This window comes from Plectrocnemia conspersa, unplaced genomic scaffold (assembly GCF_051122295.1).
Source record: "Plectrocnemia conspersa isolate PC_06_02 unplaced genomic scaffold, ASM5112229v1 ptg000011l, whole genome shotgun sequence".
NCBI lineage: Eukaryota > Metazoa > Arthropoda > Insecta > Trichoptera > Polycentropodidae > Plectrocnemia > Plectrocnemia conspersa.
The window spans coordinates 9,991,605-10,125,621 of NW_028277175.1; the positions used below are offsets into that span (position 1 = coordinate 9,991,605).

Here is a 134,017-nt window from a genome sequence, read left to right on the forward strand (position 1 = left end):
ATAAATTTGTTACTACCCTAAATATATCTTGTATGTTACAATTTAAATTATAAATGTGGCATCAGAGCTTTCATCTAAAGCTATGAAATAAAACTTTGATGTGGAACACTAATATTTTAAGCCATTTTTATAGATTTTTCTATATACTCATTATCGATTTTTAAAAAGAAATTATTTCAGCTACGCATTTCAGACATTCTTTAATAAATTTACTTTCAGTAAACAGCTTTGATTTTTATTAAAAAAGCTTTTTTACACGGTATTCCCTATGAAATGTGTCGATTGTGTAAAAAATAAGTATTTGTATATATATTTTTATTAATATTTAATATTAAATGGAACTCTGTATACATAGCAAGTAATACTAAATATAAAAACTATATTTGTATGAGCGTATGTGTACAATTCATTGAATTCTAGTCTCGTAGTATGTACTCAATGCAGCACTTTTAAATAATACTGGGGGGCGGTGTCTACAATCCGTGTACGCTTGGTTACACTCAACTTCGGTCCTATCACTAGTAAATTACCCATTCTTGTATCCCATCGCCTTAATTTTAGGAGCATTGGGATACGATTCGCTGAGTTCTCGCAAAAATTTTTATATATTTTTTCAAACTTTTGAATTTAACTATCGAGAAATTGGGTTTCGTACTGAGTGCCGTACTAGAGTCACTATTATGATGCTTTTTAGAGCCAGGACATCTACATTGTTAGACTCACCTTTGATTGTTGCCATCTAACTCCATAATATGCTGATATATTTAATGTCAGCTACGAGGAGCTGGTCCGACTCGTTTCATCTCATTATAATACCATAATATCGTGATGCATTGGGATGACTAATTCAAATAAATAAAGAAATATTTTTACCACTTTATTTTTATTATTATTTTATTATACTGCAAAAGTATATATTGCATAGAATTTATATATTTCGTACTCATCGGGTCCGCGCGAGACGTCTCATCGGAAACGTATTCGCGTGTTAACCCTTTCGCCGTTGTGGCAGTGTTACGGCGACGGTGCGCCACGCGTAGCTAAGCGGTCGGTTTTCGGTGGTGGCAGGGCCCGCCCGCCGCCCCGCGCCTTTTTTCTTCTCAATTTCGTCCATTATTTTTTAGCGGCGGCAAGTGAGAGCGGCTAGCGCGCACATAGATGTCCGCCAGCCACCGGCCGCGGCCGCACTGCACACGGGAGCGCCGCGCCGCGAGCACAGGTTACACGCCACCCCACACCACGCCATCCCCCTGCACTAACTTTTGCCCTTATCTGCGCGCGACCACCCCCGTACACTTACATACTCTACTTCTAATCTAACAAATATTTTCTAAACCCTATTTTTCCATTTTCAACTTTTATTCAAATTCTAACCCCTTGAATTTTTCAAGAGTCTTAAACTCTCATCTATAATAACTTAAACATAATTTTTTAATATTTTAATTTTTAAATAGTTACTTAATACAAATATTTGTTATACAAGTTATAAATAATCATTTTACCCCTTTCAATTAGTCCAAAAATATTTATTTTTAAGTGTTCGTGTATTTGTATATATTTAATCTTATTACTTTTACAGATTCATCAAATCAGAATACAATGTGCAACGGTGACGTAGCGGCTTCCATCAAGACCACCACCACAAAGTGCAATACCACAAACAAATAAACATTTTCGTGCAGTTCAAGACTATCAGTGTTATTTTTTTATAATTTAATAATTTAAACAATCGTCGATAAAGACAAAAACTGATTAAGTGTGACGTGTCATTTTCATCATCATCATCGAAAAGTTCGGTGAGTATTTTATTTATTATTTTATAAGGGGATGTGGGGTTATTCCGAACGGCGAAAAGCTGCGCGTATGTTTATTTGATACATCCGGCCGGGATCCCCGAGCGTGTCGGGGCGCTACGTGTGAAAATAGTAAAGCGCTCGGGGCGACGCTCAGACACGTAGCGCTATCGTAGACACAGCCACTACGAGTAGTAGCGTACGCGCGTACCTATCGTAGGCGTGTAGCGCTCAACAGGTGGTTTCCCGTAGCCGGCCCGCGCCGCTACTATAAACCTACATATATTTTCCAGCGTAAAACGTGGCGCTAACTCGAAAGCTCTTTTACATTATTTATTATTGACGTTTAGCTTCTTTTCAATTGCACAGTAAATTTAGTGCTGTGGCCAATTTTTGTTTGACATTTGTACTGCGCATTATGACCAACGCATTATATAACCCTCTTCTTCAATTCCGAGAATCTTCGGCAGTTCCTCGAAATAATATGGTTTATTGATTGCGTATCCTGTTTTTTACATCATAAATCACGAGAGACGCTCCATTTCATTTATTTTTTATGCGTTTATTACAAAGTTGCATCACGAATCGGTGGCGCCAAAATGGCGCAAGGACGAGAGGTGAATGAAATAAATAAATAAGGATTAAGCGGCGCTGGAATATTTACACGATGGAAAGTGGCGGAAACTTTCGTCGGATCAAAATTGTTTTACGCAGCTATAAGCTTTGAGTTATTAGGCGTCAATTTTAGAAACAAAATGGCGTCGTTAATTTAGGGGGCGTGCTTAATAATTATTAGATACGCCTCTGATTTCCTCATAATTTTGATACGGCTTAAAATATTATCCATATATATATAAAGTTAATCTAAATCAGTATGTGGCGCATTTCAATATAGTTTATTAAATACTTTGACCATAATTTTGTCAAAGCGCATTTAAAAGAAGCCCATTATAATTAATTTTAATAAGCAATATTTAGATTGTATAATTTGACTGAATCTCTTGTTCTTTCAGTAATAATGAAATATAATTTTTTGAGGCTCTCTTTTAAGTAGCTTGACACAGAGTGGACTAAATAAATAATTCCAGTCTAATATATTTTCAATGATTATACATAGTATATGATGCATTTAAATGTAGTAAATATAAATTCTAACATTTATTTAGATATAGCACTTTTTATTATTATTGTAGTTAATATGCTTAAGAAAATTTTTAAGCCAAATGACTTTTTAATATTTTCCTACGTGTCATTTTTATCAGTACTTCTATGTATACTTTTTTCCAGATAAATATTTAAACAAAATGGTGGGATTTCACATTGACGCGTTATTAAGTTACTCGGCAGTTAAAAGTAGCCCAAAATAATAATTTCCGGTCTTTTTTAGATAATAAATATATATTTATATATGCTGCATTTGAATGTAGTATATTAAATATAGTAATTATTTATTTAGGAATAGTACTTTTTTATATTATTGTAGTTAATGTACTTAAAAATATATATTTAATACATAGTCAAAAATGTATTAGTCCTTCTAGGTATACTTTTTTTCCAGATAAATCTGCCGAAAATTGTGTATTTACAAATTTTTGAGACGCGTATTTAAGTAACTCGGCACTTAAGAGTAGCCCGTATAAGTATTTTTTTAATCAATAACTAATTTGTGATATTATATAACGCAATTAAACGTTATATGTTTATTAAATAGTATTATATTTTAAATCACCAATAATTAAGGTGTGACTCAATTTTATTATAATTGTAGTTTTTTGTTCTTGAAAAATTCCATATTTTTAGATACAATACAAATATTTTTATATTTCTTGGGTTCTTTTCAAATACAAAATTTTCAGAGTAATTCTTTTAAAACGCGTTTTTAAATACCCGTATAAATTATTTTTAGTTGTTAATAAATACTTTTTAATTACGTTAAATGCCGCATTTCAAAGCAGTATATTAAACCATCAAACTGTTTTCTTAGAAAAAAGACAGATTTTTTTTATTTTTTGTTGGCAAATATTGTATTAGAATTTTACGTACACATTTTTTTTAGATTATTCTGCAAAAAATGCAGTATTTTTAATGAGACGCACTTTCAAGTAACCAGACACTTAAAAGTAGCCCATAAAAATATTTTCCAGTTTTTAAAAGATACTAAATTTATAATGTTATGTTACGCGTTTAAATCTAGTATATTAAAAAAATATCTTTAATTTATATTATTATATATTAATTCTAAGATTTATTTATATGTAACTATATATTTTATTATTTTTGTAGTTCATTTTTTTAAGAAAAATATCAATACTGTTTTTTCTGTAGTTTTAAAAAAAAATCATCTACGTACCTCTATTTTTTTAATAGAACTAAATATGCAAAATTTATATTAGTGTTTTTACGTATACTTATTTTTCGGGATATTTTCAAATTCTATAATTTTTTTTTTAATTATTTTAAAATTACACATTTTTTAGTAATGCTTTTAGTGACAATAAAGCTATAAAAAAGTTAGAACACTTTTTATAAATTATTTTAATTTTAATTTCTTCAGATTACACAATTTGCAGAGTTTTTTTTTTTGAGACGTACATTAAAGTATCATGACATTTAAAAGTAGCCCGAATAAATAATTTTTAATATTTAATCAATACATTTGATTATATGTAGTGCATTTAAATGTATATTAAATAGAGTGAATCTTTAAATTACCAATACATCAATTAAAGGATTTTTTATATAAAGCTATATTTTATTATTTTACCTTCTTACGAAAAACATCGATACTTTAGGGGTTTTTTTCCAATAGAAAATCTCATTAAACTTTCTACATATACTTTTTTTCAGATTCTGCAAACAAAGTATTGGAATTACATATTTTACAGTATTTTTAAGAGCTCTTTAAAGTAAACCGATACTTATATATTTACCCGAATAAATATTTTTTAATATTTAATAAATACGTATGAATATATCTATGTAGTACATGTAGAGTAATTCTTTAAATTAATAATATATAAATTTATTTTTATTAATAAAATATCGACATTTTAAATTAAAATTTATCTGGATTTTTCCTTCTTCTTTGTCTTTTTACAAGCACATTCTTACATTTTTGTATTTTTTCGTAGATTCGAGCACAAAGTAGCCTTATTAGTGTTGCTCTCAGTAACAAGTTATTACTTCATTTAGGATTAAATGCTTGTTTAAAGATGTGAGCTTTTTATAGCATATGTATCAAAATAGCTAAATAAAATTATGTAACCCAATTTACAATGTTAAAATGTCATTGTTTCGAAATATGTCAGATTAATATTTTTTAAATTTTAATGATCAATGCTTAAATTGTAATTGCTTTTATATTTCCCAATTTTTTTAAAATTATTTATGAATAAGGGTTTTCCAGTGGGTCAATCGCCTACAATGGAAGTCAGTAACAGGCGCGCCAAGCCACTGTCCCTAATTTGCATACTGCATATACCGAGCACATATCGCTTTCTATTTTTAGGATTGTCAAATTCACTTTTGGTCGTTGCCGGTCGTTAGCAATAGTAGTTCAGCCACTTTTCAGCGATAAAACACCGATAGCGGTGCAAAAACGCCAAAGGTCCCTTTGTCGCGACCTTTGCGTGCCAGTCTTTTTTTATCGAAAAGTTTTTTAAAACGAATTTTTGAATTTAGAAATTGTGCAACGAACAATTAAGGTCAGGCGCCGCCATTGCGTTTTTTTTACTTTAAAATTTTTGTAAATTTATACAAATGTATGCATCCGGATGCAATTATGTGACGTCGAATGCAACTCGGTGACTTTCAAAAATACTCATTTTCACCTGCATCATTCATTGTTCGGGCTCGACAATGTGACTTAGTCACTCCTGCCAAAATTTCACGGACTATGAGCTATAATTGAACTATAAAACTACGATAATATTGTATATAAAATACATACTATTCTAGACTAAATTTTGTGTACTCAAAAACTGACCCACAAATATATGTTTTTTATGTGCTCTATTTAAAAATACTTGAAAAAGTGTCTCACTTTCGAGTATATATATATATATATATAATACATTTTTAACGTGAAATCCACTTTTTTTAAATTACACACGAGGTTATTGACCATCAAAAACCACCGACGATCAATGGCTCCATTAATACATTTTCGCCTGGCGAAAAGTGGCAGAAATAAAAAGAGTTTCGCCACAACAATAGGGGCCCCATGAATTCATAATGGCGTTGTTGTACATGTATGTGTGTGCACCCCGTCAAATGCACATTGACCAAATACAATTCGTTATGCAGATATACTAATAAGGAATGCAAGTTGCATTGCGCTGACTGCAACGACGCTGTACGCCTAATTCGCACTCCCAAAATTATCGACGTGTCACATTGTGTTTCGTGTCGAAGATAATTTCCATTTTTTAAAGTGTATAAGTATGGACATTTAAAGCTTTGGTTCGAAAAAATGTTAGTGACCCTTCGGAGAAGGACCTTGATCGGACTGAGTCATTTCGCGCACAGAGTTTTACTCTTTTTGGCAAAGTTTACATGCTGCTGATTTTTTTCTCAGATTTTTAATGATCCAAGACTTGGACGATCAATCATAGTTACCTAGTTTTTAAATGGAGACATTTAGAAGGTATATAAAATCTGAGTCGGCATAAAGTTGGAGAAAACATCAATTAGACTGGTGTTTACTAATAAACTTTTTACTTTTCCGTACAATTGAAAATACATATAACTACCTTAAAAGCCCAATAATTGCTTATTTATTTTATCATAACTTTCTTTAAAAGCTATATTACACTAAATATTAAAATTTTGGTATAACAAACTATAAAAATTGCTACAAAAAAATCTCACAGTAAAAATCAACGAGTAATAATTTTTATTAATAGCTATTCAATATATTTTTGTGTTTCGTATACAAATATTTATCACAGTATACAATACACATTTTATTATATTTTAACAATAAGCATAATAAGTGATTATTATATAATTATCACATATTATGTTTTCCTAAATTTCCTAATCTCAGGAACATATATCGTGATGAAGAATTAAAATAAAATCATTGCTCGTGCATAGTGAAATCTATTGATTATAACCAGAATTATTAGTTTATAATTAATAAAATAGTCACTGATTAGTCGATTTACTTACTCACTACTTAAAATCTTGATTAGGATTTAAATGATAATATGTATTATTAAATAGATACATTACACAAGAAAAGTATTGCGTCGAATTTAAAAATAACTCGATTCTTTGTATTCTAAATTATTCATCATATAATATAGTGAATTTAAAAGGGGTTGGATTACAAGTAAAATCAATACTGCTTACATCAAAAATAAGCTTTAAATAAACATAAAATTCAAGGATTTTTTATTGTTTATTTCTATGTTCCATTTTAATTATGAAGCTATTTTAATACATTTTTAAATGGGCTTGAAATATAAAAAAAAATAGTAAACAACTATAAATATCGTCGAATTACGAAGGATTCGTAATAAACTAAAATAAATATTACATAAGCAAAAGCTCGCAAAAATCTTTGAGGTCAATCGACAAGGGCGATACATTTATAACGCAATATTACCAATTCAAAGTGTTATAACGCAAAGTCTCTGACCTACATATATATTTTTATTTATATATTTTTTGTATATGCATGGTGCAATAACCGAATTTGTATTGAATTAATCTTAATTTTATAATTGATGCAATTAAATAGCATCACGCTATTTTTTCCGTCGATCTTTTACTGTGGTGTTACAATGCAACATAATTGATCATTGTTAACATTAAAAAAATGCAACGATTCATGCGATAATTTCACCAAAAAAATATTAATTAAAAAATTGCACGTTTGGTGCAGTTAAAAATGCATATAAATTTTGTGTCTCGTTCCCAGAAATGGAAATCTTATTTTTGCTCTTCTCTGCTTCGTGTGTGTCTGTGTGTTTTTGGCGAACATAAACAATGGGAAAACGACGGAGCGAGGTGTAAAACACAGGTGGCGCGTGACTCGAATGCGAAATTGAGCCGTTTTTGTGTCGCTTGTTGCATCTTCGGAGAGTGACGATCTGCAAGGAGGTCCTTGTGTCCTGATAAAAGATTTTAACATACACATTGTTGTATTGTTGAATATAAACGAGCTCCTCTCGCCGCCCCTCTTTCGTCGCTTCAACAGGTGCGCGTATATTTTGCGATGGCAACACCGGGAAAAGGGACGAGCGTCCGTTTTTTTCATTTTCACTTTGACGCGCGCTCTGAACGTCAAAGTTTAACGCTTGAATATCGACGTTTTTTATATTAACGGAGTTACTTTTTATAGCATCTACCTATAGAACAATTCATTATTATACAAAATGATACATTAAAATGCCGATTTTTTTTAAACGTACCTATTTATTCATTCATTCATATTACATAATTACTACTAAAACTATTTGACCCAATGAACAATATACAACCTTAAAGTGATTTAGTGGTCGTTCTGGATTAGTGGTCTAAGCACCCGACTTATCGGCCTAATACCGCGCACCATTACTTAATTCGTTTCCCCTCTCATATTATTTAGAAATTCCATAAAGTCGGATATTATCATATATGTATATATAAATATAACCCTAATATATCCTATTGTACTCGCAACGAAAGGTTGTATCTAGTTCAATGGCGCTGAAAAGAGGATAAAGAATAGGGATAGAAAAGAGAGCTTTGTTTAAATCAAGTGTAAACGTTTACGCTTTGAATGTTCTAAACATAGATTTTAGTACCCTCTGTAGTTATTAAATTCACATGTATCCCTATTTTAATAGCGTGGAAATCAAAGTAAACTGTTTAAATGATACTAACCATGTCATGGCATATATATGGTTGTTTACAAATATATGACTGTCACAATAATACACTTGCTCAATCTATGCATTGTCTAACTTAGACACTTACAATATACTGAGAAGAATCAGTAAACAGTTTAACTAGTCATTGCATACATTAATTATACATACGTAGTTATAGTATTTAAAAACAATCATGCAACCCTATGAATGAATTATATAGTGCCAGACATCAGATCTTTAGCGCTGTTTGTAATCGCGCCGATCTTGTTAATTATTATCTGATATAACTTCAAAATTGTATTTTTAATAAATTATTGTTAAGGCATTAGGTTTAGTTTTTTTTCTAAAATTATTTTATTTTTTTATCATTGAAATTATGGCATGTTGCCCGACATAAAACAAAGAGCAGCTCGTACGAAAGCTAAGTTTTATTTTTATTGATGTCAACAACTATTATCTTATCTAATTGCATCACAATGACATTTATTATATCGGTGTTGCCAGTCACTAAAATTATAGACGATCGATTTATTTACGCTTTAACTAGCATGTTCCATAGTGTATACACTGACTAGTTAATTTATGCATTGCCTTAAAGTAAACGTGGAATATAATAATGTAAGTTTTAACTAAAACTTCTAATCCATTTATTTATTTATTTAAAATAAATCAATCGTTGTAACCTGACAGATGTAAATCTGTACCAACTGAGTAGGTCAATCAGATATAGCGAATACCTACAAGTATTAACGTCTGGGAATCGGTGACATATATTTAAATATCTATAAATTAGTATGTGTGATATAAATTATAACTAATAAATGTCACTGCAGCAGTGGGCATTTTTTTTTTAATTTTTACATTAAATTGCGCTTAAATTTTAATTTTTTAGTGCCCCTTGAACCCGCAACCTTAGAGTTACTAATCTCGGACGTTATAAACTACGCTATTCCGTTCTTAAATTGCTAAAAATTAACATTTAAACTATAACATATATTAATAAAATTCACCGAAAAATTCACCTCTGCATATACTTAAAAATATAACAAATTATTAAAAATCTTTGGGACTTTTACTTGTCATTTTCCTAAAAAAAATAGCAGTTCACTAATAAATTAGTACTGTATCTTGACATTATTTTTACGAAAAATACAATTGATAGTGAAATAAACAAAAAAATGTTATTGTTCCTTAAAAGTTTATGCATCCCTAGTTTATTTAATAAATACTACGGCTTTTAGCAATTCGCATATATGATCTTCTGCATGCTTTGTTGTCTTAAAGTTTTATTTCGACACACAATTGTATTTATTCTGTACTGTTACACGTTACATCAGCATTTCCATCCTGGTATAAAATACTATAAATTATAAATATATGAAATGCATAATTATCTTTAAATTGCGCTTAAATTTTACTTTGTATAATATTGTAGATAATAAAACAGTAAAAAGTATACTACTATTCTTACCTATAAAACGTGTATATGAAATACAACAAATAAAAACTGGTTGCCTAGCATCTGTATAAGATATTACGCAAACACCCAAAAGATCAGAATCCAAACTCGCATCAATAAATATAGGGCAGATTTAACACAAGAAACGCTAATCGTACATCCCCGACAATACCGGCGGGGATATTGCGGGTACTTTTGTTGTGAAAGGGTCCCTCTCTCACACACACTTTCCCAAAGCTCCGTGAAAACGGGGCTTTTCACATAAGGCTAGCCGGGTGTGCGTCTTGCGACCCCAACCTGTTGCTATTCTTACCGAGGGGGTGGCGCTTTCGTCCTCCCAGTCTACCACCCACAACCCCCTGCGAAAGCCCTCCGTCTCGACGAGAGGTCAGTGATTGATGATGATACCGATTTTATAGGGCAGATTACGGCCACATATTGGGTCAATGTTCAGCTATGCCATCATTATTTGTCAGCAGTTTTCGCAGCGGTTTTGACGAGGGTCACCGCCCGGGGTCGTAGTTTTTGCGACAAATGTCGTCGCACACTCAAAACGGGTCGTACAATATTCATGCTTTTTATTGTGTTTCGCCTCTACGAAGATATACATACAAATTGTGTCTAAACATGTTTTTTATGGCGTTTCCTGAGAAGCGTCGTTTAATGGTGCTGTAATATTAATCTCCTAACCCATATATTACTCTTTCAGATTTTTCCAACTACATATCTTGAGGTATATGATTATAGAAATATATACACATAGCAATTGACCAACAAGTATTAAAGCAATACTAATAATAAAAACATATATAGAAAACTTTTAATCTAAGATTTATGATAATTAAACAATAGTTCAAATTCGCAACCGTAATTTTGTTCTAAGATATATATTTCTATTAGTGAAAATATAATTTAACTGAGAGGCGCTAATAATTAACTATAGTTTTTAAACTTTCATTAAGTAAGATTTTGGTTTAATATAATTTATTTTAAATATTGTAGTATTTTGTCTTACGATCTAACGATCAAAATATGCGTACAAGATCATCACATCCTATGCACTGAAATTGCAAATCATTGTTTGATATATTTTAACTGGCATACTATACTTTACTTAAAATACATATTAACATTGCGTTACTTTCACCAACCAAACATTGTTTTAAATAAGAATTAGTTCACACTATAAAATATTTTATTAAAAACTATGCTTAATAAATAAATTACTACAAATGAAACTTTCAAGTTATTGTACAACTTTTACATTTGCCTTAAATTATTTAATTAGCGAATAAATAAATGTATTTATAGTTGTACTTAAAATTTAAATACCCATAAAATTTGCATATGTATTAAAGATAAAATATAAGAGGCTTTTAATAATATTTCAAATACTCCAAAACGTGTGTTGATTTTCTTATAAAATACTTCACTCTTATTGAAACCTATTGCGTCTGTATCGTTCTTGGAATGTTTAATATTCATTCGTACATATGAATTGTATATCATCTTCAAAATATACAATTTATGTATCTATGTATATTTGATATTTCATTAAAACTAAGAGAGTATAAAGTTACCATTGTAAAAAATCGCTCACTTAAATTACGCACATAGGTATATTTATGTGTATTTTCAAAAGCTAAACAATAATTTCCTTCGCTTTGTTTTAACGAAGGGCTCGGTTCGAAATTGGCATGGAATTTAGAGGGGTTCGACAGCCCCAATCCTCGTGAAATGCATCCCTCCCTAGACGAAATCAAGCTCTTCGATATGTACATAATAAAATTAAAGAAGCCTTATGCATAATTTCATTTATGCAAAAATACGCTTTGTTTATCGTATATTTCTGCACGTCTCGAAATATATTTCGATCCGAGTACATTGTTTTCGCAAAAGAGCGTCGGCGTTTCTACGCAATTTTCATCAGGAAATATTTGGAGTGTGTATTTTTTTTCATTGTTACAATCCCCTTTTTTAATCACGGATCAAAGCTTGGAATTGCAAACGATGCATTCGGATGAATGATCACTAAATACGTGAGTTAAAAATATACATTCGAAGTTGTGCATCACTCCTCAAATAATTCAGATAGTCCTCAAATGTTTCCGGCACACTTTTTTAATTGGTGTGTAATAGGGCTCCCACACAAGCAAAACTCGTTTTAAGCTACTATTTAATTAAAAACGTTAGATTTTCCGAAGGTCTCATAAAATTGATCTCAAATTACTTGACTGATAAAATCGTCAAGAATGAAAACTTATTTCAAGAACGATATAATTCCTCTACTGGAGAACCCCAAGAATTTTCTGTTTTTATTGTTCGTTACTGGGTTTTTTTATTATTATATGCAGATAGAGTCTCCAATTACTCGAACCATCAACTACTCGAGTATCGAATATTAAAATTTTAAAATACTCGAGTACTCGAGTACTTTCGAGTATTTACCAAATGTACCAAAATAGCTATTATTCAAATTCGTGCACATATAAATAAATAAATAAAATACTTGGTATGTTTATTTTTACAATTATTTTAACTTCACGAACATACTTTTTAAAAACAATAATGCAAAAAGTGTCTCGAATTTAATATTACTGCTAGCCTTTGGTTTTATTATTCCCGTTATGGAAAAAACCCTTTCCGTTGCTGTTAATGTTGGTCTTATTGTCATTAACGCGTTGGATAAGGCTTCTAATTTATATCTGTTCGCTTTTTATAGATATAAAATTTTTTGAACTCTCTTTTTATGTTCTCTTCTTTCATTCCCTTCTCTGCTTTTCTCTTATTTCTTTCGACTATTGACAAAATAGTATTTTGTAATTCTTGTTGAATAGATTTTTTTTTTAACAATATACAATATTCTACTCCTTCTGATTGATGCAAAGAATTTAAATCTATATCCTTCGAAGATGTATTTGGGTGAATCCCTTTCACTCTAGAGCTAAACGGTTCGCAAAGAACTGACTTTACTTTAAATGCCTTTAAAACACACAATTGTTTTGATTTATATTTTAAGCTGAGGGATCAGTATAAACAATTGACAACACTTTACGCTACAACTGCATAGTCATAAAACCTAAAAAAAATTTTTGTTGATATTTCATATTGTTCATTGCCATAAATTAGATAAGTCGGGACTGTCGAACAGAAAACACAAAAGAAATTTCTCCGTCGTACCCACTAACATAGCCGACGACCGGAACTATGCCACTATGGAACTATGAAAAAATTATACCTGATAGTAACCGCTCTAACTCGGGACTTCGGGCATAAACGCCAAATAAAAGCAAGACGTTAACCTTTACCGGAACGAGTTAAAGTTATTTTTGTTTCTGAAATATTTCAAATTTTTTTAATTTCGAGTATTAATCGAGTAATTTTCAAAATACTCGATTATCAAGTACTTGAAAAATAGACAAAAATACTCGAGTATCGAGTAATCGATTACTGAATTGGAGACTCTATATGCAGGCGACTAGTTTTTTTATGCGATTTTTTCGGATCCGTTTCCTAGTGATTTTATTTTGGGAGCGCTAAGATACGTTTCATCGGCAACTCACAAAGTGCTTATGTAACTAAACACCTATATAAATTTCTCAGTTAATAACAACCCTTCGGTGCTCGAGCAGCACGGTGGGTTTAGGAGGTGTTCATAGTTCACAGTTACGTCCTCTGTTCTTTCTTGTAAATGCTAGCACTCGGACACCTGCCAATATTTTTCTGGCTAAGGCCGTCCGACTGTTACTGTGCATGTTGATATTTTATTGTGCATATTATATGGAATAATGCACACCTGATGATGTGATTTGTATCTCTTCTAATTTCATGTTTCTATTTTTTCATAATTTTTAATAAATATATAAAAAATAAAATCTCATAGAGTGACTTGACTATTGTCATGACAAAAATTGCGGATTGAAGTAGCTTAAAGCGAATAACATATTCAAGATTTTTAACGTGGCAATAAAAGCTGTTGCCACATTTATGTACTACACAATGTGTTCAATGCCTTTATAACTAATGCATTCCATTGCAAGTCCTCTTTTAAAACATACATGCAACAGTTATAGGAAAGATTTTTAAAATCATCCTCATTTTGCTAATCGAAATTCAGCAACCCTAGAACATCATAACATAAATATCCGTAAAAATAACGCGGAAGCATCACCGTCACGTCTTCAAAGGTCTACTTTCTATGCATTATATATTGCTTCGTTATCTCTCACCCATCATCCCCACTTCATTCCCGTTCAGCCGCCAGCCTCTTCATTGCTTACACACTTTGAATAATTTATGCATTCGTCGTATACATACGTACCACTAAAGAGACCAAAAAATGATGAAGCAAAAAAAGAAATACATACAGCGCATCAAATTCGGTGCTAATGCGCCCGTGACTGATTGCACAGAAATGCATCGTTTCGCGTGCATTTTTTTCCGCCAGCGCGTTCTTTATTTATTATTATATTTTAGACCAGCGGCTAAAAAAAGAACACGGCGCGTAATTCCGGCGGGCGTCGAATCGATGCACTCTCGCCCATTATGTGTTCGGGGAAGTTCGCGCAAAAATTATATTCGGGTTGTTGACTCGTTTTTTTTATTTGTGTTTTACGGCTCCATCAGCCATACGTCACACGCGTGTGTCTGTTTGTATTAAAAGTGGTCCGAATTTGGCCAACACGCGACCAATTCTCGACAACAAAGTTTCATTTGGAAAAACACGCGTCCACTTACGTAGATACATATTTTTTGCAAAGAACAAAAATCGTATACACTGGCTGACATACTGTCAACATATCGGCTGACAACTGCTGTATATTCAACACAATATTAAAATAGCTCCTTAACTATTGTAAGTAAATATTTTTAAGCATTTTGAAGGGTTGCGAAGTCTTTTTTTTATCTGATTCTCAAGTGCGTAAAAGTCATCCGTATTCATAAAAAGACTGACAAATTGTGCATTAAATACTATGGATCATAATATTTTTTCTTAAATAATATCATTTAATTTTACTATTTATTTATTTTTATTTTTTAATATGCATTAATTTTTATCTTACTTGCATTATATTTGTTGTGTATGGTATTTATACAATGTATTGTTTTTTGACCATCGTGACGTGCGTATATTAGGTCACAATGATCTTAATTTAATTTAGATAAATAAATTACAAAATAACATATTACCGACATTGTTCAACAGAAATTGAAAATCATAATCTTGAGTAGATCATTAAGGCATAGTGTTTCGGTATTTCGTTAATGTATACATTGGTTCCCTAATCAGTTATTATATAGCGTCACGTTTCGTCACTGCGTTTCAATTATCTCTATATATACACACATAAATCTTGAGATATTTCTTATCAGAATCAATACAGACAATCACAATTCCATGGTTCATTAACGTTCACCACACAAACAGTGCATAGTTGTTCATAAGATTAGTTGAAATCAGATATAGACGTAATTAAAAATGATTTTATTGAGTTTGCACGGAGATAACGAATATCGAATGAGTGAGGTATTCGTATGCGAGTTACATAAATTTGTTTATCATTTCGGTATCAGACTGATTGGAGCTGATGGATAACATAAACATTCAATAGCACATCCACCTAAAACATTAAATGCTTAATAAAACAGCAATCAATGCTCGCATGAGTCCATAAAGAACGATCAAGGTCGACGCTAATGAGACTGCAGTATATTTGCGTCCTGACAAATCTGTTACTTCTGCACTCGCGCTCGTAACTCTTTGGAGCTAATAACTGTGTTTTGTTTTTATTTTTCTTATATTTCAATCCTCATTAATTAACATCGTCTTTGTTGGTGAATTATTTCACAATACCGGTCGCCAAAAAATGACTCGGTTCAATTAGTAGCGTTCCGTTCAGTGCAGTCATCTCTCGTTATGTTATTGCACCGATCGGCTGGGGTCATCACTCGCCGAAATTTGTTTTATGCTATGCATTATGGGTGGTGCCAAAAATAGGTTATACGATCATGATAGTATTTTTACCTCTTGCCATTTCCATATGTTATGATCTTAAGAAAAATGCTCTCAATATACGACCTTATGAGCTTATGCGTCATTAATATATTCTATTTTGTGTCACAAGACATTGTCTGTTTATTTATAAACATATAAATATTAAGATATTTAACAGATAATAGATAAATATAAGCAGCATTTTTTTTGTATATTTTCCTTATTTTAATCGTTTGGTTTATATAGCCATATTTAAAAATGACGTACTATAGACATTGACATGTTTACAAATATATATTAGAAAAGACTTATTTATAAAAATATATTTAAAACAATACGTTATCAGTACATATATTTCGCGTGGAATTGTCTCGATTACTGCACTTCTTAGTTACATTATGACCTTGAATAATATATTTTAGAAATATATTGGTGTTACATAACTTTTATTGAAAGTTGTTACTGTTTTACTGTGGAATACTTTTTTCTCCCTTTTCCTTAAGAAAAATAATTACAAGATTTATTTTATATTTAATATGCATATTTTTTTCTGTAAATATATAAATATTTAGTGTTGACAAAATTTTAATAAATAAAACAACGTTTAAAAAAGAGGAATGAAAAAATATTTTTAGAATCTAGTTTATTTATTCATTTTTGCGAATAAAATGTGTATATTAATGACTTTTAATGTAAATTTGCTAATTCTGTGATTGCCAATCTTATAAAAAATACAACAAACATTTCGGTTCACTTAAATAAATTAAAGTGATAGTATAATCTTCTGGATGTATACGTTTAAAATCTCTTTATCAGAGGCAATAAGTTCATCCACTTAGATTTTCTGACAGTTGAGATAGTGTAGTCTATTTTTAAATATTTTTAATATCTAGAATATTCTTGGAGATGTAAATTTTTGTATCATATGTAATACATAAAACTCAAGATAATATTCATTTTATTGTATGTTTAATTTTTATTGATTTATTTAGCTAATATACCTAATTGTTTATACATAGATAAAATATACAGAATTAATAAAAATACTTTATTAATTTAATTTATTTCTTATTACACGAAGGTGTTTCTTTATTTAGTTGAGGAAACGCGATTCATTTTTATTTTTGCAGATTATCCTTGAATTTTTAATCTAAAAATTCACATCTCCATACAATATGAATTTAATGGTAATTTTAGTGTTTGTAATATCTCACAGATTAACGACTACAGAAGATTTATTTACCGTTTAAAATATTACATCTTAAGAAATTCTCCCATCGCGTCGCCAAACCTACTGTTGCCAACTTAAATCAACCCCAACAATATTTTGAAAATTCATTCAGTATAAAATTTCTGTATAATTTATTTATAATATACATAAATCAAAATTTAATACGTCAATCGTTTTTTATAGATTACCCTAATTATTTATAATGCTCAATTATAGTATTCAAACTGTATTAATTTCTTTGAACCTATTTTATACTTTCCATCGTTTCTTCAAATCACCACGTTCGAATAGTGATGTACATCGTTCGAGTCTCATATAAACTAAAGTACTACATTTAAATTTTCATCCTGTCTACGATATCATATATTATCGTATGTATTATATAACTATAATTCTGGTTTTCCCAGATTTTCTTTATCTCACAAATGAATTGTTTAAATAAAATGAAGCCAAGATTTTAAATTATATTAGTTTTTTATTGATAAAATATATACTACTAATAAAGCGACCTTGATTTCAATCTATTGTAAAACTACTTACTTAGTTGCCACGTTGTAACGCATTGGTCTCACGCAATTATGTTTCATTGCAAGATTTACAATACATAAATAGATTTTTTAGATGCTCCGCACGTAATATTGCAAAATAAAACTGACATAATAGCGCAGTCCGTAACGTCTCAGATTAGTAATTGTGAAGTTGCTGGTTCGAGACTTGAATTTTTATTTATAAAAAATCCGCTATTAAAAAAAACGGCTCAAGCTGTGGTTTAATCTATTAATTATAAATTATATTATACATATTAATTTATAATTATTAATATAGATGTCACCGATTCTCAGACTTTCAGTCTGATGGTTAATACTTACTTGTATTGACTTACTCAATTGGTACAGATTTACCCCATCTTGTTTAATATCTTATGAATCTCTGAGAAGCAAGAGACCTTTACATGTTGGTTAATGTTTGCACTGACAAATTCAGTCACAATTCACACAAAATAATTTAGGAACACTGTAATTAATCATTGTATGTTCTCACTGTTGTGTGTTAATCAAAGTATCAAAATGAATATATTTAATAGGTATTTTATTAATTTATATTAGGTATATCTTGTTGCTAGTTTATATAATCCTCCTTTTAGATATATTATTTTCAGAGAGTTACTCATGGGGTGATCACTGCTCAGATCAACGCTATTTTTTATTGGCTCTACGATTAGTTATTTGCTATTATGTTGGTTTTCAAACATGCTCATCTGCCAAATCTTGTCCGTTGACGATGTACCTAGCTTATGTCGAAGAGTTCACACACTCACTAGTTAAAGCATGCATTATCAAGGGAAAGTATACAAGAATTGTAACATTAAAAGCATTAACTAAAACTCATTGTTAGTGCATACTTTACCTAGTCATTGTATACTTTATCTAAATTTAACACTTTAACTTATTATAATTTAAGAGAAAGAAGTAGAGTTGAAAATTTTTATTAACATCAAAAAGTAAGCAAAGGGCTATGTTACAACATATTTTAATGTAATACAGTGAAGTTCGATTTTCGCCGATGGACCGCGCGTACTAATGGCCTCGACGCGTCGATGCCGACGATGACGATTCTCCCTGACAGGAAAATCGCATGACGCCTGGCGTCACCGGCGTCGTTTCGGGTTTTTGAACTTGGTCCGCCGACGATAGTTTCGGGGGCCCCAACTCACCGCACCGCCAGCGTGCACATTGCACTTTTCGAATTCGAATGTCCTTGAGTAGAGAGGGACAACGTCCTCTTTATTGTGCTCCCTCAGCGATGGCGAGGACCCACTAAATAAACGAGACTGTGTGCGTACCTACACACATGTGCATTCGAATTATGTATAATATAAAGGCGCACCCACACTCGACTAATGCATTTTTTCGCATCGGTGCATCTATGCGTGTGTTTGCAAATCCGAGAATGTGTGCGTGAGTCGCATAGACAAGCGACTATTCGACCGAAAAAAGACGAAACCTTCAAAATTGTATTTTCGCACGGAGCGTCGGTTGGTGATGTGGCGGCCATTGTTGTTTTTTTACTAATGCACTTCTGCGTGCGGTCATCATTAAAAATGCATCATAGAATTCGAAGCTTTAAATATTGTCTACTTTATATCTCACAATTTATTTAAAATACAGCTATGAATCTAGCTTCCAGTCGATTCTGAGAAGAAAATATGTGCATATATCAATATCCTGAAGTGTAAATATGCTAACTTCTCACAGTAAAATTAAAATCTTGATACTTGAATATGTATCTTCCTATTAAAATGTGATTTTTTTATATAAAAAAAAATATATTGAAATAAAAAAAATATTCTAAATTAAAGCGTGAAAAACGGCAGATTGCAAAATATTATGGGGACTTTCCACTGAGTTACGCCATAAAACTTGCCTGTCGGCAAACTTTAATCTCGTTTTTGTAATTTACCAAAGAAGTTTTTTAGCATTATCTTGTTCGAACTATAAAAAATGTAAAAAAACATTATTAACAATATATATATTTAATTTAAAGATATTTTTACTTTTTATATACCAATTTACTATTTATATACATGCATAAGAAAGGATAGATCTGTGCCAGATGTTTGAAAATATGCATGTTTTCTTGGAAGGTTTTATTAGAGGTAAAAATTACTTAAATATTACAAAATGTTTACAATTTACCTTACTATTCTAGTTAGCCTTATCTTAGCATTTATAATCTAATGACTACATTAAAAATCAGATGAACAGAAACAACTACGCGTGGTAATGGGCAGATTGCAAAAATGTATGATGGCTTTAACAGAGCTACGCCATAAAACTTGCCTGTCAGCAAACTTCAATCTCAATTTTTCAATAATCCTTAGCTTTAGTTTTTTATCACATATTGTTCGAATTATGAAAAATGTCAAAAATCATAATTACCAATATATATATATTTTATTTCAATGTATTTTCACTATTTATAAAGCAATTATTATCATTTTGCATTCAAATGAATTAAACTAGTTTTTCTCCTAAAAAATATATAGAAATTTGGTAATATTTTAAGAATTTTCATAGAGCCTTTTTTTATTAAGAATTTAATTTGAACGAAAATTTTTTATTGCTACATTTTTTTATACCACTGCATAAAAAAGGCGAGTCCGTGTCAGATGCTTAAAATTATGCATGATTAGATAAAAATATAAATGTAAATATAAATGTCAATGGCAAAAAAATATAAATGTCAACAAATTATTTACATTTTTTACAACTTTTTTATCTGCCTTATGGTTGCCCTGATAATCTATATTAATAATCAGATAAGAAGAAGCCACTCGGCAGATTTCTAAAAATGTATGGAGTCTTTCCACAGATTAACGCCATAAAATTTGAGTGTGTGTCCGTGCCAGATGTATGATAATATGCATGCTTTCTTAAAAGCATTTATCAGAAAATGGCAAAATATTGTTTACGATATTCTCAACCACTCCAATCGGCGTAATTTTTGATTTGTAATCCAAGACCAACATCAATAATCAAATAAGAAAAAATAGTTTGGCGTGGGAATTACCAGATCTTTAAAAATTGTGGGAGCTTTTCACAGAGTTACACCTGTCGGGAACCTTAAATCTTTTTTTTCAATAATCCAAATAGGTTGTTTATCATATTGTTCGAAATATAAATCTAATGTAGCAACAAGTGTTATTGATAATTTTCTCGACGATTCTGGTATAAATGTTGAAGCCCTAAATTCATAACTCGACGATCAATTTCTATCGTATCTGGGAAATTATTACTGATCAATCATTACAGATTAGATTTTTACGTTGCATTTAATTACCATTCATAACTTATTTAAGATATACTTTATATTAAATAATTAATTTACAGCCACATGAATAGTTCTTCAATCAAAAAAATAAGGTAGATTTGAAGAATTTCTTGCTCCTTCAATATATGAAATCTAATCATTCTTAAGCGGGCTAATTTTATATGCACTTAGACATCCATACTGCTTAAATGTGTCTTCAGACAAAGAATTTAAAAGTCGTCCTAAGAAAGAGAAAGTGCATGAATGTGGAAGTTCAGGAAGTGCCATTAATCACTAGCGATTGTTGCATCACTAAAGAAAGTACGAAAGTAAGGAAAACCTTGACATGCGGTTAAAGGGCGTACGATTCGATCGAGCCGAAAAGGTCGTTGCCACTTTGTCCTTTAAAGGACACCCCGTCATCCTGGGACACCGGGAATGGCACACCTTTCACCGTCTCCGGTTGCCCGCTCGGTAGGAAACCGGATCGGAACTTCGTTGCAAAAAAAAAACAGACAACTGACAGACAGAATAGAAGACGTCTATGTATAGATACTGGAATCCTATAAACATCTTCTTTGTTACAATTTTGGTATGATTGCTAAGCAGAGCCAAACACGATTTGTAATTGCGTCTGGAGCCGTCTAGTCTGAGCCAAATCTGCACACATCCTAAATCGCTTGAGCGTAAATCCAACCATTCGAGCATAGACGAATTTGTATGCGACACGCCCTAAAACATAGATATATTTACTACATATATCCAGGTCCGTTTTAAAACCATAAGCCCTGGACAGTAGGCACCAGTTATATTTTTTTAAATAAACAATTTATGTGATTTGAACCCAGGTCTTTCAGATCAATAGTCAGAGACGTATACCACTCGTTTATCCTGCTGGTTAAATTTAACACTAAAGAATTGTTTTAAGGTACAGGTTTAACAGAAACTATTAGTAGAAGTTTATTACAACAATCCATTTAGCTATTTGAACTTTAGATTTTGAGAAGAGAGATATTTTTAGCCAATAGCCTGTTGAGGTAGCAAATTGTTCCTCTTTGTATTAGATTTAAAGCATTTATGTATATGTAAAAATATTTAAAATATATCTACTTAAGGTTCAATATGTTAGTTAGTACATTTACAAACAAAATAACACAAAGTTCTATCATTGAAGAAATATTTTGTGTCACTTTACCTGTTGCCTCAAAAATTTCGTTTGAGCTCTCTTCTTATTGTCTAATTTATTTGCCATTTTGACACCAACTGCTTTTGACACCGTAGAGTAATCAAATATGACTTGAAATTGTTCAATCGATATCTTTGTCGGTCTCATTAGATCAGAGATTCATAGCCTGAGGTCTGCGATCAACTTATTTATACCTAAAATAACCTCAAACTAAAATCATATTAGAAATACTACAATTTCACGAAATTTGTTTATATATTTATATATTTGTGATTTACCTCTTTGTTTTAATATATTATGATGTTTTCTTCCTTACTATGTATTATTTTTTTCGTGTTTAAAAAATTGATCTGACATATGCTTTGTAATGAAAATTAACATAGACTTACTTAGCAATTTTACCTACTCATTTTTTGTAACTTTTTCACTCATCTGAAAGCGTAGAATTTACGCCTCTTTAAGTTTATATAGAAATATTATATTCACCTAATTTAACTCGTTAAAAATAAAGGAGAAATATTTTTAAATTTTCTAGAGCAAAAAATATTTCTCTAGAAAATCTTAAATAGTACAAAATTTAATACTTAAAAGAGAAGCTCTACAATAGAGATGCAATTGACTACCGAAATTTAGTAATTAAATCATTAATATTTTTATTGTTATATCTATTGTAGGTCCTATAATATTCGTAGAACTTAAACACTGAATTGCACCGCCTGATGACGTAATGCGAGCGTTTGACCCCAAATTGATTAACATCCATTCTTCGTCCTTTTCAACTTCAACCGCTAATCTGACCGGCGAAATAGGTCGCGCAATTAGGCTCCGTCTGCAACTGCAAGTTTTATGGTTATCGTCGAGCCGGTTCTGCATCCGGCCAGAACCGAACCGATTTTTGCACAGAACTTGTACACTGGCTTCTTTATCGTTTACTGGAATTCGTGCATTGTCGCTCATGCTAGTTGCCAAAATAAGAACAAAACCTTGACGCTAAATTGACTTGACGAAAGGATATATAAAATATATACATACACACTCCATTGTAATCTTTATCGCTTACTGGGATGGTCGCTCATGCTAGACGCCAAAAAACAAGAAAACCTCAACTTCTAATTATTTCGAGGTAAGGGTTTTAGGAGAAACGATTCGTAATACACGCTTCATGGATATTGTAACGCTCCATTAAATTATTTGAATATGGAACTGTGACTTTCAGAAAAGTATTTTTAATACCAGTCTAAATAGTTAGTATGTATATAGAAATTCCTGAAATTCGATTAATAAATATTATTAGTATTTTCAGTGAAAGCAATGTTAGTATTAAACATTCACAAAAAAATAACACAAGGTTAACTTTTATGTTGCATTTTAATCGTGACCTCATTCTTCGCATACGAAATTTGCTTAATGCACTGCAGCTCATGTGTAGGTTTATAAGCATCCTTTTTCATTGCAAAAAAGAACATTCTTTCTCGGCTCTCTAATACTTATAGTCTACCGCAGAAATGTGTTCTGTGAAATTTTCTACAACACTAACCAGACGAAGCACCCACTCACAAAATCGTCTGGTACTTTCGCAGCCTTCGCTTGATGAGTTCTTGGAAGCCCAAATTGACACTTCAAATTTATTTAACGTGTCAATGATGCAGTTGTAAAAGCGGTAAACAGTAAAACGACAACTCACGAGTAAATTCAGGTCAGAGCCTTGGAGCAAATCGCTTTATGTGTCACTTTTTTCTTAATATAAAAATGATAATTCATAACTGATCGAAAGATATAATGAAGTAATATTAGTAACAATGAAATAAAATCGATTTTGCACACAAATAGTATTAGCAACGTGCGAATAATAAATGAACAGTACAAAAATATTAATGAATGGTGCTCAAACAATCAAACGTATACTAAATTAGAATGCGTAAAAATAAAATATTGAAATTAAAATGCGCAGAGTGATATTAGAAGCCGTAGAGTGAAATTCGCCCCAGCGGCGATTATCAAACTTTCATAATACTTATTTTTATTTGTTATTTTTTATTTGCGGAATGCTTTGCGCTAAAAAAAGACTAGCCACCCCATGGTGTTTTTTTGCAATATTATAAGTAAGCCTTACATCATTGCGCGGTAACAGCAAAGTTACATAAAATGACTCCTTTTCACAATTTTCTGGGGCTTTTAGAACGCGTATAAATAAAACTCGCCCCCGGTGTCGGTTTATATAAATGTTTTCAATCACAAATAGAAACCCGTTGTTACCTCATCGACGTACCGGGTAATATTTTTTTATATAATGTAAACAGAGCGATATATTACACAAAATGTCAAAGAGAGAAATGTATAATCTCGATTGAATTCGCTGTTAAAACTAAATATTATTTTTTTTAATTTTTGGCAGCAAATCTCAGTTTTAAGCAATTTTCATATTTACTAAAAATTTAAGTTTTTTTAATAAGCGTATTTTGTATAGCTTCAAGGTTTAAAATATTCTATATATTACACACAAATACTCAGATTTTTCTCCTTACATAAATTCCTTTTTTTGTCATAAATAAGAAGCCACTTAAAGTACTTAAGAGCGACAATTCTACAATGAATTATATTTTCACCATCACGTAATTTCACGTAATTAAACTTAAAAAGGGTCATGTTTTGTTTAAAAATTGTGACTTTCATAACATTTTTTATTACGTTTACAAAACATTTTTATATAACTTTATAAATAGACATTGCCATTGAATCGCTATTGCAATTATGACAAGGTTTAATTTTAAACAAAAAACTTTTTTAGATTTGTATACGTATTTTTCACACATTATGTTAATCTTGCATATGCTCTATAACATGGTTTCCCAAACTATGTTCCGCGGAACACTGGTGTTCTGCGAATCCAAAATATGTGTTCCATGGAGCCTAAATAGATATTTCACAAAAATTTGGAGTAAATTAAAAGAATGAACATATTCTACTTCATAATGAAGGCGAAGATTTTAGTACCTAGAAGTTGGGTACAGCAAAATAAGCTAAGTGTTCCGCCAAAATTTTCGGATTTGCGAAGTGTTCCGTCGCTCAAAAAGTTTGGGAAACCCTGCTCTATAATATGTTAATACTCTTTATTTTTCCCAGATACAAAAAATATTAAAGAAGTCAAGATTTGCATTGAAAATTATACCGTTCAATTGGTTAAAAAACTTTTACCACTGATCAATCAATCTTTCAAATTCTCCGAAAAACATCTCGGATTCGCGGAACAATCTATGCGTTGAGTGAGAATCGCGTGATGTCGGCCAATTTCGACATAACGATCCGAAATTTCAATCGGAAACTGAAAAAAAATAAAGGCCATAATTACGCACAGCAGGTTTTCATCGTCCTCGCCAGATGCAGGAAGTGTTTTGTGTATTTTTTATGCTTTCGCTTTATTTATTTTTGCAAAGCTCGCCTCGAATCTCATGATTCGCGCAAAAGACCTCCCTTTTCGTCTACCCGAAATTTTGCGGTCAAGGAAACGTCAGCGACTATGCCAAAATAATACACCGGATTCTTCTTTTTACATTAAAAATAAACACATGGTACAGACTTTATTCTTTAGAATCATGTAAAGTACGTTTTTAATAAGAATTTTTAGATTGTGACGTAAAGTGTAAACGTGCGAAACGCGCCGACCGGAATGACCCGAGTCCTGGTATTTATTTTCCTATTAGAGCTCAATGGCCCCCGTCTAAAATGATGTTTCAGGGCCGATGACAAACAATGAGTCTTTGCCCTGCCCAAAACGGCCTCTAACCGCTGAAAATAAATTTAGCTAGTGACTATGCAGGCGATCGTCGAACTTTAAAGAACTGGTATATATTCAAAAGTAATTCAGTAAAATATAAAGATATGCTTACTTACTTAATTTATTATAAAAGTCAATGTAAAAAAATCATTTATTATACATTATATATTTATCTATATAAAATTTACAAGAAAGTAGAGCTTTTTTCTCTCCCCCTCAATTTCTTCCATAAAATACAGATTTAAAGATTGATTAGGTTATTGATAATATGTTATTTTTATTAAAATACATATCTATATCGGTGTGAGATTTTAATAGAATACGTGTAAAAATCGTGAGATCAATAATGACTATGTAATCTGTATATTTTCTATTTGCTTTTCTTCTGTATTTTTTAATTACTTTATATACATACATGTACATTTTATTTTCTTGAGACGTTTTTTAAGAATATTATGTATTTTTTATATATAAAATTTGAAGCATAAGTATTAGAATTATGGGAGCATAATGACACTATTAAGCAATTTTCAGTCAATAGAAAAATTTACAAAAAAGACAAATACTGTCTGTGTACTTCTTCCATATTTTAGATAACAATAAAATATACATATGTATGTACATTTTATTTTTTCATTGATCTATAAACAAAACAATAAAATTACCCATTTTCCGATTTTTTTATAGTGACAATTTTCTTTAAATGCATTTTAGAAATACTTGTTATTTTTTTATATATAAAAATTTGAAAACATATGTATTAGAATTATAGAAGCACAGTGACACTATTAAGTTATTTTTAGCCAAAAGTAAAGCTTATAAGATAGACGAATACTATTTGGATGCTTTAAGACTAATCTAGATCTCTTTTTTCATTAGTTCACATACATATGTATGCAAACTTAATTATGTCATTGATTTGCAAATTATAGGATTTGCTTTCAATCATAAATTTTCTTGAAACGCATATACAATAATATATGGTATTTTTTATATATAAGTATTTCAACGCATAGATATTTTAATTAGGGAACAAAGCTTCAACATGAATAACAAATGCTCTTTGGTTGCCTTTGGATTTTTTCATAGTTCTTTTTGCTTACAATTTTTTTATTAGTTAATATACATATGAAAATACATTATTTTCCCATTGATCTGCAAACAAAATAGTAGAACTGTGTAATAGAAATGTTCTTGAGACGTTTTTTTTAGATATAAGAATTTTATAGTATATGTATCAGAAGTATGGAAGCAAAGTGACACTAGTAAAATATTTACAGCCAAAAATAAAATTTACAAAAAGCATATGTAGTGCTTTGGGATTTTTACACTAATTTCGATTTTTTCTCCTCTCTTTTTAATGACAATTTTTTCATTAACATAACAAAGTTTTCACTTGAAGGACGAAATAGCGCAATCTATAACTTTTCAGACTACTAGTTACTCTGAATTCTGTTTGGATACTTTTAGACTAACCTGATTTTTTCCCCTTTTTTTGACAACAAATTTAAAAAAAATCATATACAATACATATGTATGTACAGTTTATTTTCACACAGGTATGCAAGTATATAAAGTAGCCCATTTTAGAAGTTGCCTTTTGTAAAAAATATTATAAACTGCATTTTTAAGATATAGTAATTTTAAAGCAAATGTATTAAATAATAAGTCATTTTAAACAAAAAGTGAAGAATACATAAAGGACAAATATTAGTTGGAATTATTTATTATACATATGTATAAACACTTGTATTTATCTTAGAATGGATAAATTGCTCATTTAAAATATCATTTAAGTAGAATTTTTTTTTAGACACCTCTTTAGGAATACTTATTTTAAAGATGTTAGAATTATATAGGATATGTATCAGAACCACAGGAGCAATGTGGCAATGTTAACTAACTAGATATAAATATACAATACATAAATTATACATTGAATTTAAAAAGTATCAAAAAAAACTATGAGTTAAGCTTTTTTATTGCTATGTAAATTAGCCAATTACATTTTTGGATAAGAATTACTGATTTCTCCACATTGTTCATACAATTAAAATACATATCACTAAAATAACTTCTTGCTATAAAATATTTCAATGACTTATTAAGACTTAATTTTATATAAGTAACTAGTACTTACATATATATCGAAAAAGTATTTGCATACTAGTGTGAAAGCATGCCAAATATTTTGTGCAAAAAAATGTGAAAATATTTATTTATATACAAAAAGTTGAGAAGCGCTGGCCGCGCAATATAAAAGAGTGCATATATTTTTTAAAAACGGGTCAATGGCCAACAAATTTCATGCTAGTGCATTTTGGCTAGTGCAGCAGCTCGAAAATCGCGACTCGTTTGTATAGTGCGTTCGAACAGAACCCGACAAAACACCAATAAAACTTAATCATTTACCATAACATGTTTTAAATTACAAATATTGCGCATTGTATTTATGATAAATAATTGTATTCGAATAAATTGCGAAAAATGCTACAATGTAACAGATTTGATGGGAGAAATTCCCAAGGCTTAAAAAAATGTATAGTGCGTCCGCACGATACGAACGAAACCACCTGTAGATTCGCACGCGGGGCGCATCCTGAAAGCGACTCACACACACATACACCCATCGGCACATCATTGCCCAAATGCCACAATATGCGTGCATTAAAACATATTTATGACCTTAAAAAAATAATTTCATATCGCGTTACGTCGCCCGTACGCATTCGAAAGTTTTAATTTATACACAAACACTATTTTTAGGACGTGCGCTTGCGCGCGTGTGTGTGTATGTGCGATTTTTGGCTGTATGCGTCTGTGCGTTCGACCGTCGAAATTGCGCATACATCATTATATGTGTGTATGCAATTTTTGTGCATGCGGACAAAAAAAACATCTCGATAACCCGTTCGACGGCGGGCGCTCTCGTTTCTCTCTTGGCCATAACGCGCATATTTTGAGCTAAATCAAACGTCAAATTGGAATCAAACATTATGCACTATTAGATATTAAAAATAATATTTATATATAAAGGTATTAATAAATATATCAAATTAATTTAAAATTAAATTCACACATAGAGACGAAGATAGGAGAAGGAAAGAGAAGGGGTATATTTTCATTAGACTTATAAAAACATTGTAATTGAAGACGTCAATGCCATTATGCATTTTACTTTCAAAATCAAGACCCCATGCGTTATATAAGAAAAGTACACCTTACGTACTACGCTATTCAGGCTTTTATATAATTTAATGTAGGCCACTACTTGTTCTAAAAATGTATATCTGCGCACAATAATGCCTCTTATATTCCTACATTACATTTAACAAAAAATATATTCTTCGCTAGCAAAAATATATGTTCTTTCATCATTGCTATCTAATGAAAAATTTAAATCATATAATTTTACTAGCCCCTGACAGATAAATTATATTTTCACTGATAAAAATATATATTTATTAGTGAAAATGTATTCTAATATGCTTTCACTGAAACAACATATTTTAAAAACTATTTTCGGAATAGATTCAAGACTGTTTTGTTTTAGATATCTTTAATGGATATACCGTGAATTTCTGGTCTAGAATCAATGAGTTTCTTAATATTTCGATTTCATAAAGATTCATAGTATTTAAGTAAATGGCATACATTTTTTTAGACAATTCAAAAAATATGTTAAATGCCCCTACTCCCTAAATATGTTTTTTGTAGAGTTTCAATTGTACAAAATCAACACAGGTATTCAGTGCAGATGTTAGGCTACCGTCATTAAAAACTTGCATAAAATAATGCTGCAATTAGCTGATACATTTTTTGCATTCTAGTTAGTCACACGGACAAGGGGATATTCATCATCACTGTCGTCATTTTCGATTACTGTTTAATGCTTTGAATTAATGACTCCAAAAATTGCATCTACACCGTCTTAATTTTCATTGCAACATACTAAACTGTCAAAAAATCAGATAATTAACAATTGGAGCTCGTAAAATCTATTCATTATTAAAACTGAGTGTCTTAATTAAAAGGCGTGGCATCCCAGATAACTTAGTTCCCTTATTTGGCTTCTGTTCCTTGAGATTTGGCCAAAATAACTGGCTGTCCCGATAAACCAGTGGAATAATTAAGCGGAATTGACTATAATATTTATTTATTTACAAAACACTTTTACGCCAATGCCAATTGAATAAAAAAAAATCTTATTAAATATTGAAAATAATAACTTAATCACAAAGCGTCCACCAACTGCGAGTACTTAGATGAGAACAAAGTAATACTATCTGAGAGATGGTTAAAAAATCTGATAGCTGTGCTTATTAGAAAGTTGTCTAATATTCTCATTCTTGCGTGTGGTACTTTTACAAAGTTCTTCCAGTCTCTGGATTGTATAAATTACCTACCAGCAGTTTGAAGAAGTGTTTTCCTAAGTTTACTTATAGGAAGCTTGTGGGTAATAAAAATGAATAATATTTATATTTCCTCGTGTATATGTATAATAGCTAAAAACTGTTTTAGCACCTTTTCTATTAAAAAATATGTCAATTGCATTATTTGGTAGCTTGATGCTGCGTATTAGGTGATTATACAAAGCACACAGTGCCTTCTAGCTTCTTAACTGATGCGCGTATCACAAGACAAATTCTAAAATCTTAGATGATTTATTACATATGTTTTCTATAAGCTGATGAAATCTGTAGTCTGCTTGAAATATGACACTCAAATCATATACAATGAAGCTAGGGTTTCCAAACTGGTTAAGATTCAACTAATTAACTGGTTTTTTTATTCGATTAACCGTTTTTTTACGATTATTTTAAATCTAAATTTATTTCTCAAAAATTATAAATAACGCACAAAACAACGCGATAAGATTCCTTGCCTCATTACCTCAACTCCTTAATTATGGAAATGCGTAAAAGTATATCATCCATTATGACTGTTCCAGAAGTGAAAGTCGTTTCCAAGGAATCATTTCAACTAAAAATATATTTTAATTATTTAAATATATTTACTAAACAATGTACTGAAGATCACAAAAAAATAAATAATTCCTTATTAACAATTAAATCAACAACAACCGTGAGCGAACGTTGCAAATATTTTTTGTACAAAAGTTCGATGCACAATAATACACTTGATGCATTAGTTTTTATTAGTATTAAATATTATTTATTTAAAAATTAATAAATATTTATTACCTTTTTTACACGATTTTCTATACTACAGTGTTGTTGATTTTTCAAATAACACGGTTTTTTAAATTTAGGGAACCAATCTTCGATTTTTTCGTGACAATTTCAATAGCTCTTATTTTAATAAAAATAGAAAATCCTTGTATAAAATAAGATACTTGTGATGCGAATCTTTAACATATGCATGTGTATGTTTCTATGTATATGGGCGCGTGTATAATTTTTAAATCTTGAGCGGATATAACACCATGACGCATATCGTCGTGAATTTTTTTTATTACTTTTCGGCTGGCCAATATACACTATACGACATGCACACAACCCACACACATTGCCGAATGCAGTGCCATTGCACTTTTAGATCTACACATTGACCCTCGGCGGATAGAGTGAGCCACGTATGCAGTTTTTTTGTTGCAAATCCTTTATGCATGTCAGTGTGCTACACGATACTCTCGGCGAATATTTTAAAACGCCAACTTCCAAATTTATCTTCGACTTGTTCGTTTATCTTAGTACATACGTGTGTACTCTTTGATTATTTGGAATTAGCAGACATAGATCGATTTCCGTCTATAGGATTATATTTAATGTCTCTCTAAGAATGCATTGTTTATTTTTATACGAAACTTACACGCACATGTGTGTATCGCTATTTGTTTTTGTTTTATTTGAAAAAATAATACGTTGCGGGTTTTTATTCCTGTGCGTTGGTAGTGTTTACAACTACATAAATGCATTTTCGCTAATAAGATGAGGGCCTGAATCAGCGATCGGAAATTTCGGGTTTTCGTAAGCATTTTATATTAATATTGACTTATAACTATCTTATAATTCAGCCGCTTATAAATTTCATCAATATTGTTTTTAATGATTTTGTTGAATGAGTTCATCAGTAACAACAAACAATCTCCCTCTACCTTTTCCATCATAAACATCACTTGTTTCTGATATGTTTCTGACATGATCATTTAAAACATAACGCTGCAACTGAGACCTGATAAACTCTTGTGTCGTGGCAGATGTCGTTCCTAGTATTTTCAACATACTTTTTAATATACAAATCATTATAAATTTTGTGTTAAAAACATTTTGTACCATTAACCCCTAACAAATTGATAGTAACTGAATTATTTTACTCAAAGACTTGAGTTCAAATCCCATATAGGCACTAGAAGCTCTCAATTTACGGTTTATAATCGATGATTATTACCCTAAAAGTTATGGGTTCAGATCCCATATGAACCTTTGTATTTTTCAATTTTAGTCATGTTTGATAGATCGGAAGTATTATTTATTATATAATTATAATTTCAATAGATTATTACAATTATTGTTTTCTTAGATTTTCCTATTATCATGGATGAATATTGTAATAATAAATTTAAATTTATTAAATTTAAATTAAAAAATAATATATATATATATATCACTGATTTACAAACTTTGATTTCAGTCTAATGTCTCAATACTTATTAAGTAGTTGTTGATTGTGTCCCCGTTGTAACGCATTGGATTAACGTCTGCCACATTGCAATAAATAAACTAAGCAAAAAGCAAAACTAAGTCCCTTATTAGTATTTTGTAAATATTATTGACAATTGATTCAATTAAACAACTCACAAGACAAATTGTGTATTTCAAATTGAAATTCTTTACAAACTAGTGGTTTTTAATCAAAATAGTTTTAGAAAAATAATTACGTGTTAGCACATGTGTTTTTTTTCTAATTTCGTTGTGAATTTACAGGCGTTAACAAAATGCGTTACAACGAAGTAAACAAAATCAATAACTACTAAATAAGTATTGAGATACAAGACTAAATTTAAAGTCTGTAATTTAGCCACATTTATTTTATTAATTAAAACCTATTATCGCAACATACAATCAATATACCTATACTATATTTGTGTTAATACAGTCAGTTTGAGAGCTATTCATTTCATCATTATTCAAAATTTAAAAAGTTCATTTTTTTAACACTTTTATAGATTTTTTTTAGAGAAGTGTTATTTTGCGTAATGGTCTTCAAAACTAAATTTCTTCGTCCATTATATTGGCAATTAAATATAATGAACGTGTTGCAACTGATATTTTTATTTATATTGATCAACTTGTTTTTTTATGTAATACTGAAAAATATCTATAGTTACTTTTTATATAATTTGGCAATAGATATATTCGTTATTTTTAATGATGGTTCTGCTTCCCTGTCTCCAGCGTCAATATTATTTTTCGAGGCATCCTTTTTGTGTTCGTCTCTTTTATTTTTTAATTTCGTATCACTGCGTTCTTTGGCCAACACAACGTCGTAAGTTCGCATAAGAAAAAAAAACATGACCGCGTATAGATTCCAATTTCAAAAATAGTGCGCTTCGAAAACGGAACTGTGTCGGACGGGTAGCAAATTCGCTCCATTTTATTTTTATTTTTTATAAAAACAGTCCCTGTTATTTTATTTGTTAATGAATAATCTCTTAATTATGCAAGTGTGTGTATTATTGACTGAATGTTCACACGCCTTAAAAGGTAAATATTTTTTAGCTATTTTATGTATTTTTAAATTATATTGGCGATAAAAGCTTTGTTGCGATAATATAAAAGTTTATTAATCGGCATTATATGCATTTATCGTTTCTTTAATGATCAATAAATCTGATGCTATAAACCAAATTTCTTCATTTAAATTATTTTTATACTTAACATAATTATTAAGAAGTGATATTACCATGACCTGATTTTTATACAACTCTGCAGATTATTTTTATATAGGTCAGCGATTGAGAGAGTGATATTTTCCAAAATCAAATTTTTGCTGAATTCCTAATGTAAAATTTCGTATGAAAGAACTCTTTGTTCGAGTACGGCACGTTTTTAGCTTCTCTAGAAAATAATAATCAAATGTAAATGTAATCAAACGACTCATTTGTATTTTCAAATGCGTTGCATTGTCTCTGAGAATAAAAAAAATGTACAGAAGTACCATTTCAAATGCATCAAACGAATTCTTAGCACCAATGTCAAAGAGGGTGCATTTTAATCACTTCGATTCGTAGTCATCTATACGCGAGATGATTTGAGTCAAAAACCTCTCGGAATAAATTATTTTTTCTAAAAAAAAACGTAAGTTGTATTTATTGCCGAATGATCATAAATTCTAACACAGTTACTTTTTTTGAACATGTACTGCGTATTAAAAAAACCCATTAGCTACGATGACAAAACTACACTAATGAAGTATTTGGAGAACTTGATGAAAATATGTTTAGTATAAATATTTATAAATCAGTATTTAAAGGCATAAAAATGTATTAAGATCTACTTCAAAGTTTCACTACCTTTGTAATAAGTATTTAATATAATCCTGTGGTAATGGCAGCATTGCCATATTGTATCACGCATCTATGAACAATTTCAAGAGTGACTCTCCCTTCTGTTTCCCTCGACGTCTTTATTTTTTTGTGTATTTCCATAGTTCTCTTCGCTTGGAAGAACTATGCACTCGCTCGGCTGACCAATTTGGATGAAATATTAACAGGGTAAGATGTTTAGGTATAAAATTACAAAGTTTAATAATGTAATATTGACCTCAAGTGCATTTTCAATAAATATATGTTTACTCATTTATAATAGATCCACCTAAATGTCACTCTTTCAGATCCGCCTAAAAAATAAGCACACTCCTACTTTTTTTTTAAATTGTAAATAATTTACCTACATCAAATTAAATGGATGTATGCATCTATATTTTATATTTAATCAAAATTCAGTCACTGATATAAATAAAATTTTGCTTAGTTGCTCTTCAGGACCATGCTTAAAATATATGGAATGACATCCATTTTAAAAAATTTTCAGTTACAGTGTATAAAAAATTAGGTATTTGAATACGTAATTAAAGCACTATTATAAAGTATTTAGGCTTCTTAACCCTTTGAGTAGTGAGTTAATTTTAACACATTTGTTAATTTTTTAGTATATTTATTTATAGAAAAAATCAGGTTTCTCAACGTTTAATTGCTTTGATTGATTTTACTACTTTTTTGTATTAGTGTGTTTTAATAAATTATTTCGTTAATTTATTTTACATACTTTTTATATGTTTTTCGACTTTCGTGGATTTTTAATATCAATTTAAAGGCTCTCAATGTTTTTTTATGAAATTAATATTATATGTTTTTTGTTATGGTTCATTTACGTGCTCTCTTATTAATTATTTAATAATATATTTTTTTTTAAATATTAATATTTCTTGAGCTATTTATGTGAATACATAAATAACTCAAGAACTGTCTGGAGTACCTCAAAACAGTGAAATATCGACCGCCGTACAGTACGGCGATACTGATCAAAGGGTTAACAATGTGGTTAAGGGATTCCGAAATGGGAATACTTGTAAACAGCGAGAAAACATCAAAACTTAACAAGAGATCTTGATCGTATACTTTTATTTTACGAATTTTATCTATAAAATCGAAGGAGGTTTTTACATAAGAAGCCATTTTCTCTGCTTGAAATCTTTTGCTATATATTTTACTAGTTTTTGAGTGGGTGCGTTAATAGCACTGAGAATTAGCCTTAATGGTAAACCCTATTTTAGGGAATATATATATATATATATATATATATATATATATATATATATATATATATATGTATATATATATATATATTCATATAAACATAGACATAATGTGGGTTGATGTTTAGTCTGAGTTTTCAGAAATTTCTTCACAAAAATGATGAATTTTCGTTCGTATCGCAGTGCTTACGTAACGGCGTGTTTTTACATGCAAGCTGAAAATTTCTAATGAATTCGTTTTATCCGAACATTTGTACGTATTGCCGCCGGGGCGAGGAAGAAGACGGTGGTTGTTGGCCTCCCTCCCTCCGTTGCGGAAGAAGAAGTAGTGCTGTGCCTTCATCAGGGGTGGATGTAAAAAGGGGGGCCAAGGCGCTTGGGGCAACGTCTTAGGAAACTTCTAATTCCTCCCGCGCCCCCATCGCGGCCCCCAGGAGCCGCGCCCCACACCCGGGAACTCCCGCGACCAGGAACGGGGCAGGTGGGGGACTTCATACATATTTCTGCGTTTAAAACGCCGTCAGAAGTACGCTTGTTTATGTTGAATTACAAATACTAGGGTGAGTTCAACACTATGCATGTTTCTTCTCCTGGTTCTACTGCGCTTGTTTGGCACCGGAACGTGGGAAAGGGTATGATGGATGGAGGCAAAGGGAGGAGGTTTAGAGAACCGGAGAACGTAGCTTTTGCAACAATATAACTTTTTAATTTAAGACGTTTTCGAGCGGAGTGTAGAGAAATATATTTGATATCTAAGACATACGTGATAGTGTAACTCAAAAATTTCAAGACTACAATTTAAATTCCTATATATGCTATTGAACTTGTGTGGTTGTTGATATGAATGATTGCTATATGTACATAAGAGGTGGTACATAGATCTTGAAGGTATGACAAGGGTAAATGTTTACAATTAGTTTAATAGTATGGTTCAAGATTCATAAATGATGCCATTAACTATATATTATACATTTAAAATCACACCAAACGTCAAACCCACACCACTATAATGTTATATTTTCAATTATAGACAATGTTTTAAAAAAGATTTCTAGTTAATAAGTTATTTTTTTGAATTTGCGCCCATTTTTTATGTAGAGTTGCACAAAAACAGTTATATTCATTTCACAGTATATTTTTAACATTGAATTAATATTAATTAATAACGCATAAATTTACTTATTTTCTATTTTAATATAGATTTATAAAATAAAATTATATATTTTTATAAAATAAAACAATATTGAAACAATTATTGCCAAAAAAAATCGCATATTAATTTATTGTAAATCCTCCTTTATGTTAGTCCAATGCGTTACAATAGGATATACACAATCAACGACTACTTAGTAAATAGTGAGACAACAGGCAAAGCCTCTAAATCAGTAATATATTTTAATAATTAGTAATTATCAATATATGTCACTACGTACGACTTCTATTTTAAAAATTCATCCGTGAAATTAGGAAAATTTAGAAAAACTTTACCTGTGATGATCGATCGGAATTATAAGTATATATTAATCACTAAGTTCGATTACTTAGATACGATGGAAAAAAACCCTCGAGTTATGTAGGATTCAAACCCAGATCTTTCAGATATTACTCACCGACTTATGCCACAGGTATATTGTGTTGGTACAATACACATTAGTTTAAAGTTCGTATGCTCTAACTAATGAAAATGGTTAAAATACGCAAAACTAGTAAACTAAGAAGTTGTTAACTGTACGTGTATTAAACTACATAGTTAACACTTTGATGCCATACGTGTGTTTTACTATAAACACTGTTGATTATTTTATTATCTAAAATAAATTAAGAGGAAGAAAAAGGTTATTGTATTTATTGAATATGTGAAAGACACAAGAATGAAGTATGACATGATCTTATTTTACTTAAAAAATATGTGTTTCATGCGTGCCATTTGTTCAGATTTCGTTAGACATTTCTTATAAAATATGGTGTTTATATGTCTTTGCTTAAATTTCAACGAAAGACTAAAATCATTGAAACCATAGGTTGACATTAAGTTGATCGTAATCGACCAGTCGATCGCGAAACTATTTGCGGTCACCCGTGCTTTATATGATATATGCATAGTATTTCGCGCTAAAACGTTGTTTTGAATAAAATATTGGTTTATATCTGTAAAAATATTTAAATTAAATCTTTAAATTTGTATGAAGCAACATTAGATACTGTTAAACCACTGTCAATGTTACATTGAATGATTGACAATAAATAATTAATAAATAGTATAGTCCAATTCAATAAAAATGTTAGCTCAACTTTTGTATATTCTATTTATCTTTATTTTTGGGCGAGTTATTTATCCTGCTCTCTTCCATGAGTGTTTGAATAGGTCTTTAATCAGTTCAGTTACGGTGTTCCAATATACATATTTTCCTTTTGTATCCAGTTCTTAATACATATAAAAAATAATAATTTAAACCCCTTACTATATTAAGTTTATTGTTACAAAGTAAGTCATTTACCACATGTAAGAAGTCTAGTGACGGCACCCTAAGGAGAAGTAGTAAATGTTGCCATAAATGCCCCCTATTCTTATACCTTGAGCTTTCTTTCTACTATAAATGAAAATTCAATTCCTCTTTAATCATTACAGTATAGTTGATGGAGTTATTGACATCTGGGGCAACGCCATTCGAACCGTCAATTTGACACCTGGGTGTTTCACCCATGAAACACCAGTTGGTAAATCACGTTCGCGTGATTAATAACCCGCCAGCGGTTCTCAACACGCGCACGCGGGGCAAATAGTATTAGTTAAGTAGCCTCTGGAGGGTAATGTTTGTTAACATCGCTTAAGAAAACCCAAATGCCTCGTTGTATTCCACACGCGTTACTATATCTCAACTATAAATGATATATTAGAAGATTATACATATGCGCTACTTAGATTGAGATAAACATATTTGTACATACGCACTTGCTTTGTGTCGTAATTCTAATAAATGTGTGGATATTGATTAATAATTTAGGCATGCGTATGAGTAACATTTTTAAAAAAAGGACGTGGAAAATCTCAGAATTTATCACAATCCATGAATTAATTGAGGGCCATCCGTCTGTCAAAAATGACAGCCAATCTGTCAAATAATGAAATATCTGAACAAAAATTGGCCATAACGCGAAAGTACTAAGTTACATTGAGGGGTTTTTAACATTAACATGTATATGTAAAATGTGTGAATACATGTATAACGAAATTCTATTTTTATAGCAACGTTTTGCATCAAATGCATATTTTATATACATACATATGTACAAAACCAGATATTTCGATATTTACGTGTTTTTCAGACTTTTTATTATTATGTCAATCTAGTACTCCCATATCAATATTTTTTAAATCAAATATAAATATAAGAATAAACTTTACTAATTTATAAAAATAAAACATTAATATTTTCGCGTTTTTTATAACAGATATTTAGTAAAAGATGTAATTTTTTGAATTAAATAATATCTTTTCAGAAGAAATATATTTTAAATGAGTAATAAAAATATATACCTTTCCGGTAATATAGTTTTTAACAATAATATTTAATCTGTAAATCTGATTAATAAAATGAGATTTTTAATTTATTGCTTAATATGCAAATTACAAAAATCTTAAATTTGGGATGAGGAGATGCGTAAAAAACTGCTATAAAAATATTTAATATAATTTTTATGTACTTTTTTATGTCGAACAAAATTAAGATCGACATTATAATAAAAATTTAATGCCTTCAGTATGAACAATAAATATTGTTTTTTTTTATTATTTACATATTAAATATTTTCACTAAGTACATATAAGTAACCTAGAATTTCAAATATATATATAACTAAATTATTAATATATATATATATATATATATATATATATATATATATATATATATATATATATATATATATATATATATATATATATATATATATATATATATATATATATATATATATATATATATATATATAACTAAATTATTAATATATATATATATATATATATATATATATATATATATATATATATATATATATATATATATATATATATATAAACTGTTACTTGAATATTAAAAAAAAAAACACCAAAATAATGCACAACCAAAACGTTTCTAATAAAAATAAGTCAATCGTAATGACAACGCTACAGTTTAAAAAAATGCTGTGTTACAGATATACTTACTACAATGTAAAAATGGCATATAAAGTCTATAAAATATTTTTAATGTATTTTATTTTGGGACTGACTTTAATTTTTTCAGTAATAATAATGAATCTCAGTGCATTTCATAAGCTAAGAGAAAAGTTCTAGACTAGACTTCTAATATTTCTGCATAGTAAATATTTCCGCCTTTGAAAATACTCGTTCGCTTTCCGTTGATGTTGGCTTAACTGTGAGCAAATATTTATATAAAGAATTTTAAATTTATTTCTTCGACTAAATTATTATTTTTACTAATTTATTAGTTATGTGTTTAACTATTTTTCGATTACGAGTGTCATACTAATGAAATTGTTTTTAGTATTATAATAAAAAAATATTTTTGTATCTGAAAAAAGTCGTTCTATTAAATCTATTCCACTATCGTAATATTTTTTTCGGGAGCTACTTCAAAAAGTTTTCATTGGCGTACTTTTGTACAAAAATGTATTAAAAAAATAAGCTGCTTATTTTTTAAGCACTGCTCCCAGGATACATGACGGCACATTTTCTCGACACAGAATTCTTAACTGTTTCGTAGTCCATAGTAAGTTTATTGTTTAACTGCAACTGTTACACAGTAAATCATGTGAACATTATAAAAAAAAGAAAAAAAAAACATATTCTATTTACTTGCAAAAGTCAGCAAACCAATATAAATAAACAAGAAAATCATTCTTGAAGTTCTTAGTTTCTTAAACAACAATACAATACTGTCCAGCGTCCCTAACTACGTCAGTTTATCCTTTCAATAATAAAACAGTGTATTTGACACATGTCAATGTTTGAGTAGATAAATATAATGAATCACTGTCTGAATAGAACTCACAGTCGAGTTGAAAAAAATGGCGTCGCTCCTGTTTTTATTTTATATTTTAATGCACGCGTTATTTTTCGCATCGTCCACTAATGTCCGCGTCATAAACGGACAGCAGCGTGCGGGACCCACTCTAGGGGGCGCATGGGGAGCCCGCACGCGTGCACGCGCCCCCACTGGCGCTGCCCCCTTCACGCGCGCGCGGACTTTGTAAAATTCGCATAAAGTTATGAAAAACACGAGGCATACGGCTCCGCGCCTAAAAGTGTAGTAAAACCTCTCCCCGTATTGATTATCCAATCAATAAAATATATCATACAGCCGAGCTGCGTATGAAATCCTTTTTCGCTGTAACTTCCTCAAAACCCGACCACCCACCCCCGCGCAGCTTCTAAAAGTATACATATAAATACATACACACATACACATACACCCACATACATATTTTGCAGATACACCCTCAAAGTTGTATGAAAATTATAGCTCGAGTATGAAACTTTTATATCATCGCGGTACTTTGTGCGGATGTACTCGTATAAAATATTCCCGTATAAATGACGGGAATTTTCTGGCACGATTGCCGGAGTATTGGTGGGCCCCCGTGGATGGGGAGCGCCACCCCCCTAAAGCATAGAACCTCTCATCTATTGCAATGAAAAATGGCCTAAACATGTATTTTCAAAACATTCGAACCGGGTCAACGACGATAGCTCCTCATTCACCCTTTTCATAATGCGGGTATCTTTACGCCTCGTCTTGTGACGAATATTTTTTTGTGTTCGTGTAATATTGCTTCAATATGGTTTATGACCATTAATATAATATCTATATGATATTTTAAATTAAAAAGTAACTAAAATATTATATATTTATGTATCAAAAATATATCATTTCATCTTATTCGATTAATTTGGCAGTAGTCTTTTATAATACTTGGAGTACGTTATTCGATATGTGGAGTAAGCCGAAAAAATATATTTACTTAAAGATGAGCTTAAAACTGAACAGACATGTTTTTTTTATAAAAAAAGCATATTTCTATAAGTAAAAGACTGAATTCTGAGAAATTTTATGTTTTCTTCAACTTATGCATAAGCAGAAAGTTTTTAAAGGGAACATTTATAATTAAAAAAAATTGATAAAACTTTTCTATAATTACCAAAAATGAAAAATAAACAGACAATACATAAGTACTTAAAGTATTTAAAAATAATCAATAAATGTATTAACCCACATTTCTATACAATATATGTTTATTTACTGAAAGTAAATTTAAGAGCTTTTGCTTTTTATTATTTTATTACCATTAATTTATTAAATAATTAGTCAAAATATTTATAAACTGCTTTAAATCCTAAATCATAATGACAGTTTATTTTTTAATATGTTTATTTCAATAATATAAATAATTTTATAGACATGCTAATTTATATATAATATATACATGCTACTGGTTTTTTGCATATTCACAATTTATTATAAGCTACAGTTTGATAAAAAAAATGTAAACATAAAATCTTTCACAATTTAAGTGAAAAAAAAATATAGAGGGGAATCACGGCAGTGGCAATCATGAGGTATAAATCATGTCTTACTCAATTCTATATAATTCATAGGAGACAGAATAAATATAAATAAAAATAATGCGGCCAGGGCACCGAATCATTAATGAACGCGCGACCTTTGATCGAATTTATGACAATTCGCACGATTACGCAAGTTTAATTGTCAACCATCTATTTGTTGTAATATAGACTTCATTTTTTATATTTTTGCTTCACAAAAAAATAAAATATTACCCTCTCAGTTAATGAAAATGTGGCTTAAGCCATTGTGGTACACTAGCATCGTTTTGGGGGAGGCGGAGAGAGATGATGAAAAGAATATACCGGCAGCGGTGCGCGGAGCACCCCACGCGGCGCCACCCCGCCGCCCCCCGGAGGCTGCCGCCCCGGGGTTGGGGGCCCGGAAAAGAGTGCGCGTTAGAAAACTAGAAAGAGACGCCCGACGAGCGCTACAGGGTAACTTTCCGAACTGAACTGTGTGTTATATAGGGGGGCACACGTAGGGGGGCAAGCTCCGCGATCCGCGCCCCCGCATCGCCGAGGCGCGCTTGCATTCGAAACAATTAAAAATATAGCTTTAATTTTTATTGATTAATCATTTTTAATTATTGAAAAATTATGCAAAAATCTAAAATGTCCAGAAATTGACTCTGTTTCGATTAGGGACTGTTTTAATAGATTGCTACTTTTGATATTATTTTCTTTAGTATAATGAACGATTTAATAATGTTAAATACTGATGCAAAGTAATTGTCGTAAAATGATAATTTTAGTGTTAGTCTAGTACTAAAACACTGAAAATTTTCTAAAAAATTTTTTTTAAATAATCAAGAATAAAATTTTTGATACGTGATAATAATTACATAGATTTGTTAAAACACTCTGAAGTTAGTCGCAAGTGATCTTATACATTTTTTTTTAAATATTAAATAAACGTTTCAATAAAAAAATAATTTAATTATTTTATCAATAGCTACCAATGATTAATCATAGACGAAATTTAATAATGCCATATTTTTCCAGGATTTATAATTAGCATTTAAATTAAATTTATTATTTTCATTTCTCATTTCTAATTAATCACTAAATCTAAAATATAAAGCAGCCCTATGTATTAGTTTTATATTACCTTACCAAAAACACTTTTTAAATATAATGGTTAAAGTAATGGAGTATTAAGTTAGTAATTGCGTAGTTAATTACCGATTAACTCAGTTACATTACTATTACATGCATGGTTTATTGTCGTTTAGATTAGTTATGAATAAAAGTGTTTAGTAATATTGTAAATTATTTAAATGATCTACATTAGCGCATTATAACTTTAAATCATACTTTCACAAGCGAGCGTATTTTTTCCATATGAATTAGACTTTATCTTTTTTTTATTTAAAATACATTAAAAAAAAAATAATGTTTAAAGCCCTGCCGTTCGTCATTCTTATGTATCATGCTCGTGCAATCAAGGATTAAGAAACTTTACATGTTTTCAAACATTTCTTCTTTGCCGCTCTTTCGTCTCCGGAGACCAATGAATGTTTACGAGCTTAAATCAGATAAACCTAGTAGAGTACCTTTATTTTTTAAACTTCATACAAACTCCCCCTAACCCCTCCCTTATACGTGAAATTAAAAACACACACACGCCCAATTATAGACCGCACACGGTTTCATAATTAAAAACCGATTACGATTTTAGCGAAAATTTAAAATTAATTCAATTATCGATACAAATGCGGCACAGCATCCCCCCACCCCATCCCCTCATAAACCCCCCTCCATCCGACTAGTTCCGGTTCCCGTCACGCACACTCGCGCCAATGGCCGTGGTGGTTATGATGGCAGCACTGAAAAATGTGTACAAGAGATTCGATTCCGCAATTCACGCGCCGCCACTGGCTACAGATGAATTTTAAGGGTACAGTCACCGTGAATATATTTTTTTATATTCAAATTATGATTTTTTCATATAATATAATACCAAATGTAACACTATAATCCTCCCTTATTTCTCAGATATTATTGCAAACAACAGTTAAAATATAAATATAAATAAAATTAGCAATAATAAACCAAAGTTTTTTTGTATTTGATTCAAATAAAACATTTTTTTTAATATGTTGTATTTTATAAAAATAGACTTTTTAAATTGCATTTAATCAATAAATTAAAGTTTTTAATAACTTTATTTTTATTTTTGCTAATATTTATATATAAAATATTATAATAAGTAATAAATTTAACTAATGAATCATATTTAAAAAACATATTATTTCACTCGCGTTGATAATAACTATTCAGAGATTTTTAATATACTATACAAATATTTTACATAATTAAATAAAATTTATTTACACTATAATTAAAATATATTTAGGTAGTCTTGCTTCTTATAAATAAACTATGAAATCAGTTTTTTTATTATTTGAATACGACTTTAAATAAGTATAAAAATAATGTGTACATATACTATTTTTTTACGTTTGAATTCTATACACTGTATAGATATTTTCTTTTTAAAAGTCGCCGACTATTAACGGATTGTCGACACCGCCCCAAATATTCACTATAGTCTTACTTTCATGCGCTTTTTCAAATTAACACTGAACAGCTTTACGTGTTACTGTCACCTTTGAAACAATAAAAAGAATCAAATATATAATTTACACAACAATGTGATAAACTACCTGCCATGAATGTTATCCTATGCACACATTATTCTAGGTTGCAATAAAAAAAGTTGAGTTAACATGTTTTTCACTTAGTAGTTCTACATATGTTTTTATTTTTTTTAATTTTTATCGTGTCTGGGAGATATTGAATTAATTAATATTAAATAATAATAATTTTGATCCAATATTCCAGACTAGGTTTTTCTAGATTTTCCTTATATAGCGGATAAATTTTCAAAATAAAGTCGAGCTATGTAGTGCATAGTGACATATGTTGATTGTAAGCTTCAACAATAGTTAATTAAAATATATGTCACTGATTTAAATAAATTGCTTTCAGTCTGGTGTCTCACTGCTTACTTAGTAGTTGATGATTGTGTTTACTCGTTGTAATGCATTGAGCTAACGCCTGTCATGTTCTAACAGATGATTTACAATAATAAAAAATATATTTCTATGAAACTGTAATAAAACGAGAGTAATACATTAAAATTGACTTCGTAATGACTGAAAAATTATGTAAGAAAGAGTTTTCTTATAATTAGTCATATCGTCCTCTATCGTCTTGTCTGACGGTGCGTTTGTTTAATTTTTTATCATATCGCGATATTTGTAAAAGTGAGTTGGGGCATGTGCCACATTTACGAAATCTGCAGAGCAGAAGGAAGAAGAGGAGAGAAGAGATGTAAAAAACGAATTTACCCTCGGAATAAAAATATGTGTGCCGTTTTCATGGAAAGTGTGTCATTTGCTTTATTTTCGCACTTCGTGTTCTGCATCTTGGTGGCGAGTATCGATACACTACGTAAAACGATTTATTATTTCGCAAAAAAAAGGCAGGGTGGTTAGGAAACGATTTAACCTTTCTTGTATTTTTAATCAGATACATAGAGCATAACGCAATTACATTTACGTAATATGGATGTTGCTAATATATTATATTATGGTTTATGCCATTTTTTAAGATAAATCTAAAATTTGTCAAATTTAAGACGAAGACTCCTAGTGACTCTCAACTTTTTCTGATGCTTCGAGCTCGCCAGGTGGTTTCTTTTATAAACCAAATGCTGTCCCTCTAAACTTTCCCACCCATCTTAAGATTACGTTTTGGCTGCTAGGGATGCTACCTTGACAACCAGTATTAAAATATCCTTTGAATATACTCGATGATGAAATTATATTAATATTATTATTAAATGTGTAATGATTTAATGAATTATAAAATAAACAGTTTGTAATAAATCAATTAAATCATAGTAAAATTTTTGATTTATTTTTGCTTAGATATATTTTAAATTAAATATATATATTATATATAAAAAATTAATATCTTTGAGTGTTTATTTAAAATAGCACACAAAACTCAATTTCGACAATAATGTCAGTTACATGATCTTGTCTTAAAGTTTTTATATTAAAATATAATTTTACTGGAAATGCTAGAAACGTTTACTCGAGTAAACGAACAATAGAAGAGAATCAACAATACATTAAAAGTTTACTATGAAAAGCTAAAAAATTATGTCAAAGTAGCTAAAAAAGTTTTTATTCCTATAAATGTACAACAGGGTCTTTATAACATAATTTTTAGAACTCTTAGCTTTTCTTTAATTATTAATAAAGGTCTTGAGTTTAATAGAATTAACTGATCAGGGAAAACATAATATGTATAATCGCAATACTAAAATTGAGATAAATTCATATATTTAAAAACCTGAAATACAATACTTCAGCTAACTTTAACTATAAGTTTGCCATCACTAATTTTTCTATTATTTTTAAATATTATTTGTTTTATAACGTAACTGCATTTTAATTTTTTTGCCTGTAAGAATTTCACACTTACTATATAAATATATTAGAAGACATGAACCCTTATTCGAATTACTTTTTCTTATATATTTTCACAGTAAAAAACATGCTTTCAAATCAAGACCGATTTTTGATATTCCGTTAAGCTATTAATTTACGTTTTATAATTCTCCCTTTATCGAAGTCAGACGCCTGAAACTTTCCGACTGCATTCATAATTCTTACAGGGTAGTCAACTTTCAAAATCAATATGTTAAGTAAATGTTGTTATATTAATTTTTGGTTGAAATAAATTTTAGTTATAATGTATTATATAAAAAAATATTGGTTAATATAAAAATAACACTAATATACACATCGATTATATTAGTGTTTTTTTACTAACGTAAACAATTAGGTGTTATTTATATAGTAATGTACAGCCAAAATATAGAATTTGCGCGAAAAATGGATAAAATTACGAAATATTCGAAACGAAAATGTCAAAGGTCGCACGCAATTATTCAAAGGTCGCAGTTCGATTCGATGCGAAATTGTAAAAATATACGTAATGCACACCATCGCCTACATAGTTTTAAATATAATCATTTTATATAATTGTTACAATGGAGAGTATTTATAGCTTAATCGAACTTTTTAAAATAGCCAAGGATCGAATTAGAGGTTAGCGAGAAATGCGAATGAAGATTTGAATAGTTATTTTTCAGGGATTTCATTAACGAGCTCACTTTACATAAGAAATGAGTTCAAATTATAACATCTAAATATATATTTCAAAATTAAATATTTTTACGAGGTAATAATAGCTCCAGGGCTTAAAATTTATTTAAATTATAATAAATGGCTTTTAACCTTAATTTAATGAAAAACTGTAATAAATATTAAATAATTCATAATGATACTATAATCAGTAAGTAAGCCCAACAGTCAAAAACCCATCAACATAAGCTTGACTTTCCCATTAAATTTCCAGTAAATCGTAAATTATTCAATACAAATTAAACTACATATATATTACAATAAAGAGCAATTTTTAAATATAATTGTATATAAAGTTTGTTGAAAGACTTTAATTCATTAGTCTCTTCATTGTTTTAATTTTTATGTAAGCACTTTCATTCGAAAATTGTTATTGAAAGTTTATTTCTATCTTTGTTTTTAACTAACGCCTAGAAATAATTGTAGGAGGTATAATAAATCATACACAAAAAGTTCAATACATGTTTATATAAAAAAATATGAATACATATATAATAATATAATTTATTAATTGGCGTTAAAAATGTTTAGAGCACTGCCTCTTTTTACTATCTAACCTTTGAGATTATGATGTTCGACTCATATGTTCAATAAAGTTGGCCGACCGTTATACAACCCTTTACGGTACGGAATCGCATATTTACACCCTCAACGACAAACACGTAACATGATATATTCATAAAAAAAGTAGATGGAGAATATTTTACGATTGTATAGGTATCTTTTATAGTACTACTTATACGAGAGAGTTCAAGATGTTACGTGAAATTTTATCATTTAATTTTAAAATAACAATATTATATTTTCTTTGAAAATAAAATTGTGTTTAAATAAAAAAAATATTAATTCTTGAAGCTATTATCTTTTATCTATTGAATTGTGCGTCTGTATTTCATATTTGAGTTTCAGGGGTTACTGATTTTATGGGAGCATTGACTTGAGAATATTCCACCGATTCACATCCGGCGCTATTTGAGATTATCTGTATCACAGTAATGAAATTAAAGTGCTTCGATTTTTATGAATATAATTTTATAACATGAATAAAAATCTGAACTGAAAAGCGTTTGAATCTTAAATTTCATTTTAAATGTCCAGATTTCATTAAAGAAAGTTTAAGCAGATGATAATCAAAAATGCCTACCTAATATAGTTTTTCTAAACATTAGTTAATTTTAATTAATCAAATTTAAAATATTACATATGTATTTTTTCGAGTGTTTTTTTTTACCAGTAGTAAAATAAATCTTGTAGCACTAAGTATAATAAAAAATACACGGATGTTATTATTAATTCACAATTATACAAAAATATCGCTAAAATTTCAATATTTATAGGTATATATTTATTATTTTTATTAAATAAAGTATTTGAAATTAAATATTTATTAAAACTTGTTTTCAATATTTTAATATATGTTGCAACCAATACATTATTAACAACCACTAAGTATGTAGTGAGACACCAGACTGAAAGCATATCTTGTCCACCTGACATTTTATGCTAGGTAATTAACAAATGCTTTTAAATTTATATATTCCAAGCGCGATGCATATATTTATTTATTGTAAGACATGCGTTAGCCCAATACGTTTCAACGGAGTAAACACAATCAACAACTTATAAGTATGTAGTGAGACATCAGACTATTTTTAAAAATTATCAGGTATCGTCAAACAATATATGTCACTATGGACAATCTAGCTCGATTTAATTTTCATTATTCATCCGTAAGATTAGGAAAATCTAGGAATTATTTTTAAATTTTATTTACTAATTCTGATCCTGAAAACACGATAGAAGTGTTTATATAGGACTCAAACTCAAGTTTTATTAAACACAACTTATTTCAATGGTCTATCGTTTTTTTATTTATAAGCACAAATAAACTTATGCATAGTTACTCTCTAGGACCCTGACCAAAACATGCCAAAATCCAAAATTTTCGCCCCCTTCTCTTGATCTGTATATGTAAGTGTATTTAAATGATATAATTTCATAAGTTTTAATCATCTTCCTTTAAAATAAAGCTGGAATAGCGTGTTATATAAGCCGCTAGACTAATAATTCAGACCTGTAAGTTTGATTCTAGCAGCAGATTTTTTTTTGTAATAAAAACGCAATACATAATTAATTTTGAGTCTGTTATGATACAGTTTTTACTTTTATGTGATTAAAATTATAATATCCTATTTTTTTATTTGCTACTTATTTTTTATTGATTTTTCTTATAAATCGTTTTTACGTTGCGTCTACTCTTTCTGAAGAACTGCCATTCGATATGCTTAAAAATTTTTATGTATCTTTGTATAAAAACTTAATCATCTACGCTAGTTCATAATCACAAAAATCCTGAATGGTTTTGTAAATAGGTATGTTTTTATATCACAGATTAGGTTTTCTTTGGTTTTCCTCAACTTGCGAATAAATATAATACCATGATGAAAAATTCAAGTAGTGGCATATATTGATTTTAATTAATTAATTAGATGTCACTGATTTATAGACTGAAATTAGTCTGACATCTCACTACTTACTTAAGGTTATTTAATATTTTTTAATTAAAAATCTGATTTTGACTATTGTATTTTAGGTGTGCACCATGCGCACTTAAAATATATGAGCACCATCTCATATAATGTTTTTCAGCTGCTCATATCTATAACCGAAAAATGGCAGACTCATTGAGAGGCTATATGACTTGTGCAAGAAGAGCGTTCTCAAGCGCTGACATCCTAGTCGTGACGGACAAGAATAAGGGACACGATCGCGACTCTCGTTTGCAATAAAAAATTACCGAGCTTTGACAAATTTTTGACACCACCCATTAATAACTTTAAGAAGTGCTTTATTGAGTAGATGCAACGTGTATAATGCATCGTATTGTACCTCAACGCCTTTAGCAAAAAAGCACTAGAATATAAATTAGAATGCGGCTCATAGAGATTTTCATTAACAAGTAGTACTTCGATTATCTTAGATTTCAAAATTGTTGATTGTGATTAGCTCGTTGTAATACATTGGACTAATGCAAGTCTTAAAATAAATAAATATATGCACATTGAATATAATATTTTAATAGCCTAATTTGTTAATGACTTAATATAAAATCAGGTGGACAAGTCAATATTGGACTGCTAAATGGAACCGTTTCCTTGAAGATCCCATCACGTGGCAATTAATCACAACCCTCCGATTAAGAAAAATAGGGGACTGTACCGCAGCATTAATGAAGTTATTTTAATAACATGGTATATGAATTGAGTGTTTCAGGAACATATTGATTGAGACGCAGGTAACATATTGGAACGTATCATTATGAATATGTAATTTTGTTTCCAGCTGTACTTATGCGTATGTGTGCCTGTGGGTGTATATGGCAACTCTCGTCTTTTTCGTTTATTGATAATTTAGCCGGAGCGCAATGAGCTTTAAGCTCATTCTCCAAACTTACACTGGCGTAATTTTATAATATTTCTGGGGGCGCGCGAGAACAGACACACACACACACAAACAATGGATGGAGTACAGGGCCGCGCCTCCCGTCCCACCCGGGGGCGCCCCAGCAGCCTTCCCGATACACATTACACAATATTTGCACAAACCGAAACTTACTTATATTTCTAGATTATATAAAAAAAGTGGGCGGCGTGATGGGGGCCCCTGCAACCGGAGCGCCCGCCGTCCCCGTACCCTGCCCCGGGTAGGCAGCACGGGGAATCAGTACATGCGCAAAAACCCAAAAACATCGCCGATGGAATGAATATACTGTCGAGTACTACTGTACTACTCTACTATTTTCGAGTATTTAATCATAGGTAGGCGCGGGGGAGCGCGCAGTGGCGGCGAGGTTTTTTCATCAAAGGGCGCCCCGGTATTTTTTATTTTTTTTGCACGCCCACGGCTTCGACGTTAAAAATAGACGCTTCTTGTTCTTCGACGCAAATTGTTTATTAACACAGCGGTGCCTTCTTCTCTTCTTCCGCATTTCTTTTTCTGCTGTTCTTTAAACTTTTGTGACACATGAATTCAACCATAAGCTTGTTTTCACGTGCTTTTTAGTTGACTACGTGCTGTGTATGCTTAGACATACGTAAGAGTGCTTAAATTTATTTATATAAATTAAATGAAGACCATCTTGACCTCAATACATTAAATGAAACTTTATATATGGATAGCCATGCTTTAAAGAACATTCTCTAACAAATCTCTCTCAAAATTAGCCTACAAAAATGCTTTAAACATATTTTGTAAAATCAATAAAAATATTTTAAATAAAAATAAATTTATTTAAAAGTGCAGCGCAATATTCTTGAATAGCGAAACATTTTTTTTTAGAATATTTTATGATATTTTTAACCTATGCTTGCCAAAGTCCGATATATCCGCATTTTTATTAGTGAGAATTATTGTATCTAGCGAAGAAAGAAAACTCTTCTTTAAAAAGCCCAGATACATACTTTAGAGTAAAATATCGTTTTATCCAACATTTTTTTAATATATAATATATCAAGCCGAGTGGATAAATCGCATATTAAACATTAATTTCAATTTTCGATTTTTTTTATTGTTCTGTTGTAACATGACATGCATTAACCTAATGCGTTACAACAGGATACAAAAAAAGCGATAACTACTAAATAAATAGTTGAAAACAGCTGGAAATCAGTGTCATCTATTTGATGAATTATAAACTTACAGCTAACATAAAACTTATGCACGACTTAGCTCGATTTTATTCAATTATTCCTCCGTGAAATTAGGAAAATCTAGGAAAATTGAATATGTGATGATCCTTCGGAATTATACTTGTATAATAAACACTAATTTAAAACTCCCATTTAAGATATAAATTGAAAAACTCTATGGTTCATGATATGTAATTATTTTTTTATTAACTGATATTTCTCTCAACTGCATCACTTTATTATATTATTTCCGCAGTGCTTAAATTAATTATATTTTTCAGGTATAATATATATGTATATTCTATATAGTCGGTGACTAAAACACGATTAGTCTGGGTTCAAATCACATATTTATTTATTTATTTATTTTATTAATTTATTTAGCTTAATAGCTAATCTTCACATCTAACAAATTTAGTAAACATATATAAAAATATATAAAAAATACATAACAGAAAGAAAAAATAAAAATATACAATAATAAAGTCTTAATATTATAATTTATTTCTATATGTACGAAGGTGTTTTTTTATTCCATTTATGAATCCCGTTATATTTTTGCTGTTTCGGATTTCTCTTGGAAGACTATTATATAAATCAAAACCTCCGTACATAATTCCCCTAGCCGTACTCGTTTTCTTATACCTAATTATCTTAAAATTTTCTTTATTTCTAGTATTATATTTATGTACATCTTTATTTCTTATTAAATACTTATTAAAATATTTTGGTAACATATTATTTTCTAACTTATATATAAATACTAAAACATTCATACTCAATATTTCTTGAACATTCAACCATTCTAATCTATCAATCATACTTTTACAATTAGTTAATCTATTTTTATTTAAGATTACTCTCATTGCCCTATTTTGTAATTTTTGCAACATTTTTTTATCTAATTTATTTAACATATTTAATAGTGTTGCACAATAATTAAAATGGGGCAATATTATACTATTTTAAATTTTTTTTTTGTATTTATACTTAATATATTTCTTAATCTAGATAATAAACCTATTTTTCTACTAATTTTTTTTAATATGTAATTACACTGTTCTTTAAAATTTAATTTTGTATCAACAATTACTCCTAAATATTTTATATTATCCACTATTTCTATACTAGAGTTATTTATTACTATTTTGGTACTATTATCTAACACATTTTTATAATTAATAAACATACATTTAGTTTTATTCTCATTTAATTTAAGTACATTATTCTGTAACCATATTTCTAATATACTTAATTCATTATTTAAATTATTTACAATTTCTTTAATGTTATCACCTATGCAATACATTAATGTGTCATATGAACCTTTGTATTTTTTTTATTTCTATAGTGACTGAGAGATCGAAATTAGTGATTATTAAATAGTTTTAATTTTGATTGATTTCCTAAATTTTCCTATTCTAACGAATAAATCTTTTGATGAATAATTCAAATAAAATCGAGCCAAGTTGTGCATAATGACAAATATTAATTTTAAGCTTCAATAATAGTTTAAAATAAATAAAATAGATAACACTAATTTGCATTTACACCGTTGTAACGTATTGAATCAATGCCTCATGTTTCAAATAAAATCAAATATTAAGGCCTAATTTTTTACCAAATAATTATAATTAAACATTTTATTTTATAATATTATTCAAAATTTGAGTCATATTTCCGTATAACTTAACTCTTATTAACATAATAATAATATTTTAACCTCAACAATATATTGTGTTTATTATATCGATTATAACAGATTAGGTTTTCACAGATTTTCCGAATCTCACGAATGAATATCGTGATAAATAAGTGATATTTATGGATTATTAGCTTTAATATAAGTTAATAATTATTAAAACTTATGTCACTAATTTACATATTTTGCTTTCTGTCTGATATTTCACTAATTAGTAGTTTCTGACTGATTTTACTTCGTTGTAATGCTAACGAAAAAACAGAATTTTTACAATAAATAAATTTGAATTTCACAGACTTTTCTAACCTTGTGGGAGAATATCGTTATGATTAATTTGAATTGAGCTAAATCATACGTATTTGTTATAAAAAAGAATTATAATTGCTACATAAAGAATTTAATTTATATAAAAAAATGTTTAATCGATTCTAGATAGGAGAGAAAAAATCATTTCAATTTGATTTTATTTTAAATAATATCTAGCTGGTTGTTGATATTTACACGGTAGTAGTTATCATTTTACAATAACATGATTTTTTAAATAAAGTAATTATTTATAATTTGTTTTTATTAATAACATATAATAATATATAAGTACTTTTTTTTCTTTTTTTATTCGCCGCTATAATAATATTTTAAATACTATTAGCGATTTAATATAAATGTTCTAGCTATAAAATTATTTTTATTTGCTTAAAACAAATGATAATTGTAAATAAAAATTATTAAACATACTCCGTTTTAATATATAATTTATTAAAAGAACATATTATATATAAAAATTACGTATTATTTTTGTAGTAATAATTCAATGTAAATGAAATTGTAAAAAATAAATTGATAAATACAATAAATAAATTAAATATAAGTAACTTAGTAAATAAACAATACGATAAAATGACTTATTTATTTATATGTATTATTTTTAAATACAATAGTACATTAATTCCGATAAAAATGATTGTATTGTATTATTTAGATGTAATTTTTTTTTCTTGTTGCTGTTACAAAATCTTAATTAATTTTTTTTAACATAAATATCAGATTGCCTTCTAATTATAGAAAATATAAAAATATACAATTATATGATCGTTGAACAACATTCGGATAATTTATTCACGCTCTTGATTTCTATTTACCATACAATACCTATTATGATAGAACGAAAATAATAACTTATTTTTAAATACAACAAAAGCCTTAAAAATACATTTCTATGGTTTTTATATAGAAAAATATTATTTTTGATGTAACTCTTTTTGCTAATTAATTATTAAATTTTGTTACGTATTAAAAATATTGCGTCATTAATAAGAATCACTTTTCACACACACCCACATGAAAGTCGCTAGGGACCGTGTATCGGGAGAGCAAAGAGAGAAAAAAACGTCGAACGAAATCAAGATATAAATAAGTTGTTTGGAAACATTGCTAAAATTCGATGGCGGCTCATTTCCTCCACGAGTTGTGCGGTATACAAATTCTTCTGACAGCCCCAATATTTCCATCTCCACGCCGAAGGGAGGAGGTGACTAACTACCGGCCCTTCTGCCGCCCCCCGATGCTCCCCCGGAAAACTCTACAACATCCACGAAAAACTCCACGCCGACCCCCCACACCACTGCGGGGGCGGCGGCCCCGGGGGCAGGCGACGGGGGCGCCATCCTTGACTCGCACACACGCGCGCCCGCAGTACAACAGTGCAGATCTGGCAACCAGGAAGAGAGAGGAAGGCCCCACACAGATCTGTGTGCCATGTACCCCTGTAAAATCCGGGGATGGGGTAATTCCACCCTGCCAAGCGTAATGATTTTTTGGCGATGAATTTATATTCGCGGAGAGAGGGGCGCGGGGGCGGAGAGCGGGGCGCCCCGCTACACCCTTCCCCGGTTCGGATTCGCGGAGGGCGCCCTCATTAACACCACCCACCACCCTCAACAGATATGCAACTTTGATCTTTGACAGATAACTATATGGTAGTGGCGATTTACTACTGCTTGGCATTTTTTTCTTTGACGCGTAAACAAACCGTAATTGGCGGACACGTGGCGCCCGTGAACGTACATACATATATGCTGATCAAAAAGTATCTGAACTTAGGTACGAAAAATATAACTTACGTTCAAAAGTTAGCACACTACTCCCCGAATTATTTTGCAAACTTTATCATGCGTTTGTTTCATAAGTCATGTATACTCATCCCTTTTATTGGAATTTTGGAATCTTAGTCCTGATACTAAGCGACTGGTTGATACAAAAAATCGAGTACCAATGCTTTTTGATCAGACGTCGTGTATACAACTCGTAAAAATATTCTAGAAACAGTTTTTTTTATTAATGCAAAGATATTATTCAAGTGCATACACAGAGCTCATAAAATATTTCTAAATAGTGTTATTTTAGGTTTAACTTAAAATATATTTGGTGAATTTAAAAACAAAAAGGTATAATACATGCACTCTTCTTTAACACCCAACGCTCGCATAAAAAATCGATTACCTTATAATGTTATTCACAAATTGTATCGATTACGTTCAAAATTGAACACACTACTCCAAGCATTACTTTAAAAGCCATTTGTTGCATTAAGTGGCGGCCCGTAAAAATTTGTAGTGGAGGGGCTGCACTAATAAAAGTTGAAAAATCGAATAAAATACCCTTAATAAAATTTAAATAACTACTATTTAACTACTAATGCATGTTATTTAAATAAATACTGTGAACTTAATGAAATAGAAATAATAATAAAATCTGAAATAACATCCCTGTTTCTAAACCATAAATTCTTGTGATATTTAAAATATGTCATTTCAGTGAAATCATACCGGAATACATTCTCACCGTTAGATATATATTTTTACCAGTGTAAATGTAATTTATCTGACAGGTAATACATACTTATCATTACGTGTACATACAATGTATAAATGTTACAGTGAATTTATATTTTTCAGTGAAGTCCAAATACATTTTCACCAGTAGATATATATTTCTATTAGCGAAAATATAATTTAACTGATATAAATGCTGCTTTAAAATATCTATGAATCTTAATTTGACAGTTTCGAAACGTTCTTTTGCTGTTCTAACCCAAACCAAACTTAATGAAAGTTCTAAAACTAACTATAGTTTTAGAACTTTCATTAAATCAAGTCCAAAATACAGACTAGAATAGGTACAGACAGTCGTCGTATCTCGCATATTGCTCCATAGTTAGTCTGCACTATGTTTCAAAATTACGATAGCTATCCTTACCGATATTACTATGGTTTTATGAGTAATGGTCAAAGTGAATTCAAACCGTATTTTGGTCAATAGAAGGGCGCAAAAAAATATCACTTCTCAGAAGTCAAAAATTCATGTCAAACGCAATAAAATCGTGTCGGCGCTGTTTCAGTGGGAACGCTCGTTACTGAGCGTTCACACTGCGATGGCTCCGACACGATTTTATTGTTTTTGACATGAATTTTTGACTTCTGTGAAAAGATAATTGTTTTTTGCGCCCTCCTATTAGTCAAAATTTGGTTTAGATATGCTTCATTCGATTCTCACTTATTGTAAGTCGTAATATAATTATAAAACACTAGAAACAACAAAGCGTTTCCACTGCCACGGCACGATTTTATTGCTTTTGACGTGTATTTTTGACTTCTGAGAAGGGATAATTATTTTTTACGCACTCATGTTGGCTAAAATTTTGTTTAGATATGCTTTATTCGATTCTCACTTATTATAAGTCGTAATATTGTTATAAAAAGTCTTAATATTTTGCTGTTGATTTTATTGCTTTTGACGTGGATTCTAAACAGCCATTTATAGAAATACTACAAATTCCAATAAAAATAAAATATTAAGAAAGTGACCACTGACTGGCTAACTTTTGCCCCTCCTTCCACTTCCTGTAAGAATCTGAAATTATTATCTGCATTAGTTTTTATTTCATCCGTGTCCTTAAATAGCATATTAATATTTATAGTCCTAATACTAAGCGATTAGTAGATACAAAAAATAAAGTATCAACAGTTTCTGACCAGACGTCGTAAATGATCATCGATAATATATTATTTAAATAGTTTTTACACAGTACTCTTAATACGAGGATATTCTCAAGTGCATTAAAAAAGTGTACGAAACATTTTTAAATTGACTTTTAATACATTTAGTGAACTTATGAAAAAATAGTATAAGTCTTTCTCCCTTTTTTGAAACCCAACGTGCACAAAATTTTCTGATTGTCTTATATTTTAGTAGTTATTTTATAAATATAAATTATAAATAATACTAAATAAGCATCTTATTATCTCACAATCGACCCTGTGGTGCAACTTTTTAGTGCAAAAAGCTACTAATACTTTTTAATCAGACCTCGTATACAATATTTTGTGGTAGTATCTGAAATAATTTGCCGTATAATTATTCTTTCCATATCATTATTCATAACTATGTACCAAGTTTAATATATGCACAATTTGATTGTAAGTCATGGAAATTTTAAACATGTCTTAAAACATAGTCTTCTTCAAATATTTTTATTGATAAAAATAGGAGATAAATTAAATTTATTTTTAGGGTTTATAGAGACGAATAAAAAAGATTAAGGCTCTCTGGGGTCGTTATTAAACAGAAGTTATCCGCTAGATAATTTAATCTTATTCTATGATTGCGTGCCAAGTTTCCTAATACAGCGGCATTTTCTTACGTATGGTGGACATCAAGGACAATCTGACATATGAACTTTTTGGCGAACAAATATTCTCGATAAATTTAATTTGTGTTAATACATCACCTACTTAACATTAGATTACGAATATCTAATCTAGAACGAAATATCAAATTTGATCACTTAATAGAAAACACAAATATGGATGACTATAATTCAATTTTTGTCTTTCTTCTAAGCACAATTTTCTTTACTTTATTTTTGTAGACTTTTTTTATAATAGTCGTAAACAGCGCTATTTTTTAATTTTTCAGTGATTTTTCTTTACACGCTTTTTTATGCTCATTTGCAATTTTTGAATTATAATATTTTTATAGCTTTAAGTATGATGAGATAAAATGAATATTATTAAAAAAAATTAATAATGGATTAATATAATATTATGTTTAGTTTCAGATATTGATATATTGAATAATGATTTAGCTTTACAACTAAAAAGGACTTAAATTAACTTTCTTATAGTTTTTTATTTTTGTCCTAAGCAATTACTTTACTTACTAATCGTTCAGTTTTTTAAGTCACTGCATCTATTATATCTCTTTAACATAATGTAGTGTCTTCTTCAAATATTTTTTTAATTCAAAGGTTGGTATGTATGATTATAAATAAAAAGCGCTTGTGAAATAAGATTGAAGCATATTATTTTTTTCTGATTTCAAGTATTTTTAATATCTTAAAATACGAAGCATTCTTTATAAATATAGCATTACTTCTTAAAAAAAACATTTATTATAATTTTAGTTTGGTATTTTATTGCCAGACAACACAAAATAAATAAATAAAAATATATTTCGCGTAGACTTGCTCATATATTTATGCACATACATACATATATAAAATGTTATGATATGATAAGTTCAGTTAAATATACACACACAATATAGCACAGTATAACCCTTTTGGAAGAAGTATAAATTGTCGAAAAATTAGCTAGGGGAATCCGCGAGGACCTGAGAGCATCTTGAGGGTAGTCCAATTGACGGAACAATCCCCCGTATCCAGAATGGTTTACGACTTACATCCGACGTCTGAGACTCCCCTTGCCCCGTTTTTGACCCATTTAGTCTCGTGTTGCTCCGGTGGCTTTTTTGCATCCAGAAAATCAATTGCTAACATTCCGACCTACTAAGGATGCAATTTAATTAACAGTTATTAAAATATATCACATTTTTATATCGTGTCCTTAAACTTGTAAACCCGATCGTCGTGCATTAATCTTTTATCTGATAAAACTTATACGGGTTGTGTTTCGCCCGTGCAAACTCAACTCATGTGTGTGTGTGTAGTTTGAATTCGGCTTTCGCTTATACAAACTTTGTTGACAGTTCACAAGAGGGTAAGTGACATACCCTTCGCGACATTGGCATAAGAATCACTTTTGTTGAGTAAATTTCTGCGTACGATATAAATCTTCGTTTAAAGTGGACGAAACTGTAATTAATACGGGCGCAGTGTACCGTGTAAAATCCTTTAGACAATAATAATAATAATAATTTATGATACACAAGTTTAATTATGTATACTACTACAATATTTTAATTAATGAAAATGTGGCTTTATAAAAAAATCATGACCATAGACATTTTTTTGTTACAAAAAACCCAGTTGCTGCTTCAGACCGGGCAAGAAAATTTATATCTCTTTCGACCTCTCCATCTCTTCGACAGCCACCCTATTCCTCTTCCTCCGATGCTCTCCACTATCGTAATCTTCTTTAAGTTATCTTCACACCAAGTAATAATTTGAATAGATTTTATATCCAATACATACATATTTTTTTTATTATATTTACATTTTAGCAAAATATATTTCATACTATATATATATATATTTATATACAATTTATGATATCTATTAATTTAATTGAGAATAATAGTCTTATAGCTAATAATTAATAAGATATTTTGATATTTTTTAAAAGTCATATACATATTTAATATTATTTTTATGTTAATAATAAATAAAATATAGACATTATATTTTTCAGAACAGCATTATTATTTCTAATTATAAATAAAAAAAAATTTAAATACTTTTTGCCTCAATTCCACCAACACTACATATGCTATTTAAAATTTATCTTATGCTTATCCAGATTCTATAAATCTTTCAGTAAAAAGTGAATTTTTATTGTGTAAATGTTTTTAAATGAAAGAATATATGTAGTTATATCTAAAAATACAGTAAATGGAATTTAAACATGAAAAGACTTACTAATTGAATTTAATACTTATCTAAACGGAATTGCTATTTCTTTTATTTAAAATAATTTTAGTCATTACATATAATACAGTATGTTACATTTTTATTTATATGAAACATATGTATCACAGGAAGTAATACATACATTTTTTTAAATATGATTTTAAAACTTGCTTAACTTTATTTACAAAATATTTTAATATCCTTAAAAGTGTTTTTATTAAATGTATTTTTAAATAGGAACAAATTAATTTAATTTCATAAGGCAGTTTTAATTTTATTATTTTAAACAGTCTATTACAATAAAATACAACAATATGTTTGCTTGTTTGCAATATTGGTAAATTAAAGCCATTAAAATCGACATTTCAATTATAAATTGTAGAAATTTCGGAAATCATTATTAAAAAAAAAGATTTGTATAGGTAATATATACAATTATTAAAATATATACTGATTTCAGAAAAATATAAATTTGAGTTTTATGGGACTAAAAAATTATGGTTAGAAGATGTATTAAAAATGCAATTCATTTTAATACTAATAACTATAAATAAAAATATAATTACATAAATGAGTTAAATCTAAACATCATCTTATAAATTTGTTTTATGCGTTTTAAGAAATGCAGCAATTATGTGAATAAATTGTGTTTTTTATAAATCGCTCATGTTCGCTCGTTAAAGCAATAAATAATACAATAATTAAATTACAAATATTAGCTCATATTATAAGATGTTTGAATATATGTTATTAATTTTAAACTTCATCTATCGAAATCTGATATGACAACCTGAGTTGACTTGGGGATTCAATCAGAACGGTATTTTTATATTTATTGCGCTCAACAATTAATTTTATGAATGCTTTTAACGAATAGGTTTATTTTTTATTAAAAAAAGAGAATATTATTTAATGCAAAAAACTTTTTTGCATACGTTGTGATAATAACCAAACACAAATAAGAGTTTCTATTTAACAGAAAATATTAGGAGTTCATATATTATTTTATACCAAATGGAATTTCTCTACTCAATTTAATTTTAAAGTACGTCAATACCGGTCGACATACATTTTAACTTTAAAAGATTGTTATTCTCGGTAAGACTTGTAAAGTCCAAGCATCAATTGGCATTTCCGATGGTAACCCCTATTTAAAATCTTGCTCATTATTATGTTTATTAAAAAAAATATACTAACCATACTATGACAGTATTTTTTTAAATAAATTACCTTTAATATTTTAATATTATTTTTTTTACTGTCAAAAATAATGGTCTCATATTTTATAGTATTGTTTTTTTTTAATAATATATTTATATAATAAAAAATCAATAGAAGATGTGTGTAATACGCATAAACTCAAACAATTTAAAAGGCTCGGAAGATCTAGAGTGTAACAGGTATATAGTTTGTATGTTCCAATCACGTGCATTCTAGATGCCGCTGGGCGCACTGTTCCTTCCAGTCCAAGTACCTGCAGTGCGGCCTGAGCTTTAACGCAACGGTTTTCGAATCCGACCAATAGAAGCGATTCAAAAGCGATAATTATCAATCATAATTACTATTAATAACAAATGCGCACCGACCGATGTACGCGCGTACGGCGGCCGCGTGCGCGCGCTTAAAAGCGGCGCATATCCGGGTCTCATCCCCACAATTAGGAAGTGAAAAAAATATATATGAAAAAGCGCGTGCCCGAGCAGTCAAAATTCAGATGCGGACGGGTGGTAGGGGGCGAACGGGGGGTGGGGGCAGGGCGCTCTGCTCCGCCACCGGCGGTGGGGGGTGGTGGTGGCGTCCTCCCACACAGCCGCAGATGGAGCCGAACTCCGTGGCACATTTTATATTTTAATTGCAATAGCTCGGGTAGTGCCCCCCCCCTCGCTCCCACCCCACTCCACCGGCGCGTCTGTGTGTGTGTAAAAATGGTGTCGGGGTGGGGGGTTGCGCGCTCGGCTCTGCACTCGTATCCCTCTCATTTCCCCGTGCAACCTTGTTATTTATCCGCGTGGTGGGGCGGAAAGAGAGCGCTCGCCGGTTTTTCCGCGCCCCGCTCTCTCGCGCCGCCTCCCTCGAAAGCTCACGCACTATTTTTTAGTGGCCGCTGATTACGGCAGATGTCTCGCGCGACGCCGGCTCAACGGCCGCCTCTGTTCAAACGGGCGCCCGGCGCCGATCGGCACCGCCGCACTTCCGGTTCGCGTAACTTTTTTTTTCAACGTCATCTTTTCGCCCCCGCCGATTGTCTCACGAGTATTTATCCTTTTTTATAACTTTTTCCACTCCATAAAAATAATAAAATAGTGAATTCGGCATTATTCCGTTTTTGCAATTTAGTTTTAAAAGTGTCGTATTTAGCTGAAAAGTGGTGAATTAGTGTTGTGAATCGTTTTGAAATAATAAATTTAATGGTTAGATATGTATTTGATAAACTAAAAATAATTGTATTGAGTTAAAATTATTTTCCAAAATACATTGAAAAAATAACTATAAGAAAAATGAATCTATTATTTATATTATTATTCATATTTTAAAGTAAATTTTTATAAAATACTCATATCACACAAAAAAGTTAATTTTTCTAAAAAAAATAGTAGTATTGTAAATAAGTTCGTTATATTGTTCTATATTGTTGTTTCAAAATAGTGGCTATTAAAAAAGGTAAAAAATATTCATTAAAAAATCAAAGACCTATTTATTAGCAATAAAAAAAATGTAATAATATTTAATTTCAATGATGTTTATAATTGAGTAAAAAAACAATTTCGTATATAAATTGCGCATTTAAAAAATCAAGAAAATGGCAAAAAAACTAATAATAAAAACCTAAAAGCATCTTTTAATCTTTATTATAAAAAATATTTTAATTGCATATTAATAGTAAATTTATATGTTTGTTTTAATAAAATACAATACATATTTATAAAATTTAATTATGCATTAGGAATAATTGATACATATTAAGTTAAAAATTCATATTATCGGCAGAGTTCTAAAAACATGCCAGTCAAAATTTGTTTTATTTCAAACTCGGATTATGTAAATATATCGCGTCTTTGACTCAAAAGTTTCTTAATCGATCAATATCAACTTTTGAGTTAAAGAGAACGTTTATTTGGGATACGCAGAAAATGATCCTGAACGAAAATATTTTTTTTTAATGTTAATAATATTTATACATTTTAAGCCTCATTTAATTATTTATTAAGAGAATAAAATAATAGTGCGTAAAAAGTATCTCAATATAATATGCCTAATGTTTCAACAATAATATTTAAAAATCATAATTATTTTTTATGTGAGTGAAAAAAGTATTTTACATAATAAATTATTAAAAAATAATTGTGATATTTACTTTTCACACCGCGAAATATTGACGAAAAAGCTATTTTTCACACTCGCAAATACTCGTGAGACAGGATTACATTTAATTTCATTCAAAATAATAATAATAAAAAACAATAGAAAACGTAAACAAATGCACGTGTCGCTCTAAAAATATACTATATCACGTACGGAGCCGGCCGATTGCAATTTTTTGGCCACAGATGTCGCCAGTGGGCCGCCGTGCGAAAAAAATGACCGGCGCCTGTCGCGACGAGGAATGCGCCCCTCAGACGATCGACGACCGCCGCCGCGGCGATGTCGACGCGCGACGCCGGAAAAGCGCTTTCCGCGACCCCCGGCTTTGGCCATAACGGTGACGTTTCGGACCATAGTCGTGACGCTTTGCAAAAATACTTCATTGTAACCGCACAGCGTACATGTTCGTTATCGCGCCGCACTATTTTCGGAACTGTGCAATTTTTTACACGGAGATAACGCCGATTTTTACGCATTCATTCCCACAGCAATGCATGCATTCGCTTTCATTATTTAAATTCAATAGACGCAAAATCTCAGGTTACGGCCAAATTAAAAAAGTGCAATCGAACCGAAGACGCAGGTGCAAAAAGGTGGTAGCTCTAATTTTTTTAATAAAATTATATATGTAGTAAATAATTAACTAATGAAATATTTACTTATTACATATGTATTGTATAATAATAGTTTAGCGTACTACAAAATGATTCATCGAGTGCAGAAATGGTATATGTACATTTTTAATACACTAATAATATGACTTGAAATTATTCAGTATAATGACTTAAATAGCTAAATTACTAGTTTCGATGACAACAAGCAAGTATTTTTGTTTCTGATAATAACGTTGGTAGGATTAAATGTTCTATAATTATACAAAAACAATTTGCATTAACTTTAAGAATGTTTCACTTCCAATAAAGAGCTTACTTTATTGATTTCTAATTACATACATAAAAATGTATAGCAAACGAGCAAAGTACAGAGAAAAAATATTCAATATTTGCTTGATTTGTAGTATATTGTAAAATCTATGCAGGTTCAACAGGTGCGTAGGCACAGAGATGCCGAATTCAAATAGATAAAGTATCAAAAAATATTAGTGTCATATCACATATAAGAAATCAATCTGCGGCCCGAAGTCCTAACGCGGCTCGCTGGTCATTATTTATTAATTACTCGGTTCGCAATCCCCGAAAAATATAATGAATTAAGTTGTTTCTTACATAAAACGGCAGATTCACAATTTATTCGTATAAAATAAAATTTATGTTTGCGTATCTTTTTTTTGTTAATTAGTAAAATTCGATATACATTATTTTTTTATAATAAAAATACATTTTTACAATGTAAAATGTAAGTTTATTAATAAAATTTTTCAAAAATCGTAGCTTTTCCAAATTCAATATCCAAAATGTTAACACTTTGCGACATCTTTACGAGCAACAGCATTTTAAATTAAAATATACAAAAAATTACATTCCATGCTCAAATGCATTTTTTAGTTTCATTTTATTAAAAAAATATTAATATAGGGTCTCATAACACAACAAATGATTTCAATAGACACATTAAATATGTTCTATATATAATATATATTCTTACAAAATAACACATATTCAAAAAAATCGTAACTTCATTAGAAACATTTAAAGAAAAAAGCTGTTTTTTGTCATATTTATTTATATGATATGACGGTTTTTGAGGAAACGGTAACTGCCGTATTTTTGATTAAATTTCTATTATAAATATAAAAATAGGCATTTGAAATATTTTGGCTTAATTCGTTGATCAGTCTTATTATAGGCCGTTATTAAAGAAATGAAAAATGTAACTCCAGTAGTAAATATTATAGAAAAAAGAAAAACATATATTTTAAAATTGAAATACATCTACACATTTTTTGTAAAACTAAATTTATTTGATTCTTACGATATTTTTTGGAAGAAATTGTTTAATTAATGGTAGCTACATATTTTTTTAAATAATGATTATTTCAATACATTAGGTGCAACTTGTTCCAAATGTATAGAAATAATCTTAATTAAATCAACTAGAAATATAATATATTATAAACAGCAGGTTTTTATAATAATATGCATTAAAACGGTTTTATGAGAAAAATTCATAAATTTTTCGCTGCGCGGCTGAGTAATGCCGAGCCGCGCAATATAAATGGGGATCTACTATATGCAGTATTAAAAAGTGCCTAATTTTAATATGTATAAATTATTTATGTTATTTTAAAAAAAATGAATGGCATTTTAATAAGTTAAAATTAAAAAAATAGAGCTACCACATTTCCCCCCGTTTGACGTTCGACGACGGACACGGGCGCGAAAGGTCGCGCTGCGGCCAAATTTAAAAAGCGTCCAAGGGGTGGAGTCTCGCTAATCGCCGTCGCGCGGGAAAAACATGGCGGCATTTTTTGAAATAGTCGATGTTCGGACGCGAGAGCGTCAACACGGGTTCGAGATAACCGACCGAATTCGGCGTGACGTCACAACCTTTAACGAATGCGACGCTTCTAACTCTTATCTGAGCTTTCGGAGCTTAGTTCGCGCGGCGCTCGTGTGCAAATGCATATGCAGTTATGCAAAAATTACGCAAGAAGTGACACGTGCGGTGCGTTCTTTCCCAGGTTGTTTCACTAACTTTCGATCCGATTAAACGAGACATTAACGCGCTTTCGTGTGTGATTACGGGTAAAATCCAATGACAATGGTGATCGTGTCGAGCTTGAAAATATTCGCGGAAGCTGCGCGCTGCTAGGCGATGATCATCTACAAATGACTGAAGGTATTTACTATTAATATTATATTTTTACCGCAAAGATTACAAGCTCTTTTCAGCAATATGTTAAAATACATTTTTATGATATATGCATGGTATATTTTTTTTATTTAAAATAAAAACTAAATTACTATTGTATATTTTTAAAGTAGAAAAAGTAAAATTAAAAATTAAATATGATTGTCTATAATATACTGATATGATATTTAGAATATTTTAAGCTCATTTACATCTGCGTTTTTCTATATGAAATAAATTATATTTTATAATTTTTTTTCAGTAGCAATATTTTTTGGTATGATATTCCATACAATTAAGTGTTATTTTTATACAATTATATATATTCTATATGTATATGCATATTTTTCGCTGCAATTAAACCTGAATATAACTTAATACTACAATTATTTATAAGTAAAATTTTATGATGATTTTAGTGGTGGGCAATAATACTTATTTTGTACAGACAAATAACTGGTATTGAAAAAAATGCCTCACAATACATATAAATCGGATAACTACGCGTCACAAGTATCCGTAAAATAGATCTAATCGGCAATAAAAAAAAAATATAAATCACTATAATACCTTAATTCTAAAATTATATGAATGCCTTCGCCTTTTATCGAACATATTACACTACAAAATAACTTAGCTGTAGCTTTAGAATAACTTATTTTCTTGTAAAATATTCTGAATAAAATATTTCCAGGTAAGCTATAACTTTCAATACAGTAATTCTTCGATTTACGCGATAAATTGATTGTATGGTTTTAGTGTAAGTCAAACAAGAAACAAAATAAGTTATTTTTTTATTCATATGCGTACATAATATTAAAAAAATCGTATGAACATACATTTAAGTAAAATATGCTCATTAAAAGTATGTAGTTTATAGTTAATATAATATTTTATTTTAGTAGCCCTTTTTCTTTAAAAATTAATATATAGCGCGTAATTGCATCATCCACTTCTTTTGACACTTTAACAAATCTTCTTGGTAAATAACAGTTTTAATTGCTCATTTTCTCGCTATTATTCTGAAAAAGAGTCCTCTATTTTCTAATTCTAAAATTCTATCCGATTTTCGTTACTCGTTTCCGCTAAAAACGAAAAACTCTTTTTTCGTATTCAGACCCAGTTCTTTGATCATTTCGACTAGTTCGCTAAAAACATCTTCAACTTCTTCAGTCTGCATAATAAGTGCGTTTATTCCATACGTTACTCATCGTAGATATTGAAATCTCTCTCCACTTATTACTTATCTTTTTAACAGCCTTATAAATGTCATACTCTTTCCAGAATTGCGTTAACAATCTGCCGTTATATCCGTTAATAGCTCTAAATGCCAGCCTAAATGTGGTCTATATATTCAGAAGAAAAAATATTATTATATTTTTATTAGTCACATGGCAGATGAACTGGTGCATTTTAAACTACCAATAAAATAATAAATGTTAGATTGGTAAATGTATGATATTTTTCTACCTATCGCATATATCTATATTGATCTAGATTGACTAGATTTCCATATAACAGATATAAATGATCTATAAATATTCTTTAGACCCTTAGGTATTTTTTGTGGTAAAAAGTTGTTAGATTTTGCAATCCCCAGCAGCATCTTTACTTTAAAACCTAACAGAAATGTATAATATATTTAAGTCACTTTTTCTCTTTAAGGATAAAATAAATCTTAAAGATAAAATCAACTGTAACAAAATAATATGAACATAATTAAAAGGAGCATATAATTTTACATATGAATTTTTGTGGCATAAAATTGCAATATCAGTCGAATGATAAATAAAAAAAAAATATTTAGTATTCAATTATATTTTACAATACTAATATAATACTGCTTTTTAAAATGAAACTTAAAATTATATATTTTTTACTTATCAATCATAAAAGTGTAATAAAACACACGTTTTTTTTCAAAAAAATTTTTAAATAAATAAATATGCGTATATTTTATTTATTTTGTTATAAATAATTATCAAAATATAATTTTATATATTTTTTCAATTAAAAAGTGTAAACAAAAAAACTTTAAAAATTATTGGATCTTTTTGGCCAAAAAATATTATCACTTATTGTACTTCTTTTTAAATATATTTTTCTGTATTTCATATATTTAGTATAATTTTAAGTATAAATATATATTTTATTTAATTTCAATTTTTTTCAATCTTCAATTCGTCCGATTGTAAGTTGAATCTTATACGAAAAAAAATCAAATCCTAGTGCAAAATACACAAAATACTTATTGGTCTGACAGCTGTGTAAATAAATAAAAGTAGTCCATGAGCTGAGAATATCGCGATTTGTTTTCTTCTTCAAGGCTTTCGACTTCGTATACAATAATTGATTAGAAAAATATGTATCACTTATTAAAAAATGATCAGTATTACGAAGTGATATTTATTAATTAATAAAAAATACCCAGTGTAACGCATTGCGCCTGTCTAATTATAGTCGTAGATTCACAGTTCGAGATATTAAGACAAAAAACTAATTTTGTGTAATTAATATATCGCAGCTTCAAAAAAATGATCTATTAAAAAATTCTATTGCCTGATAAAATATTTGCTCTTGTACGTTTCATTATTGATATTTATTAATTAATTCTATAGATTTTTGCATACACGTGTCTATTATTGATTTAAAATAGTGTTTAAGGTCATTGAAGAATATAAGTCTTTGACACTGCGTTTTTTACGTCTTTTACGTGAAAATGTATACATGCAATTTATTAAAATACATTTATTGCTTTAATAAAATTTTAGTTAAAGAAACTTATATAAGAATACTCGACAGATTTCCAAGAAGTACCATATTATGTATATGTATCATTCTATAAACATATTACTATTTATTTAAAGAGCTGGTGAATTATTACTATTGCGTTTATTTTCGCTAGAATTATCTATTCAAATAAATATTTTCGCGATGATTTATTTTATCATCATAAAAAAATAGTACACTACTTCCTGATCCAAATGTTTGCGATTGTCTTATTATTATTTAAATTAAAAAGACATAACGACTACACTAGACCTTGTCGAAAATTAGGACGATCTATGATTTATCTATTCCGATGTATAAACGACACACGCACGCGCACAAATTTGCAAAAATGGAATTATCTAAGAGGAGATAAAAAATGTATGCGAAAGTGTGTTTTGCGCGCGCGTCAAAGTGTGTGCGTAATATTTGGCAAATCATTATCTAAATCGCACTATTTGAACAAGTGAAACTACTGCTAAACCTAGGCGAAGTGTTATATAGTTCAAGGGTATATATTATACATCAAAAACCGTATGAAAAACATTAGATTCGAGCGGAATATTTGCCGTATACAAAGACATGTCCGATTACTGCGAAAATGTTATTTATCAATTTGACATAAAAAAAATAATTGACAGGATGTAATTAATCATTTTTTACTGCAAGTATATGCATGTTAAAAACGTACTTTTAGATGTATGTTTAGTTTTAAAATTGTTGAGAAGATAGACGATTCACTTTTAGTTAAAGTAAAGCAATCTTTTATGTAATTAACTATTTCACGTGTGTTAATAGTCGCGCCATAAAAGAACGAGATAAAGTTGGATAAGCCTTTACTGTCAATTTTAATTTAGTATTTATTAAAAAATATGCGATTAGTATGCAATGAACGCTATAGCAAAATTTAAGTATTTTAAACAAAAATAATATATAGACATTACTTACACTGTAGCATTTAAACACTGACTTTATTAGTTTTTCTTATTATTTTTAATGATATCTTATTTATATATTATTTTTAATGCGAATATTTTTACTTTAATGTAGAAAAAAATATTTGCTGAGAAAATACCCAATTTATTAGGATATGCTTATTTTAATTATGATACTCGTAGTAATATTTAGAACTAGTTAAGATTTAACGCAAGTAACTTCGTGATAAATTAGAAACAGTCGTTCTTATTGTATGTACAAACATAGATCCGAAAGAGGCTCTTTTATAACTATAATTTAAGCGATATATTTTATTTCATTGTATACACAACGATACAAAATAAATTAATGGAAACTACATTTTTTCATAGTATATTTTTTCAAGCTATATTTTTTACAGTGTCCTATAGTATAACTGAGAAAAAATTAAACAAATGGCAATCAATTACATTTATATTTATATTTTTTACGGCTCTGTATGATGCATATTAATTTTTTGTTGCACCTTACTAATTCATCATATGTATTTATTGCTCATCAACGACTTAAAACTTTAAAGTATTTTAAGGTGTATTATATATATATTTTAAATATAAGTTAAATTTGTAAGGTGTGTCTAAAAATAAACGTTACTGAAAAAGTAAATACGCTTGTTTATAATTAAATATAGCTTGACTGTGTAAAGTTTAATATTTTTTGCTGTAAACATCAATCGTTTGACACCCTATTTATATACATGACACATATAAACATTCATATAATACACATAAAATAGATTCATTACTTTGAAATTAACGTTCATATCACTACTGCATGCTTTAACTAGATCAAACCATAAATCTATATTAAAACCACAAGTTTAACCATAAATTCTGCATAATTTGGTTTGTTGATGTGAATATATTTGTTAAATTTGTATTTTTAATATTATTTACCGCAAATATTATTGTGATTCGGAGAATTGTTTTGATGAATTTTAGATGAATTAGAATCGACTTTATTTTACAACATAATATTTGATATACGTTGTATCTATTGGATCTTTAACAAATTGCTATGACTGGCTCCATACATATGTAATTCAATGTATGATATTAATATAGCAAATTATATACACTACCGTTTACTTTCATTTGAACTACAGTTGATATTAAATAAAGTAGTACTTCTGCACTATTTTTCTGAAACGAATTTTATAAACAATTTTTCACAAAGCTCGCTTTCGCAAACGAGGAAAAGTCGCTTATATTTTTACTCATTCTTATATCTTGACTTTCCAAATAGATATTTACTATATAAATTAATATTTTTATTAGCCATAAATCATATACTGTTATGCAAAAATGTATATAAATATATTTTTTATCGTTCACTAAGCATTGTTTGCGCGCAAAGCTAGCGATTTTTTAAAGTTCAATAGACTTGATAAAAAAATGCGAGAGTGCTGTAATAGACTTTATTTTTATGTGTCAAGTAATTATTTTTATACATAAAAACACAAACAGGAAATTGTCTTTCGGATCATATCGATAATCAGAGCTGTTACTGCAGCAGCGATCGTACTTTTATGTTCACGCAAACATCCAGCGAAATTCAACTCGTGGAAGATTGCGCAATATAAGGTCTACGGTTGCTACTACATTGCACAATATGCCACAGCACGTGGTACATTCAACAGGTTGCATCCCGCCTAGGATCAAAATCGGGACGCATCGCCCCTCCTTGTTTACGATCGGCTCGCTTAACGATTAATCGGAATCGGGCCGCGTTAAAATTAACGATGTTTGAAATACCATTCTCATTATCTACGTGTCAATGGTGAACGTACACCGGGTGGTAACTCGAGCAGTGAGTCAATATTGAAAAAGGAGCATAAAAATTAACGACGTCTCGCGACGAATCGAATCGCCAGTTTTAATCGCGATCCCACGCTTCATCAATCGAAAACATTGATAGGAATGATGAGTTCGACACTACTCGATGTAGGAGCAGAGCTCGTATAGAGAAGGACGTCTCAAATGCCTGGCAATAGTATATAAACATCTTGGATATGCAAAAAATATGTACATAGCATTCGAGTAATGTAAGTGGAGAATATTTCGTTATGTGTTTCGTTTATGTGCATGTCATTCAATTAAAATGCATACCATGAATCTTAATAAAATTGAAATATTAAAAAATCGATCACTGGCTAACCAAATTTTGACCCTCTTCCTGAAAACAGCTAAAATGACGTCCCTGATTCTAAACTTTAAATTCTTTTGTTACCCTGCAAAGAAAATCTAAAAAAAACAGTCGAATCTATTCCGAAAATATTTTTTAAATTATGTCATTTCAGAGAAATCATATCAGAATACATTTTCAACGGTAGATATAAACTTTTACCGGTGAAAATATAATTTATCTGCCAGGTGCTAGTAAAATTATATTGATTTCAAATTTTATATAAAATGTACTATATAGTAATATATACATTTACATACATACAGATGTTACAGTGAATGTTTATTTTTTAATATAGATATATTTTCAATATCAAAAATAGTTTAACTGATCTCCTGGCTTAACCCCCTCCCCCCCTTTGCAAGAACAATACATGACATCTAATGAAATACTATGAATCTTAATGAAATTGAAATATTAAAAAAAATGGCCGATTTTTATCTGCTCCTTGCAAAGAGCTGAAATGACGTCCCTGATTTTTTTTAAATAACAGTGGTATAAGTTGTTGATTAATACCTGAAAGACTTAGGTTCTAATGTTTTTTTAATTTATATACTACATATCTGGAAGAGCAAAATTAGGGATTAATATTAAATAATAATTGTTTTGAATACAAATAATTTATTACGCTATTCCAGTATTATCTTAATTCGCAAGTAAAATGTAGGAAGCGACTAAGGATTTTGCATTATTTTAAATAGGGTCCTATAGAGTAACTATGTAAAATTATAATGAGTTTAAATGCATAAAAAATTAAACCATAGTAAATGATGGGCTATTTCAACTATTGCGGAAGCACCCTTTCATAAATAAATAAGATTGTAAAATTCAGGCAGCCATGGTCCGTTCCGTATTTAACATTCGCAGCATTTCAGAAAGATGAAAAAATCTAAAAAAGTATATATTATGTAGTATACCGATATAAAACTATTTTTTATAAAAAATACACAAATTTATGTTTTGCACTAAATTATACGAAAAAGTTAAGGAAAATAAGATAAACTGATGAGCATTTGAAACCTTTATGTATCAAATATAAGTACATATGTATCAATGTATCTATACTATATCTTAAAAAATCATCATCTGAACGATCAAAATATAATTTTGCATAGTTACTATTAAGGACCCTGCTTAAATTAAATTAGTAATGTGTATCATATAGAATCCCCATAATCATCATATTGCGAAATTCTTTGTCATTTCCGTTGCGTTTTTTAACGAGTGTGCTTTTAAAGTAAGCTTAAAAATAGTTTTGCCTACTCTTTCTAAAAATCCGCCTTTCAATATATGTAACAAAATTTAATAACTTTCATATTAGTATTTTTCTTGTATTCTATGATCTAAAAATATGTTCCTGCTATTTATTAGATAACATTTACATACCTCACTATATTTATTAATTATTTTTATTACGATTCTCCTTTTCCTCTGATTCGATACGCTTTCTAGTTTCTGTTTAACGATTGCTGTAGTCCTGCCAAAAAATATAAGGCGCATCTTCGCGTGTTTAACTTAACCAGCGTTCCTCAATATGCCCTCTTCGAACTATTTCAGTACGACGGATTGTGATTAGTCATATTTTTTTCTTATGTTCGTACTAAGTGATAGTCATCCGACGCCTCTATCACACGCACCAGACAAAACATTATTGTTTTGCGGCTATCCGATTGTTTATTGGCGTTAAGCTCGTCCAGGACAAACGATCGATAAGACACACAGAGGCGCTTCTATCGTTTGTTTTAACGCGTGTGAAAGAATCGCTTGTTTAGAAATTGTCAACACACATACACACGTCCGAAATCATATCATCATCGGATAATTATTACGAGGCGTCGGGCATGATCAGTTCGTGCAAGTTAACCGCGACACCAACACGTACCCGCGGGCGACGTGACTGTCGGTTAATTAGTTAACAGAGCGATTAACCGCGAGAGGGTTGCTCCGATTTGTCACCTGGCGGGCGAGCTTCTTGAGGATTTTGTCTGTGAGAAAATGTTAATTATTTATATTTTTATTTTGCTAATACAAATAAAAGCTTGTGCTATTAATATTAAAGTAATTAATAGTAATTCAATAAAAAATCATATTCATATACTTTGAAAACAAAAGAAAAGTTTTTTTTTTTAATTTACGAAAGGATATTCAATTTGTAAAGTTAAGCCTTGGAACAGGCACGAATTTTTAACTCGTGCTTAATCGCAGCAAATCCAATGATTCAGTTTCTTCTGTGGAGAAATGAGAAACTGCTGCTAAAATTATTCGCTAATATGTTTCTGTTTATATAAATAGTATTAAAAACCGTTCATGATCCATAAAGGATTAGAATACCATTTGCTATCACTGATTAACTCATTAGAAAAAATCGTATGGGTACGATTTTTTAACAATCGATTAATTTTATTAACAATCTCAAAAAATATTCTCAATAAAGCAGTTACTCTTGATAAATAAATATAGGGGTGTTTTAAAGATACAATAACTTAATCTTAAAATATCTACTTATGTCGATTATGATTCGCCCTAGAGAGTTGCGATCGCATTCCTTATTCTTACCCGTTGCGGCCAAGACGTCAGCGCTTGAGAACGATTCAATTTCACAAGCCTTCTAGCTACTTAGCAAGCTTACTATTGTTTTTAAATGTATGTGAGATGATGCTCATATAATATATTTTAGGTATACACCATCACTATTTTATTATTTGTATAAAAGCCATTATTACGCATTAGGAAAATCTGTCAGATTTGTAAAAAAAAATATTTAGTCTAAAATATATTATTTTTTAGATTAATAATTCATTGCGACTAAAATAAAGTCAATCTATTTTCTGAGTTCGGAACATGTAATACTATTTTTGTAATAAAGTAATTTAATGAAATGTTTTATACAGACATATTTATTTAACTTACTTAAAAATGAATACTAATAATTTTAATATGAAACATTAAAAAGTAATAAATGACATTTTCGGCCGTTTAATAATAACTTTGTTTTTATATTAAATGACAGATTATTTTAGTGAAACACTTTTGTTATGCTTTATAAATAAAAATAATTTTTTGCTAATAATATAACACTAGTAAAAAAAAAATTAAAGCATGTTAATTCGAATTTTGTATTTGTAATAAAAAATGTCTATATTTAAAAAAATAATCTATAGGGGAAAGGTCAGAGAAATATGGCGAATTAGTAAATAATAAATCTAAGAAATAAGTTTTATGGTTAATTTTCTATGCATTAGTATTAGTCCTGCCTGATTAAGTAAATGATCGATTAATAATTCCCCCTAAATACCACAGTACTGTCACCATAATATTTTAGGATACGGAGTATATTTTGGAATATACTATCTAACAATTTTCCTGATCTTTTACTTATCGTAGATAATCCATATATCTTAACAGGTAATGATTCTATACTTTTCTAAGAACTAATGGAGCTTTTGCTTTTCAGTTAGTTCGTGTAGTTTCACAGTTTTCGAAAATGTGTTAAAAAATAGATTGCAAACAATTTTTACACCAGAAAAAAAATACGAACAGTTACTAATATGTACATATTATATATGTATGAAATACTCTTTATATTTTGTTAATGTATTATGTATAATATATAAAAATATAAATCCATTTTATCTGTACTATAAAACAAAAAATGTATGTCAGAAGTACTGCTCCCAAATGGTAAGCAGCAGCAACGTGACACTTGCGCATATCATTTTTCTGCCATTTCTAAGTCAACTGTACTATTAAACTTCCGTCATTTAATTTAAAAGTTGAGCTGAACAGCGACGTGATGATATTGCAATACGAAAAGACAAGATACTAAAAATATTGTTTAAAGTAATGAATATAGAATGAGATTGAATATATATAAAGCTAGTAATTTATAAATTGCTGTAGCTCATATTATTTTATTTGTCTTATATTTTTAAAAAATCATTAATTGACATCTATAGCAAAATTGTAATAATAAAAAAATACGTATAGCGTTAAATTATATGTTATATATAGTATATACAGGTGTTTCAAATTACCCCTTTCCCACTCTTACCGAAAATTAGTATCCCATATAACAATTTGTAATAGTATTAATTTTATATCAACCTTTCTCTCAATGAGTTATTTTTAGGAAACATAATTATTAAAGGACATGGAAGCCAGAGACACCTGTGTTGCAAAATTAAAATTATATTTGAATATAATATAATATTGTACCATGTTTCTTATTTTTAAAATGTCATAATTACATACATATATCTATTATTAAAACCAAGATTTTTTTCTTAATAAAATGATTATAATAATTTCAGTTATTTATTACATCAGTGTTTTATTTTGTATTGTAAGTAAGCAATAGGAACATGACAACTGATTTAGGCATATGTGTGTATATATTATATAAATATGTGTGTATATATATCCATAGGTGCATTTAATAAATTAGCCTTGAATTAATTAAAGTAATTATTGTACATAATGTACTCGTGCGCATATAAAACATTCATACGTAACACGTAATAAAAATTATATTTGCACATCTAATTCCATTTATCAACTGTCCAATGTCACAGTGAAAGTATATTTCACGATAAAACGAAAAAAGGCATGTCAAATAGGTCCTGCACCGCTTGCTAGTTTTGATAATGTTCTACTATCGTATTTAAAAATGATAAATCGCACATTTATAACGCAAAATATAAAATTTATAAAAAATACCCACGCAAAACAATATCGATATGCACACTACAAAGAAATTTAAATTTACTCGCATTACGCAACAAAGGTGATATTTGTGCGTTGTTTTTACATGTACAATATTATACGGATAAATAAATATCACCTCTAATTAGCGATATATGTTGAAAAGTATATTTGAGAGTTAATTATTATAATTATATTAGTATACATGTAATTAATTATATTTATTTTAATATTATATTTATTTTACTCTTGCTTAAAAAATAGTTACTCTACTTATTTGTGAGTAGTATAATCCATATTTTCTTAAATCATTGACTATAATATATTTGTGATGACTTTTTTTCTGAAAAAAAATGTGTCTGAAATTTGTTTCTGACTTGAAGATTGATCTTACATTTAGGTAATACACAAAAACATGAAAAAATCCAATGTATCTTTTAAATAATATATTTTATTAAATATTTTAATTTTAATTTTACTCTCAGACATGTCAGTTAATGGTAACTATCATATATACAGCTTTAAAATTTAAAACTTACTATCTTATTTTAATAAAAACAAAAATAAAGCATGATCAGTGGCGATATAGTAAAATCAAAAATTCACAAAATAAGTACATAAGTGCCTTTATTTGATATAGTAATTACGTACAACAATATATTATATTTGTAGCAATAGGACGCATTTTAAATGAATGCGATTTAATATGCATTATTTTAAGATATATGTGCATTTAAATAAATGCTTTGTTTTATAAAAATATTTTTTTGTGCATTTATGTAAGGTACATCTTTGATGAAGAGTTATTCATAAGGTGCTTACTGCTCTGATCAATACTCACTCGCACCTAATCTGTCCAACAGTAATGCACAAACTATTCATTTTATGGAATAATTATTTTATATTATTGCTTATTTATTGTCCTCGTTTTAAACATACACCTAAAGTATTGGGCGCATTTTAAGCATACGTCTATCGAATATCAGATATGGATTTTTTAAATTATAAATATTTTTAAGCGTGCGATTAATCTATACTTTTTAATGTAATCAACGGATATTGTACCAGTAATAATACAATGTCATAGTCTAATCCCTAATATATCTAATATAAAATAATAGTGACGCTATTTCATCCACTTGATTTTTAACACGTAACAACATGTGCTAATAATTGCAATCACACATTATCACTGTCAATTTTCTCCCAATTAGAGAACTGATAAAGTTGCATGCGAGAGATTGCTCCGTTGCCATAATAGGATTAGCGATAAAATAATATTCGCTCTTGACGAGATCTGTTTCGGACAACTTGCAAAAAAACGCATATCTTATCATTTGCTATGAGTAGTGTCAAGGCTTTTGCACTTTTTGATAGAGTTTTTAATTATATTTTTAGCGAATCACGTAACTCGATAAAACACTCTGCATAATATTATTATATTATACATTCCTTAAACATCCGATTTCGCCATGCACTATTTTAATGTTAATTTGTAAGAGTGCACTAAAATTTATATAGAAAAAATCTAAAAAAAATCGCACTTTGTACTGGTCTACGTGAGATTTGGCTACATCGTTATCAAACATAGTGACCTAGCTCATGTGCATTTGAGTGCCTAAATTTTGCAGCTTATATCACTATCTATTTTATCCGCTAACACTATTGCGCTAAAGTGTACGTGTATGTACATAATAATATATACAGTACGCAAACATGTGTGCGTATATCTTTTAATATGTTTCAGGGGATTATCGATTTAGATAAATCACAGAAATAAAGTAACATATAACATTTACGTGATGTAAGTTTTATTTTGGAATGTTTCATCAAATAGTTGCATATGTAGCAATACGTAAATAATTACTTGTTATTTTGTATATGTTACATTGAATAGAAAAATATTTTTAACATGTGTTTAACCAAGCAACGGCGATATTCGCAATAGTAGTGAAATTTTGCGATAAGACTCTCTCCGTCCCTCTTTTACTCTTGATAACTTTTATTAATAGAGAGATAAACTTTTGGCTACGTTTTTTCAACTATTCGCAAATACTGTGAACATTTCTATAAATAAGAAATAAACTATTTTTTTATGAGCCGGTAAACAAAAATGAAATTGTTTACCACATTACGCAAAAGTCAACGCGGTTTATACCTATTTTAAGAACATTACATAATAAATATATTTATATAAAAGTGGACTATATTATATATTTTCCTAATGCTTAATAATTACAAAAAGACCCCTGCGAATTTTCCAATTATAGAATACCAACAAATATGATATACATGCTAGCTAAATAAAAATAAACTTATTCGATGTATAAAAAAACATACATATATTGCGGATAAATATGGAAAAATGGTCTTTATAGCTTATTTTAATCATAATCTCTCTGTCCTATGTATTTTAAGATTATATATTAATAGAATAAGGCTGTTAATATTTTTTTTACTAATTAGGTTTAATTAATTACAACATACAATCAAAATCAATATCGAATTAAAAAAGATAATAACGCTCATCTCTGCGCCATCCGATACGTTTTTGTTTGCCAATATAACATACATATATAGTAATATATCTATGTATTTTTAGATGAGCGTTCTGTTTGCTCATATAAAAGATCGTCCAGGAAATTTTCCATATTTGTACAAGTGCTGCCAATTTATGATGAACCTTCCGATATAGATACACAAAACATAGTTTAATACATCAAACACGTGCAGAATATATTTGTATACTACGACGCATTTTATTTCAATATATTTTGCGATAGTAGAAGTTCACTTAAGACAACTATTAATTTCATATCGAGAATAATTATTATAAATTTATTACAGGGCGCCCGAAAGTTTCAAACTCGGAATGATTAGATCAAAATCAAGCCACGCTTTACGGTTAACGTAAAACGAGTTTATGTTAATTATGTAGCTTTTTGCGAATTAATATAAAACATAATGCGAAAATACGGTAATCCCTCTAGCTGTTTACTCAAAGTTTCTCATATTCGAGATGGTTCTTAATTACAGGTTCCTTTTTATGGCTTCCCAAATGTTTTTCCGCAGAGTGAAAGCAAAGTTCAGCTTTAACAATAATTAACAACGTGGTTGTATGTATTATGTTTCGACGCCGTGAAAAATACAATGTTCAACAATGTTTTAATAAAATAGCCGCAGATTGAACCTATAATTTTATATGTTTATATATACAATAATATATAAACATATATTTCTAGCTCGCATAAAAAATAAAATAATATAAAACTATATTTGAGTATAAGCTTACTAAAATGGATCAAGAATTCTATAACTAAGTTATAATTTTATATCAATTTTTAAGGCAAAAAATTCAATTTTGATTTTAACGATTAAATTATAATTTTATTTTAAAGATATACCCTTATTATATCTATCCAAAAAAAAAAAGTTAGGAGCATAAAATGTTGAGAAGCTTTGATGCAAAATATTCCCATTGTCCCCTTTTCACATCGTCTGTATTTTGATTTTTTTTCCACCTAGAAAGTGTTACTGATCGAAATAAATAATAGTCGGAAGGAGCAAGGTCTGGAGAATAATGTGGATATGTTTTATGTATAATATATAAAAATATAAATGCAATTTGCTATAACAATCCTGGAAAAACAGTAATCATGACAAAAATGGCATTTTATATATTTTTTAACATCGTAAAATAATTTCTTGAATAAATAATAATAGGTACAAAATAACTCTTTCTGTGCTACAAATAAATATAAAAATTAGCCACCGTTGCGACATATTTTCTGAAATCATATTTTATGCGAAATATATTTTTAGGCATTAAAAAATATCTACTCATTATATTTATCATGATTTTTTCAGTGGGAACGCTCATTACCGAGCGTTCCCACTGCGACGGCGCCACACTACACACAAAATATTTTTTTTATAATTAGCCCAGGCCTCAGATAGGTTTTACTGCTTGACTTTTAAATAAACACTCTCTTCTACGGCGATTGTTGTCGTATAACATTTCTCATTTTGTTTTCTTCGCTCAATCTGTGTGGAACCCATTCGACTTGTCTCCAAGCCTTCCCAATTTGTTTATGCATCTATGCACTGTTTAATCGGACAGGCTTAGTAGCTCAGCTAGCTGATGAATAGTTTTGATCAGGATTTGCTTACATTTGCTGGTCTCTCATATCCAGAAATAAATTTATATCTTAATTTTTTATTAATAAGTATCTAATAATTAAAAATGATTTTATTGACTGTGGTTGGTATTTTTTTTTTTAATATTCATATAACAAGCAGTTTTGTTAAATACTTTTAATAGATATTACAAAATACGTACTCAACGACCAAAATAATAGTGACTGTTAAATTTAACTTAAACTTAATTTAAAAAAAATTACATTGGTTTCTGGATTACCTAAAAAAATATTTACATAAGGATACTCAATTAAATTAAATTGTCAAAAGCTAGAATCACTCAAATAATATAATAAGAAATCTTTTTCAATACATATTTTTTGTAAGCTTGATGAAATACTGATTGAATGGTTCAAGAATTCTATAATTTCACTTGAACCGATTATTTTGATTACACTTTGTTGTCCCACATAAAAAAGCATACATGTAAAATATGTTAGCAATCATCTTAAATTAGTTTAATAATAAATATTGAATCAAATCAGTAGATGTACTAGTTATATAAACCATGTTCAAATGAGTTTAAATTAGTATAATATATAGCTATTTTTAGTTAAAATAATTTTGAGTTTATACATTGTATTTTATACATTTACAATTTTATTACTATTTAATTGTTTTATTTGCATAGGTCAAGATTTATTATTTATTTTTAATAATTTGTATCATTTGATTGAGACAATTTAATTAGTGAAGAACATCTTTATATTACATATACATGTATATATTTTACCACACTATTGTAAATACTTGTTTTTAAGGGTAGTAAGTTCCTCTTCTATTTTAACTACATTATATTTCTTTAACACACTAGTCGATCAAGCATAGGTTTAGAATAAAAAATCACATCGCTCATCCAATTGAACAAGAGCCATCAGGAACAATATGGGTCAGCAGACAGCAATAGCCGAAAGTGAGAACTGAGCATTGACTGATAAAGAAATTATCCGACCTTGAGTTTAATCAAACCCATACTAAAAGTGAGCTGCATTTGTATTAGCAACACTTGAACGTATGCATTGGCTTCTCTATTATCTAACAACACCTCATAGATTACACAGACGTGTAGCCAAAGTATTGCCGAAAAGCGCTCTATCAAAAAAATTATACACATTGTGATAATTTTATTAATTATAGACTAAATTAAACGTGACATATTAGATATACGATTTGTATATATAAAAAATTGCGGTTTTCCTTTACAACTATTATTAGTTGAGTCACTGGAATTGTTGTATCTCTCTCTAAATTGATAACATATTCCAAAACGAGACTTAAAAAATTGAATCGCATCAACTTCTCAACTACTCTTTTTCATAATCTTAAAGCTAACAGAAAACCACATACATATTGTCCTTGCCGAATTATGATCTTATAAAAATAATCATTGCATGGTAACAATCGTTCCTGCTATCTTCAGTAAATATAATAATAGAAAATGTACTCTGTCAACACAAATCAATGCTCAAGAGCTCAAAAGTCTCAGTATCGATTGATCTACATCAAAATATCCCATCATTTACATCACACTCTATTTTTTATGGATATGCGTGATTTTTTTGTGGTCGGTATTGTTTATTTTTAATATCATATCTGTGCGTTCTAGATAATATTTAAGACGATACAGGGGCAAAGAAAGTACGATGATAACTCAGAAAGGTCACGGAGAAAGTATCCAATTTATATCAGGAGAAAAAAACGCAATTAAAAATAGAGCGACATTAGTTGATTAAACACGAATGTGCAATATGTGAGCTACACCGTAATATCACTTATAATATAATATAAATAAACGGCTAGAGGTGTATGTGCGTTGATATATATATATATATATATATATATATATATATATATATATATATATATATATATATATATATATATATATATATATATATGATTTAATGTAACATATTTCATTTAATCTTCGGTGTAATCTTGTCGGTTTACCTAGCTGTTAATTTATAAATGTTATATTAAAAACTCTCAGTTGATTTTTCGGCGGATACGGTGCTAGCTGCTTATAAAAAGGTCAGTTGGTTTATCTGTTGCATATTATCGTTATCTAATCTGACTAACGAAAATTACTGCATTTATCGCTCAATCAATGCCCCCCGCGCCCCTCCTTCAAGATTATTCTTATCTGACGGCCAAATTGAACGAAATCCTAAATTCTGTATGCGTTTACTGTGTAGTCTAATCACTCTAATCGGTTACGTTGTCCACGCCCTTATTGGAACATATTAATCTTGAAATATAACCATCTACCAATGAAATATTAGGTGATACGTACATAACTCCGCCCACACTTTTTTCTAAATAAAAATATTACATTTTAGTTAATTTTGTGTCTATTTTATCTTGATAGTTGATGCAATAATGAATATTTTACTATTGATGCTCTGCAGTTGACAGTTCTGCTCTAAATTCTAATAGTTGCAGATCTTCTAGCATGACATTCGTACTATTCCATCGCGTTTCTTGATTTATAGAATAATATAATAAGGCGATGATGTCTTGATAGTTCTATGGATATATGTCTATTATATTCAATGTATCGCTAACTAAAAAATGTGTGCCACACAAGCCATAGCAGTGAAATTAACCGTGCGTATAGCACTATTTTCATCCTAATCTCGAAATTGTATAATTCAACCAGCTTCTCTGCCAAATAAGCTCCATGTTGGTCTTCTTGGATACTGATGTGTCTATATCTACCTCAATAGAAAATATTATCTTGTCAAAAACCTTACAAAATAAAGTTTCAGTTCATCCAACCGAAATTGAATCAGCTATTAACTAATCCAAAATGAGATTGACTGTAATAAAATATAACTGGAGTTTCTAAAATATCGTTAATAATAATTAAATTACATTAGTAAATTTAATATTGAACAAAATTTAAATTTCATCAGTCTGATACGTCAACGAGTAATAGAATGAGATGTAGCTAAACGACTTTGAAAAATATTCTCTCTTATAATAATATTATCTAGTTAGTAATAAAAGTATCCTTGCTAAATACAACAGTGTTTAACTATTATTAAGATTATTTTTGAGGTATGTAAGTCATCAGTTTTTTTAATTTATAACTCGATCGCTATACAAATAATTTTCGACGTATCATATTTTAATATTCGCTAGTAACATTTTTTATTATATCAATTCCTATCATCGATTCCACTAATCCATTGTTTTGTATAATTTTCAAGGCTCTTGCGTCAACACTTTTCCATCCGTCGTTCCAATTCGTTCAGCGGTTCTCAAATTGCTTTCATTTGATTCGATAAAAGCAAACATTTTATTTTTTAAATCCGAAGATATTTGCATAAAAATAATTTATTCTACTCTTGTTACTTACAATATTTATATGAAAAACTATTTTCACATACGATCTGAACATACTAAAATACAAATATCGATTATCTAATTTTTTATTCAGAATTTGTAATAGATTTAAAGCAGTTAATTTTAACTAAAATCTATAAATAAAAATATCAGATATCAAAGCATTTATAAATTATTCTGTATTTTTTTTTAATTTGGTAATAAAAATACGTGGATGTGTTATTTTACGTATTTTCATGTTAAATTAATTTTCATTTCAATATTTGAAGAAAATATTGTTGTTCATTTTTTATTTTTCTATAAAAATGTTAGTTAATATATTTTTGTGTTAACTGACCTAAACTCTTTTGTTTTGTTTATTTTATAACAAAAAATACGTTTTTTCAAGATTATGAAAATGTTCCTTCTATCTGCGTCATTAAGAACAGACGGCCTCTAAATTGGTAACGTATAAACTGAAAAGCTATGAAATTACTAGAAAAAGCACATAACTTTTCTATGTTTATAAAGCGCAAACTAAACGTGCAAAATTTATTCAAATGTTGCGAACATCTAAAATTACTTTTAATGTGGTTTTTAGACTAAAATAGTGTGTCAGACCGTTGATAATCGACGGGAGTTTCATAAATTCAAAACAAACCTAGCCATATTGTACGACTCGGATATATTGTACGAAAATAGGCCGCGTAGTGATTAACTTGTATTTTTTTTATTATATAGTAATTTTATAAATATTTTTTACAATGTTATAACGGCATAATACGGCTATAGTTAATCATCCGTAAGATAAAAAAATCATCTGAGGTGATTATAATAATAATTCCAAGATCCAGAACACGAAACAATTTAAAACATTATGAAACTAATGCGAGATTCGAACAAATGGCATTTTAATTGGTAAGCAATGACTTACATGAAAAGAATATACAAATAATTATATTATTAATTATTTCAATAATAACTTAATTAGTTTTATTCGAAAATATTATTGTTGTACTATATAAAATGTATATTTATAATGCACCTGTCTTGTTTTCTATGTTGACTATTCCAAAAAATAATGGGAATTAAAAAAACATACATCAATCTAGAAACATTATTTTATATGGTCACCATCAATGCCTCTATAGAGCTTAAAGCGATCTCCTGTTCACTAAACTCAAAATCGAATGTTCACAAATAATTTTTTAAATATATTCTCTGAAATTGCTAATCTTGTCTTTTTTCAATTACACATTATTACAAAAACTCGTTCCTGCACATCCATATCACTAATTTAAAAGGGAACTAAAAATAACAATGCCAGTTATATTACAACTTTGACAGTATATCTTTTTTAATATGTATTTTATAAATATTCTGTATTTTTATTTAATTACTATGGAAACATGAGTAATTAGAGGGAAACTCAAGGTAGATCCCACAAATAGTAGCTAATTATTTTTAGTATATCAGTATAAATGAATCAATATTTCACTTAAGTGATTAAATAAATATAAATAAAAAGGAAACAATTTTAATTGAAACAATAAAACCAATTTCTTATCCATGTTTTTATTATTAGAATAATTCTATTTCTAATTATGACTCATCTAGTTTAATATATTGTTTTGCAATTATAGTTTACCACAAACTTTTATTGCATAAAATAATATATTTAAAATCAAATTGCAACATTGCGGCACGCCCACACAGTTTATGTATCTACATTTTTTCACAATATATTTTCTTTTATCTTTTCAGTAAAGTAATTAGCAACAATGGTAGACACGCAACATTTTTGTCTGCGCTGGAACAACTACCAGAGCAGCATCACATCAGCGTTTGAAAATCTCAGGGACGATGAAGATTTTGTAGACGTGACATTGGCCTGCGACGGCAAAAGCCTGAAGGCGCACAGGGTTGTGCTATCTGCCTGCAGCCCTTACTTCAGAGAACTTCTGAAGGTATGCATCGAGCAATCGTTTTTTATTACTTGCATTTTTTAAAATACACATAATGAAATTTCTCTACGTTTCAATTTCAGTCGACGCCTTGCAAACATCCGGTTATTGTACTACAAGATGTTGCATTCACCGACCTGCACGCTCTTGTGGAGTTCATTTATCACGGAGAAGTAAACGTACACCAACGGTCGCTGAGTAGCTTTCTCAAAACGGCCGAAGTCCTGAGAGTGTCCGGCTTGACGCAACATGAAGATGCTCAAGGAGTACGTTCACATGTACTATATTTTTTTTCTTTTTATTTTTTTATTTTACTTTATCCATATATGAATCAGTCTCTGCAAAAGAACTTTTAAAACTTAGTATTATAATAAGCATAATAAGTTAATCTTATTAAGTATACTCATTGGTTTACATATTTAACTCCTTTAATATTACATATAAAATAAAAACCTAAATTTAGAATTTATTTAAAACCCTGAACCTATAAAATTCATTAAGAAAAAGTAATAAACAAACACTGATTTTCAAGAACTAGTAACATAAATAATACAGAATAGTACTCATTGTTGCTCAATATGAGGTCTACATAAATAAAAATCATTACACAGTATGCCTAACTCGATCATAATACTGATCTTTCATTCTTCGGTAAATTTCAATGGCTCCATTACTTATCTGATACATGTTGCAAGTACAACAGCCACCTTTAACTACTGCTGTGCTTTCATGTTACAAGCTTAATTCATACTGCCATCTGTTAACTACTCTTCAAACTATATGTAACACTGCTGCCAATTTACAGAACAATAGAACCATGTTTCGAATTGTTATCACAAGTTTTCATGCACATATAATGAATCTTTCTAGTTGATTTTCAATTTAAATACTTTACAATTTCATTTTTATTTATATAAATATGTTGTAACTGATAGCGCTTTTACAAAGACTGATTAATATATCACTTTACAATGTTGAATATTGATGTTTATATTTGCTTTTTAGCTCGCTCAAGTACAAAGCATGGCTCGTGCAGCGGCAGCGGTCACTCCTGCGACGCCGCCCCCGGCCCCACCGGCACCTCTGGGTCCCCCCTACTGCGACAAGCTGGAAGAAGCGCTGCTAGCGCCCCACGCGCCACACCACCCTCATCATCTACTGCGGCGCGCGAACCACCAGCCCCGTCGTGTGTCCCGCAGCTCCGACAACTCACCCGACGGACCCAAGCGGCCGAGGCACGACAACAACAACACGGACATTCTGTCACACATGCCTCAAGTCACCCCGACGGACTTCTCCACGAAGCACCACAACTCGAACAATAACTCACGGATCAACCACTCGGCAGACTCGGCCGGGAACAACGGCAACGGAGTCTCCAACTCGAGCGGAAGCCCTTCGCCGAGACTCTTAGACGACGTTAAGCACGAGCCGATTGACTTACTCTGCGGAGCTGCCGATCTTGATCGCAACGATGATTCACCGCCACCGTCACATCACAGACCACATGTAAGTAAATTTATATCATTTAATCAAAAATTCATCATTGTTGTCAATATGCTCCAAGGTATTGCTTCAATAATGGTCCTTGAAGATGTTTTTGCTCATACTTTTTATATGGCTTAGATTTATTTACCTATAAATAAAAAACAAGAGCAGCCAGATTTGGAAATCATGAGGCTAAAGATTCTTTCAAAATTCAAGTACTTTGATAGTTAATGGAAACAAATGCACATCTTTGTATTAACAACTTTGTTTAACAACAATTGTCTTATTGACAAACTAAGATTATTATTAATAGCTGCAAACACTGCAGCAATAGTATTTACTATTTGGATATAGAAAATTTAATCAAATATTAAATTATTAAGTTAAACAGTATTATATAGGAGAGAAAATATAAGATACAAAACTTTGCTTAGACGTGAGAAAAGAATTAAAAACTACTTTTGCGAAGTATGGATTATGTAATATCTGATTTTCAACTAACTTTATCAGAATTGATATAAATATGATAAATTTTTAATCAAATTTATTATATATATATACTTGTCTACCATTGAGCATTGGGATTTATTTCCCTCTTAGATGTTCTCCAAAACATAAATACAAACTTTTAATTGCATAATTAATTATGATCATTTTAAACAAAAAAAAATATTAATAATTTGGCATTAGATTCATTTTCGTGCCATCATTCGTGTTTTAGCATTATTAATAATTATACAAATTTTATTGTAACTCTATAATTAAATTAATTATAATAAAGAAAAAGTGGTCAGTTGACTAGTTTGTTGTGTGTTGTTTAAATGTTTTACGGTAAACCATTAATTTTATATTACCTAAGGTAATCAGACCCATTTTTTAGCTCACATAGCAATTTCTCCCCCTTTATCCTTCTCGAACAAAAATTTTCAAATATTTTTTCTAGTGTGCTTTGATATTTTCAAAATTTTGTCCAGGGGCGTCATTTCAGCTTTTTCCAAAAGTTGACCAATCAGTGGTCGTTTTTTTAATATTTCATAGTATTCAAAATTCGTTTTTTTAATATTTCATAGTATTCATAAGATTCATAGTATTTCATTAAATGACATTAATTTTTCTGGGTAAGTTTAAAGAGGTAGGCAAATGCCTCCACCTGACGGCGCCGGTACGATTTTATTACTTTTGACGTGAATTTTTGACTTCTGAGAAGTGATAATTGTTTTTGCGCAAATCGAAATCCAAACAAACTATAGAGCAATATGCAAGATGCGTCGTCTGTCTATACTTCTTCCGCTTAATTTCCCCTGAGATGAGTTGCCATAATTTGTATTTTAGCCTTTAGCAAATAAAAGTTCTAAAACTATAATTAGTTTTAGAACTTTCATTAGATTAGGTTTGTGTTTGAATAGCAAATGTGTGTTTCGCAACTGTCAATTTAAGTTTCATAAACATTTCAGAGCAGCATATAATTTCATTAACGCCTATCAGTTAAATTATATTTTCGCTAGTCTAAATATATATCTACTGGTGAAAGTGAATTCGGGACTAGTGAAAATATAGCTTTACCGAAAAATATACATTAACTGTAGAATTTATACATCGCATCTAAATAAATAATGATAAGTATGTAAGTGTATATATTACTATTTATGGAAAAGTTTAAATCATATAATTTTACTAGCATCTGCCATAAAAGTTGTATTTTCACGGTAAAAATATATATCTGCCGGTGAAAAAGTATTCCAATATGATTTACCTGAAATGACAATTTTAAAAATATTTTTTTGGGATAGATTCCAGACTATTTTTTTTGAAAGATAATCTGAGAATTTCTGGTTTAGAATCAGGGACGTCCTTTCAGCTATTTCCAGAGTGGGGCAAAAGATGTCCAGTCAGTGGTGTTTTTTTAATATTTCGATTTTATTAAATGACATGCACTTTTCTGGGTAAATTCAATGGGAGGCAAATGCTCTCACTTATCTCCTCCCCCCTCCCTTCAAATGACCTCCCTGATCTGGTCATCTTATATTACCTTAAATAATAATCAAATGCCCCACCAATATTCAATTTACTACATTTTTGGCGATCTCTATGTGTTTTAATGTATTTTAAAGATATTTAATCGATTATCCGCACTCTTATTGCTACATTGCTACTTTGTTTATATATTATATATTATAGTTTAAATAAAACAAAGATTACGTTACTGAATGTATGAATAAATGATACGTGCCTTGATTTAATAAAGTATACATTTAGATAACTTATTTTTTTTATATAAATTAAATTTTATAAATAATGGTCGATATTTAGGTTGTTGTTGCCACAACAGTCAAACTCGTACAGTCAAATTTGGCGAGTATCAACATGAAGTTTGAATTCAAATCGTTAAATATGTTCAACGACCAGTGAGTAATTTTATTCGTGCATTCGGCAGATATTTTGCCCGTTTAGTAAATACAATAATGAAAGAGCTTTTTCAGTGTTTTTTTCATTGCGTTACTTACTCTGGTCAACAAATAAATCACATTTTAATAATTAAATTTGACTATAATTTTTATAATATGTTTTCTACAAATTTTTGCATTATATTAAATAAATATTTTGCTGGTAGCTAAGGTGGCCAGACGTCCTCTTTTGAAGAGGATTGTCCGCCTTTTATCCTCGAAAAAAAAATTCCGAGATGGTCTATGAACGAAAATTTCCGTAGTCACCAATTTTATCCTCCTTGAACAAAAACTGATATTTGATATTTTAAGAATCTGGTCACCTTATTATAGCACAAAATCTTTAAAACAACGATTTTTTAAAAGTTGCCAAAATAACATTACCTTTATCTTTACATGTTATTATATAATAGTATTGTTCCATATTTATAATGATAATATTATTTTATTGCAGTTGGGACCTTCGTCGAGAGGGTCTTCGGCAGAGGCCGACGAAAGAACTCCGCCACCGCTTCCGCCACCACCGCCACCTTTTTTGTCGCCGTCAGATTCTAAGTTATTCAACCCGGGAGGTTCATTTAATTTCGGCATGGCATCTCTAGCCGACCATTCACCACTTGCAGGTATTAAATTTGGTAAACAAACATTGTCACATTAATAAACTTATCAATCGTTGAATGCATTTATTGACTGTATTTATTTATTTTATCAGGTCTAGGCAGCCCGTCGCTCACTCCAGACGGCCTCGCCGGTACTTCTCAAGGTGAGTGATGATTTCCATCAAAGCTTTCACATTTTTCTTTGTTTCTAATATACTTCCTCTGATAGGACATATTCATAGCGTCTCATAAAATCATGTCATGCCATGTCCCTTCCTTCGCCATCAACTCTTATCACTGTGTCATTCACGCATTTTACAATTAATGTTATAACAATACAAAAGCAGTGATAAATTTAATTGAAACCTGTTTCAAAAATATGCTTATACTTCATATAAAATGTGAAAACATCTTGTTAATCAAAAAAATAATGTTATAAACTTGTAATTTAACGAGATTTTTTCATTCTTATCCTTCAGACGCATCTTATTGTTATAATGGTAATTGGAAAAGTGGATGCATGCTTATGCATAGTGTTTTTTTGTGATAGCTTATATATGATACTGTGATGTACCTATTTTGCACATTCCAATACTAATATCAAAACTTCTATCCCTTGGACCTCTTCTTTTATCATTTTAGAGAGAAAAAAATGTACATATTATATTATAATATATATATATTATAAAACGATAACTAATAATACTTTTAAAACACGTGGTGATTGCTCTTCTAATATAACATAATGCATGATTTCTTAAACTGCTTTTTAAAAATATATATCATATATTATATTATATCATTTTTAGCTACATTAATCACAGTATTATCATTTGAATGGAAAATGTGACTGTTCATTAATACATGTAAATATTTCTTGTAAATAAATATTTCTAGGGAATAATATATATTGTACTTTTCTCACGATTTAGGCACGTGGGTGAAGCATATTTTTTTAAAGTATTTTAAGAGTTAGTGTATGCTAGAAAAATGTGATTCTAAATTATATACTTCAAATGTGTGAAATATATAATTTAAATGAATAAATTTGATGGTTTTCATCAATTTTTGATATTTATAATCAATGAGCTGAAAATCAAAAGGTAAAATATATATTACATGGTCTTTTGTATATATTTCATATATTATATTATTATTTATTAAATCGACGTAATGGCATTTAAAGGTTAATCTATGTATTAACATAGACGTATAAATAATTTCCGTCCAATCTGTTCATTTTTATATTATATAAATATAACTTTTATTAAATAATGTTTAAATAAACATATCAGTGTGAAGTTGTTTGAACTTGATGATGTTTTACTTTTCAAAATTTAAATTTGTTTCAAAATTATAAAAATATGTCATTTGTATATTGTACGTAACATAGTAGTAAGAGGGTGTTGGTTGAGACTCATCCGAGATATGTATATTTTAATATTATATTATTAGAAAGTAATAATTAGCTTAACCCGAACATACACACTATATATATACATAAATACATATACGCCTATTTTAAATTTGTTCAAAAGCATGATTATGATTAATACAATAAAAATAAAATTTTCAACACCACAAACTAATGCTAAAAATATACTTTTATATATATATATAAAAAAAATAACCAAACTGGAAACTGGTCGAGGAATGTGCTAGTACTAGAATATCCTAAAAGTGGATTGATCAGATGTGAGAATACAGGGGGGGTGGCGGTGCTTTTTATTATAATAACCAATCAAAAAACCCATGTGACCTGTGATCGAAATGTTATCGCCGTTGTCGACGGAGACACGAATGCATAATAAATAGACAATGGGCTGAAACCATTAAAAACCCAAAAAAATACAGAAAGATGATGAGAGCGGAGTGCTAAAGTGCTGTGGTTGTGTGCCCACCAGGTGGTGCTCCCCCGGACGAATACCGATGCGAGCCGTGCAACAAGAGCCTTTCCTCTCTGACCCGCCTGAAAAGGCACATCCAGAATGTTCACATGCGGCCGTCTCGCGAACCAGTCTGCAATATATGCCGACGAGTCTACTCCAGCCTCAACAGCCTTCGCAACCACAAGAGCATCTATCACCGCAAGCAGTCCGCCCCCCCACCCACGCCAATACATCCCACGAATGCAGCGCCCTACTTCCCCATTAACTGATCGATCGGATCCGATACGAAATGACATATTTTTATAGTTATTATCTTTCTAATGAACATTATGCTTCACCCGTGTTTATTTTCAAAATATTGAGTCGAATACTGACAGACGGACTGACGGCATGCATGGTGCTATTCAAGAAAATATTGTAAACGAGCGGTGCAAAAACAAAGGCAGGAACGTAGCAATCATTTTGGCGTACATTTAAATTGTTATTCTACTCATTATCTCATGAGATGAGTCCATCGAATACTTGCGAGGGGTGCTGCATAGTTACATTCATATTATATAAAAACCAAAATATTTTAATTTCTTCAAACTATCACAAATTGTGAATTAACTTATTTAACTGTAGATATAGCTACATATAAAAGCGCTTATATTAATGCTAAAGTAAAAATAAAAACATTAAATATAGTTTAATGTATTTATATATTTTAAAATCATAGCACCATTGCAATAGGCACGGCAGCTATTTAGAAAATGTAAAGCAAAATAAATCGCACTTCTAAGATATTACATGAGTCGATAATACTACAGAAAATAATTAAAAACTAACTTATTTCAAGATCATTATGGTAAAGAATATAAGCTAAATAATAGTATATTACTAAAAAAAAATTCTACTATTGCCAGTTGATGGAGATATCTTAAAATCTATTTTTTTGTACTATTTTTTTAAAACGACTGGTGTGCTCTTACAATGATACTATAATCTTGAAGTCATATGCCGATTAAAATAACTCAAGTTGCTCTTTTATACAATGTTTTTATTTTTTCTATAGCGTCAACAGTTTCTAAAATATAAGCATGTTAAATGTCATAACAATACATTGTATTTCATTTTTAAATGTTATATCTAATGTACTGTCCATGCTATAAAAAATTAGATTAATTTGAGCACCTTCTATCAGTGTATGATTGAACTTCATGGCAGCATTGCAATAGGCAGAGCAGCCTTTGAAAAAATTTATCATAAATAATGAGCTTTCGTTTCACATTTCAATGATTCACAAGATATTAAAAATATTTTTTTAATGGCTTCTTAACTCATTTGGGTGATATTATGGTAATAAAATGTTCTTGAAATAAGATTTTTTTCACCAAATACAAGCATTCAATATTTTTTTTAAAACAATAATATATTTACTATTACAGTCGTAGAGAAATAAATATGTTAGATTTATGCAATAGAAAAAATACAAAATTAGCTTCATTTTACTTTTTTTTATCAAATGCATTAATAACTTCATGGCAGCATTGTAATGGGCAGGGCAGAATTTTTAGAAAAGTACTGCAAAAAAGTTGTATTTTTGATATATCCTACGAACAGTTGGTTCTGCAGAAAAACAAATAAGCGTTTCAATATGGTAAAGGCTTAAGCTTTTGTTTCATCTGTAGCATCAACGTGTCACACAATATCTATAAATCTAACTTTTTGTGATACTTTTTTCGAACGACTGTTTTGCTCGTTATATTGAAATTATACATTGACAAAAAAGCTTACAATAAGCTTTTATAAATGTCTATATTTTTTTCTATGGTATTAACCGTTCCTGAAATATAAACATTCAAAAGTTCCATTTTTATTAGCCTTATTCTGTACATCAACAAAATTAAAAATACAAAATATGCACACTTTATTTCAAGCCTAATATTTTAATTTTATTCGATCAACATTAGTAATAACTGCTTACAATATTCGCCTAAATTTTAATATATTGGTATTGAACTTTTTTTTAATGTTTTTGTTAGTAAATTTTCTAATGCGATATTGTCCAGTTTTTTTATCTATATAATTTAATGATCAACGGTTAGATTTATTATTAATTACTACAATTTAAATATTTTGATGACTTTTCACAATTTACACAATCTCATTTATATGTGTATTAAGATATAACGAATAAAACTGATTAACTGCACCTCTCGTGAGCAACACCTACATCATCCATAAATTGTGTACTATTTAGTTAAGTTAGATTGTATTATTTAGTTAAACATACTGCCGTTGCTTTTGTATCACTCAAACATGAACAAATAGCATGCATGTTACCATCCAAAACAATATTGTAAACGATCTTTCCTCTTCATCCTCACAGAGCGAGCGATGTATCGAGCATGCATGGCATCTTCATTTTATTATAATTATGCCTCCATGGTTATTAATATATTATATATATATATATACAAGATGATATCATATATATGTTATCGCTTTTTGTACATAAACAGTTCTAATTTCAGCTTTTATTTTATATTATTATATACATATATGTTCATTGAGTATGTACATTACTAGTGTATTGTCGGAACCAATTGGGACACGCACAATATGCCCAATGTAAAAAAATATACGGCCCAACCACAAAGCGCGCACTTGTCTCCCGAAAATCTTTTTGGCAAAACTTTAAGAGAAAATTATATGAGAGAGAGAGAGAAAAAAACGTTTATTTTATATATTCGTCTTCCCAGGTTGTGCAAATTGCTTTCGTTTGGCAACAATTGTACCAATTGGTTCCGCTTTTTTGGGACCTGTTGGATTTTATATCATCACTGCTTATATTTTTATTGTTTTTGTCTACTTAGATGTCTGTCTATTTAGAGTTCTAGTGAACTTACAGAGTTGATTTGCTCAAAGGCAAACGTCCTCTTTTATTTTGGTGTTGGATTCACATTATCCTATTTACACTTATGTTTATATATTTTTTTATATATATATATCTATATTATTTTGACGAAAATATTACCAACGCTTTGTACTTCCCTGGGACATGGATGAATAAGAAATTTTTAAATAATTTTCTCTTCTTCACTTTGTACGGTCGATTGAAATTTAATTTTACATTTTACAGCATACATTTACATTGCATAAATATATATATAAAAAAATTGCTTTTTTTAATTTTATATACATTTTCATTGATCAATGAAGATTTTTAAATGTTAATTATATTTATGATTTCAATTATTTATTATTTAACTATATCAGTAAGTCGTATCATATATACATGTGTATGTATATATATGGCCGCATTTAAAAATCTTCAATTGTAACAAAACTTAGCTAATTGAACTCATATCAAATCTCGTGACTAATGCGTGACTTTGTGGTTGGGTCCGCAGTGGGACCCCTGGGGTCAGGCCACCGCTGCGATGTTTGCGGTAAGCTGCTCTCTACTCGCCTCACGCTCAAAAGGCATACAGAGCAACAACACCTGCAACCTCTTCATTCAGCACGCTGTAGCCTCTGTCATAAAGTATTTCGTACCCTGAACTCTCTGAACAACCACAAAAGCATCTATCACCGGCGCCAGAAAGGACAACCGGCGCAAATACCACCGGCCGATATCAAGATCCCGCCCCACCACCTCGACAATGTCTTTTTCAAATTCAAAGATCAGTTCGACGCTTAAAACTCGCGCGAATACGACGGAAACTCAAATATTAGTAGCGATTTAGTTTTAATTTTGATATTATCGGTTTGTAACGTTGATTTCGACGAGTAAACTAGCATGGAAATGGTCGTCGGTGCAAAAACTGAGCACTTTTCCAAAGTCAGTTAGGTGTTTTCCTTTTTTCATTTTTGATAATGTTTCACACTATTATGTTTTGAGAGCGTGGTAGCTTTTTATAAATTTTCAATATAAACATATATATATATATTATATATATATATAATATATTTATTAACGCTCTATTGTGATAATCAAATTTATCAAATATTATATATTAGTTAAAATAATTCAGGCCTTCCATAAAGCGTTATTTGTGTTGATTTTTTTCTTTTCTTTGTTATTATTTTTTAGTTATATTTATATAATTTTTATTCGGAAAATATTATTAATTATAATGATAAAAAATATTTTATTACTTAAATTAAATGTGTTTTATTTTCATATATAAAACAATAATACTCTTAACTATGAAAAATACGTACACGTTTGTGTATATATAAATAATATTATAGATATTTTAAGTCAAAAAAAAATTTATATATGTTTATAGATAAAAAAAACTATTTGAAATTGAAAGGTTAACAAAATTTTATTTTTTATTTGATTTATTATTTTAGTTTCGATTGGCGAAATTTTGTGATAAACCAGCAATTTAGACCAAATTTTGAATTTTTAAATGTTAAACGAACTTATTTTTAATATAAAACTATATTTAATTAAATAAATTCCATGTATGTCAATAACTATTATAATATATGTGTATTATACATATAAAACTGTATGTTGGATTATTAACTCATAATTTACATGACCACTTCCATTTATAGTTTAATTTAATTTTTTTTCATAACTCTAATTAGTTAATTTTTTTGACATTTAAAACTAGAATTATTGAATAATTTTAAGGTTTACAGTTTTACAAAACACGTTTGTTAATACGTTTTATTAAATAATTTGTGAAACGCTAACTATTTAGCTAAGAAAAACTTATATGTCTATTGTACACTCGTTACACCAAATATACGGCTATGATATGTATCGAATACATTTCAATATGCATCATAGCCTATAATGGTTACATTTATGACTATTTTTTGCCTATACATGAGAATAATGTTGATATTTTTATATTTAATTAATTAATTTAAAACATTTGAATGTAAAAAGATTTTAAATATTAATTGTCAATATTCCAGTCAACATTATTCTTGTTACAATTATTATTTTATTATTATTATGAAGTACAATTGTTTAACTATTATTTGTAAATATATATATCTGTAGGTATAATGAAATTGATTATATTGAATGGCTTAAGGTGTGGGCAATATATCCTACAAGGATGACATTCCGCCTAAATTTTTACACTACATACTTAATAGATAGGCTAATAGTTTGTTATGATTATAAAAATATATATATTTTTTATCAGATTTTGCCATTTAAGAATTACTTTAAAGGGTATCGGGGCGTTTAATTTATAGATGTAATATCTCGCTTATATACTTTTAATTTTTAATTGATTGAATACTCTTTAAGACTGTTTCTGTGACCTGTTTTTATCTTTTTTTTATTTAAATTTTATATAAATTTGTTTATAAAATTGTCTAATATATTATTTTTGTCATTCTTTAAATATTATTCTTGTTCTAAAAAATGTCTCTTGTTATTGCCTTATTATTGATAATATTATTTTTTAATTAATGATTGTCAAAGTTGAAATTTTTAAATTGCTAATTTATTATTATTTTTTAGTAGAAGGAATATCTATTTTATTATAATTATTATTACATTTTCAATATATTAGTTATTTTTATTCAAAAATTTATTATATGTATGTAAATCAACTTGACAAGATGTTTCCATAATAATGAAAAAAAATGCTCTTAACCAAAATTCTTAATGTGTTCAACGTCGAAATACGCTACGTATTTTTTTTAATTAGGGTTTTTAGATTAAATTAAACTTATACTTATATTTCTAATTTATATTTATTTATATACATAATATATATTTCACGATTTTATTCACAAAACTAAAACTATGTAAAAACACACATGGAACGCCCTTTACAATTACATAAATCAAATAACAGTCTTTGCTTGCTTCTTCATACTTTAAACTCTTATTTTCAATAGCGCACAAGTATAATTATGACATGAAATAAAATAATAATTTATTATTTGAAACATCTTGAAAAGTTTCATCACGTGTGAAGAAATGTTCTCTAAAAAATTGCCAAAAATGAGTTTCTCTAGAACTGATTGTAAAGTATGGTAAAAAACAAAATTAACCTTAAAATTATGCCACACAATTTAGATATTTCTATTGTGAAATATTTATATATTAAACTGTCATAATCATACATAACTTGTATGCATTGATTAATGTTGATAATCTCGTTAACGTTTCCGTTATATAAAATGTTTATGGCTCAACGCTGTTTTAATAATAATAATAATAAAAAAATTGGCATTACTTTTAAATATATATATATATATATATATATATGAATAAGGAAAGTAGACAATAAAATCTGAAATAAAAAAATACTAATTTGCAAGATCATATTTTTTGTATTTACATCCCATACGAATTGTTATTAATATTTTATATCATGCTTGAAGCATGCATACAAAAAAAATGAAAAAGCTTTATGGGGTATCTAATAAATATGTGATAACGAATTGTTAGAAAAGTTGGAAAAAATGTTTATTGTATTATTTTTAATCTTGTCGCTAAACTTTTGCAATTTTGTTGGGCATTTATATTTATAATATATATATATAAAAAACGAACAATTTTAAGAACACATAAATTATGCAGCCATAAATTGTTTATTGTTAAATAAATTTAATTTTAAGTTCAGAATCAGTGTAATTCTTACAACGTATTTAATTACAGTCCTTGATCTCTCAATGAATATTATATACTATGCAGGTAATATTTATATTTGTATTTAATATTTTTAACAAAACTACATTCATTCAGCTATGAAACATAGTCTTCTTTTTATTCTAATGACATTTTTTTATATATATTATTATATTTATTTATATATTTTTCTCAAACCTAAACTTTAATGGACTGATATTGAGTAGGTAATTGTATAGGCCGTATATTATATGTTTCATTTAGGTCTATAATAAAAAAAAACTATACTGCTATTATTCAATTAAGAAAAGTTATAATATATTGAATACAATTAAAGATTGAAATGAAATTGGTAATAAAAAGAAATAATAAAGAAATTGATTTCAAAACATTTTTTACTTCTGTCGTTTTTTCCATTTTTTTCTTTTCTTTAACAATTTAACCTTTTACATGTGCGAAATGTTACACTTTTATTTATTTTTTATCCTGTGTTATTATTGAGCAAAAGTGGTTTTGATTAAATACATCATTTATTGTACTATTTATATTTTAATTTAATATTTTCACTACAACAACGTAAATAATAATATTTTTTCAAATGATAATATACGCTTTTTAATTTAGCACTACTATTTATATAATATATATAAACATAAAACTTAATCCTTTCCATTTCCAGTATATAAACTTAATCCCAATCTCACGTAATCGTTCAAGTGTTATCGTATGCATGGTAGGAATATAAATTTAATTCATGGTGAGTCATACAATTGTTTTATAAAAATGATTTATTTACAATTATAGATAAACTAGAGCATTGTTTCAACATGAGTTAATAGTTTATATTGTGTTTTACATTAATTCTGTAACATTATTGAATGTCGTTGAAGTTTTTTTGTATTAGGCATGTGTTTTTAATGAGCTTCAGTATTTATAAAAAATGTGTACGGACCATATATGTACGTTAGCAAATTTTGTAACACTTCCATTCTGCATGCTTCTCCGAGGTGGCTTTCTTTTACTTCTGTTATATGGTTTTCGTTATCGATTAACTATTTACAAAAAATTATATATATATATATATACATATATATATATTTATTATATATTATATATGACGCTTTTTTGATTAAGCTTTTTTTTTGTTATTTACATACTTTTTTTATGTTTTTTTTATTTATTTATTTTTTCTAAATAAATAATTTATATCTACATCCTTGCCATTATTGATTAACTTCGATATATAAATATATAAATATTTTTATAATATTATTTATTAGTCCTGGGTGTAAATTAGTTTACATAGTGCTAAACATGCATTATGATCAAATTTATCATTGCTTCTAAAAATGACACATCATCTTCCTTTATATTTAGCCAAAAATCGCCGCTTTTTCACAATCATCAATGTAGATTTTCTATATATATATTATACACATGCAAGCCAACGGGAATGAGAAGTCTTCGTCATATTTATATATTTATATATATAAAACATACATATTCTTACTTACCCCATAATCACTCTCTTTAGTTTTAATATTTAATAGGTAATTAAAAATTTTGCTTACAATTTCGATAAAATTATATAATCAGTTTTCATAAATCTCTTGAATAGCTTACCTTACTTGTGTCATGATTATACATTACATTGTTATGAAATGATTCCAATTATATTATAATATATGATGTAAATAGGAGAATTATAATATTTTGGATCAGTTCTGTTATTACTAAATATAAAAATATATATATATTATATATTATTTCGGTTGTATATTAAGTTTTAATTTTAAGCGTTCGGTTCAATGTGGAAACGTGGAGCTGATTCGAAATGTAACTCTTTTATTTACAGTAAGTAAATTAAGAAACGATGGTCACGGAGATCAATTCATGAAATAGTAGACGGTGTCACGGCTGGACGTATATAGACGTCTTACATATGTATATATACTTATATATATAAAAATTAGTATGAATTGCTCGTCCATCTATAAAAATGCATATGTGTGACGTTGGGGCATTGTCGGGGTGTTTCCGTTGTCTGCTTGCAGGCAAGAAATTGTTTTCGTGCCAGCTCTGCGGTAAAGTGCTCTGCTCAAAGGCATCCCTCAAGCGGCACATAGCGGACAAGCACGCCGAGAGACAGGAGGAGTACAAATGTGCCATCTGCGAGCGGGTCTACTGCTCACGCAATTCCTTAATGACACACATCTATACATACCACAAGTCCAGGCCTGGGGAGCTGGACAACAAGTTTTTTTAGTGATTACCTCGGGCTAAGCGACATTGGTGTGACAAATACGGAAAGCTGGTTCAATAACAACATCTATATGCAGCGAATAATTGCAGCATTGAAGGTTAGATACGTTTTTTTAGAGCTTTTTTAATAAGGGTTTAATTGAAACGGAGCAACAGCGTACTATATCGATTTTAATTCAATTATATAACGTAGCAAACAGACTAATACATTATGTTATATATATTATAAGAACATATTATTTTACTATATATATATATATATATAAGTACTTGAAATTGAACTTTTATTAATATTTTATATTGAACACTCAGGACTGTCCATTTTCTGTTTATAATAATTCCCTTTATATTTCCATTTTATTTTGCCATTGCTTTCATTATTATAATTTGATTTCATAACTTTTTTTTATTTTTATTTTCAATTCATGATTTTAATTGCACCTCCAAGGCAATTTTTTATTATACATTTATCGGTTAATAAAAAGTGTATATTTTTAAAACAGACTGTATTCATTTTAAATAGTTTTTGTATGTGCTTCTCCGTCCCGAGTCCCTCCTACATGAGATTACTGTTGAATGTTTGCTTGCCGCATGCTTCTTTCATTTGTAAACATGTCACTGTCGTTCCCTCTACGTGAAGTGCTGATTGTGTAGTTACTATGACATTACTTTTATCATATATCGGCTTAATGTCTAGGTATTGTTAAATGTCATTTTCGATATATATATTATATATAATATTAATTACATAAGCTTGAGTTCAGTTTATACGTATCGATTACTCATAACATTGAACTGTTTTAATTAATAATTTTAATTTCAGATCCTTTATGTACACTACCGGATAGGTTCGATGAATTGACGAGCCACTATTATAAATATATATAAAAAAACAAACAATTTAAGCATTGGTTCAACTAATTTGACATTTAGATTACATTATTATTTTTTTAATTGACTTAGTCTAAAAAATTGAAATTGTTTACGTTATGTTCCAAAAAGTCACCACTGCACAGACACTGACAACACTAAGGTAACCAAAAATCCATTGAAAATTAAATACCGGGAATGCTTATAGGTAGTATTATTAATATTCACAATTTTACAAAACGTATATTTTTTATATATATGTATATAAATACAAATGTAATATTCCTTACGAGCTATAATTAGCTCTTTATTACTAGATATTTTGCCATCATAAATGCACGGCGTAGCTCAATTTTTATTAATCATCACAATATTCATCCATGAAATCGAAAAAACTAGGAAAAATGAATCTGTGATGATCGATCGGAATCATAATTAAACCAATTACTAATTCCGATCTCCCAGACACGATTGAAATTTATGTGGGATTCAACGATTCAAGCCCAGGATTTTATGGTGTAAGTCATTAAATTACACCACTGATCTAGCGATCCTAATGGTACGAAACATTATTATTATCATAAACAAATATAATAAATTTATAAATATGTCTTAAAAAGTCGCATAAATAGACTTTAAAAAATGTGTGCTATAAGCAATGATGTTGCACAATTTCGAGGAAATGAGAAGAAAAAATTAGGCTTATTATTTCTTACCCAGTGCAGTAACTTCTATATAAAAAGTAATCAGAATTTTATGTTTTTAAATAAATAAGTTTTCTTCTTCTAAAATTGTTAGGATATTATTAATGATGACATGTAAAATTTAACGATTTATATTTCTTAAAGGAAAGTATCTTTTTATTATACTTATTTTCTCGGCAATAATTAGACCATTTACTGTGACATTTCACGTTATTTTTCTTAATAATAATGCAGCTATAATTTCTATGTCCCGAATCATAGCTATGGGTTGAATAAACCGATTATTTAAATGCCCTTAATCTTTCCTTTACTGTGATGTACACCAAGTGTACATGTCATCTTATTATGTGAATGGTCTCTACAAATATATCGAATAAAATATTCATAGTTGAGCTATTCTTCTGCGATACACGATATATAAGTAATTATCGAAAATGACAAAAATAAATATTCCATCATCAAAATCGAAGTGTCAATTCACCAATACAGTCAAACGTATTGCGTAAATTGCTTTGTACGGTATATTTTCAATATATTTTTTTAAACAAATATTCAATATGTTTAATTTCTGCATTTATACAGAATAATTGCAATTTCCAATACATTACCGGTTTTCAGTATTTATATTACAATAATTATTATTTTTAAAATCACTATTTTTTGTACACCTTTACATGTACACTGAGTGTACATCACTGGAGCGCAGATTTTTTTGGCACCGTGAGGAAAAAAACTAGCTTATAAATTTATTGCACTGTACCAATACTACTATTTTACTCCTCTTTCATCCTACAACTTTTAAGATGTGATATAATAATTTATTAAAAAGGATCAAATGCGCTTTGTGTGCTATATTTCAAAAAAAGGTGTTTGGTTAATGTTAAAAAGGAGAAGACTAATTTATGATCATATATATTTAAGTTGTAAGTTGCACTTTACTGCTCCTATTATTTTTTTAGAAAAAAATAATGTATATTTAATAAAAATATTTTGCTGAAAGTCTAAGCTGGTTATCTACATAGCACTCATAAGTTTGTTACAAAAGTCTAATAAAGAACATGTTCTTTTTAATGCGACTAATATGGTTGCCTGTCAGCGACTAAAGGTGTGCACAGTCTAACAAAAAATATACAGAAATCTAACTGATCATTATGGCTTAATTATAAGCTTATTTTAATTATTATTGATAGATCATATTTCTTTAAGTAGAATATCTACATATCTAAAGCTAGTTAAATCAATGCCATAGTAATAATAATTTTGTAACCAAAACTATAGATTTTTTATAGTTGTGGCTCATTATATCAATTAATCTGTTCGGTATTGTATATACAACTTATCAAATCGCATTAATATCAAAGATTAATCTTTGTTTTTCTTGTGGTGGTATGGTATTTGCAGGCGGAGGACTACGCATGCCGCCACCTACGTCGGGAGGCATCAACGAGCCGCAAGAATGTCCTTACTGTCGAAGGACCTTCTCGTGTTATTACTCACTCAAAAGGCATTTCCAAGACAAGCACGAACAGTCCGACACGTTGTACGTTTGTGAATTCTGTCACAGACGTTACAGGACCAAAAACTCCCTAACGACGCACAAAAGCCTCCAACACCGCGGCTCGAGTGGCATGCTCAAGCGCCTGCTGAAAACGTCGGCGCTGCAGAGCGCCTTGGCGCCTTCGCCGCACCACCTGTTCGATCTGGCGGCCGCCGGGGACCCGGGGACGCAACCGCCACCGGGCATTCAATGACTGCAACTCACATAACGCCAGTGGATCGCTGCCTGCACGTTAATTTCCCCTAGTTATAACTGATTGTATCTCTTAGTTTTACTTAGAGGTGAAAAGACTCTCGACGTTGAAGTGCTTCTTGCCTCACATTTATTTTATACATATACATATATAATCATAAGATGTTATCTCAAAAACTGTTGTTTATCTAAAAAGTGATTTTGGACTAATTTAACAATATCCTCATACAACATGTGGTATAATTATAAGTGATTATTATAATTTTTCTTAACGTATATATATACATATATATATTAAATTTTGCACTTTTTTATTTAATACTCGTCGCTATCATGTTAAAAGAAACAGTGCACAAATTCAGTATATATATATATATATATAAATAAATTTTTATATATATATATAAAAATTTACAGGTAAGGAGCGAATTTTGTTGGAAAAATAAATGTGAATATCTCCATTATACTAAAAAATAATTTGCTTTTGATGTCATTTATATTGATGCAAGCTCTGCATTTGACCAAAAAACCGTTCATTACCATTGTTAACGTAATCTAAATTATGGTGATTTGAATGGCGATTTGTACAGTTTACACATACTATATCTCAATTAATTCAGTTTATCAAATTTTAAACAAAACTTAAATTCGAGTGGCTTATTAATTGAATCTTATACGGATACATATTAAAATATTAATCTTGTCGATAAACCGTAATTGTTATCAATTGCTGCAACCACCGCAGCAATGGTGTTTGGTTTCAGACTGTTAGATCTGTTAGATCTTTGACCAAATGCAGTAAACATTTCCTCAATTCTGATAAATTTAAAAAAAAATATAAAGGAGATGTTCACATTAATTTAAGTAACAGTATTCGTACTGCGCCCCTTATTTTTAATCTATGTCTTGATTTTCAATTATTAAATATCATTTTTAAATTTGGACAGTGTATATGAGAGGAAAAAAAACGCAATTATGAAAATTGAATACAAAACGTAGTACAAAATTTTGCTTAGACATGAATAAAAAGTTAAAAACTATTTTTGCTAAATCCATAGACTATGTAATAACTATTAACTACCTCTATCAGAATAAATATAAATAAGATAAAAATAGATATTTACAATTATAGTCATTAGACTATTATTCATATCAAGTGTTTAAGTAAACAATATTTTAAATCAATTATACGGTCTACTCTGTGGAAAAAAAAAGTATGTATACATATCCAGTTTGTTTCGTCGGACCTTACAAAAAAATTGTGGTTAACCAAATATATAAAATTTATATCATTCGCCATACATATTATCATAATCATATCCGAACGTTTAAGGATATGTATAATATATTTTTTTAAAGTAAAGGTATTTGTTAAATTATCTTTTTGTTGTTAGTAAAAAGATCTGAATTATTATATAATGTATATTTTTCTACATATCTTGAAAATTGATTTTTTATAAGCATAACATATGTTACAATTCCGTTGAATGTTTTTTAACTGCGTATTAATGTCAGTTTCCATCACAAGTAAATACAGTATTATTTTAATTTTACATCAAATTGTACGATACGTTATTGAGATATATATTTTTTTAATATTCATTAATTCGGAATCGTCAAACTTGCTGTGTGCTCCGAATTTTTGATTTGTCGTAATTATAATTTATGAAGATATTGAACAAGTGTATAAAATCGTGCAAAAATTCTAATCTTATTTACCAATCGTGTACTACTTTTAGTCGATAAACTACATATTTAATGGAAACAACTTCTCAACTGTTAAGTGTTAAATGTTCTGTGATGTGAAGATTCGAGGGAGTATACGCTAGGTGTAGCTTAATTAACGTACATTGACATGAGGGCGGGAACATAATGCTACTTTGTCAAAATTTCATCGGCCCGTGCATAACAAAAAAAAAAAGAGTTGTGACCAATTCAAACCTCATAAAATGTATAGTGTATTGCCTAAGTCTTAACTGTAAAACATTAAAATCATAAAAACTTAAAATATTTATCTTAAATGTATTCTTAATGTAAATGTCGACCAAAACTCTTTACAAATGTGGGTGTATTCACTATCAGATTTATAAAAGTTAAGGAATCAAAAAAAAATATCGATTGAAAATATTTATATATATATTTATTAGTATATTTGTTCGAAAAAATTAAATTATCATTCGGATCGAGACTTTCGATATTTCTAAATTTCTCTCTAAATTAATTAAAATTAATGAAATTTCTTATCGTTGATTTTGAAAGCGGTTTTCGAAATTAAAAACATATCTTTCCAGGGTTTTTAGTAAACACTTAATTAGTAAATCAAAATTTTCTGTACATATTACCTGTTATACATATATATATATGAATAAAAATATACATAAATATATATATTTAAAATTATATATCAAAAGTATTGGAATCATGTGCCAATGTTAATATCATAATAAATAATTTTAGGCTAACGATTTATCTTTCACATTATTACATCGTCACAAAACGTTGGACATAATTATGGAATCTCTGAGGCGTATTTTTAACGTAAAATAATTTCACCTCAAATTATTTTCTATTAAGTACTCGTGTCCAATTTGATGCTGGAATTAATTAATGTGTATATATATTATATTCCATTATACGTTAAATATAAGATATGTTAATTTGATATAAAAAAATGAAAGACAGCTTAAACGTCTAATTTTGGTTTTAAAATTTTAAAAAGTGATACGTTTTTTTTAAAAAAATATGTGCTGTGAAAAAAATTTTTGTCAAAAAAAAACTTTAAAGTAATTTGTCGTAAACGTTAGGTTTTATATTATTGTCTATCTACGGCATGCTCATACAGCTCAAAGCACTCGTTTCATCATATATCCCGTGATTTCTGTTAGTGATAAATGTATAAAGCCAAAGAAAATTTATAATTCTAATATACATTAGATAATTTTTTAATAACTTTTCATTAATATAAATTTTCAATCAGCGTATACAAAACTTAATCCCTAATTGCCAAACAAAATTTTACTCAAAATTTAATGGCACATAAAATAATGTATATGATTTGGGAACTCGGTTTATTTATACGCTACAATTACTTTATTATATGTATATTGATAACATTGAATACATGTGTATTTGTGCCATATATATATGTATGTAGTTAGTTGATTTCTTTGATGAGTATAATTTGGCTTCTCAATATAACAATTATATTATTATATTAAATACATATTCATTTTAACCAATTTTAACAGTATTAATCCACAATAAGTTAATGATATGTAATTTTTTCATTAAATTACTTTATTTAATAACATATTTTTTTCTAACATAATTATTATATAATAGTATAAATATTCAACGGTAAACGCAATTATTTAGTTGTATTCTTGTAAATTTATTTTAAAACATATTTTATATACATATTTATACATTTTTATGTTGATTTCATTATGCAAACGGTATATGATGTTGCAAGGGTCAACGTGAAAATGACGGTACTTACTACCCTTATATAACAAATGATACATTAAAATACAACATTAGAGCTATCGACATGTTTAATGTTGATTTTTACACCTGAATCGGTGTTAACGACAATATGATTAGTGTCAATTTTATAATTTACTCTTCGACTAGTGTAAAATTATTGTGAATTTCGATATTACAATGATCTCTAAAAAAAATCTTGAATATGATTATTTAATTTAAATTATATTTTATAATGAATGTGTATATTTTTTTCTTCAAAATTCCATATTATTTGTCGCTTCTTTTTATCATTTGTAAATAAAAATATTAGCTTTATTCAATATTTATAAAAAATATACGAATAAACAAATATATATTAATTACGGAGTATATTTTAAAATTTTTATGTAAAATAACATCTAGAATTTTTGAGAATTTGGCAAGAGATAAATTTAAGACTTAAAGTATCACTTCTTGTTAAATAACCATGCAGTTGAACTTAATTAAAGTGCATGCAAATTATAAGAGTACGGTTTTAAACCGACTTAGGGAATTGTGGCCAATTTAAATTTGTAATTAATTAGTTAATACTATTGATTATTACGTACTTTTTAGTATTAAGTAGCACACAGATATGTTTACGGTGTTTATTTTTTTTTAATATTGAATACGAATAATTTATTGTTGTGCATACATATTCCATAACAAGTTGTATGTGTATGTAAGAACAACTGATATTTTAACAATTTAATTTTATTACTTTGTACTAATTTATGTATATTAAATAGAGCACGGTTTTCTCTTACACGTTCGGTATAAAATACGTTTCGTATGTTATATGCAATTTGCACTAAAATGTATGTATGTAAGGCAGCTTCGGACATTTACCTTTTGTTTTAAATCACTTCTCATTAGCTTGTATAGCATTCGAGGCGAATCCAAATTCAAAGTATTGTAATATTAAACGATCGATCGGAGTAAATATGTAAATACAGTAGTTAGTCACCCTACAAATACATTTTGTAGATTGCATTTTCATTAAAGTTTTTTGCTACAGAAGATGCAATGATTTATAAATTATATATGATATAACAAGATAACGAGATGCCTTTGAAACAGTACAACATTTCAATATGAGTATAGTGTTTGCCTTCATAACAATCTCTATACAATATTAACAATAATGACTAACCTGCCTAATTAATTAATAAATTAGTGTTACTGAATTAGACTGATTTGCATGTGTTCATCAACTGGAACGGTGGTCGGAGTGCACTTGCAAATTTCAGCTAACCTCAATTTACCACAATACCTCATTTTCTAAGAATATTGTTCACACAAAGTTTTTTACATATTATTATTAAACACAGGATATAACTACAAATACATATATTTTTTATAAAGCTCCCCATAGAAAACGCAATAGTCTAAATGTTATATTATATAGCATATTTTAAAAATACATGCAATAGGATTAGGTAATATATGTACTTAGAGAATGAAAGCAAGATTTTTTATCAAAACAAACCAATTAATAAACATTTTTCCTTTAATTAGGATATCACCAATGTCGAAAGCTTTCTTTGAAAATGGCTATATATACACACATATATACCTATATATAAGAACTTACATACACACAGTTATATATTCGTATATATGTATATAGGGCTACCGTTTGCCGTAATTTATAACTCTCGTCTGATCATTTTTTAGACTAACGATTAATGAAACAATTTTGTTATCATTAAAATCGTATACCGATACGGCAAGTTGTATGGAAGCCCTATATATTGTTGAGAAGTGAAAATTTGATGAATCGGTGTCATGGGTATAAGCAAAATATTTATAGTATTTAAGGTAATAAATGTCTGCTATTATATTTTATTATCTAGTTTTTTATTATTCATCAGCATTATTTAATACAAACCCTTTAATGCGTATATTAAAAGCATCTGTTTATGATTATTGATGTTTTATATTATTGATGTTAACAATATATTCATTGGAATAAACGCATTCATATTATTTTCAATCAACCAACAACTATGGTTAAGTTTTACTTTATCAGAGATTTGATTTTTCAGGATTGATTATGGTGTATAAATCAATTTATCTTGATTTATTGTTTCTCGATGATTGTTGTGGTTTTGAAATTGTAAATTGTTTATATTAAAATATATGTCTATTATTATTAGAATTATTTTTCATATTGCTATGTTGTTTATTTCATCGTGTCTTTTATTGTTTAATACTTTAAATACTAAGTATATTTCATGAAACACATTGTTGGTGTATTTAAACCATATTAAAAACTCAAAATGATTCCATTAAACTGTTGTATTATTCTTTATTATCTTTACACCAAAACGCAAAAATTGCATTTTAAAAATGTATAGCTAGTAAAAATATATACCTAAATAGATACAAACAAGCTGATTATTGAAAGTCAATGCGATGAGAAGCAAAATGAAGGATGAGTAAAAGTAAGTATGTGAACAAATTGTGAAAGTCATAAATCAAGATGGAAAAGTAAGTTATCTGGTATCTGTCATAATATCAGCAAATTTAATAATGGTTGTGTCGGACCACCCATAATTGCTGCGATGAAAACTTGCTAAGAGTCTCGCATAAAACTACGTGATTGTGTCCCTTGAATCTTCTAAAAGAATACACAAATATATATAAAAAAATATTCTTTGTTTATAGGTATAACATATATTAATTTGATTTTAATTTTAAAAGATGTTTTAAAAATATTTTATAATTATATAAGTAATTTACATTGGTATTAAGCAGTTAGAATTAAAAGTAAAATATATTTAACAATTAAACAATTACCTATGTTCAGAATTTTGAAGAATGAAACACCGTATCCAATAACAGTTGCGGAGCACTTGCATAGTAACGGCTTACAAAGGGAAAGATTGTTGCATATCTACCTTTGATTTGAAATCTACCGTTACACAGATCTAATGATATATGTATTAACAGCAAATAATCTGATTCCACTCTGAATCATCGACATTGCTCAGATGATCGAAGACTGGAAGGGACGTTTGACTTTGACCTTTTCCCCAAGGGTATATAATGATCCAGAACTACCACTTCGTTTCCGACTTGGAGTAAACGAGAGGTCTGCCGAGCTCGTGCCAGCGGAGCCAGACTGAGTCGATCGAGACGATATTTAAAATCCTGAGAATAAGCAGTTTTTCCATCAAACGCTCGATCTGATCCAGCTAAGCCACCTTGAGTCGCAAAAGTCCAACTCTATCTTCGATATTACTTGCAGACTACGTGACGCAGTACAACGGCGAACACAAATTTTACAGCAACATTTCAGACTGTTTTGATTAAAAAATAATTTATATATTTTTTATAATTTTAACAATAAACACGTGCACTGTCATGTTCATCACAGATACAATTTTTTTATGAAAATTCTACACATTGTTTTTACTAAAAAATAAATTTTAAAAATAACTTTTGTTTACACTTTTTTACGAATGAACATTTTTTTTTTTAAATTGTATTTTTACATATTTTAATATGTAAGAGATGCAGATAAAAACAAATATATAAAATTTGACCTTTTTTGGTATTTTCTTTATTCAGAATAAATAAACACTAAACTGCTTGCTTATTCTTCGTGTGCGTTTGCAGTATGTGCTGTATCTGTCGTGTAAAAGAGAATAAAGGAGGACAACAATTTTGAGAAAACATAAAAAAAATAAAAGGTTTGTGCAAGAACGAGGATTTTAGAGTCTTATATTATCTGTTCAATTGTTGATTATAACATATTTTTACCGTCTAAAAACCGGCAGGGAAATGGTTGAGGTCCAACGAAGATGTGCCCATTATAGCAAAAGATTGTTTTTATATACATAGGTATGTATTCATGTAGAAAAATGTTTGTATATGATATGTTTTCGGAACTCCATCGTAAGTGACGTTTAATACAAGATGATCAGGCGTTCTCCTTTAAGGAGAATTGTCTACATCAAAATGTTGTCATTCTTTATCCTTATCGAAAAGGCCTTCATTTAGCTCCCACAGCAATCTGTCCTCTTTTATCTTTCTTGGACAAAAATTTCCGAAATAGCCTTTGAACGCAAATTTTTAAAATGGCCTTTTTATTTTCAATGCTTTTCTTTAATATTTTCAAAATCTGATCACCTTATTGACTGTCGAGAGACCGAAATATTTTTAATCGAACGTAGAACGAGACCATCTTATGCCATTTTGTCACTGTTTATGCACACACACAAACGGTTTCTCAAACATTCGCAATAAAAAACAATATGTTTTTTTTTACAAATAGTAACATTAAAAGTAAATGATAAAAAAAAACATATCTATAAAAATTAAATCTAAACTACTTAGCATTAATATGTATATATATATATAGTATGGGAGCAAATCTCTTCTGTGATTTCATTTGTTACGAAAAGGCGGAAGGTATCTCCGATTGCTGAGATATTCACACTCCTATTTAATAAAAAAGGTTCATGCACATAGCCAGAATCATTTGAAGGACATGAGCTTCAAACATGTCTCGACTTCGATATATAAAATGTTTCCTGCAAAATGTGGATATCATACTTACATTATACGGATGTTTCGTGTTTTCATTACACTCCAGTGAATCGAACATATTTGATATAAACTATATATAATGAAAATTTGATATTACTTATTTTATAATAAATAATAATTTCAAATGTAAATGTGAAAAATACTTACTTCGTAATTGCAATAATCTTCGTCTTATTCTAATTCGAACATTTCAATCACGTCTATGTTATTCAAGAGAATTTTGAGATCCGATTAATCGGAAGCACTATATCTTTCGGCCATCACTATAAATATTATTTAAACTAAAGTTAGTTTAAAATTATTTTACGAAAGAAAAATAATAAATATACTCGTTAAGTAAAATATAATTGAGAAGCGCAGAAATAGTCTGCGCTACGACGTAGCTCTCCCGACGATAAGCAAACAAATACTGACGCACGATTGAAACGCCGTCTGATGCGTACATCAGAGCCAGTCAGAGCGTGAGATAACTTGCCCTCTAGCTCTTTCGCTCTATCACACGCATTTGTGCATCTCGCTCGCACATGTACAAGCGAATCCGTGCGAGAGAAAAGAGGGTATACTCACCATCCAATATATTCACCCATATTTTTCTTGCAAAATTTTCTGACAAAGCGGTATAATATAGGCGCGTGAAAATTAAATATCAACAACAAAGTAGAAGCCATTCATTTATCAGAAATTAGATAAAATATGGGATATTTTAGATATAATATTAAAATATATCTAAAATTACAGATAAAAAATTTGTAGTTAAAAATTACAAAAAGGCAATTATATGATTCAAAAATAAAAACAAAAAGTGGAAGAAGCTAACAATAATTTAGCGTCTAATTAGCTCTTAGTTTTAGTAGCTTCTTTTATGGCGGCGCGTTGTATTTGACAGTTCACTGTCATGAAAAGTTTCGAGTTGGGAATTGTGTCTTAAGAACTGTATGCCCGTTGTATAAAACATGGATGCCCTCGATATATTTAGAAAATTAACGAAAGGATTAACTTTCAAGAGCAAAGCTATCGGTAAAAATAAACAAGAGGTACGTTTTTTCAATAATTTATCCACGTGAACTAACCTAAAAAAATAAACGTCAAATAAGTTAAATAATTATTTTAGCAAAAGAATAATATCGAATCACACATCATAAATGATGTAGTAGAAGAACCTTTTAGCGACGAAGATATAATTTTTGAAGATAAACAACCGGAACCTGAAGCAGTTGCTGAGAATGACGAAAATTATGAATTCAACATGATGAGCAACTTCCAAGTCACTGAATCGGGCGTTAAGAAATCGAAAAAAAAGAAGCAAAAGTTGAAAAAGATCACAGAGAAGAAAAAAAGCGCGATAGAGCTAGAAGAAGTAGATTTAAATAATACATTATTTAGATTGTATTTTTATGTTTATTTATTTTGCTTATGTTGTATATTAGGCACGGCGATTTCGCAGCGAACACGGAATCAAAGTTATAGGCTTGGATCCTAGCGCACCGTTAAAAGATTTTGCTAGTTTGACTGATAAATATGAAGTATCGCAGCAATTAGTTGATAACTTGACTCAATGTGGATATGTAGAACCTACGCCTATTCAAAGACAAGCTATTACGTCGATGTTAGAAGTATGTTTTTAATATTTTTATTGCTTATAATGTTTATTTTACAATTGATCTTCTTTCAGCATCGTCAAATATTAGCTTGCGCTCCGACAGGTTCTGGTAAAACGGCCGCTTTCGTCATTCCACTGTTGCAAGAATTGAAAGCTCCACAACGTGGACCGAGAGCCTTAATTCTCTGTCCAACGAGAGAATTATCAAAGCAGATTTATAGAGAAGCTCTCCGATTGAGTGCCGGCACAAATTTGATCATCAATTTTGTTCCTAAAATTACTCAAGATAAAATAGAAAGCAAAAAGAAACTATTACAAAAAACTGGTATTAATATTTTTTAAATTTATAAAATTAATTGATTGATATTTTAATTACAAATTAATTTTAGATTTACTTATCAGTACGCCTAATAGACTATGCTATCTTCTTGATCACGAAAATTCGCCATTAAGCTTAGCAAAAGTCAAATGGTTGGTTATAGATGAAGCCGATAAGCTTTTTGAAGGATCTGAAGATAATGAAGCGAATTTTCGTCCTCAGTTGGAAAAGATTTTAAAGGAATGCTTTATGGAAGCTTCTCTATCGCTTTTCAGTGCTACTCAGACGCCGATTTTACATGAGTGGTGCAAACGTAACATGGACCAGTTATTATGCATTACAATTGGACAAAAGTATAATTAAAATCTTATTAATAACTATACTTAATTGCGTATTAAAAATATATTTAATTCTAGAAATGCTGCTACAGAACTCGTAGAACAAGAATTGTTATATGTCGGGAATGAATATGGTAAACTCGTAGCATTCAGACAATTGGTGCAAAAAGGTCTTAAACCACCAGTTTTAGGTACGATCAAAATATTTTGAAATACAATAATTGATAAAAATTATTAATAAAAAATGTATATATATTTCAGTTTTTGTTCAGAGTAAAGATAGAGCTAAACAATTATTCAAAGAGTTGATATATGATGGAATTAATGTAGATGTTATTCACGCAGATAGAACACAATTACAAGTATATTTTATTTTTATAATACAATTTTATATTAAGAAAAATATTATTAAATTATTTTTTTACAGCGAGATAATGTTGTGAGAAGCTTTAGAGTTGGTAAAATTTGGGTATTGATTTGTACCGAATTGATGGGACGTGGTATTGATTTCCGAGGTGTAAGTTTAGTTATAAATTATGATTTTCCACCCAGCTCAATTTCATACGTTCACAGGTTAGTAAAATTACCGTTAATAATTAGTTTGTATTGATGAAGCTTAATAAATGCATGTTTTTTAAAATATTTTTTAGAATTGGTAGAGCGGGAAGAGCAGGACAGAAAGGAAAAGCTGTGACTTTTTTTACTCAAGATGATATACCTAATCTAAAAAGGTTGTTTTACATTTATTTATAATTTGTAGTACAGTGTAATTTATTTTTTTAATTCCATAGCATTGTCAAGATTATGAAGCAATCAGGATGCGAAGTTCCAGAGTATATGTTAACGCTTAAACAAACAAGAAAGAATCGTAAGCAAATGCTGAAATATGCTCCTAAACGAGAAGATATTTCGACTGAATTACCAGACCGTGAAACGATCAAGTACTATATTTTTCAGTTTATATTAAAATTATTGATTATTGCTTAATTAACTTATTTTTGTATTTATTTTTTCAGACGAAGATTAAGAGAAGATAGAGAGCCAGAAAAACCGAAAAGACGAAAGCTGAATGACGGTTCGTCGGAAAACGCTGGTAATATAAAAGGAAAAGAAAAATACGCCAATAAAAATAATTCACAAAAGAACAATAAGAAGCATCATAATGAGAAAATGAATAATCATCAAAAACACAGACCGAATAAGAAATAAAATAAATAATATTAATAAATAAATCTTTTATTTATTGGTTAGGTTTTTCTTCGATTTACATAAACTGATACAAGATACTTAAAATAAAACGGCAGATTAGATTCAGTCTTGTTCATGTTCACCAAAACATTTCAATCATTACAAATAAAAAATATCACAAAATAAAAATTATAGCAAATTTAAACAGAATATTTTTACAATAGATATATTAGATATTTATTATATATTCGAAACCTCTCAATATACCTACTTATATTTACACAAAAAATAAATCACTAATGTAAATAATATTTTGAATGGCACTCTACAAATTTCAGATCATTTTAAAGATTCACTCGCAAAGCCAATCACAAGGTAGCTTAGGCATTTTGCTGGCAGGCCACGGTAAATATCCGGCACTTTTGAACACCCAATAATCGTACGACACTTTGGTCACGAGGCCGAGCAACATTAAAACTTCAGCCGTTATTATATAATAAATATAATCGGTCCAATCGTGTTGTTGAGGGCAAACTTTATCCTCAGCCAAATCGATAACTCGTCCCTTAGTATTTTCACATAAGACTTGATCGTAATCTGGTACGTTGTTCGTTTTACTAAGCAGCCATGTCTTAAATAAAAAAAAACATTAATATCTACAATGCATGTATATGTATAAAAAACATTCATAAGATTTACTTTTAAAAATTTTGCTGTATTGCATCCACAATGTAGTTCGTTATTTGCTAAAAATACGTGTCTTGGACTCCAATTCCTATCAAACGTATCTGATAGAATATAGGTCGGTAACTAAAAATGAATAATAAATGAAAATATTGTATATTTTCATATATAATATATTTTTTACTTACTGTTTTTAATTTATTAGCTTTTAACGATAGATGCATAAAGTTTTCTATAAACTTAGTTCCTTCCAATTCGTATATGGATTGTATTAAATTATGATCTGCATATAATTGTCTAACATTCTCATAAGATGGATCATCAGATAATGCAGCCAAAGATGTAATCTGAAAGTGTATTATAAATGCTATAAAAAATAATCAAATTTAATTAAGAAATTGTTTTAATTTTATTTTATTTTTATATTCTATCACTTGCGACTCTCTATTGTTGAGAACTCTTGGAAGCTAAACAGATTTAGCTGTTTGTCTTTGAGTATTGGTCTAAGGCTTAAGAAATAACTCAAAGATGCGATATTGACTGATATGAAGTGATATTTTATCGATTTTCCCGGTTTTGGTATTATAATTACATCAGCTATCTTAGTATTTCATTAAATGACGCATTTTTCTAATCAAATTCGAGAGCAGTAAAATCGTGCTGTCACAGTGGAAACGCTCGGTTATCTAGCATTCATATTAAAACTTTTTGTAACAATATTTCGAATTATGAGAATCGAATGAAGCATATCTAAACCGAATTTAAACCAATAGGCGGGCGCAAAAAACAATAATCCCTTCTCAGAAGTCAAAAATCCATGTCAAAAGCAATAAAATCGTGCCGTCGCAGTGGGATTGCTTGTTACCAAGCATTACCACTGCGACAGCGTCATCGCGATTTTATTGCTTGTCCATTTTGATTTAAATAATATGCTAAACTGAAAGATGAAGTAAATCTGAATATTAAAAAAAATATCGACTGGTTTTCGGTTTCCGTTATTACCACAACTAGGACAATAAAGTTGACTTTTTACTGGGAAAGACTATAAGCCCGGCTCACATTGAATGACTTACAGCTAACTTTGCTTACGCATAGAAGGTCCTCCTCCTACCTGCTATGTATTCAATTATGGATCTACTGTAACTTGTTTTCAAAGTTGTAATCGTCAAAAATAATTTTAAAACATTCGTGTAAATTAAATATTGAACAAAAATTACATGAATTTTCTGATTTCGAACAACGGGTTGTCGGAAACCTTAGGGTGACACCACTGCATATAGACCATAATATTTTTCAATTTGTATCATATTTGGAAGATCGAAATTTTCGATTATTATATTGCTGATTGATCATCACAGATTAGGTCTTCCTGGATTTTTTCCCAATCTCACGGATAGATAATTAAAATTAAATCGAGCGAAGTCATGCATAGTGTCATATATTAATTGGGAGCTGCAACAGTACATTAAAATTAATAAAATAGATATCACTGATTTACAGACTGGTGTCTTAAAATTGATTGGGTTTATCCTGTTGTAACACATTGGGCTTTGTAAAGCATGCTGCAATGGAAGATTTAAAATAAATAAATAAATTAGCTATTTGTTTTAGAAGTCCTATCTTTTTAGTAGCTTACTACCCATATCTTTTATCTCAATAATATAGTTATTTCCTTCGAGACATCCGATAGTCTCAGACATGTTCTTGCATATTATACTATATATTAGTTTAGCCTAGAGTTTCAAACTCATCAAGCAGAGCTTTTATGTTTACGATACTATTAGGTTTGTATGTTGTTCTAATTACCTTTATAAGCTTTCCCAATCAGTGTGTTTTTTGGCAAGTCTTGAGTGAGGTTGTTTTCTTATGATTTTTTCACTCAATGATAAGATGTTTTAAGAGTAATAATAATATATCAAGTCACCGAAATTTTATATAACATTTGTCAAGATTTGGAACTCTGTGTTTATAATTATATAATCATCTTCTCTTTATATTAGTATAGACATTAAATTTTAAAATCTCCACCAAAATTTTTCTTTGTAGAGTTTGAAGAAATTTAATATAGTGTTTTAAGTGGACAATATATTGCAGAAATCCCATACTAATATTTGCACGTCCGTATACTTTTGTTGTGACTTTGATCTGCTTCTTATCATGTTAGCTTTAACTAGAAAAGATTTATTACCAGTATAATAAGTATGATAACCCATGTAACCTCAAACACTCAAGAATGATTAAAATAAAATAAAACAAAGATCAATTTCTTGATCACTTGAAAATAAATCTAGTTAATTCAGTCATTGGAGCTCATTAGTATTTCATGGTAAGTCATTTTCTTGATAATCACGTTTTTATTTATTTGATGATATACTTTAACTCGGGATAATGTACAATATATCCGTTCGGAATATTGCTGTAGTTACCGGTTTCAATAAATTTAAAAAACGTACTTTTTAAAATCAAAAGTATTATATGATACTTATGAATTAAAATCGACAACAACAAAAAAAACACATGCTAGTAAAAACTGTATAATAATACAAAAATCAGGTTATTGTCTATTTATACCAAGAAACTTGTTGCACCCTATAACTTATCATTATACTATAAATATTTATCGCAAAACATAAAAAACAACATTCACAGATAAACATGTGTACATACGTATATAATTAGGTACACATTATTTACAACAGCATTATTCTTTGAACTCTCTGAAATATCAGCAATTATGATTGTTAAGCTTACCTCATTATATGAAACATTTAATTCAATGGTATTTGGTGGTAGTTTAGTCGGCAATTTTTTCAAGTTCCGATTTGAACAATCGACTCGTACTGAATAAGCTGGCAGCTTACCGGCAACTATATCTAATCTCACTGGTTCGCAATTGCAATTTGTACCACCCAATTCAAGTTTAGCGCAATCATTCTTCAACTGTAAATGATAAAAAATATTTCACATCAGAAACTGTGATCTTATGTTTTTAACTACAAAACATCTTTTTCCTTATTCAAATTGTGATAGATGATAAAATCGAACATTATTATAAAAAAATCAGTTTCAATACCTCATGCACCGATTCCACTTGTCTAATTGGTACTAGCTCAGTAGAATTAAACCACTGGAATGTTTTAGAAGACGTGCAAAATGTCGTATTACTATTGAGGAACTTCAGATGACCAACGAATCCGAGAGCGTCCAATATACTTTTACACAGCATTTCATTATTGCCTAAAAAATAGTTATTTTTAAAGTTTATCTGAAATAATGTCTATTTTTAGATCAGCATTCTATTTGTAAATGTATTATTTACCGTTGATATCTAAAGAGAAATCTTTATCGCGGCCTTTAAAGCGAGGCATGCTAGTGAGTTTATTCCCTGACATATCTAGAGTTGTGAGATTAAACAAGTTTACCAGAGCTCTAGATGTAATATTGATGATTCCATTATTTGATATGTTTAAACAAGCAGCAGGGGAATACTTCCTGAATTCGCCTAAAATATGAAATATATTAAAATAAATATTATAATCAAAAATTTTGATAAACGTGTAATTTTGTTTTTTTTAAAATAAAATAAAATTCATAATTTAACATAAATGATAATAGCACTAACCAACAATTTGCTTTATATTGCCATCCGTAAAAGATATGGACATGAGTCGTCTCCAAGTCGATTGAGAAACATCCAGCTCCTCTAACGTTGCATTCAAAACATGGAGTGATTGTATCTCTTGGTTGCCTGAAATCACTGTAACAAACATACCGGAAAATTGGTCAAAAACTTGTTCGCAGTAAAAAAGAAGTAATTTACATGGCAATTATTAACAATCGACACGCTAACTGACCACTTCAAATATCGCACAAAAGTGTTTGTACACATTGCAACAGTGCTAATGAACACTGATTCAGGCGTAAATATTCAGAATTCTCAAATATTTACATTAAAATAATATACAAAAGGAACTTACAATCAGACGAAAGTCCTTCTTTAACGCGAGTATTGTCCACATCGCAGCATAAAAGTGCATTTGGAGCCACTCGGGCGCAGCTCTGTGGTGCTCTCGGACAGTGGATCCTGTCGGCGTGAAAGCACGTAGCCGAGTGTCCTGGAGTAGCGGGTAGAGCTGGTAACGGAGTGGGAACAATCTGCTCTCTGACTGGTATCGCCGGCGCTTCTTCTTTGTTCATTAAATCTTCAGCTAAGCGACCATGACTTGCAGTCGCCAATAAAAGCAATATTCCTATTACCAACATTTTGATATATCTGTAAAAAAAAACAAGGTTATTGTTATTATATTATTGGTTTGGAAGAAGACGATTAGAACTCAAATATAGTATTAATATTTTTATATGAAATAACTGAAAATGGTTAATATTTTTATATTGTAGAGAGTTGAAAATTATGACTAGATAGCGACTTGATAGTTATTTCACACTGTTATTCTGAATATAAGCTTCACATGTCCACATATTGTCAATATATGCTACACAAGTCGTCCATTGCCACATCAGCAATTCCTCATGGTTCTAATCTCAGCTCCCTAATATGTATTCTTTTTATTACTGATATTAATAAAGTTATTTATAATTTCAAATTCTTGACTTAAATTCTTTACAAGTTCTAGACCTTAAAGCTTAAAGTATTCCTTAAAATAGATTCCATTGCAGATAGTAAAAAAAATTAAATCTGTGTGCGTAGTCATCTGCTAATAGTTTACCAAGTAGCATAAGAAAAATGTAATTTTATGATGTTTTCTATAATAAGAAGACCACTTTAATTCTTATTATAAAATGAATAACAATGAACTTAATCGCACACAAGTGGTAAACAATTTGTATGTCCTATTTCTACTACACTACAGATTCCGTCAATATATAGAAAACGTAGGCAATAAAGCTGCAAATAAAGAAGTTGGTTTAACATGAAAGACATCTTGTGTCATATTATAATTAACTACAATTAAATAGAGCCCATAAGAAGAAATAAATATTGCAGATGTAAATAGAAAAGACACGTTTTTTATTCGACAAAAAAGTTGTTTCACAATTGTTCTATCTAATTTTATTTTTCTATTTTCTGTATAAATTAAGATTAGCTTAAAAAAAGGGAATGACTGTTACATATTCAAATAAGGGGTGAAAATGGATATTGCTATAACTTAATATTTATACAGGTTAAGATTTGTATGTATTATTTTTAAATGCTTCTGAATATGTACTAAATTTGTGTTGTTATAGTGAAAATATTTAATGCTGTAGTTAAAGTAAATTAAATTAAACTGCTTTATATTTGAAGCTTGAGACACCATTGTAATGAGCACAACAGTAGTTTGGAAAAAAAATGATTGACTTTTAATTCAAATCAGAAACCATTGTCGCTATATAATAAAACTTAAAAAACTCACCTAAAGTTTTTTTCATTAGTAGTACTAATAAAATCGCTGCTATCAAACAAATAAAAAAGTATTATAAGTAAGAGGACTGATATATGAAAAAAGACTTGTGTATAACTATGTAAATGTTTCAGATAGTCCATTATTTGTAGCGCACATTATATTGAAAGAGTAAAAGAGAATATATAAGAAAGTACAACTCAAGCAAATTGTTTAACAAAAAATATATGAGTAAATAATGTTGTTTAATGATTAACCTTGTATATCTGTTAGAAGGGCAAATGTCACAGTCAGTATAAATAGAGAACTGTAAGCAATTTACGTAACTTATGTGTTTTTACCCTTGTTTACAAAAGGCACACCCATGTGTGGTCAATTAAGGAAAATTCCCGATAAGTAATAATCAATACTCAGACTATTCCGCTCTATTTATATATTGTTTACTATTTAAAATGTGCATACTTGCTACATAAGTTTCTTGAAACAGAGCCAAATAGTATGAGTAGAAATAGTTTGAGATAATAACAGTTACACTTGATAAGCATAACTAGTAAATAATCTCAAATAATCATTGAATATGCTTTAATATTTATTTTGTATATCTGCTCATTAAACATATTATATCATTATATTATATGTTAATTGCACAATCTAAATATACATGAATATTTATTTACTATAGAGTAAAATGACAAAAAATTATTGTATATAATTTATCATTTAATATTTATATTTTTAATTGCTTTTTTTTATTTGTATTTTAATATTCCAGATATATCTTAATTGGAAGCTAACCTAAGTTATTAAATGTGTGTTGAAATTATATCATTATTACTAAATCATAATAGAAAACATCTAATGAATCAGGAAAACAAAATTCCATAAATTTATGGCCGTTTATGTGACCAAATTCTATTCTCTGATTGGTTGTGTTCATTTATCAATGTTTGGCATAACTTTTCTTGAAACATATCTACATTTGAAGCTAAATACAAATTTAAAACATTTCTATTAAAAAGAAAATGTATGATTTGCTTGTTTATAAATAACTAGTCTTATAGATGCTTTTTTCTCCATATCTCTGTATACATATTAAAGAAACCTTAAAAAATGGACATGTATATTGATTCAATTTGTCACAAAGGTACTGATGTCAAGCTAAAATCAAACGATATAAGTTATTCTTGTGTTAACTAATTATTTAAACGAAGCAGTAGATAAAATATCTCATATGTTTAAGTGTAATAAATTTTTACTTAGCAATGTCCGAACCCTGTCGTCTTTAACAATTGAAATTTATTAAGTAACCAGTACAAACTGGTAGCAAAGGAGTGCAAATGTCAGAAGCGACTTGGCTCTAAATTGGTTTAAGCAATAACGACTGCACTGCTTTAAGTCCTCGACGTTTGAAATTAACTGCTCAGATAAAATCAATTCCAGAGTATACCACGCAAAACCCTGAATTACAAATTAAACAAAATTACTGCAGAATCGAGGATCATACAAATTAACTCTGATCCTCATCATTGTAGCAATTGCTTTATATACGTTTGCATACTAATATGTACACAATAAAGAGTCAAAACACAAAAATAGATTACATATTTGCTGAAAGTCATTATCATCGCTTTATTCACATTTTACTTACAAATCATAACAAACAACAAGTTGAAAACATTATTTTCCTCTGACCCAGAGATGTCTAATGTACCAAATGTATGACAAACATTAATGTTTGTGTCTTTTAAGCTACGTTCGAATTTGGACGCAGGGCAAAAAAACATATTTTGATTTATTAGGAGACTTAAAGAAAGGTCATCAGTGAATATTTAATAGTAATCAGATAAAATAGCTTAATGTATTTACAACAAGGTTTTTTAACAGTACTCACGTTTATTTTCAATTAGAAAATTGTAATATAAATGTATTTTAAATTGAAACATCTAATTCCAAATCTACCAAATTGATTAATATTATTGAAATATTAAATGTGAGATGTGCTATTATTTTAAAGTAAATTACTAAATAATTAATTATTGCACATATATTCAACCAGTGACGTTACTACTTGTTATATAATAAAATCATTTAAAAAAAAAGTTATGCAGCCTAATGTTTTATGTCTAGCATTGGGAAACATCTGTTCTTAGTTATTTATTCTAAATAATTTATAGTAGAGACCTATTCAAATATTGTAGTATGAAGTACGTACTATTACATAGTGTTTTTATATCTTGAATTAAAAAATGAGTTAATATTTTCCAGTAAAGGGGATGTGCCACACAACCCATGGTAGTGAAGTTTACAATAAATGTTGTGATTAATGGCTGAGTAGTGTGACTTTTCAATCAGTTAGACGCAGGAAGAGCTGTTTGACACACATTTTATTGCATACAAATATAATTTAAACCGATATATGTACAATTAACATGTTGGTGTCAGTATCGAGCGGCGATGTCGAATGAGAAAGAGTCGTAGAGCCCTGTAGTTGTGAAAATCGAGTCGCTCTAGTCCTGGTTCCTCGTCTATCAGCTGAGTCAAGTTGATGAGTCTTGAAAGTCCGGTTTGTGTTTTAAGTGATGCTCCTACACGAATTTATGATCTAGTGACGAGTTCAGGAGCGATTCTCGTCCAAGATTAAAATTGCCGAATGATTGTCAAGTAAGTTCGAATCGTAAGATTAAGTGAGTTCGTGTCATAAGTAATTTTACTGAGTAATTGGTGATGTTACCAATTATCACATTCTTTATATTAAGCTATAGCCTATCGTGTATTTTCTTAACCCCGCCTCCTATGTCCTTTAGTGAAAGCCTAACTTTGTGATCGTTCAATAATTAGACAGGATTAGTGCAATCGTGTTTATTCAATTCAAGCGTATTTTTTTCTAGATATGCATATGTCTTAGTGGCTATTTTACAATTCTTGGGTGTTCTGATATGCCGATTTTACTTCAGTTTTGTTTAGCTAAACTTTTGTTCTTGCTATTATTTAGATAGTCCTTGCTGAAACACCTTACCAACGATACTTAAATTAGCGATATTATCCTCAGATTGCGTTGAAAAATGTAGTCCTTTAATCGAATTTATGCGGCAATTTAACAAGCTTCTCTGCCAAATTAGCTCAATGTTGGTCTTCTTTAAGGCTTGATAGCGGCGATCAGTTCGCGACTAGTCGAAAAAAATCTTATAGGATTAGGTCTCGGATTAGATCATCAGAATTTGATATATATGTAGTAAGGGCTATGTGTCTATGTATGCAGTACAAATCAATATTTAAAACAATAGCGTAAAATCTAACATGTCATATAATATTTAATTATAAAAATGTCACTACACGAGCATATTTATTAAACCATGTTTTAATTTCTAACTACAGACAAAAACAATTTTTTCTGTGTATATATATATAGTAGTATAAACTATATTATTTATTAATAAAAATAGTTTAAGAGCCAATGCGATAGCGCAATAATCACGGAGCGAGGCGTATTGTTAGATATCCTTGGAAGACGAATAACTAATTTAAACCACACAATGCATTCATAGCACTTTCTCGCTATATCTTTTACAACTAATGCACACGAGATGATTTTCATTATATTAAATTATTTAATCCTTGACATGTTTTAATAGAATACGATGGTGTCGAAAATTTTTATAATCCTAATACTTTAAAGCCGGAAAAGTAGTTAGTGATTCGGACGTCTTACTTGTTCATTCATTGTCGTTTTTTGAACCACTAAATTATAAATTAGTCAAGTAGAAAGTTTTTAAGAATAAAACTTTCTTTGTGAAATAACCAATGTCCATTTAACACATGTCTTTATGTTAAAGACATCGGTTATTTCAATAATGAACATTTGTTCAAAATTCGTCTCATAATTTAGCTGTTTAGTGCTGTGATGAGTAACTAGGCTTCAACATGCAATATTCACCCTTTCTTCTTTATAAATTATATTTTATAAAAGTAAAAATATACATTTCTTTTTACATTTGCTTCCCAAAAGCGTCCATGTCAAATTTAGCCTGTAAGTAAATTAAGTTTACCTAAAATATCCAACTTGTTTTATAAAGCAATTTATATAAATCAAATGTTCTTTATATATTATCAGTTGTTCATAATTAAATGCATAAGTATAATACATATGTTTTTAGCGTTTCTTATCTTTATATGATCAAATATACAATATGCAGGGTTTTTAGTCACTTATCTATTTTGTTGAAATTCTACGTATTTCCAAAAATATATGTACTTGTTATTGTTATTCTTGTTACATAGTTGGTATTTTTTTACGAATTCATATATTTTCCTTTTATATATTTATATTCACCTTTATTTTAATTCCCTTACAGAACGATATTATGCAAAAAAACACAATATTTGTAATACATGACTGACTGATATCTATATTGACTATTAAATTGTTTAAGAATATCAAATTTGCAATTTTTTTAGAACAATTTAGATGAGCAATATATAAAATAATCGTACCATAAAAGGAGTTGTTTGTGCATTACTGTTGGGCAGATCAGTGAACACCCCATGAATATCTCCCTGCAACGAATCCTTACAGAATTACCTTACACAGATGCATAAACAATTCGTTTTATGCAACAAAGTATTTATTTAAATGCACGTATCTCTTAAAATAATTCCTTGTTCAATCGCACCTATTTTTTTCATTTTGAAATTTAGTTAATTTTGCATATTAATCCAAAAATATAATATTATATTTTATTTTGTATTTTAACAGATTATCATTTTAGAAACATGTGTATAACATTTAGTATTTTTATTAACTAATAAGAAATCGTTTTTCTTAAAGGAAGTCTTGAATTTAATTTACATTTCCCTACCTTTGCAAGAATTCGATAGGGGTAATGATGAAAAGCTTCTAATTGCATTTTAAAATATTTGCTAGCTGTTGTTGACAATGCTAATTGCCATTCAGAATATATGCATCCACAAGTACATAATAAAAATCCGGTTTCTAAAAGTTACCTAGTTAGACGACTCGAAGAAGCAGAAGCGTCGACTGATGGCGTCGATTATATTTGTTGTTTCAATCACCAAAACACAGATAAGCGCACTGGATAATTCGATCCGACCATGTTTTTATTTTTTAAGGTTGGCCGCCCGTAAACAACGTGACAAAGTCCGGACAGTTTAATTATATTTGCGCTGGCGACACTGTTCCCAACGTTTCCGGTGTAAAATTGGCGGCGAGTCTTAAAACTTTCACATTGACTTGTTTCTGTATACTTTTTTGAGTATATCGTATTTTGGTTTTGCGTTTGAGAAGCGAACGCATGCGACCGCTGTGGACGGCCAATCCCCACTGATCGTATCAAACTAAATATAAAGTTGCGACCAGTCAGTCCGACGGCTATTAACCAGACGTGTTAAACCCGCGACCGCAAACTTACATTGAAATTATCACAGTTTTTTTCTACACACTATTTAAAAATTATAAATAGTTGTAAACCTAAAAATAATTACTTTCATACGTAGAATGTTAATTATACATATAGACATTTTTTGTAAAAAATTACCTATTATATAAAGCGTATATAATAATATGAATAACTCAACAAGGTGTTACTAATTACATAATATTTTTTAAATTCTGAGAATATCATAATAAAACGATTCTATAACAAATAAGCAAAAATGGCCATCTGGTAAATTACGCATTTACCTAGGGATGTGTTGGAGCGGAGCTAAGCAATAACGCAATTGGTCCTAAATTTGCCTTCTTTCCCATTTTTCATCGAAGGTTCAGTATAAAGAACTTGGCACTTGATTACAGCACCACTCAGAAACTTACGAAACCACACATTCGCATGCTACATATTAGACCTAACTGACCAGAATGAATCAGAGATCAAAGAGACTCAATTTTACAATTACGAGTAGTGGCGTAGTGGGATGAGCGCGGTTCTACGCGACGCTCCGACACTTTTTTCGCTCCAGAGCGCGCACCTCTACTTGTAAATATAAAATGTAAATTTCACATTTTTAGTATCAAAAAAAGCATAAAAATATTTCACATTTGTTTGTTGTAAATTTACTTTTTCAAAATATATTTTGAAAATGTTGTACGACCACTGCATTCGTGGATATGATTTCTACTTTAAAATATGTGCGATTATAAATATGTGTTTTTGATGTATGTATTATGTAGATACATATATGTATATTGTTAAAAACACCATTAGTCGACAGTGGTCGTAGCGCTACCTTTTTATTCACCACTACACTTGATACTAACACCACAATTTTTACCATATAACCACATATCAAACAGCTGTTCCTCTAACTAACTGACTGAAAATTCACACCACTCGACCACTTACCCCTTACTTTTCTTACAAAAATAGCTACCGTGTTGCCATTGCAAGAGAAGCACATACAATTTTTGAAACTCTTATAAAACTACATATCAAATAAGTAGTTCACTGTATATTCGATGAGAAATCAAACAAATTGAAAAGATGTGAAATATTCAGCATGAACTTATCTTAAAACATATGTTATATTTTAAGGGAGCCAAATATAACGTTTACAGCAAAAATGTGTTATTCCACAAAATTAGCATATTCTTGACATAAATGTGTGTAGAAGAAAACAATTGTAAAATAATTATGTGTAACAAGCAAATATTAAAATACATAAAATAGCATATGCTCTATGTTTATTAAAATTTAAAGTAGTACCAGCTTTTAAAAAAAAATACTGTTCTATAAAATTTAGTCAATAGCCAAAGTTGGAGACTAAAAAAATGTTGAATATATGTCGACCGACTACTTTTACAGAAAAAATGACATTTTTTATTTACTACTGGCAATCCTGTTCATTCCATAAAACTTGACAACGACCTGAAGGAAATACTCTTTTTAAAATAACTTCAAATTAAATTTTAATTACATTATATGTATTTTTTAAAAAAGTAGACGTGCGTTATATTGATGCAAAAACACTTGATTATTATTCTTTGTTTTTTTGTTCAAGCGGAAAATGATTAAGAAATAGTTTTTCCACTATACAGACGATAATTTTTTTTGTGTTTGTGGTTAGTTTAGTTTTCATTTCATTTCGTTAATAGTTCGATAACGATACGTTTTATTTTGGTTCAAATACAATTTTCCATTTACGCATATAGTGATTGACTAATATTTCGATTTTAATTCTGACATCTAGCCACACATTTTTTTAAGCATGTTCAAAATTGTTAGAAACATTGAGAATAGCTGGATTTGCATAACAACTTATCGTATAAACGACATTCTTTTCCGGTATACATATAGATTAATAATAATAAACATAATCAAGCAAATAACAGGGAAAAAATGTTATTTTTTCCACCTCAGTAATACTGTAGTTATTTACTGGGTACAGGCAGTTCTTTATAAAATACTGTCATTATTTATTTACAACACAACTTTATTGTGAATGAAGTAAGTGTCTGAAAAGTAAACTACTGAATTACTAATGTGTTTGGTCATTTCTGTTTTTTAAAATTAGTTGCTTTCAAGGTTTGAGTGGACTTTTCGAGGAGCGGTCGCTTGGGTTGCCAGCTCTAGGATGGTGGCAAAAATTCAAAATAAATGCGTAACATTTCCTCAAAAATTGTTTAGATAATATTGCCATAAAAAAATCTAAAATTACATATGTCAAATATTACATTATTTCGTAAACTTAGCAAATGATATTTTAGAATAACCTTAATTTATTTAAGTTTATAAATGCTATAATACACCTACTTGTAAATTACATACTTACCAATTATTTTCTTAAAAATGCAACAAAAAATAAGTTGTGTTTTTTATGACTAAAATTGTAATATATTTGATTAATTTCATAAATATAAAAATATAATAGTTTTATGTAATGTGATCACGTGACCCAACACTGGTCTTTAAAAAAATGTTTTTTATAACTTTTTATGTCACGTCTGCATTTGAAGTAATATATAAAATGCTTCTTTAAAATATAAAATGTCTTCAAATTCAAAATATAAAAAAAAAAACAATAATTTTTGGAAAGGAATATTCGGTTGCACAGCAAAACATTTCCCGATATCTTTTTCAGCATTAATTTGAGAATATCATGTATGAAATCATAAATAAGTACCAAATTATAAATGGTTTAGTTCAATTTTCTATATTTAATAAACGCCTACGTATGAAAAAAGTATTATTATTATTTATTAAAACAATTATTTTATTAAGGTTATATATTTGTGATTTTTTACTAAGCATAACTATTAATCAATAAAATATTATTTAAAAAAACAGTTTTTAATAACAAAAACTCTAATAAAGCTTCATTAAAAATAAATATTTAAGCACTAAAATAAAACACCTGGCCTTATCATTATTTACAGACATGCATTTTAATTTACACAGCGAACGCAATCTCTGCATTTTTATGTAAAATAGTATCTGCATTGTTTATAAAAAATACCTGAATTAAGTTTCTTATTATTAATTTATTTAATTGAATAACTTTTTTGATTGTTCCAGTTAATATAGAAAACAGGGCTGTGGAGTCGTTAAAAAAAAACACGACTCCGACTCCGACTCCGATTCCGATATTTACCAACAACACGACTCCACTCCGACTCCGACTCCGATATTTACCAACAACACGACTCCACTCCGACTCCGACTTCGACTTCGACTCCGACTCAAAAAAGTTTAATTTTATCAGGTATTTTTGGTGTTTTTATACACGTTTAATATTCATACGATATACACATTCATTATTAAGCAATTAAAAATTCATAAATTTCATAATTTAAAAAAATGGTCGGAGTCGCTAATTTTTCACGACTCCGACTCCGACTCCAACTCCGGCCAACACACCACGACTCCACGACTCCAACTCCGACTCCGACTCCGACTCCACAGCCCTGATAGAAAACATAAATCGTTAAAAGTACAAATAAACATTAACTACAATACTTAATTTCAAATGGATCTCACGGGTTAGAAATCGCAAGTCAATTAAATAATTTATTGAATGAATTATTAAATAGAGGCCTCTGACGTCACATAAAGATTAATCAACTCAAACTTTAACAATTTTAATAAAATCAACATTTTTGCCAGCGTATAAAATTGATGGCAATAAAAATAATGATAACGATTTTCAAAACATAAAAAAGGTAAAACAAGATTTAAAAATCACTAAACATTAAAAAGTGCAACATTTACTAATTAAACTCTTTGGTTGTGACTTTTTCAAAATTTACAAATATTTTTAGTAACAAAATTATATTATATTGTTTTTAAAAATCCTACTTTTTTATATGACGTATTTAAAAAAAATGTTATTGAAAAAAAGTAGTCGAAACCAGTAGATTTTATACGACTCCGCCTAAAATGACACGACTTTGATTCAATTTTTTAATTAATTTATATTTTTTAGAAAATTTATTTTATATTAAAAATATAATGTATTGTCATTTTTTATTTTTATAATATTACTGTTTTCCCGAAAATATGTCATACTTAAAAAATAAGCACTAGTGTGACGTTTGCAAAATAAGCTCTGCTCCATAAAAAAAAAATTGTTTCAAGAAATAAGCTGGAAGATAATGTTAATAAGTTATTGAACATTAAAGTCTTTCGTAGATAGCGTCGACTTTTCAAAATACCATCGTCTGGATGGCAAGATAGCCCCACCTCTAATCATCACTAAGGGTAATAAAGACAAGTTTGAAGATATTTCAGGAATTTATGACATTGAAACCGAAAAGTCATATAGAGAGGGGGCGGGTAAAGGCATTTGTCCCCCTTGAATTTGCCTGGAAAAATGCATTTCACTTTGTTGCGTGTAGGGATACGCGTGCTGGTTAGTTCTTAGGTCTGAATCCAAAAGCACGTGTGCTTGTGTAAAAGCTTTATTGAGCTCGGCGTGGTCCGACCGCTTCGTAACGACGATCGGAGCCGACTGGTGTCAAAATTGGGGGCTTTCCCGAACGCCGTATGACGGCGTTCGTGAACGCGTACAAACGGCGAAACGGGCGTCAACACACTTAATGAAATACTGTGAATTTTAATGAAATCGAAATAGTAATAAAAACGATCACTGATTGGCCAACTTTTGCCTCCATCACTCTACACCAAACATTTTTTTGGGTTATTTCTCAAATAAAATCTAAATTAACTGTTTAGAATCTATCCCGAAAATATTTTTTAAGACATTTAATTTCAGTGAAATTACATCGGAATACATTTTCATCGATAGATGTATAATTTTACCAGTGAAAATATAATTTATATGCCAGGTGGTAAAATTATATCATTTCAACTCTTCCATACGTAGTATATATATTATATTTATCATTATTTATTTATATTCGATGTACAAATTTTAATATGCGCTATTAAATTATATGCTGCTCTAAAGTGTCTATGAAATACAATTTGTGTGAAATGTCTATTTTCTGTTCAAACCTAAACCTAA

The 134,017-nt window shown here is 29.2% G+C and overlaps 3 protein-coding genes and 1 long non-coding RNA gene across 25 annotated transcripts; 2 read left to right on the forward strand and 2 right to left on the reverse strand.

Moving 5' to 3' along the window:
* The first annotated feature begins 1,078 nt into the window (after positions 1-1,078).
* Positions 1,079-106,129, forward strand: br (broad-complex core protein). 22 transcript variants are annotated; one of them, XR_015811387.1, is made up of 9 exons: positions 1,079-1,219; positions 1,580-1,796; positions 87,146-87,348; positions 87,429-87,623; positions 88,351-88,854; positions 91,732-91,912; positions 91,990-92,040; positions 102,421-102,726; positions 105,604-106,129. XR_015811387.1 is itself a non-coding variant. In XM_088197637.1 (8 exons), the coding sequence occupies exons 3-8, from the start codon at positions 87,163-87,165 to the stop codon at positions 105,951-105,953; spliced, it is 1,467 nt and encodes a 488-aa protein (XP_088053763.1). In that variant the 5' UTR covers positions 1,079-1,219; positions 1,580-1,796; positions 87,146-87,162; the 3' UTR covers positions 105,954-106,129. The 22 variants fall into 22 exon arrangements, 20 of the variants coding, with proteins under 20 accessions (XP_088053763.1, XP_088053767.1, XP_088053768.1 ...); XR_015811388.1 differs by having other exon boundaries at positions 91,732-91,900; XM_088197637.1 differs by lacking the exon at positions 102,421-102,726.
* On the reverse strand, positions 55,854-58,308 carry LOC148229414 (uncharacterized). Its single transcript, XR_015811385.1, has 3 exons — positions 57,038-58,308; positions 56,496-56,755; positions 55,854-56,430 (listed from the first exon to the last, which is right to left on the reverse strand). It is a non-coding gene; the product is annotated as an uncharacterized LOC148229414 (long non-coding RNA).
* Positions 106,130-114,888: 8,759 nt separating the features above from the next.
* Positions 114,889-117,502, forward strand: ais (DExD-box helicase 52). The gene is made up of 11 exons (XM_088197626.1): positions 114,889-115,047; positions 115,125-115,370; positions 115,441-115,626; positions 115,686-115,938; positions 116,003-116,285; positions 116,349-116,461; positions 116,532-116,632; positions 116,698-116,843; positions 116,921-117,001; positions 117,062-117,211; positions 117,287-117,502. Exons 1-11 carry the CDS (start codon positions 114,967-114,969, stop codon positions 117,477-117,479), a joined length of 1,833 nt encoding a protein of 610 aa, XP_088053752.1. The 5' UTR covers positions 114,889-114,966; the 3' UTR covers positions 117,480-117,502.
* On the reverse strand, positions 117,491-128,898 carry hfw (leucine-rich repeat domain-containing protein hfw). Its single transcript, XM_088197636.1, has 9 exons — positions 128,546-128,898; positions 122,120-122,415; positions 121,765-121,899; positions 121,462-121,644; positions 121,216-121,379; positions 120,894-121,082; positions 118,331-118,489; positions 118,158-118,268; positions 117,491-118,089 (listed from the first exon to the last, which is right to left on the reverse strand). Exons 2-9 carry the CDS (start codon positions 122,403-122,405, stop codon positions 117,811-117,813), a joined length of 1,506 nt encoding a protein of 501 aa, XP_088053762.1. The 5' UTR covers positions 122,406-122,415; positions 128,546-128,898; the 3' UTR covers positions 117,491-117,810.
* Positions 128,899-134,017: the final 5,119 nt, after the last annotated feature.

What these genes read in the sequence shown, in the direction of transcription:
- br (XM_088197637.1), top strand. Translation starts at nt 87,163, where the DNA reads ATGGTAGACACGCAACATTTTTGTCTGCGCTGGAACAACTACCAGAGC. An exon ending in CTCAAGGAGTACGTTCACAT is followed by an intron (nt 87,624 to 88,350) that starts GTACTATATTTT and finishes TTTGCTTTTTAG; the next exon opens with CTCGCTCAAGTACAAAGCAT. An exon ending in CCTCGCCGGTACTTCTCAAG is followed by an intron (nt 92,041 to 105,603) that starts GTGAGTGATGAT and finishes TGGTATTTGCAG; the next exon opens with GCGGAGGACTACGCATGCCG.
- ais (XM_088197626.1), top strand. Translation starts at nt 114,967, where the DNA reads ATGGATGCCCTCGATATATTTAGAAAATTAACGAAAGGATTAACTTTC. An exon ending in TCTTAAACCACCAGTTTTAG is followed by an intron (nt 116,462 to 116,531) that starts GTACGATCAAAA and finishes TATATATTTCAG; the next exon opens with TTTTTGTTCAGAGTAAAGAT. An exon ending in GATATACCTAATCTAAAAAG is followed by an intron (nt 117,002 to 117,061) that starts GTTGTTTTACAT and finishes TTAATTCCATAG; the next exon opens with CATTGTCAAGATTATGAAGC.
- hfw (XM_088197636.1), bottom strand. Translation starts at nt 122,405, where the DNA reads ATGTTGGTAATAGGAATATTGCTTTTATTGGCGACTGCAAGTCATGGT. An exon ending in AAGTGGAATCGGTGCATGAG is followed by an intron (nt 121,083 to 121,215) that starts GTATTGAAACTG and finishes TATCATTTACAG; the next exon opens with TTGAAGAATGATTGCGCTAA. An exon ending in AAGCTAATAAATTAAAAACA is followed by an intron (nt 118,269 to 118,330) that starts GTAAGTAAAAAA and finishes ATTCATTTTTAG; the next exon opens with TTACCGACCTATATTCTATC.